This window comes from Catharus ustulatus, chromosome 3 (genome assembly GCF_009819885.2).
Source record: "Catharus ustulatus isolate bCatUst1 chromosome 3, bCatUst1.pri.v2, whole genome shotgun sequence".
NCBI lineage: Eukaryota > Metazoa > Chordata > Aves > Passeriformes > Turdidae > Catharus > Catharus ustulatus.
This window is the reverse complement of record NC_046223.1, coordinates 43,662,084-43,787,866: the sequence shown is the minus strand read 5'-3', so window position 1 is coordinate 43,787,866 and position 125,783 is coordinate 43,662,084. Positions and strand designations below refer to the sequence as shown.

The 125,783-nt window shown below is 40.2% G+C and overlaps 4 protein-coding genes across 5 annotated transcripts; 1 reads left to right on the top strand and 3 right to left on the bottom strand.

Moving 5' to 3' along the window:
- Window positions 1-7,718: 7,718 nt before the first annotated feature.
- C3H1orf198 (chromosome 3 C1orf198 homolog) lies at window positions 7,719-30,309 on the bottom strand. The gene is made up of 4 exons (XM_033055948.2): window positions 29,884-30,309; window positions 22,813-22,863; window positions 12,057-12,608; window positions 7,719-10,173 (listed from the first exon to the last, which is right to left on the bottom strand). Exons 1-4 carry the CDS (start codon window positions 30,229-30,231, stop codon window positions 10,117-10,119), a joined length of 1,008 nt encoding a protein of 335 aa, XP_032911839.1. The 5' UTR covers window positions 30,232-30,309; the 3' UTR covers window positions 7,719-10,116.
- Window positions 30,310-33,049: 2,740 nt separating this feature from the next.
- On the bottom strand, window positions 33,050-73,094 carry TTC13 (tetratricopeptide repeat domain 13). The gene is made up of 23 exons (XM_033054427.1): window positions 72,656-73,094; window positions 68,893-68,987; window positions 66,202-66,277; window positions 63,336-63,406; window positions 61,047-61,112; window positions 59,466-59,558; window positions 58,284-58,400; window positions 57,361-57,471; window positions 55,170-55,252; window positions 53,889-54,030; window positions 52,503-52,677; window positions 50,907-51,063; window positions 50,506-50,636; window positions 50,040-50,172; window positions 49,455-49,547; window positions 45,196-45,279; window positions 43,678-43,762; window positions 41,286-41,395; window positions 39,868-40,003; window positions 39,135-39,214; window positions 37,942-38,020; window positions 36,373-36,452; window positions 33,050-33,212 (listed from the first exon to the last, which is right to left on the bottom strand). Exons 1-23 carry the CDS (start codon window positions 73,092-73,094, stop codon window positions 33,089-33,091), a joined length of 2,760 nt encoding a protein of 919 aa, XP_032910318.1. The 3' UTR covers window positions 33,050-33,088.
- On the top strand, window positions 73,015-105,492 carry ARV1 (ARV1 homolog, fatty acid homeostasis modulator). 2 transcript variants are annotated; one of them, XM_033054118.2, is made up of 6 exons: window positions 73,015-73,191; window positions 82,257-82,376; window positions 84,039-84,192; window positions 85,361-85,585; window positions 86,817-87,026; window positions 104,516-105,492. In XM_033054118.2, exons 1-5 carry the CDS (start codon window positions 73,093-73,095, stop codon window positions 86,921-86,923), a joined length of 705 nt encoding a protein of 234 aa, XP_032910009.1. In that variant the 5' UTR covers window positions 73,015-73,092; the 3' UTR covers window positions 86,924-87,026; window positions 104,516-105,492. The 2 variants fall into 2 exon arrangements, with proteins under 2 accessions (XP_032910009.1, XP_032910007.1); XM_033054116.2 differs by lacking the exon at window positions 104,516-105,492 and adding an exon at window positions 88,426-88,881.
- FAM89A (family with sequence similarity 89 member A) lies at window positions 99,820-105,995 on the bottom strand. The gene is made up of 2 exons (XM_033054119.1): window positions 105,700-105,995; window positions 99,820-101,819 (listed from the first exon to the last, which is right to left on the bottom strand). Exons 1-2 carry the CDS (start codon window positions 105,952-105,954, stop codon window positions 101,661-101,663), a joined length of 414 nt encoding a protein of 137 aa, XP_032910010.1. The 5' UTR covers window positions 105,955-105,995; the 3' UTR covers window positions 99,820-101,660.
- Between the last annotated feature and the right edge of the window lie 19,788 nt (window positions 105,996-125,783).

The window sequence follows — 125,783 nt, the reverse complement described above, 5'->3', positions numbered from 1 at the left end:
GTCAAAATTATATTTAACACTCAGCACTTAGCCTTTCCCATCTGAAAGGCAGCTTTAGGCCAAGCAGCATTGACTTAAACAATTTATCAAGGTATGTGGCAACCCAAGAGGGCTTTCAGGGCTGTGGAGGCTAAAATTAGACGTGGCAGCTCCATCCTGGCACTGACAGCACACAATGCCTCCCCTGCTCCAGCTGGCCCTGCTGGCTGTCACACTGGGGTGCGATGCTGCACTGTGGGGTGACTTGCAGAGCCCAGCAGTGTCCCCCTGACCCAAGGGGAGCTGCTCTGCAGGTCGCTGTGAGAGCTGCAAAACTGGCCTTCGGTGGGACATCCTTAGTGCAGAAACCACGTTACTGCCCCTAAAGGGCAGGATGTTTAGCTGTGTTTGTAAAGCAGGTTAAAAATAAACAAAAAGCTATGGATCCATGAGTAGGAAGTGCATCCAGCTGCAGCTCCAAAGCTGGCCCCAAATGTGCACTCTGGCAGGCGTTGTGGAGGTGCTGCTTGTCTTTCTGTCAGCATGAGCACTGGTGAAATTCCAGGTCTGCCTTCCTCTGGAGGCACAATAAGCCCCTGTTTTCCAAGCAGGAAAACATTTCCATTTCAGGGCAGCAACTGCCTGCCAGAAACACAGCACTCAGAGATGTGAGGGCGAGTACCCTTGCTAAGAACTGAAGCCCCTGAAAGGGACACCAATTGCACACAGCTGGGATGTGCCAGGTCATGTCCCACTTTGTGTGAGTGTCCTGAATCATCCATCGACTATAGAAAGCTCTTTCTCAGGCACGTTTGGCAGCCTTTTCTGTTTGTAAGTGCATTTTGAATTTAAGTTTCTCCATAAACTACTGTTTCAGCAAAGACTTGCCTTTATTGCATACCAGTGGATGCCACCTCTGCAGGACACCTCAGTGTGGGAAATGATTTGGGGCTGCTGGTCAGCCACAATTTCATCCCACAGCAGCATTCCTGTGCAGGTCCCAGCATGGAGCCTATCACAGTGTGGGACATTTACTCCACCAGCAGCCTGTGTCTCAGCTAGCAACCAGAAAGGCATCTTTGCCACCATTTAAGTGACTTACAAAGGTCTATTTCTTGTCCTTCCCACCATGAGGTTGCTTCCAAGTGACTTCAGCTGATGCTTTTTGCAGCTTTTCAGAAGTTTAAAATTATGCTTTGAGCTGTGTGCTGTCATTCAGCCAGAGGTGATGCCAGGATCAGAGCCCACTGCTTTCACTGGAAGTCTCTGAACGGGGCTCTTGATGTACTTTACATCGTCAAGAGAATATCCAAAGGATTTCAGTGCAGGGAAGTTCTTTGGAATAACTTCAACACTGGAAAAAATGATGTCCTGTAATAACAAAATTGGCAGATTCATCCATTGGGCTACACCTCATACAGTGAGCTGAGGCAGGGGTGTCCTCTTTGGCTCTTCACAGAGGAGAACTGTGGGCTATGAGTAATTTGGAAAGGGGAGCACTGCCATCCATCACTGGTCTCACTGAGGCTGAGACAGGCCAAGAGGGCCATGAGCACTCTTCTTCACCACGGTTATTAGCAACTGCTACAGCCAGGAGGTATTCATATTCTATCTCTATTTTCATTTTCTATTTTATATGTAAAAAACTTTATTCACAGGCCCCCATGGCCTTCATCTCACCAGTCCTCAAAAGATGACAACAAATGTTACTGTCCTTGGGCTTGGATGTGCTTTACACACACACATCCCTGCAGGACAGCCTGTAAGGGCATCTCTAGGTGAAGCCACGGATCTGAAGTCACGGCAAGTTTGCAGGCAAAGGCTTCAGTGGAGGTGTCCCGCAGCAATGGCTCTGTCACTGCGGCTTGGCTGTCCATGGCTTCCATCCCAGGGCATCCCTTCGGCTCCAGAGCAGGAGGAGGCGCTTCGGGGTGGAGGCCCAGTGCTGTGCCAAAAGGGACAGCAAAGAGCTGGGCTGTGCCACAATCTGCTCTGGAAACAATGTGACAGATGGAGCTGACTCTGATCCTTGGAGTTTTGCTGAGAGCAGAACCGCTGGCAGATTTTCCATGTTTCAGTTGCTGTTACAAAGAGCAAGCATTTCTAAGCCCCAGTTTCTTGAGTTTAAAAATACATGTATGTCCTTCTTTGTGTCCTGTTGACACTCGCTGTCCTCCAGGACTGAATGCCCCTTCCCTACAACCACCACTGGTTTTGAGTCATGCTGTCTCCTGCAATGACTGGGCATGGAAAGAGAACATGAGCTGCACAAAAATGGATCAGCTGTTTGCAAGAGGTTGTGAACTGACCACATTTTGTAGGTAGCTGGTTGCAAGTGCTGAGGCTGTTAAAAGCTAAAGTTAAACTCATTTTAAACATGGCAAGAGTAACTTGAAACCTATGAATTTTTAAACAGCCGAGCTCTGGATCAATTAAAAATCTTTCAGTGCACCTCTCCAGTAACAACTTGTTTATGTGCCATGTGTTTTCCCTCTCTCTGTAACTGGATTATAATCCCTCTCTTTACAAAGCTACATGTGGTGCATGCACTTGTATGGCTTGCTTGTTCTTTTTGAGCCAGTCTGACAGCATTTGGTCCTCTCATCTCAGGAGGGTCACTGCCTCACCAAGGTGGATTTGGAGTCTCTCAGCCCTGAACAGCTGCAAGAGCAGAGAACAGACTGAGCCACGTCACCTGTGTGCCTGGAGGATGCTGGAGCTGTTGGTCCTTTAATTTAAACTGTGAAGAACCTCAACCCTATCTTGAGAAAATGGGAAGCTCCGAAATGTTGGATTTCCCCCTGTCATGGGGCAGGAACCTGTTTTGCTCCCCCACCGGTTGCAGTGCACGGCCTTTGTCTCTCCAGGGTGAGTGAGGATGTGGGAAGTGTGCTGGTCTGGAAGCTGAGACTACACACATGCTGGCAATCACCTCTCCCAGCCCTGATGGAGCCACTGGCAAATGCAACTTCCCTGGGGCCCGAGTGTTTCAGCTGGGTGTAGGTCAGGTTGGGCTGAGCAGAGTCTCCCTGTGACGGACCTACAGGGAGGCTGCTGCAGAAACACTGCCTGCAGTGTATCCTACAAAAACAGCTTTTTCATTAGAAGTTTCATGGTTTCTTCTCTAAGTATTTCTACTGCCTGGCCAAAATAAAAGTGCCTAAAATTAGCTTCCCCAGATAAAGACATTTTTGTCATATTTGGTGCATTCCTATCCGATCACTGAAAGCCAGCTGTTTGGGCTAGGTTACAGAGAGCAATCTGTTTGTAACTATACTGATCTGGCATTTCTAGCCCTGGAATTAATAGCTTTTTTATCTTTCTACATCCTAGGTTCATTTTTTCCGTGCTAAGAGAGTGCCAGAAGAAGCATTATAAACGCTATATAATTAAAACCAGAAGTGCCTCACAGTGAACTTAATTTTAAATGCTAATGGCATTTCTAGCAAAAGTAATACCCTGGGGGACTAATTGCAAATTAACTAAGAAGAACTCAATGATGTTGCTTCTATGGATTTTAACTGAATCTGTGCAGTTAAAAGGAGTCAGGAGTTAGATTTTTTCATGTCGGTTGAAATCCTCTGTAACTGAGGGGTCACTGACTGCTGGGTAAAAACCTGTGAGACCGGATTCAGAAACCCCCTCTGATCCTGTTTTTTATTATCATGTAACTTCCCTTATTGGAACATTACCATTACAACCCAGTTTTTCCATCTGCTCTTCTGGCTCTACACTGGTGAAAGTGACTTGGCTTCAGGGAATGGTATTGGGGTGAGAAAAGAGCTGGGTTCCAGTGTGAGGAAAGGGCAGGGGTGAGGCTGGTGACCTGGTACTTGGGCTGATGCCAGCAGAGGGACTGAGGGCTGGCACTGTATGTCTCAGGGCTCTGCACATCGCAGGGCTCTGCACCCTTTAGGACCAAAAAAAAAAAAAAAAAAAAAAAAAGTTGATAGAGACAAAAATAAGATATTTAAAGAATGCCCACAAAAATCCAGTGGTCTCTTAATGGCCGTGCTTTGCAAATACTTCTGCTCCTGATTTTCCAGCAATGCGTGAGAAGCTCATCCAGGGGTTTTTCAACTGAGTGTTTTAGGAGACTTTGCTGTAACTGGTGAAGCCTTCCTGTGGCCTCTCCACCGAGGTGCTTGCTGCAGTGGGAGTTTTGGCAGGAAGGTAGAAAACTGGAGAGTGAATAACAGCTCAAGGCAAAAAGTTTTTCTGTGCTGAGGGTTACGAGGACAGCACCAAAGGGCTGCAGGTGGGCTCTGGTGCCTGGCTTATGAGCTACTGGTGGCCAAATGTCTCGAGGGGAAAGTGTCCCATCCTGTGCCCACCTTGCCAGCTCCTGGCTCTTGCTCCATCCATCACCAACAACCCACCCTGGAGCCCTGGAGAGCCCTGGCAGCCCACAAGGGACAGCTGTCTGCCAGGAGTGACCTAGACCAGTGATGGGGTAGGGAAAGGTCTCCATCACGGGCTACAGGACTGAGGCACCTGGCTCCATGCTTTGGCATGTTCATGTCATGCTGGGAAGGAGGGAGAGAATGTCATTCCTGGCAGAGAGGTGCTGGACACATCAGTGACAAGGAAGTGCATGTGGCTGGAGGGGAGAAGTTGGTTCAAAGTCATAAGCAAGATTTGCTTGTTCCCAGCCAGGGCTGGTTTGGAACCAGCTGGTGAAAAGAACATCCAGCAGGGTACTTTGGTTTTTCCTAAGCTTGTCCCTAGTCACCAGCACTCTTGAAATGTTACTTGTGAAACCTCACTGATGAGAAGCTTCATCTGGGAACTTCTGTGGGATTTGCACAGTCAGATGATTTGATGCCAAAGTTAGCTGGTTTACTCAAAGCTTGGGTGAAGGCTAGTGATAGAGATATGGTACAACTTGCCCTAAGATTGGGGAATTCAGAATTATTTTAGATGGGATTTTTTTTCCCTTTCTCAACTCATTTTAGTGGTTTTTAGAGGAAAAGCAGTTAAGAGCTGAATGAAATTTAACATGCCAGGGGCGCCCCAGTGAAAGCAGGTCCCGGATGCCTCAGTCTATTATTAAAATGTCTTGCAACTTTACGTTTTCCTACTAATAAGGCACTGCATGGCTCTTAGTGACTGCTAGGCCATTCTCTTAGTGAGATGGGAGGCAGAGAGGATGAAACAGAGGACAAGCAAAAAGCAGTATCCCTGTGCTGGCAGGATAGGCTGAGAAGTTCTCATCTGTTGGTACTTTTGCAGTGGCTTTGGCCAGACTCAGTTTCTGGAGCCAGCTCAGGATGTCTCAGACTGCAGACTGTGGATGTGCTGAGGGCTCAGAGCAGTGGCACAGCCTGGGGCAGCAGCTCCCAGCACCTCAGTCCCTGCAGTAATCACTGCTTGCACCACTGCCAGCTTGGTGGGAGCTCCAAGGTGCCCTCCTACATGCTCTGAATCACTGGCAGCAGCTCATTTTCTCCTGGACGGAGAAGTTATGAAAAAAGCTTTAATTACTGGCCACAAACATTTGCAGTATTCTTGCCTTGGAGCAACTGAGCTGCAGCCAAACGGGTGGAACCCAAAGGGATCAGTACAACACTCAGGCCAGAGCAGAGTTTCTTAAACATAAGCTTATAGGCACACATCAGAAGTTTCTTTCTTGGCAGGGGTAAGGTCTGAAAAATATGTCAAGGAGAGCAGGATGTTCAGTTAGAACTTTAATTACAAACAGCTGTAATACAGCCCCAGCTTCCTACAAGTCAAAATAAATGTTGCCGTCAAGCTAAGTGGAGCCAGTGCTCCAGCTCACACATCTTGGAAATGTCAGGGTGGAGAGGACCCATGTAGTAAATTTTCTGCTCCCAGCTGAACTTTGTTTTTCCTTCCATCACCTTTTTCTTCTTCTCCCATCTCCATTGAGATTCCACTGTATCTTTGCATAGCAGCCAGCATTTCACAGCAACAAAAATATTTCTCCAGAGATTACCAGCACCTACTGCAAGAGATTTTCAAAGACTGCCTTCAGCTCTGGTTATTGGAGTTCAGAGAACAGCTCAAGAGATAAATGACCCATTGAACGTCAGAGTCACTGGCACTCAACACTTTTGGTAAGAACAGATGCTAGGGCTCAGGTCAGCCCAGAGGTGTTTGGTCTGTTTGGTCACTGAAATCAAACCATCCAAAAATCACAGAAGACTCTTTCCTTCCCTCATGCATTTTGCTTTCTTTTTCATTCCCTCGTTCACTTTGGAGACAAGCATTATAGGAAAACTACAGTAAGCTATTTTCAGGGCAGCCATATGTTCTCTGATTTGTTGACATCCCAGTCAAATCCTGACTTGCCAAGGGCATTTAGCCCTGTATCTAGATCCTGCATAAGGTCCAAGTTTCACAGCCATGTGCCCAGCCACCCTCTGGGTGAAAAACTTTTTCTAACATACAACTTAAACCTCCCCTGACACAACTTCAAGCCATTCCCTCAGGTCCTGTCACTGGTCACCACATTATGGTTTTGATCTCAGATAATATACAGCAACATACTCATTCAAGTGAGTGATGGGCAAACTTGGACAGCAAAGCCCAGGGGTCTGTCTGTAAATAATGCCTACAAAGCTGGGTTTGTATCCCAAGGACATGACTTGCAAGCTCTTTGGGGCATGCCGTTGCTGAGTGATCAGCAGGACTCTGCCTGGTGGCTGCTGCACTAGCACCCATAACCATGATCTCAAAGGCTGTCCCAACCTCAGCAAACACCACTGAAGTCACCACTCAATCAATCAATCAATCAATCAATCAATCACCATTCTTCAATCACAGCAACTTTTCTACTCTGCCCTCAGAAGTCTTCACTCATACCTCAGACCTGCTGGCTCCTTGTGCTGAAATGGTGCCCAGATGCTGTGGATTTGCCTTCAGTAGGGAGAACTTTTAACAGCTGAGAGGGAGCTTAGACAAGATTGAAGCAACTTATGTGTAGGCCAGATCCTAAATATAGTTGGAATACCACCCTTACTTGGCTCTGGAGTCTTTCCAAACCAAATTCTTCTTCAAATGCCTTTTTAGCTGTTGGAAATTCAGCTCAAGTATAAACCAAATTATTTTTCCAAATACATTTCTGGAAGAGGTAGATGTGAGCATGCACAAGAAAAAACTATCCTTGTAGCTGCACATTTGATTCTTACACTTTGGAAACTTGCTGAATAAAACAAAAGGCAAGGCAGTGAGACTACCCAGTGGCCTCTGGTAGCACCTTCCTTTTTGTGAGAGGCTTTTAAAGCCCACACATAACCCATTCTCTCCCCCATCCTGATCAGGTGAAGTGAAGGAGCAGCTGTCTGGTGTTTAATTGACAGCTGGGGCTAAACCACAACATGCAGTTTTCAAATTGCTTCTGCAATAATGACCCAGGTACTGCTTTGGATTACCTGGTGATACTGGTGGGACAGTGTGTGTGTGTTAGGTTTAAGCCTATTACTGTGAAGTACTAATAGATTTTAGTCTTTCCCAAATCTCATCCTGTCCCCAGTTGTCAGATGAAATGACAAAGCAAGGATACCTCCCCAAATAGATTTCCTTAAAGGCTTGAAAAAACAGCTAAAATGTGTTGATTTTTTTCCCCCCCAATCTGAAAAATTTGGTTTCTAAATTCTGGATCAAATCACTCTTGGCTGTCTCTCAGGCAGATTCAAGATGCCCCAAACAACTCCAATGGCACCAAGGAAAGCAGAGTATCAAGGACCACATACAAAGCAGCACAAAAACCTTGACAGTTCTATTTAAAGTGACTTTATTAAAACATTGTTAATATAAAATGTGACCAAATACAATTTCATTTTTGTAAGAATGTTTAATAAAAACATATTCAAGAAAGAAGGAGCATCAACTCTTGTCAAAGCACAGGAAAAATCTACCAGGATAATTAAAAAGTTCTGCAGCATGTTCTACCAGCTGGTCCCAATGTGTCTGAGGGTCGAGTTAGCCGATGGAAGAGACAGGCAGCCCAGGTTCTTCCCTAAGAAGCTTTAAGGTATTACCAGAGATTTAAAGTAATGCTCCTTGACAGTAGGAGACTTTGTTTTCAGATCTCCCCAAATCAGAATAAGATTAGAATGTGCATCTTCATTTTGGATTTACTACTGCAGCTGAATGTACAGAAAATTAGATTCACTGGTGACTGTAAATTCCAAGATTAACATTTGTTAGCTTAAAAAGGAAGGTGCAAGTCTATATTAATCATACACCTAAAGAATTTGTGTTGAAGTTGTTCTAGCTGTATTAATTCTGGATGCTTGTAGCAAATGCTACCAAAGGAAAAAACAGTGGTAAAGTCCAGGATGGTAACCACAAATATTTTCTGAACTGCTGAATGCAGTGATAATATCCACGAACTACAGGAGTTTGTGTATCTCAGGAAGAATGCAAAGAAGATTTCAGAAGCCTATAAATAAGGGTATGCTATGCAATGACTTCTACTCTGTGGCAATCTTACTATCTAGCTAAGGAACCTTTTAAGAAAACATGAGAAAAAGTGGAGATTTTTGTCTTGGTGTTAGTTTGTTTGGTTTTTTTGGTGGAGTGTGGGGGTAAGAAAAGAGGGGGAAATGCTTACCGCATTTTCCTTGTCCAACAAGTAAATTTTAATGCTCTATCAGCATACTCTGCTTGTTCAGAGCAAGCAGCACACCAATTAGAAGCAAGGATTCTTCCAGGACATTGCAAACTTTTCCTGTAACAAGCAGAAAAAATCCTGCCGCATCCAATTCTGCACATTTAACTGCCCCTGGCACTGAACCAAATGTCAAGTGCTAATCCATGAGAAGCCTAGCACAACTATGGCTTAGGAGATGGTGACCTTCTCACAGCCTTGGCTGGGACCCATTAGAGCCCTGTGTTTTGCCTTCTACCCCAAACAAATGCTATGGGACTATTGCTGAGGTAAAGGGAAAAGTCAAACCTTTGGCATTGGAGCAGACCAGTCACTGGCTGTGCGTAGGGGAATTAAGGCTTCAAGGTGAGGTAAACACAGTGAGAGTCAGTGTGTAAATCATGCTGCATTTCAGAGACAACAGATCCAAACAACAGCTACTCTTGTTCTCTACATTTTAAACACCAAAGATCATTCAAAAGCAGAACTGGAGGCAACACTGCCAAGGGCCACCTTGAGATGCCTCTCTGCACCTTAGGAATAAATGTAACCCAGATGTTGAACACTAAAGAGGATGAACCCACAAGGAGGAAAAAGCACCAAAGTTGATGAGTCCTTGAGACAATAAGCTGCTTAAAAAACAAAAAAAGCCTCACACTGCTGTGACCTCCCATAAACATAGTGGTTTACTGACACAAAGGTAATCTACACTCCAGAAATTCTCAGTGCTGCAGTTCCAGCACTAGTATTATGAAGAGTTATGCTCTAGTAAGGAGGCAGTGAAACTGTGTTCCCTGAAGGATTTCTCCAATACATTAGGTGTTGTCCCACTCCCTTCTGCCCAGCCCCAAGTATTCAATCCTAAGACCAGAAACACCACTTCCCCAGCTCATTTTTTTAACATTCCTGGAGTTATTTTAGCAGATTTGTAGGGTACAAACACAGTGCTTTTTTTGAGACATCATTTTGGCAATGCCTTTGCCTTCTTCAGAAGAAAAGTGTTTTCAGTAAGGGGTACAAAAGATACTTTCAAATGAAACTACATCTACAAATCAATTCAATTCTGGATGCTTGCTTTTCATACTGTTTTTTGCCAGCTATCTGAAGTATGGAATGATTTTCTTACTTGGAACCACTGCACGTGCAACACTATTTCTTACAAGCCATGCTAGCAAGGTTTCCACTGAAAAAAGCAATCTGGTCCTGCAGGTTCCATTTCTAGGATACAGAGACTCTCATCCGTGTTTCTTAAACATGTGTACAGTAACTTCTCCCATCCTCTCAATACAGTAGCTACTAAAAATTTTAACACATATTAAAAAAATATCCAAATGAAACCACACTTCTATCACTGTTTAAAAAAACAAAAATGCATACGGTATTACAAAAGTTTATACAAAGGCAACATTTAAGAGTTTGAAAGTTACTTCTAGAAAAAGACACAAATGCTAGTAAATTAACATACAAGGAGAAAGGTATTCCACTCCTTCCCCAAAATTGGTTTGATCTGTTTCGAAGTATCTTTACCAGTTGTCTAGAAAATCAAAGCCAGTCTTCAAGATAACATTGCTTGTACTAGTCTGCAAGGTAAAAAAAAAAAGTAAGATGTAGTTGTTAATTATGGTATTACAAACTCAATATTTGACTGCCTATCTAAAAAATAAAGTTTTAAATGTTTGCCTGACAATATATCAAGGTCTTCACCATACTCTAGAATATCTAAGTACCTACACCATAGAATGCTAGACATGACATGGAAAAATACTCACAATGCCCAAAAAGGCAATTTCAGATAAAATTACTTTTGTGGTCTGCAGGCAAAATGTTTTTTGGTTTTTCCCTCATGGAAAAAATTAATGAAGATTAATTTTTTAGACTACAGTGGGAATTGCAGAGAATGAAACAGACACAGAAGGCAAGCATCACTAATTCAACAGATTGTCTGTTGCAATTTGAGCCAGTTGTTTCCAGAAAACTACACAGATTAAACTTTGATGACAAGTTATTTACTAGGGCATCCAGAACACACTTACTGCTGCAGTGTTAGCCATGACATTTAAGGTGATTTTAGTGTTTAGGAAGAGTATTCAAGAGGCATAGTTGAGTCTCTGGGTTCTCTTCCTAGAGCATGGCTGCCCAAAACAGGGAAGATAATCCAGAAAAGAAGAAAGGAAGAAAATTCTTATCATACATGAAGTCCTTCGCTGTTCCCATTTTCACATGGGAGGGTTGTTTCTCCATGGAGAGAAAAAACAGGCTTTTCAAACTATTTCAGTTATCTTGAAAACATTCACAAAGGAATTGAAACTGTTAATTTGTAAGAAGACATGATAAAGTCTTTAACTAAAATTAAAGGGCTACCATGTTCACAAATTGTAGCTAGACAGCTCAGGAAGCATTATCCCTCAGTTTCAGAAAATGATAACCAGACACAGGGCTTCAAATACTGGAGTACCTTAAGTATTGTTCTCTCCTAAGTGCTGCCACTTACTTCTCTTGCAACCAGTTACCTCACCCTGCATCTTTCTGACTTTACATCATCTTGTTTGGAATTCAAACAATCACAGTTGGGAAAATAGAGAAGAAGCTGTGTGAAGTGCTGAAGGTGTACAGGAATGTGTCAGGCTATTGCCAGAGTGATGCCACAGATTTCAAACAGAACTGCAGAGCTCTGCTTGAAGTACCACTCCTCTTCTCTACTTCACAGACTTGAAGCTTTTGATCTCTTCCTTTTTTTTCCCTCACTGTATCATATCCTGTTGGTCCCTTTCTTTTCTCACAGATCAGCATCTGCTTTTTAAAATAGCTTCAATTGGCTATTGAGCTGCTTAAGGTTATTTTTTGTTGTGGGGTTGTTTGGGTTTTTTCATTTAAAAAAACATTGAGAAGGCTAATTCTGGAAGCTCATTCTATTTCTATTTTGGACTTTAAGAGAAAACACATTTGAAAGCAGCACAGCTGCCTGGGACAAAGCACTGGGAAGTGGCTGTCAGGCTACTGCTTGGAACACCACTATGCTGTGTGTGAAGCAGTAATACCAGTAAAGTATCCTAGACCCTAGTTCACCTACTTTTCAAATTTAAAAGCTTATTCTTTCCATTAAGTGTTTTGCTTTTTCAAATAAAACCCCCAAACCCCACAACCTCTTCCATGTGATACAGCAACTTGCTAGGTAGCTTGCTGTCAATTAGCTGCCTGGTGCCTTGTCAGCATTTCTGGTGTTAGATTTAAATTGTGCCTTTATCTTGTGTGTTAAAAAGCACTTAATTGAAGTCAACACGTTAAACAGACTGTTAAATAACAGGTTAAATAGATTTCTTCACATCTGAAAGACAAAAAAGCCATCAAGCCTGTGATGGCTTAGTGCTTTTTGGAGTCCTTAAACTTTCAGAGTGCCCCTGCCAGATTTTTATGTGCTCTGCAGTTTTTAAATAAAAGGACAGTGGGGTAGAGCAGTACTCACCTGTCCAGGCATTTGTGGGTCTGTAAGTATAGTACCATCAGTATCTTCCTTGTTTGTCCTAGAAGATGCCAGATCCTGTGGTGGATCCGGAAGAAAGAAGTCATCTAGAGAACTAGTAGGGAGTTGAGTAGGTCGAGGTTTCTCCCACTCCAGAGATACAGAAGGTAGGCTGGGAGCAACAGACTTCTCTGGCTTAGTTATGCTGGGCTTCTCAGCTTTGGCCACCTCCTTTGGAGCAGACTCTTGTCTGTAAAAAGAGGGAAGGGGCTTCTCTCCTTTCTCCATGGACTTGATCTGGCTGGGGGTCAGGGACTGGAACTCAGACTTGTCTCCTTCAAACTTGGAGCGTTCTGCATTTATCTTCCAGAAGGATGACTCCTCTTCCTTTCTGGGTGCTATCAACCCTTCAGAGCCAGGGGTCTTATTGGCCTGAGAAGACTTAGGGACCTGGACACCAGGCGCTGCTTTAACAGGCTGCCTCTGTTCATTCTGCAGCTGGGCACCACCTTGCTCTTGTATGGACAGAGATGCAACGCTGAACTCCATCTGACTCTGCTCAGGGACAGAAAAACAGCATTTCAAAGCCCTTCACACAGATACAGTTTTGAGTTTCTGACCCTGGTGCATACAGATAACACCTCAGCCCACCGTGAGACAGCTCTCAGACAACAGATACCACAGCAAAGCGAACTTAATTTCTCCATAAATGTCGATCTTTGTAGTTTCATAAAAATAATAATTTTTAAAAGTGTGAACTGCAAGCAAACATAAAAGTCCCAGACGTACTGCAGTGGAGACAGAGAAAGCAATTGTATTGGAGTTACTCAGTGCCGTCTGAGGCAGCATGTACAGTATGCACAGCACATCAGAACAGTGGCACTAAAACATTACGACAGCTGCAGATTCATTTTTAAAGTCAGAGATATTTTACATGAAAATTTTAAGCAAGAAAAGCTTCAGAGTGCAGCTCAAAAGGCAGTCTTCCACTACAGTCTTTGAAATAGCTGGCTACAGGTCCATCTACTTCCAAGACAAAGATGTAATGGGTATGCATAGGTAAGTAGTTTTATAATTCTAATGCCCCTCTGAAGAAAGAGAAATAACTCCAGCAGGACCAGTTCTTCAGAGCCCTGGTTTGTTTTCACTTGCAGTGCAGAGATAGCTGTACCCTTTTTTGAGAGGTAAAACTGGACCAAGGAAGCAAGTGACCACAGTTAAAGCATTAAAAAAATCCGAAAAGTCACAGAAAAGTGATTTCACGATTATAAGCCGCACTGAGTATAAACTGCACTTTCAGGTGCCAGCAATTTTTCATTCTTTGTCCATACATAAGCCGCACCTGACTATAAGCCACATGTTACAATACAGAGTGTGATAAAAGGTATCTGTTCTATCACCATCTGTTGAGGGTGGGGGCAGTGATCCTTATCTCAACGGCAGATATTCTGCTAATGGGCCATCCATTGAAACCAGGTAGGGCATTGTTCTTTATCTTTTCACAACCCATCCTTCCTCCAGCCAGTCATTTTCTGCTAATGGCCCATTGAGTCCCACTGTGGGACTGATAAAATTACTGCATCCCATTGGAAGTTGCTCCAGCCAGGGGGAAGAGCCCAACATTTCTTACCAAGATAAAAACAGAGGTTTTGAGACACTAAAGGAGTCCCTTTCTCCACTGGACTCCAGAGGAAAACCGGATTTCTCCACATCACCACTGAACCTCCGGAGGAAAACTGCACCTTGTACAGGAGCACTGCTTCAACTGAGCCACATCTGTCACTGCAGGAGGATGCAGCCACCATTGAATGGGACTGCTACCAGCACCCTGCCTGACGGGGTGTCAGGTTGTACTCTGACTTTGTCAGGGTTTGGGGTTTGTTTCTTTGTAGTATTGTATTTCTATTTTAATTTCCCTAGAAAAGAACTGTTATTCCTAATTCCCATATCTTTGCCTGAAAGCCCCTTGATTTCAAAATTATAATAATTTGGAGGGAGGGGGTTTATATTCTCCATTTCAAAGAGAAGCTCCTGCCTTTCTCAGCAGACACCTGTCCTCCAAACTAGGACGGCAACTTTTTGTTCTTTGTCCTTATATAAGCCGCACCTGATTATAAGCCGCACTTTGGGTTTGGATCAAAATTTAAGTCAAAATGGTGCGGCTTATAATCGTGAATTCCTTACCATCATTTCAGTAAAATGATTCTCAACTAGCTAGACACTCTTCAGGCTAATAAAAGTTAAGCCTTACTACCCTCTGATAAACATGCAAGCATATGTGCCAGGAAAGAACAATCTAATACACAGACTCATGTTTGTAAAAAGGAACAAATAATGCAAGGGAAAAAACAGCCTTTACTGTTGAAGCTATGCTGTTGTCATCATGAGCCTGATTGGGTTTGAAAAAGCCTCAGAGGACTTGTAGCTCTTGCTACAAATGGTTAAAAGATACTTTGGAAGTTCATTACAAATTTGTGATGACTTTTCACCATTCTATTTCATTGCCCAGCTTTTCCTGAATAAAACTGCAATAGGATCTATGGGTTTCAGTCTAAAACAAGTCCTAGTTGCATGTAATTTTCACTGAAGTGTTTGATCTTGAGTCCTACATTATTGTGCATGTTAAGTTCAAAGGGACTCTAGAACTAGCAGGACTCATACGCCTAGTAGTTAATATTCATAAACTTTTCATCAAAGAACAACTGTTAACCCAGCAACTGATTATTTATAAAACAATTTTTTTAAAACAGTCAGCAGCTGACTACACATAATTTGATCCATGGACTTAGATCTGACCTTTCTAAAGAATTAGATGCATCGTTTTTCCAAGGCTGTAGGCAAGAAAGCACCAAGCTTCATGTTTTTGTAAAGAATATACTGTGCTATCAAAAGATGCAGAGCGTAAACAAGCTGCAAGTAATTATAGCCCAGCTAGAATAAGGTGAGTGCAAGGATACACACAAATCTTACCAAACAACTCAACATCCCACCCTGCCTGCAAAGAACTATGAGAAAAAACTTTAGTGCTCTGATTTATGTTTTAAACAAGTCATGACGTAAAATTAAGAGCAGGACATTTATCCCTAGATAAATTTTGCATAAGCAAACCATAGATATAATGGTGTTGAGGATTATTTACAGTGACTGCCATTCCCCATATTAAAATACAGGGATTTATTTCCTTAAGCTCATTTGGCAGTAGTACTGAATAGTGATTTACCACCCTGAAGTTAAGATGCTTTAAGACTTTAGAACTGATAAAATCCCAGCTTAAAAAACCCCACAACACAATATAAAATAGACCTGCAATTCTCCAGTAGCCAAGAGAAAAACAAAGACTGATTCTAAAAATCAAAGACAGGATAAAAAAAAAAAGTCCATCTTGGAAGACTTAAGTCATGTAGGAATTAGAACTTTTTGTCCTGCAGCAGTCTGCTGTCTTCTGAATAGCCTGTCCTGGGGCTCACACTGGGGATGACAGTAGCTAAAGGCCACCACAGCAGCAGTCACTTTCAGTAGAATGATTCCTTCACCCCCTAGCCCAAAGGAGAGGGAATATCAGCGTCCAGGGTGCAGAGTAGCCATCACAGCCCCCAGGACAGTGTTGGAAATAAAATCCAGGAAAAACACCAATGGAAGGGAAGTATGGGCCTGGTACAACAAAATTTAGAAAAAGTAAACCAACAAGATGGCTCTGCAATTCAACAGCTGCCAGCCAGACAAGAAAAGTCAGGCCTTCTGAAAAGTTCTTAGGCTGAGGAGCTAAAGCCACTGGCTGTGGTGATATTTGATGTTCTTTTTAATGGGACAAAATACCAACTCAGAGAGGTGGTTTGGAAGTGGCACATCGCTCCTAGCGTAGAGAAGAGTGTGGCACTGCAGCAGCACTTCAGGCAGCTGTACGTTTCCAACCTGCTCCTGGATGCATATTCTGGAGAGGATGTCCTCTCTGCCCTTCTGTGCAGAGACCACAGGGTGCACGCATTTCAGAAGACAGGACCACCTGACATTTGAGATTGCATATCTGTCTCACAGTACGCTTTGGAGATCAAACAGTTCATAGCCTGACACGGAATAATCCAAAAGGAAATACTTCTTCAGGAGTTTTCTTTCTCCCACAAGGAAGGCAAAGAAGACAAGACTACCCCGACAGGTTCTGAAAGAACCATGTCTCAGCATGATGTAAATCCAGCCCCGAGAGGTCACACAGATAATTCTGCTTCTAGCATTTAATTCCAGAAGCCAAGAACTTCTGTGGACCAGTCACAAGATATTCTGTTTTCCCTGAAATATATAATGCTTCTGTTTGACTTCTGAGGTTATTTAACACATCTAAACCCCTAAGAAATGTAGCTGACGAAAGAAAATGATTAATAGGCAATATCTTTTCAGTCAAAAAATTGGCAACAAAACACCCTCCCCCGCAAGGAAAAAACAAACCAAACAACAGAGCAGCAGCCTAAGTAGGAAGATAATTTCACAGAGATGGAAAAGGCTCATGTGTGAAACACCCTATGCTGACATCTAAGTAATGAGTAGTACTGTACATTCTAATGAGTCACTAGACTCTACAAAATGTGATTTTAATTAGAGTTCTGCTCTCAATTTCTTACATCAGATTGCAAATTGGCAATTGGTTGCGTCAGCAGGAGAAGGAAGGAAACGATATTTAAAAGACAGCAACCTCCCCCCCCAAAAAATGTCCTTTTCTTTTAGGTTTGCCAGCCGTGAGAATATCTTGGTGCACATCTCTCCTGGCCCCAACCAAACTTAGGGTAGCAGCTCACCTGTAAAGGTTTGCCTTGCCCAGGCTGGGGCAGAGTTGCTGTGAGCTGCACCTGCCCATGCCCCACTCAGAAGCAGAACTGCACTTGTGGCACTCCAGCAGCTGCCAGTCTGGGGAAGGCAAACTGAACAGTGGGGTGTGATTTCATGGTCTAAAGTGAATTGTCTTTCAGGCACAGGCTGGAATTCTAGGGAGAGGGTTTCAGTTCTCCACTTTCATTGATTTTGTATTACTTTACATGAGCTGCACTTTCTGTACATATAATTCCCCATCTGAGGAATAAAATAAAAATATTTTCTTTTTCCTACCATCTGTCCAAATGGTATTTCTGGGAATTGTTCAGCCCAGAAAGTCTCAAGAGTTTACAGACAGACTAGTACAGTCCCAACTGTAATTTCTAGAAATTACTGGAATTCAAATAAAAGCTATTAACAGCAGTAGTATTTTCAAGATATTGCATGAGCAAGTCTTTCTCAACACATTAAGAAAGAGCGGGGAGAGAGTGCATGCGAAAGCATGCAAAAAGAAGTATTTTGAGGTAAAGCAAACCTAGAAGACTGTGTTCTTTTCGGTCTTATCCCTCTGGTCCCAAACCACTGCAAGAGTTTAAATAAAGGATGTCCTGTCTTGATAAACTTTCTGTATTAGAAATATAAATAATATTATAAATTGCAGGTTTTAGGAGGTCGCATGTCCATCTTTCCTTAAAAAGACCATATGAAGGTATTTAGGAATTTTGTTTACTGGATTAAAAAATTTAGACCAAACTTCAGTCTCAAGGCAGCAATAATCCACTAAATTGTAAGAGTGGCTGTATATACTCATGGGAAACAATGTACGCAGAAAGAGAGGCACCAGACACTGAGAATGTCATGATTTAATAATACTGTACAAAATCAGGTCTTGGTTCATAAGTACATATTAAAAACAAGACAACCACAAAGAACCCAGGAACTTTTAAAGCATCTTATTCACTCATCAGGAATGTGTAGTATTTTACTAAGCAGTCACGCAAATACAGCCAAAACAAATTGTTTTGCTTGGCAGGCTGAAAAATCCAAATTGTTGAGACAAAGACTACAGAAACACTGTCAAAAGCAACTTGTTTTAAGCACAGCCTGATAAACGTAGAGGTAAGAAAGCCAATTTTAAAAGATTTAGAAGATGACTGCTTTGCTGAATGGACAAAACTAAAATAAATATAGGGCCCAAAGTAGCTGCAATTTTTGCTTTGTTTCCTGTGTACACCATGGGTGTTTTCAGGATCTTTTCAGAGTCAGAAAGAAATCCTTAGTCAGCAGAGGCAAATTGCAAGGGCAAAAAATAGAGCAAAGCACTCAAAACCAATCTAAGTAATTTTAGTCCATACAGAAAGATAATGCCAAAGTTACATAGCATGGACCTTTGGAGGAAATTCCATTCTATACTCTGCTGATATGAACTCAACCCAGTCTGCCACTGTTACTGCCTAGCTTGAGCAAGCTTGTACTGACAGTACAAAACCAGCAAAGATGGATGCAGGTATAACTGAATCCTTACGCTTAACCATACAGAATAAAATAAACCTTGAACACAGCTTCTATTACCACGAGTTTGGTGAGGTTTTTTTGCTTGAAACTAATAGTCAACAGAAGTTTTACAGCACTGTGTTTGAAACACAATTCGTCTAAATCAAAGAGAGAAGGCTAATCTCAAAAGCTCAGGGATCACTCTCAATCCAAGGAAGCACCACCATTTATGCCAGCTTGATAAAAATAATCACACTAAATTATAGCTTGTAACAAACAATTACAATATCATGCTGCTAAGGAAGGAAGGAAAAAAATTCTCTTCTGCCACTGTTCTCCTATTTAAAACAAAACACCCACTAGGGCTTGTACAAAGAAGGATACTGAAGACTGCCTCAATTTTAGATAAAGGAAACAGTTGGTAAAGCACGTTCATTACAAGTGGAACATAGCTGTTTTCTTCCTAAATCATTGCTGGGAATAGATCACTTCTGTAGCAATATAATTAGGGAATTCAGACATGGAGGCAGTAACCAGATTATTGAAGGGATTGAAGCTTGTCACTTCCTCATTTTACTTTTTTTTTGTTTGTTTGTTTGTTTTAAACACACCTCAGAGGCTTCTCTTCCAACAAATACCTGAGGGCCTGTTTAAAATAGAAGAGAGTCAGCAACTATTCTACCTGTATCAAGAAAAATAAATCTTTAGATATGCATGTGTCAATTTAAAGCATTTGGAATAAAACCTATTTTCATTAATAGCATGAATTAGAAGTAAATTGCAATTTATTCCCATGCTGCTCAGTGCATTCCATGTGTTAACTGAGGTGGCAAACTGAAATATTTTCTGCCCATTACTAAATTAATTAACCTCCCCCTCCCAAATCTAAAACCACAAAACCCATAAAGTTCTGAGTTCAGGAAGAGTGGCACAGAACTTTTACTTCCAAGTTCAGGCATGATTCTTGTTTTCCATTTATATCTTGAGGTCCGTGCTGAATTTCACTGAATTTCTACTTCAAACAAACCAAGAAACCTCAAAGACTAAACTCAGCCAAAATGTCATCTTTCATCTCACGTAAACCTGAAGCCATAAATAGAATGCCCTGAATTCATAAACCTGGCTAGAGCTCCAGTTAAAAATGTAACCTGCATTTCAAGACATGTTATGTCCATGAGGGCTCCACCCATGAACCAAATCACTCCCTCCAATTCAATCTTTAGTTTTAAAATCAGCTCATTTGCAGTGCCAAGAGCACTCACTTGCTTCCCAAGTTTTCCTTCTGAGAAATGTTATCATTATCTACTAAAAATATTATTTTAACTGTTGTCTAAAAGCTAACTTGGCAATTTACATTGTATTTCTACTTTGTTTGCCTTGGTTGAGGATTTAAAAATAAAAAGGTGAGACAAGAAATACTCACCCAAAAATAGTGGAGATATTCATGCAAGTGTTTGCTGTGATATAAATGACTGCAGCCATATCTCACATTTGTGTTTAAAATGAGAACACAGAAAGTTTACTTGTGACACAAGTGAAGTCATCAAGCTCTTCAACAATGTCCTGCACAAAATGACAGCAATCCAGAACACTTCTCTGGGTAAGTTTGACTGCCATGGAAGTAGGGAATCCATGGCACTAGCTACGGTGAGAAAATACTGCATACCTTATCAACTAGAATCCCTGCTGGCATCACTGTCACAGCTGAGAGCCTTCAGCCTGGGAGAATACATGCCCTATCCTCTTCTCTACACCTCTCACTACCCTCTCAGTGTCCCTCATGTTAGTTACAGAAAATAGTAATTTTGCTGCTTAATTAAAAAAACAAACAAACAGAAAAACAACAACAGAAAACCCCCAAGCCTATTGGTTTTACTGATTAACATCCCTACTTTCTCCTGTTCTGCAAAAGCCATTCCCTGGGTAAGCCAGAGAACACTCATGCACATTCAGGCAATCACATGCTAAAAACCCAAACCAAAGCTCTGCATTAAAGGGAGATTGGGGAGTACTGTGGAAAGAACAATCCATCCTGGATAGAGCTCAGGGAATGGAAAGAGCCTGACAAGCCCTTAATAACAGTGGGAACAGATATGGCCCAGAGGACATGGAACAATGCACTACACCACACCAGCCTTCTTGAACAGCTCATTCAGGTTTCCTCACGTGGGACCACTTCAGCAAGGCTACTTTTTCCTCAGCTGGTAACTCATCAAAAACTGGCTTCCAGTGATATCTCATGAAAGTACTGGTTAGGGAAGATCAAAGAGTAAGCACAAAGCAAGATCTCAACTTTCGAAAAGGAAGACTCAGCAGTGGAAGGATTTGGTTGAAAGATTGATACAATTTGAGGCATTGGGGAAAAACCAAAAGGAAGAAGCCACAGGAAGTGACCAGCCCATACCCTGTAAATCCAGACAAAATGGATTCTCTAGACTTTTGCTAAAGGAAAAAGATCATGCAACTTTTCAGTCTACAGCTGTGGCACAGCTTTTATTTCTGGTCAGCAAAGAGGGAAAGGGGAAAGAGGGAAAACACAGTTTGATCAGTAACGATAATTACTTCCAAAAAACATTCTCTCCTCCTCACTTCTCTTCAGTGACCACATGAGCATTCCTATATCATTCTGTGTTCCTCAATTCATTACAGCAAAAGATGAAACTAGTGCATTTATCCACTTGGTCCCTCATTTTGAGACACCAGGAGGACAGTAGAAGTACCCTTCATCAGCAAGCAGTAAACCACAGGCTGGGTTTAAAAACACTTCAATAGGCATACAAGCATTAAAAAGAAAAGAGAACTATCAATTGAAGAGAAAATCCATTCAAGCAGCAGATGTATCTCACCATGGATCACTAGTCAGTGCATTTTATGAAGCAGTATCTCTAGTAAGCTCAAGTACTCAGAACTTACAAAATCTTACCAAGATAGAGCTTAAAAATATGATTATGGCTGTCACATTCCCAAACCTGAGGTTTTATGTTTGGACCAACAAGTGAGAGAGAGACAACACTGTTGTCTCCAACATATTATTTATTTCACCTTACTGTCAATGAGGTCAACACTTTTCTGGCATTTTTTTCTTTCTTGGCAGCTTCACCCAAGTATATCCACTTTAAAAATCTCCCCAATGTTATACTAAAAGCCAGTGGCTGCTTCTTCTAAGGGTCCTGAAAGACATGAGGGCTTGCATGAGCAACCAGGCTTCCACTGCAGGAAATCCTCCACTGGTTCCTGAACCATCACAGCTTTTAAGGGAGTTTTAAGGCAAGTGAAGACTGGCATTGGTTTCTCTTAAACTGCAGCACTGCAGGCTGCCAGGACCCAGGAGTCACATCAAGTTATAGGTTAATCAGCTTCTGCAAAGCACAGATGGGGTGCAGCTACAGGCAGTGACCTTGAGCAGGGAGGGCTGAGTCTCAGGTCAACTGGATTAATTTAGTATTCACTGGCATTTCCAAATAATTACTCTGCATTAGGCTAAGATTATATTCATAAGGTCATACATGATTATCTACATAGGTCAAGGGCAAAGAAAAAAAAAGAAAGAAACAGGGAACAGGGCAGTAGCAGCTTTCTCTGGCAGATAAGGGCACAAAACACAAAGCCTGAAATGTGTGATTATGTTGACATGCCTGCCATAGCCAGTTGAGAAAGACAATGAGCCGTGGTTTTGCTCCCAGAATTTCTCCAACAAGAAGAACTAAACTTGATTTCCCACCACACATACAGCACAACTGTGTTTCCTCACTCACACTGCAGGTTCAGAAAGAGGGAGAACTCTGGTTCTGTGTTAGCCATATGAGAAACCCATCACAAATACTGCTTTAACAAAATACCAGAGATAAAGTGAGGTGTAAAAGAAACCCCAAACCAACCCACCACAGAAAAATATGTTATTTTTTTTTAAGGAGCCTTTTAGAGAGGAAACAATATAATGCTTCTAGCATAGCCCTAGATTAACAAGCTTTTGTCCTAAGACAACATTCCAGTTCATAATAAAAAGATGAAGTATTAGAAAGACTTTCAGAAAGAATCCAATGAAGTTACAAGATACCTGCATATTTCTCACACCATTTTCTAGCTACTTTACTCGTGACTTCAAAAGTGAAATGCAGCTTTGTTTAAACAGTATCAAAGACAAGGGTCTTACTAAACATGGAAAGTTGATTAAAAAGTTTGCAACAAAAAAAATCAAATAATTTGTAATGAACTGGTTTTATATCTTCGCTCAAAACCAGAACTTTAGCTCATGAAGTAGGTTTTGTGTTTCTCCTGATGTAAATCAAAGCATATCAGTCCTGTTTGACTTGCAGCATGGTCACTTTTACAGCTTGCATAGAATAAAGGTGACATTCATCTATCGAGTGTTAAAATGAAGACAATAAATGGAGAAGAAACAGTATAAAATGACAAACCAACATTAAAAAAACAAAAAAACAACCAAACAAAGCTGTTTATTTACCTTCGTTTCCCAGGAGAATGGAGCTGAGTGTTCATCTTGCCAAGTTATGTCCTGAAAAAAAATTCAAGAATGACTGAAAATCAGAAGAGCAGCTACATCTTCTCAGAAGCATCATACAGATGACATTATGTTACACTGCTGGAACTATAACAATCACTGCTACAGAACTGCCTAAAAAGTGAAAACATTACTTAAAGATGACACTGGTTACATTTTAAGACTGACTGAAAGCAAGTCCTCTGAGGGGAAGATTGTCAATGCTATTCCAATTTAATCTACAAAATATATGAAGGTTTAACCTGGTCTAAATCTCCTGAAATGGTTTCTCCACAAATAACTTGAAAATATATTATATTTCCAGTTTTCTACTAGGCATTTCTTTGGTAGTCAGTCCCATTTCCTCCCTTTGGCAGACCAAAGAGCACATGCACAACCAGGCAGTTGTGGGGCAGTGAAACAGCTGTGTGGCCATTGGGCCAAGCCACAGCTGGATCCAGCCCCAACAGGACACATCATCGTGCCACGTCAGCGACAGCCAGTCTGAAATAAATATTCACTGGTGGTGAAGGAGCCACATGGCACCCACAGCACAAAATCTGAAATCTGTTCTTCTAAGAAGCTGCATTTCTGAAAATAATCCCAAACTGAGAAATTTGAACAATCTCTTCATACATGCCCTCCAGAAATACATGTGGCCCACACTGAAAAAAGAAAGGGTGGGAAATAATTGGAAAAATGATTGTTGTTCATATTTGTTGAAGAATTATGACATGATTGCATTTCTCTTCCTAGTCATGGCCAGGACTTGTTGGTACATTGGATAGTCCCACAGGTAGAGGTAGAGAGCTGTACCCTACATACTGAGCAGGTCACTGCTTGTGGACACCACAGCACACCAGGGAAGGAACAGGAGTAGGAACACTGCATGGAAAGGGAAAGGCCAGGAGTAACCATGCAGATTTTCACACTCCTGCTGTTCAGAGAATGACAGAACTCAACCATGTTTTAACACAACATAGGAATCCCACATTTCACTGTGGCTGCTTTTTTTCCACTTATTTCTGGTCTCTGCCTTTCTAGGAATATATTTCTCAGACATCTGAAACATTCTCCTGATCTGCCCTCTCTTATTTCACCGTAGGCAGATTTTTATGGCCAAGAGCTATGAGATCATGATTAGAAGGGTCTAAAATCATCTTCTAAACAAAAAAAACCATGTCATACTCCAACTATTACACATCTGTGAAATACAGGGTTTCTAGCAGCAAGGTATTTGTGGTATACATGAGGGTGATCCCATCCTCTTAAAAAAGAACTGGCCTGGTGGAGTTCATCTAAGAGGAAAGGCCTGGGCTCTTCTTAATCACACATTGTGGCCAAAAGAAAATTTGGTACAAGAAATTTTTGCCAAGAACAGAAATGTAATACAGGTTCCCTCAATCCAGGAAATAGATTCTCAGATGGTTTAACATTTAAGGAAAAAAGGGAGCAAAAGTCTGCTTTTTTGTATCTATCAGTATTTGCACTGTGTGCTGCTGTCTGTAGAAGGGAAGAGAGATGAGAGAACCTAACCATTGGATTGAGTCTCACACACAAGGCAGGACTATGACACTTCTGTCTGCATGGGGTCTGGATAAATCAGGGCACTCCACAATCTGGAGCTTTAAGGTGCTGTGACTGCTCCAGATGTGCAGGCATAGCTGCCAGTGGGTTTTATCTAAACCGTTTAAAGGAAGCTCTGTCTTCTTGCCATTTACAGGACAAGCAAACCAGCTGAGGAGCAGTTTGAAACTTGGCAATAAGCCAAGCTCATCCTCATCCTGGATCCAAGACATCCAGTTCTTTATTTTGCTGTATTTGAGGCAAGAGAAGGCAGCACCAGGAGGGACACCTCTTTACCCAATCTTATACCCTCAACTCAGCAGTGACACCGCTGCTGTGAGTGAGCCCTGACAACAAAATACCGACCACAGAGGGATAAAAAAGCAGCATGGGGAAGGCAGAGTGAAGGTATGAGGCTGTCATGCAGCAGGATACATCATCCCCTGCAGGACAGAGCAAGTCAGCCTCCCACTTTACAGAAGCTGATGTCTTCTCAACCATCATTGCCCTTGTTGGCGCCACAACTTGTAACCTCAATCCCCAGCAAGCAAAAAGTTCCTGGAAAGAATACATTTTGGTAACAGTTGTCAAAAGTTCTGGTCAGAGATAGAATCTAAGAGTTTCATAGATTATATAAGGTAGAAATAGTAGACACTTGTTAGGTAGCAGTTTCCTTAAAGAAAAGGATCTTTTTTTTTTTTTTTTTTTTTTTACTTAACAGGATGGCTCCTTGTATCTCGGGTGGCACAGCCCAGCACACCCCAGTCAGTAACTCTGAGGAGCTCTGTCCACATTCAAAACATCTTCTGTGGGATAGAGCAAAGAATAAAATAGGATAAGACATGGTTGGAGGACACAAACCTTCAAGCAATGGATGTCTGTGGTTATTTGAAGTGTGCTTGGGGCTAGGATGAAGGATACAGTTGACAAGTTCTGCCTGATTTCAGGGAAGGAAAAGAAGTTTGTGGCCTCCATCTCATGTGTCCTTACACAGAGAACACGAAGAGGACCAAGCGAAAAGATAGGACACTGTTGAACTGTGTTTGCTATCTAAACTGCCTGATTCATGTTTATCACCAACAAAATATGAGAAGCAACTTTGGTCTTTTTGAATAAACAAGTTCTTATATGCTTGAAGAAACTCGGAGCAAAAGAATCAACTATTTCAATAATAACAAAAGTGAATTATGACTGGAAATTCTAGATAAAAAGTCTTCAAGGCTAGTTATCATCAACACAGATTAGAAAAAATCCATATCTGATCAGTTTTTGTTTTCAGCACACACAATGCCTTCTTGAAGAAAGAAGGCGAATAAATAAACTTTTGTTCACCAGGGTTAAAAAAAGAACCTATTTGTAAGAAATGGGGCCTCATACAACATCTTTCAAAGCTGAAAAGACAAGTGAGAAAGAGAGGCAAAAATCTGGTCATACACTTGAATTCAACAACCAGCTGCAAAATACATAAAAAAGAATCACAAATTACATTTGCTATATGTAGGCAACTTGCTGCAAAACAACATCTGAATTTAAAATGGAAGACATTGGTAGAAGTATGCCTGTGTATGACACGAGCATTGTTCAGCACAGCTGACAGTAGCTGGGCAAGACACAAACCCACCAATAAATGCTCCTCAGAATTGTTATTAAAACAGGACTTGCAGGTTATTGAGGTTTTACCGCACTCAAAAGCTGCCTTCATTTTTGGGTATTTAGAAAGTACAAATCTCTAACAAGCCCAACTTAAAAGTTTTTGCTATATTGACTATTTGTTGCTTTAATGCAATTTTAAGTAGGAAGGTGAAAGGGTTGATCATTTGCTTGGTGCCAAAGCTCTTGATGCTAAGCAAAACAAATAGCATCTCTGCCTGAAGGCAGGTAAGTCAAGCTTCCCTCTTAAAACACAATGAATGAAGCTAACCAAACTTTCTTACCGTCTTTCCTCCACAAAAAAATGTTTACCACTTCCTAAAGCATATGGCATTTTTTCCAATGAAAAGTGTAGTTATTTCACATACAACTCTTTTACTGCTCACATATTGAATATCCATTCAAAGGAAAAAAAAAAGAACTAAAAAGCAGAGGAAAAATCAGACCTTGACTCCATGTGTATGTCACATGCTTATGGACAAAAAGGGATGGTATTAAGAGAACAGTGAGAACTTGCTGGAAACTGAGCATCTAAACTATCTTTCACTGAACCAGAGAGGACCCAGTGGCATCAACTGACACAAAATCAGCTGCATTATCAAATGCTGGCCACCACAGTGGGCAAAGCGTGGTAGCCTCTCACATACTGCAGGTTTTCCACCTATTCCCCTTATGCTTATGGCATATTCCAAAACTAATCCATCTATATTACATTCATGCTCAATCTCAGCTTGTATTTCCAGATTTCTCTCTGCTCAGTTAACCTTTATTTCTACCGCTATGGCACTAGAATGAAGAAATAAATGGGGAAATGCCAGCAATTGAAGGTTGCTGGGAGGAGGAAGCTCTGTTGCAGCATCCAAAAGCCCTTGGTCAGGAGGTCCAGGCTGTCTAGACACAGAAAATTATGGTGAAGCAACAAACAGTGTCTTCTGCTGGGCTCATGTGTGATGATAGTGAGTCAATCTTCAGCCAACAGGACAAAACTTATTTTATTGGGGTGTGAAATGTCCCTGTTAGCCTAATTCTCTTTTGAAACTGTGTTCACAGTGCGTGCAGGGCTTCTGCTACCAGCTCCATGACTGGTGATGCCGCAATGAGGATAAGAGGGAAGAGAAGGAGCAGTGACTCTAGGCATTTGCTAAGATTCACACATGGTGCTGCAGTGTTCTAGCATTATAAAATGACTGGATCATGGCTACAGGATGCCACAGTCCTGTTACTGCACGTCTATTTTCTGTAACAGCCTTCCCACACACCCAACATACTCAAAGGTGTTTTGAAAACGTAAGAGATGTTTATAGTTTGAGAACTTACAGTCCTGGGCTATGCGTTCAGGAGATAAATTTGGTGTTAGAAGAGATATACAGGAAATGGTGGAGGCGAAAAAGAGGGAAGCATCTGTCCAGAGATACAAGGCCACTACAAATATCCTCTGGACTGCTTTATCATAATGGTCATATGCATGAAAATGGGACTGAAACAGTGAGAGGTCTGCACCAGCAAATCAGTATCTTCAGTATTCAACCTTGGTTTGCTTTCTACCAAGTCCTCCAAAGAACATGAGGTGAAAGAGATCAAATTTCCATGCTTAAGCAAGCCCAGGGAGATCACGACAGATTTCAACATCAGTTAACAGGGAAGATGAGCTGTGGCAGGAAACATGAAACTTTTGGAGCAGGTATATCAGACCAAAACACTCTCACTGAAAGCGCTGCAACATCCACAAGTGATTCTGAGGCATGTTGGCTACTCTCTGCTTCCTTGCCTTAGGACACCACACACCAATAGCCAGGGAGAGCAGCCAGGACCAGTCGGATGGTCCTGGGTGAGGGCTGGGTGCCACAGAGGCAGCAGGGGCACAGCTCCCTGAGCAGTCTGACCAGGACACAGAGATAACAGAGCTCCACGGGCCAAGCGCTCACAAGCCCGGGAAGTTGAACCAAACTGGCAAGAGACTGGCAGCAGTGGCTCTGCTGCAGCAAGACAAGGAGGAACAATTTATCAGCCAGGGCAAATGTCCAACAGTCAGGTTGGATGCCAGCAAGGGAGCCAGGGGAGAGGAAGCTATCAGATGAAGAGCCAGGAAAGGCTCCAAGGCTCAAGAGTACAGTTGAAAGAACTAAAATGGAAATGGTGAATGCCAAAATGAGTGGAATCTCTTTTCTTCAGAGAAACAATTTATATTAACTTGGTGTAGAAGTCAAAGAGGAAGTCAGTTGAGGGATGCTTCCAAAATTAAACACTTTGTATCAAGTATTTGGAAGAACCATGCCTTCTTTGGTTAATGGCTACAAAAACGCTAACATTATGAATGTTGTAACTGTACTGGGGAGAAGAGGGGAAAGAAAACAATTTGCCCAGCTTCAGACGGACTCTCTAGATGCTTTAGGAAATCATTATTTCCATACAGCGCAGCACAGCAGCCTACAACATGTTTGCTTTCCTTCCAGATCCACATAATTCAAAGCAGAAAGCACAGCAGAGCTCTCCAAGGCTAGGAAAACTGAACATACTTATTTTCCGTACTCTTTAAATTATTTCACAACTAACTCGAGATTTAAGTTTCTTTTCAAAGGTTGTTTGCACAACCAAATTTGCTGTCTTGAGTCCTTCTACACCTCTTTTTGGCCATTACTATCAAATATTTATCCAGAATTTTGTGTATCACGAACTAGACAAAACTGAGCTACATCCTATGCTCTCTAGCTTCAGATACGATGTGTGTGCAGCAGAGCATCACACCTTCCTGACAGGGGAAACACAGGCAGCCGTGTCCTGGCACAAAGCCGGTCGGGAATCATGATGCCCAGTGTCAGCGTGCCCCACGCATTTCTTAGAAATGCAAGTGATATTGGAGAGGAGCCTCAAAGTAGCACTGCTCTCTTTGAATTGGATTGATGAGTACAAATGCAGGAGCAGATTATTTTGTTTTTCTGGTAGAAACCACATAACTTAATTAACAATAGGTCACTTAAAGTTGTTGTATGGACACGGTGAAAGAAACCAGCTCTGTAATCATATGAGAATAAAAGAATAGAATAAAAATGTAAAAGAACAGAAAACAAAGAGAATCAATCCACTGAATAAGAGACACGGTGTCTGAAGAGTACTGACAGGTCTCTTCAAGCATTGTTGGACCTTCCTCTTCAAGGGCTCACACTCGCTAACACGATGCAGTGCTCCAGACCAGGTACTTTTTTACTGTGGACTTTCAGAAGGGCTGCCACGCTTCACCATTGGATAGATGGCTCAAAATCCATACTTTTTGCCATCTATCTTTCCACACCCTTGTTTTTCCTGGCATGTGACATGGAACAGGCTGCTTTTTTTTAAGGTGTCAAACATGCCAAGAGCCGGAATGTTTTCAGTGGTGTATTTTTAACCGTCTCTAAAACTAGAAACGAAAAGGAAGAGATTTAATTCAGTGTAAACATTCCCTACAGCCCATTTTCAGCAAGGGACTGTGCCCAGCGCCAGCCACGGTCGTGCCCCGCCGTCGAGGGAACCGAGACCGCCCTCTTCTCCAAGTCTCCTTTCCGCAAAATCCACTTCGGCGCCTTCCCTGCTTTTACGGGGTGACCCGGTGCCTCTCGCGCGGTGACCATCCCGCCCTGCCGCACAGCCGGGAGAGGCACCGAGCTCATCACCGGGGCAACTCGCCCGCTGCCGCGGAACGCTCGCCGCCCCGGGCAGCCCCGCCGGCGGCACCGCAGCCCGGGGGAGGTCGCGGCCGCCCCGCCCCGCCCGGACGGTGGTGCCGGGGATGGAGAGCGCCCCTTCCCCTTCGGCTGCCCCTTCCCCCGCCGCTCCCGGTACCTCGTCTCCGAAGCGCACCACCTTCTGCCCGGTGTTGAGGCGCAGGCTGGGGTAGGAGGCGGGCGGCGCGGGCGGGCGGGTGGTGCCGCGGTGCGCGGCGTAGCGGGCCTGGACGTGCGGCTCCACCAGGCACTTGTCGATGATCTCGTCCTGCTGGCGGGGCGGCAGCCGCTCCCACTCGGGCCCGTAGCGCTCGCGGATCCGCTCCTTCTCCGCCATGATCTTGCGCGCCATGGGGCTCAGCGAGGAGAAGTAGCTGAACCGCTTGCGCTCCCGCTCGTCCAGCGGCCGGTTCCCGTTCATCACCGCCGTGCGGGAGGCGGCGATCGCCGCCGCCATGGAGGCCATGGCCACCCCGCCGCCGCCAGCCCCGCACTCGCACGGCGGGATTGGGGATGGGACCGGGAAGAGAACCGCCTCCTCCGCTCCGCTCCCCTCCCGCAGACGCCGCCTCCCTCGCTCCCTATAAAGCCGGGCCGCGCTGCCCGCCCCCCGCACGCCCAGCCCGCGGCTGCCCTGCCCGCCTCCCCCGCTCCTGGCCCTTCTGCCGCCGCCCCGGGCCGGCCAGAGCCGGGGAAGCGGGCACGCCGCCCCCCGGGCTTGCTTCGGTCTCGGTACCGCCGATAGCGTGCGGCTGAGCGGGCTCAAGCGCTCCTGCCCGTAGCGCTCCCACAGCTCTTCCCCTTCCTTCCCCAGCAGGTAAGCTGAAGTATTCCCACGCTGCCGGAGCCAGGAACACCAGGAAAGGACCTGCCTAGCTGGCAGAGGAGCACCGAGCCCAAAACCTGCCTTTCCTCACTGCTAAATAAGTCGTACGTGTTTCTTAACACGATAGAAGGTCCAGCAGCTGCTGGCAGAAGAGACAGGGTGCCTGGCACAGACGCTTTTGCCCAACTCCGGGAGTTAGGGAGATGGTCCAAGGCCTCTGTATCAATAGATAATAAAGATGCAGGCTAAGTGTAATAAGTCTATGCAATAGGCAGTAGTTACATTGGCAAAACAGATTCCTAAAGGCTGAAATAATTAGGTTTCTGGTCTCTTCCTTTGCTGTACAAAGGCTCGTTTCCTGTTACAAGTCCTTATTTTGGCAATGGATTCACAGAGGTCCCGCACACAACTCCCAAAAGATGACCAGTCTCCTGGGGGGGGAAATAGTTCCTTTCCACAAAAAAGAACCCAAAAAAACTCAAAACCAAACCAAACCAAACACCACAAAGCCCACAAAACAACTAAACCAAACAAAAACCCAAACCAACCAACCAAACCAAACCTACCAATAAAATCAAGTTTACCTAAGATAGGCAAGTATGTCAGAAGATTTATGTGACACTAAATCTACTCTGACTTTTGGCCTAGGTAGTTGCAGAGGAATTTTTAATATCTTCAAAATATATTGCAAAGTAGCACAAATATTGAGGTTCAGATTAATGATTTTTCATTGGTCAGCCTATTTTTTTCTTCATTCTGCTTTCCTTAGTATCATTCGTAATAGATAAATCACTGGGAATGCAATACAATAATGTTCCCATTTAAGAGTTCAAATGGTAGTGCTAGACTAGCTAAGATGACACAGAAGAGGATGGAAAATGATAATTAGATTTCTCCACATACTTGGTTCTTAGGAGGTAATTACAGTTCCCCAAGTCATCACATACCAGCCCAGTTATATAACCCTGTTTTGTTTGTTAAACTTGTTTGAGAGCACTTGACTTGAGCTCACTTACTTTCTTAGTCATCTGCATCACGCCCAGAGAAAGAAGCCTTAGAAACACGTTTGCAGGCACACACACACACTCATAAGAGGTGTGTAACATAGGTTACACCAAACCCGCCCATGAATCTCTTATCTGCCACCAGGGGGTAGGGATGAATTCAGTCACAGGAGTAAGAAACGAGGACAAGGAAACCCAGACAATTTTACATGGTTTGTTTGCCCTGGCAGTTTTTTTTCTTTCCCACCACCCCCTTCTCCACTTCCTCTAGTCTAATCCCAAAACCAAAACCAAAACACCTCCTTTTTTATAGTTCCCAAGAACTTGACTGTCTGGTCAAGTGCCAATATAATTTGCCTTTCTCAATGAATAATACAAGGCATAACAAAACCTAGAGGCTCAAAAGATCACATTAGAACACAATCAAGGTGTAAAGTTAGGCCTATTTTCCAGGCTGCTATTTTTCCAGGAAAATAACAATTTGTTTCGTCCTTAAGGAAATGCAACAGAGGTTTCTTAACTCCTAGACTTTTAAACAGAAGAAACAAATAGTGCTTATTTCTAGTGGGATAGAAGAAGGCATTAAAGAATAGAATTATGGGAATACCTGTGTCACAAATGGCCAGGATCCCAATTCTTTCAATGAAAACTCACAAGCCTCCTTTATCCTTACTTGTAAAGAAATACCTACTTTTGCCCTTTACAGGAATTCTGATCAAGAAAGTTTAGAATTCATGTTCATTAGTACTAAACAGACAGGTGGTCAAATTTGCCTTTATTATGGTTTGGTTAAGGAATCCTGCCTTTCCAGAATGCTGCCAAGTCTGTCCAACCAAAACAACTCAAGGAACACTAGCTACTGCTCCCAATATACTTCAATCCTGTCAATCCATTAATAACTTTTGCCAACCATCGCCATCAATGGGTACTTGGAAAGTGCAACTTGTGTTTCCGACATTTACTCACCAAGAACCCAACTCCAAATAAGTAATTGGTTTGGTTTTGTTTCCAAAAGATGTTTCCCTGAACCCCATTCTTTTAAGCTGACATCTGTTCCTCCACTGGACTGCACTATATAAAATGCCTGTGTATTCTCCAGTTACTCACACATGGTAGAGCTCTAAGTTTTCTGTGCAGAAGTCAGAGGCTTTGAAAAAAAAATGTAAAGTAGTATAGCATTATTTCCAATGAAGATTACTTTCCCTTTTTTAAAATTTTCACCTGCAGTGTGTTCAGTTCCTAACTGTGATCAAGTTTCTTACTGCTCTTCAATTTGGCCCCTGAATAACTATTTCTGCTAATATGAAAAAGCAGTTGTTCTACTTCTTTTATCCTTTTTAGTATTATTGGTCACAGAAAGATTTCTTCTACTGGTGATAAATAGCCAAGTAAGTTTGTTCTATTAAAAAAACACAAATCAAACGATTTTGACCATAATTTGCTGTTCAAAATAATTTATGAAGCGGTACCTCTTGGCCTTTTATTTGTATAAATTATACAACAACTATAGTTTTTTTTAGACAATGAGATGAGTCTGTATTTAGTACTTCAATCATCGTTCTCAGGGTTGGAAAAGTTTCTGATACTGATGGTAGGCTCTTGTAAGAAGGTGAAATACTGAAAGAGAAAAAAAAAAGTTATTTTTTGATGCGTTTTATGATTTACTTGCAAGTTAACACATTAACTTAAGCTTCTCATCCTCTCCTCCAACAAATTTGCAACCTCTGTCAAGAATCAACCCCATGCAACAGGCTTGGGCCAGAGTGGCTGAAAGCCACTGGGCAGAGAAGGACCTGTGGGTGCTGGTTGACTGCAGCTGAACATGAGCCAGCAGTGTGGCTAAGAAGGCCAATGGCATCCTGGCCTCTGTCAGCAGTAGTGTGCCAGCAGGACCAGGGCAGTGATTGTCCCCCTGTACTTGGCACTGGTGAGGCCACACTTCAAGTCCTGTGTCCAGTTTTACACAACTCACTGCAAAAAGGACACTGAGCTGCTGGAGTGAGTCCAGAGAAAGGCAAAGCAGTTGGTGGAGTATCTGGAGCACAAGTCTTAGGAGAAGCAGCTGAGGGAACTGCCGTTGTTTAGCCTGGAGAAAAGGAGGCTCAGGGGTGACTTATTGCTCTCTACAACCACCTGAAAGAAGGGAATAGCCGGCTGGGGATTGGTCTCTTCTCTTAGGTTAACAAGACCAGAGGAAATTGGCTCAAGTTGTGCCAAGGAAGGTTTAGATTAGATATTAGGAAATATTTCTTTATGGGAAGGGTGAAGACACTGGAATAAGCTGCCCAGGGAAAATGGTACAATCACCATCCCTGGAAATCATCCAAAGTGTGTGGATGCAGCACCTGGGGACATGGTTAAGTGGTGAACACAGTCTGTTGGATTAGCAGCTGGACTCATTGATCTTAATGTTTTTTGCCAGCCTTAAGGATTCAATGATTCTCAGAATCTGTTGTTCACAAACAGCTCTTGCTTTTCATGACTGCTCCATTACCATACAGAATGAAAACCATGTCTGCATAGAAGAGCTTCCAAAAACACCAGAAGTTAAAGAAAAAATTTATTGCTTTAAGTCTTCCAGCCTTATTTACCATATCCATTATTATTTGGCTACCACAGACAAATTAGCCGCTCAGGTTAATTACCTTCATATTATTACACCAAGTCCTTTGGGCTGCAGTTCTTCAGATTTTTATTTCCCCCTCAGCAAAGTCAACTTTAGCATTTTCTTCACTTTGGCTTACCTATTATACATCTCTAATTTGACCCAGCAATTCTCTAAGTTCTACTATACTACAAAATGGTATTTATTAAAAATAAATTGTTTGGCAAGGTTATTTTTAATGACTTCCCTGATCTGGCTTGACATGGATTCACATAAGTTTTAACAGTACAGCTGAGGGAGTCAGAAACACATGGGTAGCACTGAGATGTCTTAAGATGACTTTACTCCCAAGAAGGCAGTTTCTCTTTGGTAAAGATATATTAAAAACCAAACCCACAAAACCAAAACCAGCATGAACAGAGGATTAATAAAGAAAAGTATATAACTGAGAGAATTACAGAAAAAAATGGTGGGAACCCTAAATATTTTATATTTCCATGACAAGCATATCTAAATATTTGTGCAGACTACTTTTAATGAAATCCACAACTTGCTACACCTGTAGTTTATAAATGTCACTCCTTAATGAATACTGAATCCGACTCATTTACATGCAGATTTTTAGCCTAAGTTTAACAAAGATGTCCTTGAATCTTATCAGCCTTCTTCATTTAGGAAGGGATTTTATAGTCTAATGAAATTCACCAGGCTCAGAACCCCTGATAACAAAGTTAAACAACACCAAACAGTATGAGATGTTTGGCAGTAAGAGCAGCTGCAGAGTTCCACAGTCTCTAGAAGTTGGACCAGACTTCAGGAGATATGGAATCTAAGATCCTGTTCAAAGCAAGGTCAACTGAGAAGTCAAATCAGGGTGTCTGGGCTTTATCCTGCCAAGTCTTGAAAATCTCCAGGGGGGGAAACTGCACAGCCTCTTTGGGCAGCCTGCTGATGAAAATATTATGCCAAGTCTAAACATTGTTTCAACTCCTGCACATGGCTTTTTGTCTTCCCATCAAACACTCACAGGTCTTGCAGAGCTGCTCTTAGATCAAAGCCTTATTTTCTCCAGGCTGAACAAGCCCAGCTCTCTCCTGTTAAGGCAAGTGCTCCAGACCATTGGCCATTTTGGTGGCTCTCTACCAAATTTGTTCTGGTTTATGACAGTCTTTACTGCAGCTGAATGCAGTATTTTAAGTGTGGTCCAAAGTGCTGATTGTTTTCTGTGACTTTTTCCTTCATAATCAACTGAAATGCTTTCCTAGAGGACTCACTTCATGACTTTCCCAGGGATCAAAAAGAGGCTGACCAGTCTACAGTTTCTCTGGGTTTCCTTTTGGCCTTCCTGAAGAGGAACTCAAGATTTCCTTTCCTGCAGTAACTGAGAATGTCCCCTAATGTGCACAATGTTTCCAAGATTATAGATGGCTCTGAAATGACCTTGGCCAATTCTCTCAGAACCCTTTAAGCATCTTGACCCTGACTTGAATCATACTAGAACTGCTCTTGTGTCTGGCCTGATTTTCAGATTTTGCACAGGGAATAACAACTAGGGGACCAATCAAATGCACCAGATTCATAATATTAATTCCTTGTCAATGTATGCAGTATTAAATTCTAAATTCGTATTAAAATAAAAATTTTGAAGCATTGCATGGAAGTCATGCACCTATACTAAGTAATGTAATTCTCCATATTCAAAATGTTCACCTACTTTGAAAACACTTATTCTCAGATCAAAATACAACTAAAGGATAAGCAAATTACTTTGGATATATAGCTTGAAGAGACCCGTAGGCATTAAAAAAAAAGAGGGTCAAAATTTCCCCTTGCTTTGTTCACTCATTGCCAGATCTACTAATGATAAGCCATAATATAAAAAGACAAATTTGACCCACTGGATAAAATGAAGAAGACATTAACCCAAATAATTTCCTCAGAGGATAATACTCACATAGCTGAATGTCTAGACTACTCGTTAGACTAGAAATACGCTACTGTGTGTGTAAATGCAAATCTTGTCTCATCAATTCCTAAACAGTGTTAAAAAATGCACTGAATCCTTTACTAAACTCTTAATTTCTAAGTAACATTTCTTAGTATAGGTTTGAATTTCACATATAGTCTTTCATATTTTATTTCCCCATTCCCCATCTGAACAAAAGGATTTACCTTTTCAGATTCATCCAGCTCCTTGCTATTTTGCTAAAAGCTTCAGACCCTGGTGCTGTCATGGCTTCAAAATCAACCAGCTAAAAATGCAAGAAAACAAAAGAGATATTGAAAATTACAGAATTTTTAAGTTCTCTAACTTCAGGAAGGGGTTTGAGGGCCTTGCTACCTATGTTCTTGTTAAGGAAGGAGTAAGCTCACAAACCAGACTGTGCCCTATTTTGTCCCTCACCATCTGTCTGAAGTCAGCATTCAAGCCAGGCACTAAAATTCTCTGTGAAGTTTGCACACCCCAATACAACCAGTAATGGAAGCTACACTGGCCATGGCTACTGAATGACCTGCCAGGCAACCACAGGACTCTTGGATACTGTGCACCTTTGACTTCAGAGCAGCCTGAAAATGCATGTTGTCGTAAGTCTGAGACCAGCTTAGCCCTTCTAACAACTCCAGCAATAAACAAACTCCCCATGTTGTGAAAGTTTTTCTGAAAAACAGATTTATTTGTATTCAGGCACTGTGTTTAAAGAAAAACCCTCAAATGTAAAGATGTCTCCAATGTTAGTCAGTGTAAGTCAGAAATTCTGCTTAGTAGTAATACTGATACTCTGCTTGCCTGCATAAACTCAGTCAGCAAAATACTACTCTACCAAGTCCTAAGAAAATACTTAAGAAACCTCATGAAGTGTTTTACCTTAGCTTGAACTCTCACGGAATGGGAAAGATACCAGCTTAATGGTGTACTGAAAAGAAGCTTTCTTGCTGCTAAGCAAATGCTGTATGCTCTTAAAAGCTACTAGAGTTCATTGTACTCAAAGGAGTACATTGTTTTCAGGGCTTTCTAGAACAAAAGAGAAAATCACCCTTTCTTCAGTTATCCATGCAGGGTATTTTCTTCAACAACTTGGATTCTTGCTGGAATCTAACAGATTATTTTGACAATGCATTAAAGAGACAGAGGTGTTCTCAATCCTTTCATGCTGAAAAGGCAATACAGCTAACAAGTCAATTCTTGAAGAAAATTAAATCCTTTATTGAGCAAGGTAGTATAATACCCAAATTGAGTCACTTAAAAACTAGGACTTTATTTAACTTCAGCAGAATACAGAGGGAAGGAGAAATCAAGAGAAGTTGCAAATCCGTTTCTACTTACCGAGCCCTAAAAGCTCAACAATACACTGAGAATGCAGACAGAAAATTTCTTTTATAGGCTGGAAGAGTCACTAATTCTCCCCCAGTTTCTCAGAGCCCTTCTCAAAGCCAGCTGAAAAGAGCAGCTCAGCACACTAGAAGTGCTTCAGTAATAGATATGTAATTCCTCTGGGACCAAACTGCTACAATTTGACTGATCCAAAATATTGCACATACCATATCCAAACTCACTGCTGTCAGAATATCAATGGAATTTTCAACAGTCTCTCAGGCTGCAAGACATCATAGCATGCAGCTGACCCATCTCCAGAAAATAAGCATGCAGCTTCTGTTCATTCTTAACAGCTCTTTTCCCTTTACAAGTATTACTTCTACCATCAAGACTGAGCTAATGTACTTTGCTATTTTGATACTTGCCTTTCCTTTAGGGATTTTTCCTGATACTTCTTTTCCACTTGCCATTAGTGCTCCCATGATCACTGAATAAGCTATCACACTAAAAGAATAAAATTAAAAGTAACAAATGGAGTAGAAGTCTTTCCATAATGCTATTTTAGGTGACAAAAGAAATGGAACATAGTATTGTTTCATAGAAAACTAGTAAAGATTACGGCACTATTTATTTTAGAAGCAAAAAAACAAGCACAAAATACTTAAAAAGTGAAATCACTAACTATCCAACATCACTAGAATGAAGTTATGAACCTGTGGAGTTGTACTACTGTTTCTACATTAGTCAGAATGACACTTTGACTTCAGAGTTCTTAAGATTCCACAGGGCTGAAAATGAAGCAGACTCCTGTTCCCAATAAGATAAACTGTACCCCAGAAGAGCTTATGAACTCTACTGCAATAGAACTAGAGGCACTTTAAAGCTGTTCAATTATTCAATTTTTAACTTAATTTTTTTTAAACTGTGACTCTCAGAATTTCTCTTAATGAGATAAATGCAAAATCTGATCATAAAATCCCAAAATCTCAAAGTTTTTTTCATACTGAATTGTATCTAGGAGTAAGATGAAAGATACTAAATGCTTAAATGCTTTGTGAAACAGAGATTCAGAATAGTCTTAGATGTAAGCAGGTGTGCATTAAACTAGAATTTCACTTGAAGAGTTTTGTGACATGGAACTTTATCCTGCAGTTTCATTTGGTGACCCTAAGAGTTGCAACAATTTACTAAAATAGTATTTTAGTGTATTTCATTAAAATAAGTTATGCCAAAGTATATTTCATCTTAAATACACGTTTCAGAAAAACTTCCTAAATGAAATTACAGAGGTGTAACACAATACAGATCAGAAAACCAAGCGGTACAATTTAAAAATGACACTTCTCAATGTGTGAGCTGATTCTATAAATACAGACTACTCATCATTTTAAATATACATGCAGCTATGAATAGTTATCATTAGCAATTACAAACTAGCTTTTAAAACAGTACCAAGTCAGTTCCCATTATCACAGCAGCACAAAAGGAGAGGCTGTGCAGGGTACACAGCTGTAATAAAACCAGCATTAATATTAAAAAATACGTTAAGATACTGCAGGACATGCACATTGTACAGGAGGCTTTCAAGGTAATAGACATGATGAACACCAACACTAACCTAGATCCTCTTGAAAGTGGCATTAAATTATAGAAGTAATAAACTAATGACAGGATCAAGTTGCAAACAGCATCTACTTCCTAAGAGAAAGAAAAAAGCATGAATTAAGGCCAGGTAATACCTTATAAAGGTACACATTGCAAAGTCTTACGTTACCACAATTATTTTTAAGAACCAGTTCAAATATGAAAATGTTAAGATGTGAAGATGAAGTCTGATTAACAGATGGTTAAACAAACTACTTTGTTGTATCTTTAACATTTGGGTGAAACACAGTTCATCTACACACCTATAAAAGGATGAAAAAGAAAAAGTGCAAGCTCAAATGTAGTCAGATTGTCCTAGCACCTCAAATCAATATCAACACAATTCTAGTGCTTCTCATGAATTTGTGTTACTCATCTTATATGTAACCACCATGAGTCAAACCCTAAATAGTACTGTAGGGGTGATGACAAAGCTGAACACGAACACATGAGAAAAGTCAGAAAACAACAGAGCACTCTGAGATATTGAGATCTTGCCTGGACACTCTTTAGCACCGCAGGCAAAGCACAGCAAATTTTAAAGTAACAGAATTATAGCAACTTCTTACGGTATTTCTCATAATTTGGTTTAAGTAACTTTACTAAAGAACTCTGTCAAGAAGTACTAGAACAAGGACTATTAAACAGAAAGTATAAAAACATAAAAGGCTTTTTCAAGGAATTAATAACTCCTTGAACAGCCTTACCCCCAGCTCTGCAGACAGAATTAGAATTTTTCCTTTAGCTGTTAGATCCTTATATAGTGCATCTATTTCTGCATGATACAGCTGTGTTCTCTCTTCTGTCGTCTGAGTTTCTACTGAAAATAGTATGTTCCCCACTCTGTTAAGCAGATGAAGAAGAAAAGGAGGTAAGACATTTTTTGAACAGAACTTGATGCATATCTAGGATAAATTACAAATCTACTACAGTTACACATCAACTTTTCCCTATCATCTTCTTTAAGCAGGAGATTATGTGTATTACTTCCCATTTAATTAAAAAACCCCAAAAATCACTGAATAAAAAATGCTACATCACATTATAAGTTTGAAAGAATATAACAAGACTGCCACCTAATCACAGATGATGTATTTCCACTGAAGAATACCTGACAAGCATTAGTGTTTCACTTAAATTGTGGGTAAGAAATATGAAATTTTAAAATATCTTCACAGACTTAGGATTTTTGTAGGGAATGTAGAGGGTAGTTTTCTTCATTTCTAAACTACCAAAATGGGATTGTTTTGGTATAAAACAGTTACAAACTACGGATCGAAACAGACTGAATGATACTAAACAAAGTTTGTCCAGAACAAAGTTAGGTTATTTACTGACACAAAAATATTTTCCTCAAAATAGTGAGGCCATATATTTAATGCCTTTTTACCATATAAAAGCCTGTGATTTAGGATGTAAAATTAAAAAAAAAAAAGCTACAATAACATTTTAGCAGGGATGTTTGGATTCCATGCCACTATTGGAAGCACAAAAATTCTGGGAATAATCCCAATGCATAAAATTTTAATTTAAAAAAAAATTTTATTTAATAGTATGACAGCAGTTCTGAGCTTCAGACTTGCTCATTTTTCAGAAAGGTAAGGAATCAGAATCCATAAAGTGAGACATTTACTATCTCATCCACAGAGTGACCCAAAGCCTCCTGAATGTATTCTCATACCTTCAGGTACTATTTAAATTTTCACTTGCAGATAAAAGGTATGCAAACATCTCAAACTAACAAACAAAAAAAAGCTAAAATCTCAAATAGAAGAGAGTGTCTTCTATTCTTAGATCACAAAAATTTCCATTCAGGACTTCTCAGTCAACACAAAAGACAAGATCTCACAAGAAGAAATGTATTTTGGTACGTATAAAGACTGAGGTATTTGATATTTTTCCCCTTTAGGCATTTTATAGTCCAAGCTGAAAAACAAGGTCTCCTTTCATTTTTCTGCTATATGTTACAGAATCAACTCAGTTCCATCAGTGTTATCCATGTTCCCTTTTTGTCATAAACACAACAGGAATCAAGTCCTCAAATGAATAAACTTTAGTTATTTAGTTATTGCTAGTAGTTCATCACTGCTTAATGTATCCTAAGCCCTGAAAACAGCAAACATACTTATCTCCCGTTATTGTAATTGTGAATCCATCATATTCTTTGCCTTGATCCTTCAGGCTGGGGACTTTTGTGTTCACAGTGAACCCATCTCTGGTTTTACTGTTAAACTGCTTTCAAAAGAAAAAAAAAGTAACATTAGAGGTAGCAGAGACTGCCTACCTATTGCTTTGAAGCACATAAAATACACAGAGTAGAAATGAACGTGGACAAACTTAGGGAATAGAACAAAGTTACTGTCAGTGACATTATTTCATTCATCCTTTTCTTCCCTCTGAATGGAAACCATAAATACTGAATGAGGCACAGTGGCATTCAACTTTATAACTAAACAGTGAATAAAATGTGCTGTTTGTGAAAAGCAACTGTACAAAGCAATTCAAGTTGTACAGATTCCTCCCTAAGTTGCATGTTGATGGTAACCTTTTGGTGCAACGATGTAAATGGAAAAACAGGAATTTGAGATCCCATTTTATGTTTACAGTAAGAAGTGGCTGCATTAGTCCAAGTGTAAATTCCAGAATACAACTCAAAGCAAGTTTCTTAACTGTGATCCAGTTTCAATTGATGTTTATCCTCATCAGAAGGAAAATTTCTAGGTTTAAAAATTTTACAAAGCTACATTATCTAAGAATAACACTGTAGCCAGAGAGTTGCATAAACCAGGCAGAACTGCATTTAAGTAAAGCCAAAAGCCCAGCTTTCCACATAGCTACCCAAATAACCAAATTACATCACTATTAGAATATTATTTTATTTTTAGAATGCCTATTTTATATAGGCACTAATAAAGACTAGTATGCACTAGTGTTTACTCACTCATTTATTTTTATTAACCCAAAACCTGTGATCCAGGGTGTTTTGTTTCGAGAGAATCTGCAGTTATTTTAAAGGAACAAAAAGCCTCTAATGAGACAGCATTCCACTTAGTTTGAAATGGGATACAGGAAACTCAAACCAGACCAAAATGTACAGGTATGAAAACTGGGAAGAATATTTGCTGCCAGCTGAGTAATTTACTTTGAAATAGTCATGTACAGTCCACTATGTTTATGTATTTTCATCATTTTCTTGGAGTAATCTGTATTTTTAAAATCCCCTGGTAGCATTTTTTCTAGCCTACAGCTCAAAAGTAACCACATTAGATGCCCTACAGGGTCCTACTTGCACATTTATGTGTCACTAGGGAACACTTAGCTGTTCATCCACCCCAACATCTACAACCTCTTCAGCAAAAGCTTTTGTTAAGATTCGGTTTGTATCCACTTGGCTTCATCTTTCAAAGGCAAGAACAAAACAGCAACATAAAAGGACCTCTGAAATTCGGGTGTCTTCAAAGAACATATATTCACAACACATTTTAAAACCCATAGAAAAATGTAGTGCTCAAGCCATGTAGCTCCTGAAAAGACAACTGTAGTGCACAAATGAGCACTACTACCAAGAACACATCCAAACCCAGTCTGCCAGGAGCAGCAGCAAGGCAGCTTCAGAGATCTCAGCTCTGCCAGCTGCTTTGCTTAGATACAAAATTCCATTGTGGACACACAAGATAAGACAGTAAAGAATTAGTCTCTATTTAGCATAGCTCTTTCTTCCCAAATTTTATTCTGCTCTCAATAAAATCCTGTACAATCCTTTAAAAAGACATACTTTGTAACTTTGTTTCCCCAACCCCAAATACCCATACTCTGTTCACCCTATATTAATTTGGAGGAATGGGGGTACAAAGGGAACACCTTTTAGTTAAACCCAGATCAGGCCTTACTACTCAAGAGTAAAAACCATTTTGCAAATTTTATATCCAAAGCCTTTCTACAAAGACAACTAGCAGCAGGAAGAAAATCGGCAAGTTTCCCACTCCTTTTTTGCCAAGTCTTTCTAAGCTCAAAAATGTTATCCAGGATTTAATTTTAGCTATTAGTCACAAAGGGCAACTATTCATCCACTTCCCCATGCCAGACCTACAACATACTAAGTTGCACCAATGAACCTAAAAGTCAGTAGAGATTCCATATTCCTAATCTTTCAGGCACATCAATCAATTTTCCTCCTTCCTATTGTACAGGCACAGAGTGAGCCCACCATGGCAGATGTGACCACAAACCCTCTTGGTTGAGAAGGTTGTATTCAAAGAATTACATTTAACATTTTGGTGTCCCATAATTTTTTTAACAGTTCACAGTTAGGCCAAGGATTTAAAATATACATCACCCATTTGCACATATCAAAGGGATGGTCCAACACCATACCTGCAGATTTGGAGTAACCTGTGCTAGTATTTCCAATCACTCATTTTAAGTTTATATACAATGGTTTTATTCTGAGGAGCTGAATATCTCCCAGAACACATTTTATAATTCTTTCCATATATTAAAGTTTTTCTGTAATTTACCTTCATTATGGGAAGAAGATCTTCTACTTTATGTACCTTTTCCAAAGCTTCTCGAACCTCTAGCAGTCCTTTTGGATTATTAGCACTGGAAAAAAATTAAATATTAAATACAACAGTTGAACACATGTAGCATTTCTGGAAACTCACATATCTTTAAGCTAATCAGCCACAGTGAAGTAAGCTATTGAAAGTTAATTATTTATTTTCTGAAAATTAGCTCCTTTATACTTCTCCACATACTCTCCTATACTTCAAAAAGCATTTTTCTCCAATATCAGCTCAGCTTATTTTTTTTCTGCTTCAAACCTCAATTTCAGTATTCAGATTTATCTTACTCTAATCAGCTACTCTAGCTTACTCTTGCTATTGGCCATTCTAAAGCATCAAACAGTGTTTGCATGAGTGTTTGTGGGCAGAGGTTACTAGGTAAGATGGAAGTAGAAGAGAGTTAAAATTAAAGATATTCTTCACAAAATACATGCATCTGTGTAGCCTCAACAGCAAGTAAGTACTTCAGATGCAAGCACAGCTGGAAGAAACCTGTTAAATTACTGCTCTAATATTTATTAATTACATTATACCAGATTTTAAGAACAGAATTGTTTCAGAAATCATGCCACAAACTGGTCTGGTTTAAGGTCAAATGCTACTGGGCTTACTCTGAACAAACCTGCTAGCAGCAGAGGACATACTGTCAGTTATTACAGAACTTACATGTTTTCAGCAACTATCATAAATTTCTAAAACATGAACTGTTATAAGGATTTTCCACGCTTTCATTTTTTTAATATTTAAGTAGCATAATGAGATTGTAAAACAGAACTCGGTATTTAATAAAAGTTACCAAGCCAAAGGAAAATTAGAGGGGTTAAAGCAAAAAGCGTTTTTTAGTTTATGTTATCAGAATATTGAGCCACAGTATTCAGTACTGTGCCAACATCAATTTTCATATTACTTTTAGTCACATTATTTCATTCAAGAGTCTACAACTCTCTTCAGTTCCAGGACAGCATCTACTAACCCATCTATGTAACAGATAGTAAAGACGATCTGCTCTTTTAAAACACCTGTTTCAATGAAAATTACCTTCCATATTCTTTTTTCTCTTTTTTCCTCATTGCTTAATAAATTTTTCTCATTAGTCAGAGTAACTGTACTTGCTTCTACCAGGAGGAAACCCAACAGCTTTAATAAATCATATGCTTAGACAGAATAGAGATCCAATCATGACAGAACCATGGTTACAAATTCAAAACAGTTTTTAGTTTCTTGGTACACTGTAATTCACAGAGGGTATTTTTCCTATTACTTTAAGTTTATTCGTTTCTTTGTGGCAAGGAATACAATTTTCCATTTCCAATAGGAATTAAAACTATTATATATACTAAAGACACCAGAAATCATTAAACTAAGAAAAAAAATCTTTCAGACTTTGTGAAATGAAGATGATGTAAAATTCAGATCACTATTACCAGTGAACAAAGCAACAAAGCAGGGGGGAAAAAAAACTTAATTTACCCATGATAAACCAGGATCCTGTCTTTGATAAAATGAAGAATTTTCTCAAAGTATTCCAGGTAACGCATGTTAATGACCTGTCCCCTACAAGGAAAAGAAATTGTTTTTTGAAGTCTTGTTGTTCAACTCAACATTCCAGGACACAAATATTACTCATTAATATTTGATACAATTTTATTCACAGTTGCTCTGTAAATTATAGGACTGAACTGTGCAGGGTTTATCTATGTGATGAATTGCCAATCTCCTGTTTTAAATATTGATTACAGAGTGAACTTGTTCAAACTTATGTATCATTAGAACTGTTGTTCTCTGATAAACTACATTCCATGCATATTTCCCCATTTTTAGTGTGCCTGATTCCAGCAAATCTCATCTATATAATAATTATCAATTTCTACAAGATATAATCATCCCTAGATGCATAGATATAACACAACTGGAAAAGAATTCTGAATTTGCACATCTAGAGAGCCAACACTCTCCAGTTTACACATTTGGCAATATACATGTTGATCTGCCCTGACCACAGAGCACACATATCTGGTCCACATATATTTTCCTTTATTCACCTATGTCCCTCTATATTGAAGTAATTTTGCTTTTAATCCCAACAGTTACAAGTAGTAACTGAAAAACAAAATCATTAAAAAGGTGTTGCTTTTTCCCTTGCACTACTAAGTACAAAAACCTCAATATTAAAATGTGGTAGAAACCTGTTAGGATTATAACCACTCTGAGAGGAAAAATTACATACCATTACTGCATTTGTAGGAGTCCTTCCTCTTCTCCCAGTCTACAAAACAAGATTTTATAAAGCAAGCGTTATCGCTCTCTGAGGAAGCAAAACCACTGTCAATCACAGGAAGCTGTGTACACCTAGCTTTTTCTTTCCACTTTAAGGGATTTTTGGCAGCTCAAGTCCCTGCCTAATGTCTCACTTGACAGTCTCTCACCTTAGGAGGCCTAATCTCAGAAAACCAGCAGAATCAGTCCTCAAAAACTGAACAGAACTAAAACACATACACATATCTGCACGTAGGAAAGGGAGGCAGGGACAGCAGAAGGATGAAGACAAATCTAATACACATAATTTGCCCTTGTTGTACGTCCCATCATTTTCCATCTGTATTAAAAAAATATCTGTACAACAGGCAGTAGCGTGTCAGTATAATGAAGCAGATTTTCCTTGAGTGTCATCTTGGAAAACACATCCAAAGCAGACCTCTCATTCCATAAGGCCATCTAGAAACTGTAGTACCAAGAAAGACTTTTGGTGGGTCATCAAAAGTGACTCATTCCCACTCTTTCTTCCTGTTTAGTAAACACTACCACCAAGAATTCAAAAGTTGCAGTGTTCCAAGGTGTCTGTTTTTTGGTAAGAACATTAAACATATCATTAATGTTTAGCTGATCACAAATCCTTACTTTGTCTATGAAAACAACTAAAGCTTTCAAAAACATTTTCTCTACTTTAAATCAAACTTAACAGCTTTGATCATTTAAGCCAGAAAGGAGATAAGCCAAATTCACCCTTGTCTATAGACCAACAAAGAGACAGCTGACACACTTGCAGCTTGAAAACATTAAGATCTGAAAGCCTATCAAAAATTTTCATGTGCAAGATGCTTCTTATATATCTTTTAAAAAAGGTCCCCAAATTGACACAAAACGAAAAAGGTTTTTGCTTTCTGACACAATCCAATCATTTTGCCATTCTGGAAAGGACAAAAAAAACAAAATTCAGCAGACACTGAATGCTAATGCCTCCATGACAAGACTCATTTGACAGGAATCACTGAACAATACTGGACTTCCAATGGAAAGAATTAGAGTAAGAAAAAGGTTGTGCTAACAGACAAGTAATCCACGTATTTCTGCCTACAGAAATTCCTGGTGTACAATTCAGATGAACTAAAATCAAGAAACAGCTTGAGTTCAGCATGACTAGATTTTTTACAAATGCTAGGAGAACATCCAACTCCTGTTGCTACACTTCTTGTTTGACTGAATAGCTTTTATCTTAACATACCTAATAACCTTGTAAACTGCAATTTGTCAGCCTAAATTTATGTTACACCTGGCTGTCAGGTAGCCATGCTATTATAGAAAGAATTCAGTCTTACTCATATGGGTATGAGAATAGCTTTCAAACCATAACTTAACTATAAAACGAAGTGTTTCTTCCTGAAGGACAGTCAAAAGACCATAAAGCCATCTCAGTTATCAAGAAAAGGGTATCGGCTCTGTGCCCTGTTAGTCTCTTCAACCAGCAGCCATTTTACAAGCTGTGTAATGTAAAAAGGAAATTATACAAATCTGCATAATTCTTTAAGAAAGAATTCTTATAGTGAACTAGAACATGCTTCAAAACGAAAATAATTTTTAAAAAACAACCATTACCACTTAATAAGTCCATTTATTTTATCACTTACACCATGTGAAATAATCAGGATGAAACCAAAAGCAGAAATAAATGACAACAGAAAGCTGATCAAAGAAAGTGGCTATTACTTTAGGTTGGAGAATGACCAAACCAGAACAGGCGTCCAGAGCCAAAAAGAATGCAATCACCATCCAGTACTAAAGCATGAGCTACTCCTAAGGCAGTGGTACTTAGGCTGCTTCAAAATTGTTTCTTAAAAAAAGGTGCCAAACCAGTATTTGTCAGAGAACCACTACTTAGCTATCAAATAAGCATAACCAAAATGCTGATGAGATCCCCAAAAGCCAGGGCTGAGCCAAACCAAAATGGTTAGAATAAGGATCACTATGGGCCTACAATTCTGAATGTTCCTGAAGCTTAGTTCAGAGTTCTACAAAATGACCAAAAAGGCTGTAACAATACATTGTCAGTTTTGTCAGCATTCTCTGATGAAAGGAAAACAAGTAAAGTACTTCGGCCACAACAAAACAAGAGTTCCTGACAGAGATTCTGTACAAGGACATATTTCTGCAGATTAAATGTTCAATATTAGTTTCAGGATGTTAAATAAGTGTTGTTACACGAACGCCTTTCTGCCAAAAGAGATCACCTAGAAATTAAGGCTTTTACTCTCCTGTTTAGAAATAAAACCATGAAGAAACAGGTGAAGTATGGGATGCATCTCTGTCTCCAAGTACAGATGGCTGTGGTTGCTGCTGCATTGTGGGAGAGAAAAGCAGCAGCAGCAAAGATGGAAACAGTCTGGAGCCCAAATCTAACACTTGGCTTGAATGAAGAGAGAAACCTGAGCACTGAGCACAAGACTGCTCAAAAATCAGCACATCTTGCAAAGCAAATGATATGCACTGGAGTTTAAATGCTGCATTAGCCACTCCATAAAGGAGAGGCTGCTAAGGTCCATTCCACAGACTGGAATGGTGAGGACAAATCCTCATTAGCCTCTGCACATGAACATCAGAACATCACTATTTTTCACTGCCTGAAATAATTCTTGAGAAGGGTTTGCTTCCCTTATTCTCCTTTTTCAGTAAAGCTTCTCAAAGAATAAAGATATAGACATACATAAAAGCAGAATGACAGATCAAAGATTCAGTATTTCTCATGGAGGGGTGGAATAAGATGAAACCTGGCTACCTATTTACTTACATAAACACACTCTGCTCCTGTGATTGACAGTGATGTTGCCACATCGAGTCTATCACACTTGTACCACTTCAAGGGAGGTAGCTCTGTCATGACTACAGAGTTTTGCAGCATGGGAGAAGATGGAACGTACAACAGTGGTTGAATCTTTTAAATTATACCTTTATTTGCAAGTGCAACTGTTACCTTTCACAGGTTACTTATTTTGTCATTTTTGCTTTACTCTGACCTGCCTTGAAAACAACTATGAGACTGTGTTTTTCCTCTTCACTGTGAAGTGGTATTAAAGCTAATAGAACAGCACTGTTTCAATACTGATGCCACTGCCTTCAAGAGGCAGCATTTGCAAAAATTACAACTACGATGAACTTAACTTTTACATTTAAGGTTACTTGGGAAACAAAAGCAGCATGTGAAAATATACAGATCCTTGTTAGATACTGTTATAACTCATTTGTACAATTGAAATTCAGGAAAAAGAGGAAATGTCATAAGGGAAAATTGTGCAAAAATCCCAAATGTTCCATTAGAAAATGTAAAATAAATATAAAAGTAAAACAATAGGCACATATACATTCAGTGCTGTAAAATGCTGTTTCACAAAGAGCTGGTAATTTCTGGTACAGCCCCTCAGTATGTATGGGAATGCTGTTTGGTAAAACTCTCATACCTGATTAAGTTAATGTGATTATTGAAACCTCTGCTAAGGCTCCGAGCAGGCATTTGGTCCAACCAAAGCACAGGCTGGTCAGGATCAGCTATCCTACAAAGACAAAGGACATCAACATTGGCACACATTTCAATCCATATAATATTTCTAATAGAGCTTTACTCACAGAGAGAACAATTTTAGGCAAAAACTAGAATTCAGAGATTACAGAAAAGAACTTTTCCTGAACATAGTGTTTTTTCATATAAAAACCATACAACACAAACATTTGATGTTTCTGGAGTTGAAACTGTTGGTTTTTATTTGCCTTAGCTGCAGTGGATCCTATGGTGTCTCATAGTTCTGCTTCAACTGGAAAATGCTATTCCAATTTTTTTCCTGCCTTTATAGAAGAAGAAAAATGAAGTATTTTCAGATGTGCCCTCCTTGTACCCACACCATCCTTTTCTTTTATCACAACCTTTCTAGTTACAAAATGGCAGCAAGTGCTCATTTTCTTGTCCATGACTGCAGCCCTTTGGTTAGCTGGAGCACTCATCATTATGACAACCAATCCAAGTTTGCTCTCAGTCCTCTGACCATTACCTTCGCCACTTCACAGCAATATCAAACATATCTCTCCACTGCATCAGTCTGGTTTTCCCATTCATCCGAACTTTGGAGTTTGCCCAAGTCCGCTGCACAGCTTGCATTACTTCTAGAGTGGCCAGTCCCATTGCTGAGGTGAGGCAGAACAGAGGTACCAACAACAGAAACAGAAGACCAATCAGAGCCAAATACTCAGTTTTGAAGACAGGAAAACTGAAGCAGGAAAGCAATGTATTTACAGGAAAAGAATGGACAACATCAAAAAGTCTGGGAGATCCTGATTTCCAGTGCCCAGCTAGGTCAAGAAAATGCTGAATAATGATTATTTTAAACTTTCTATCTGATTTGAAAGAAGCAGAACATAAAATTAATTTGCAGATAGAAAAGATACAGCATTCAATTATCACCACACTGACTTGCCCTGCCACCCCCACCTCAAATTTACAGAGCATTTTCAGTATACCTCTATGTATCCTCTTATTTGGAAGAAATCCCGGTGTCTCATACTGCATCATGGAACCCAGATGATCAGCTACACATATGAGTTCTTGCACATCAGGCTTATAGCTTTCAAAATTCTGAAATAACACATCTCTTACAGAGGAGAAAAACATGCATCAGACATAGCTTGGCTATAAAAGACCTGAAAGCATTTGGCAAACAAATCTGTATTTTACAAATCAATACCATTTGTGTGAGAAACACCTAAACACAGGATAAAGAACCCTCATTCCTCCTCCCAGCCCACTGAACATACACAGGGTGTTGCAGTTACACCCAATATCTCAAATTAATTCAGTCTTACTGAATTCAATGTCAGACCCTCCCATTTAAAATAGGCTTTTAAAAAATAAAAATTCTCACTTTATATGTGGCTGTAACCCTGGCTGTTCTTCATAATTTTCTATAAGGAAAGGAAGATTTTTGGCCCAGTGATCCTTGAAATTTCCAGGAAGATCTATATCAGTATTATATTCTGTAAGAGGGGTATCCAAATGTGCATGCAGATATCTAGAATACTCTGGAGGAAAGAAATAAAATTAAATACTGTTTGCATAATCAGTTTACAGTAAATTCACGTATACAAGCCGCACTGACTATAAGCCGCATCTCTGGGTGTTGGCAAATATTTTGGTTTTTGTCCATAGATAAGCCGCACACGAATATAAGCCGCTCTGTCGTTCGCAGCGAGGACCCGCGTGCAATTAGTAACAGAACCGCGGCAGGGCGGGGTTTACTGGCTGAGCTAAGGCTGTGCAGGCTCGGCCCGCTAGGGGCCGCTGACGGGGCCAGGTGGTCCAGCACGGTGCTGCAGCTCGGGGCCGGCCGCCGCTGCCCCTGGGCTCGGTCACCCCGGGTCGGCGCTGCCCCGCGGTGGCAGGCAGGGACGGAGCTTCCCCTGCTCCTACGGCAGCGGCAGCGGGCGGGGACGGAGCTTTCCCGCGCCCGTGGCGCCGGCGGCGGGCAGGGACGGAGTTTCCCCGCTCCTGCCGCGGCGGCGGCGGGCGGGGACAAAGCACCCCGTCGGCTCCCCGAGCCGCGGCAATGGCTGCGCGGGGCTCCCGTCGGCTCCCCGGGCCACAGCAATGGCGGCGCGCGCTTCTTCCCCCCTCCCTGGGCCGCAGCAATGGCGGCGCCGGCTTCCCCCCCCCTCCCCGGGCCGCAGCAATGGCGGCGCCAGCTTCCCCTCCCCCCTCCCCGGGCCGCAGCAATGGCGGCGCCGGCTTCCCCCCCCTCCCCGGGCCGCGGTAGGGGCGGCCCGGGTCCCCCCTCTCCTCCCCGAGCTGCAGCAATGGCGGCGCCGGGCCCCCCCCCCGTCTCTCCCCTGGGCTGTGGCAGAGGAGGAAAGAGAGCTCTCCCGCCTCTCTCCCCGCCCCCCGTGCTGCCTACAGGGAGCCAGGCTCCACCCGCGGTGCAACAAAGTAGCGATTTGTAACAATCGCAAAATGCCGACTTTGCAGCTGCTCGGCTCAGCACTCTGGCAGGCACTTCTGAGGTTGTATTAGCCGCTCCTGATTATTAGCCGCATTTCCGGTTTAGGAGCAAAATCTTAGTCAAATTGGTGCGGCTTGTATTCGTGAAATTACTGTACTTATGTCCTTACACAAAAACAGTAACCAGGTTATATGTTTGTCAGTTAAACAACATGACTTTAGTAAGTCATTATTTTTGGATAATGTAATTTTGCTATTAGCCAATTTCCAAGATAGAAATAAGTCTTCTTCAACTAAGTACCACAACAGTGTATGTTTATACAGAAATGTATGTTCTATTTCTGACCTAGCTTTTAGCTGTATGAACATTAAGAAACAGTGTACCTTTTTCTTATAATACATATCCATCTCATGAGAATGTACACTGGTTTCTCTGAAACGACCATAACTACAAGCAAGCTTGCACTTTTAAGGTCCTTGAAGCATTTAAGAAAATTTAAAAAAAACCAAGCCAATTCCAACTTACCTCGGAGGTATTTCACTTTCAGGTATTCTGGACTGGCCTTCTGTCCTGGTAGAGGATCATTTAACATAACTTTGGTCTGAGCTTTTATGCCTTCATAAAACTGTCCCATTGCAACATGGCTGAGACCCTTCATGTACTGGCACACTTCATTGTATGGTTCTAGTTGTAGACATCTCTAGGACATTAAAAGAATAAACCACCCATAAATCAAGAGACAGAAAAAGCATAGTCAATTAATCCAACCTGTCTGGTCAGAAGACATGTGAAAAGATTTATTGATTATTAAGATCCACTTCCATCATAATTTTCTTTCAAATGCTGCTGAGCACTTAAACTGCTAGCAAATGTCAGAAAAAATATTTTCAGCTTTATCAAAGGGGAAAAAAACCTGAAAATCCAAACCTTGGCAATGCAAACATACTTTGCACACTTTAACAATATTAGCTCAATGTTAGCTGGGAGAAATTAGGCAAAATACACTCCTGACAATATAACAAACATTTTGGGTTAGTTATACAGATACATATATTTTCTGTCATCTCTTCACTACTTCATGCATTAATACACTTCTATGTTAGTCAGCTATTTACTGTATGTTAAACACACAGCAAATTCCTATTTATGATTCAGAAATGAATGCTCCAATTCTTCCAGCAATTAGATGTCTTTAGAAGAGCATTTCCATCTCACAAGTTAAAGTAGTTTTTCAATTACACCAGTATCTACAAATTGGGTTATAGAAGGTGAATATGTTATAATGCACATAAAGTGTTCTCTTTGGAATAAGGAGAGACTCATTTGGAAAGGGATCTTATTTCATCCTTTGTTGTAAGAACACGGGCATACAAATAACATCTGTCTTTTTTGCTCTGTCTACAAAATAAGGTAATTATTTAATGCCAGCAGAGATAGGCAAGATCTGGGCAACATGAACATTTTTGCAAGCATAGTGAATCACAACATATGCTGAATTTTTCAGAAGAAAATGCTCTAGAAAAATTAGATAAACATTGTAACTTATTTTCATCTGAAAATTACAGACTAGGACATTTTAACTTTCATCTGATATGAAAAACTTTAGGTTTCAAGTCAAAGTATCAGCAAGAACACAGTTACCAGTTTAAAAAGAAAAATAAAATATTTCAGCCAGATTTACAAACACATAAAACAATTAAAGAAACCATCTTAGTTTTAGCAAAAATACATTTTTAATTACAAACTGTTAAGTTTTATCTTTTAAGACAGACTTCAGAAAAAAATACTCCCAGTTCAAATGCACACACACTCAGAATGAAAACCTTGGAAATCTCTCTGATTTATTCCATCTGTGTAATACAAGACCTTGTTAAAACATTTACATTTTGTGTTTACTTATGGCCTGCTTACCTTAAAATTCTTTAGTGCTTCATCTAAGCTACCATGATGATAAAGCATCATTCCTTTGAGCTGTAATGTCTGAACATGATTTTGATTCAGCAGTAAAGCCTTCTGGAAGCTCTCTGTAGCAGCATCAAAGTTGCCAAGCTCTCTAGGTGATTCCAGAATGTGGAAAGTGAAAGGAACAGTGACAAAAAAATTACTTGTTAAAGGTGATTTTAAGGTGTCCAAAGGGGATATCATTGAAGCGAAGCACAGTACTAGTGGAAAATGTCTATAACAAAAGCAGTAATTTTGCAACTGTTCTTCTGTGGTAATAACAGAACAGCTGCACAGAGTTTTGTTACTCCCAAAAGTATGTACTGTGAAATACAACACCACAAGACCACAAATTTTAACAATCCTTAGCAGACATTAAAACTACAAAAACACATACCTATGGTATTTCTTCAGAAACTAAAGTGAATAAAACTTCCATACAAAGCATTCTTGAAAAAATTATCTTTGAGAGGTCTTTTTAACTTTTAACTACAAACATGCTTTTAAAAATCTACCAACTACTTAAGTGCTGAGTAAGAAGAAAGCATATGGTGTTTGAAAACTGAAACTAATGAAAAATTTATTGACTGGAATTACTCCATGTGCAGGACAGTTGCACACGTAAGCAGACAGTAAAAACAGTCACAGAAAAACTGTCCTGAGAAAATTAAAATAGAAATAGTATACAATTAAATTTATTGTAGTTTTTTTAATTCAGTACACTGATTTCATTAAGATTATTAGACAAAATTAATTCAAACAAGAGAAACTCTAGAAAAACAAACAAGATTTACTAGGTTTAAATACTAAAGAATTTTTGGCAAATGTATTTAAAACTAGTAAATCAGAATAGTCATAAACCACAGCTCTTTAGTTTCAAATAAATGCATGAACACCAAAGCCACTACATTTGAAGCAGGATTTAATCAGCTACAGCTCATGCTGTATTAAACCTTTTCATAATTTAAAAATAATTTACCTAAAACACATCTTAATGAAAGCTGCCATTTAATTAACCTTTGAGTCTGGGAGACTCAAAGAGATACCAGAGACTAAATCAAAAATACAAAGCAAACATAGAAATTATTTATTTGGAACATATTTTGACATAACCATACCAGTTGCTGTAGCTACCAAGTATCACACATGGTTCTGCACAATTTTGTAACAAATGTGTAAAACTTTGAGTGCATTTTAAAGAACACAATCAGATGAACAAATGACTTTAAAACTACTTCTGAATAGGAGTACCTGTAGGCTTGTCCCAGACTTTTATATGCATCTATGAAATCTGCTTTCTGCTTCAAAGCTTCTTTGAAGGATTCAATGGCTTCCTACAGAAAGGGACCAACAGAAAAATTTGTAACTTATTACATTCATTAAATTTCAGCATCCTCAGTAGCTCCTAGCTATGGAATTTACAGTTACATATCAAAAGCTCTGGAAGGAACAAACAAGGCATGAATTTATTACAAAATCTATAGAGTAAAAATTACTATATAATAAATGAAATACTGAAACCTTCTTTATAGAACTGACAAATTTAGTTGTAATTCTTTTGGCTAATGTGCAGTGGGAATTAACATCATTTAGTATTTTAATAGAGTTCAAAGATTAAATCCCTTCAGAGTTTGCTTTCAAACCTCAGTCTGGGTCCCTAAGGCAAAGCAGTCTCTCCTTACAGTCTTCCTTCTTCATTCATAATAAATCTTCTAAGTTTTGAAGGCCAAAAGACTCCTTCAAATCTAAACTCTGCCTTTAATTGTCTTATTGCATTCTTTATTATTTCCTCAGTTGGAAACATTCTCTTGAGGGATTACAGAGTAAGTGATCACCTTCACACAACAGCATGTACTGTTGCTATTACTGCTGTGAGGAGTACAGTGTAACAAAAATTAAAAAAGCTAACAAAATAAGCATGTGGTTAAAGACATATTCCTCTTTAAAGAATCTGATCAAGAACTAAGCTTTTCCAACTAGAAAGGCTACACAAACTGGAATATTCAATACTGAGACTCAGAATTAAGGATGGAATAATCAACTACTTTATATTACTAAGGAATGCTTGACAAGTATCTTGAAGTCTTCAGTGTGATAAATTAGATGCTGTAAGGAAAGAATTACTGGTATCTATAGTTGACTTAGAAATTCTTATTTAGAAAAACTGTCAAATATATTCTGAGCACTACAACGTGCACAAAAATACCTATTGTATAAAAATGTAGGACAATCACCTACAACTATGGATAGGCTCATATCCCATAGGTAAGTTCTAAAACAAAGATTGTTATTCCCAAAAGCAGTGATTCAAATAAATCTCTTTTCATTCAAAAAAGAACACAGCAACCCTCAACCCAAATCTTCAGTTTTCAGCAAGCCTTATAAAACCTAAGGGATAGCATGTATAGCTTGGGTCTCTGCTGTCTACAACAAAAATCAGAATTCCAGACAATTACTTGCAAGTATTTCTTCTTGCTGCAAAAAGATACAGACAATAAAAGTTCAATGACAGTCTGATGTTCTCCCAGCACACAGTGAAACTGTGGAAAAAAATACCTGCTTAGGTACTAAAAAAGTGAGGAAGTGGACTGCAGAAAAAAGAGAGAAAAAAATAGTGATTGCCTATGAAAGACAGTGAGTTGAAACTCAGGAGTCCTGGGTTGTCTCCAGATTCTGCATACAACCCTTAATGAACCCCAAGCTGTTATCAGAGGTTAAAAAAATAGACAGCTTCCACTGTTGGAATTCAGGAATCACACCATTGCATCTTCACTTTTCAAACTGAGGGTTTCAGGCAACTTGTCTAATTACTCTTCCCTCTGATAAATGGCAACAGTACCTCTAATTACTTTACAAACAAAAAACAGGCAATATTACCACACCTAAAACAGAAAGAAGTTTTGAGTCAAAAAATGGTGAAAACTTAAAGGCATGGGAAGAACTTAGTTCCCTGCTGATTTCAGAAACTGAGAGAGCAATTATGTTCCCTCAAGTTAGATGTCAGCCTTCCAGAAACAACATAAAACTGAAATAAACACATAAATGCAAGGCTCTACCAGCACTTCCCTTGATTACTCCCTAGTTCTTTTGAGGAAGAGTTTAAAATTACTTTCCTCTTCATTCTTCTCCCCAAAACCTAGGAAATCTCCATTTAATTTTGAAATTTTTGAACAAATACTAGCAGAGTTGTTAAATAAAAATATCTTTCAAAGCACTCCTTAAATATGCCTGTTATCACTGCTTTACTGAGATTCAACAAGACCTGCAGTATTTACATATCATATCATGGAATTTTTTATTTTGTTTGCATTCTTTAATCTTAAAAATCTTCCTGATGCAAGAGAAAATACATATATCAACACCAATGATATTTCTATTATTTTATGGAAATAACTTCAAATAAATGGTATTGTATGTGAACTATTGTTTAATATAGCGTTACCTTCAAAAGTCCTCTGTGAAAGAAGGTTAAGCCTTTATACAGCATAGCTATAGGCTGATTTTTGTTCAGGTCCAGTGAGCGCTGAAAATCTTCATGAGCTGTTGCATAATCCTATGATAAAGAAGATTTCAGATGACACAGAAAACACTATACAAATAAAGAGGTATATGTACCTCTCATAAAAGTAAAACACAGAATTTTGTTTAATACATGATGTTAGTCTCAGGGCTAAGCAGCAGTGATTGTCAGCTACCCTTCAGAACATCAAAGAATGCACAATACACTTCCAACTTTTACAGGAAGTGCTATATAAAACATAGTAAAGTAAATTTTAAAATAGCTGGAAGCAAATAGTGAAATCAGAAGAACCGAGCAGGGAATCAGCTATCTAGAATTCACACAATCTTTGAAGATAAAGCTACTTATTCCACATTAAAGCTTCAAGAACAACATACACAGATGACATAGCAAAATAGGATGTTAACATTTTTGCAGAGTTTTTTTGTTTTTTGTGAGGAGTGCTTTTTCTTAAGTATATAGAGGACTTACTGCCTTGGTCATAACTATTTTCCATTTTAGACTGGTGTTTATCAATACTAATTAAATACAGCTGCAGGTTATAAATCAAGACAAAGCCTTTATTCACATCTTACTCCTCAAACAAAAAATCTGAGGTGTGCATACAAGGTACTTGTCCTCTGATTCTCTGCATTAAATAGATTTGTAAATGAAATACTTAGAGAATACCTCTGAACTGTCAGAAAGCCAGCTACAGGAAAAATCAGGGCTTTTGTTATTATATTGGTTTGGGTTTTTTAACTAAACAGGAAAGAAGTTCCCAAACAAACTAGCACAGAAGTCAACAAAATAATGAATAATATCCCTATAACCAAAGCCAAAGAGAATCACCAAAATCCACTGACCTCAGATATGAAGTAAAGGGTACCTCTGTGCCTGTAGAGCCTTGCTGATGGTTGTAGCTGAATAGCTTTGGTGAGATCTGATAATGCTTCACTGATTCGTCCTAGTGGGGACAATATCTAAGAGTATAAAACCAAAACACAGTTTAGAGCAGAAGGACTGAAAAGATTTGTCTTAAACAATGAATGAAGAATGAAGATTATTCTTTTCCATATTCAGCTGTAACAGAGTAATTGTAGTTTCTAGAATAGGTTGGAAAGTTCCACTATAAATTTCAGTAATTATGGGTTTTAAACCCCTATGAGAGAGTAAATCTGAAAGAATTTTTCTCAAAACTATCAGTGTTCATGAACATCACCACATTCGCAGAAACTCTGTATTCCAAATTAAAAACAAGTTGGTCAAAGCAAACTACTTAATTTCAAGCTATTTCAACATATTCAAATGAAAATGTAATTAGAGCATTCTCCTAAGCCTTATTTGGTTAAAACATTCCACGAATGGAAAATGGACCATTTCCAATTATTTGAAAGCCTTTCACATTTTCAGATCAAGGTTCACAAATGTACTAAGAGATCACTAAAAACATTAAAACTGAATATTATGGCAGTTCATTATACAGTATGCTGACTTTGATATTTATACTTTTGGTTTGTCTACAAAGTTGCTTCTTGACACCCGTTCTCTGTAATTTAGTTAGCAAAACAAAACTTGATTTTCAAAATAAAAATTACATGTGTGTTGGCATCATTTTCCAATTACATGCACAAATATAAACCCAAAACATTTCATTTTTTAAAAATTCAGTATTTTAACAACTAGCATTCATAGTAGATTTACTAAGGTGACAGAAGGTGTAAACAGTAAAGTTTAAGTGATATTTTGATTCATTTTATAAAAAAATACCCTAGACACAAATGATCTTGCTATATAGTATATCAAAACCAGCACTTAAACATAATATATGCCACTCCATTGGCTAGGGTAACTCTATATAGTCTATGTCTTATTTTAAAACTAAATAGTCCACAAATTACACTGAGAGGAAATGTGTATATTTTAAAAGAAAGGAAGAATGTTCCCAAAACACCAAGCTTTTGCCATTAAATCAGTTAAGATATAATTGGAAACACTGTATAATTGCAACTTCTCCAAAAGTCTGAAAAGACACAAAAAATGCTCACTTCTGCTCGCTGTTCAAACACTTCAGGATGATCTGGTTCTAGACTAATCACCCTACTGAGCTCAAACAGAGCAAGTTCAGCATTTTTCATATCCTGAAAAGGAGAAAAATAGACAAGGTGAACCACTGTGCATACTTAGACTAATATACTTTCAAGATGAATTATAACTAGACTGTCTAAGTGTCTGAAAGTGTAACAGTTTATATTAAAAGTCCTTTTAAAAGCACCTTTGCTAAAAACATCAAGATGCATTATTCTGCAAATAGTTGGAAATAAACACCTGTCTGCTGCAAACAAGGAAACTAAACTTTGTTTGCACATATCATCTTGTGTTGTACCTCTAATAATTTATTAATATAACTCTGTGAGTAAATATTCCATTTTTAGCTCCGGAGGTACCTTGCTTGGCAGCAAAGCTGGTTCAAGCTCCCACATAAACTTCAACACACAGGCACACTTACACCTACCAGTGTTGTCATCAGCACTGTCTGCAATTTAAGCCAAGTAGTACTGATAAATGGGGTGATGCCAACAGCATCCTGCCTATCTAAAATTTTAAATTGTCCTCAATGAATAAATTACTTAATTAATAGGATGGAAGTAGTTACTCATTTAGGAAAAAAATGAAAGTCATTATATAGCAAGTTCTGTATTAGATTTCATTGATCTTTTTCTTCCATCTCAAAGCAATTAATATAATTTTTGTGTCTTGAAGGTGTCACTCAAAAACTTTTATGAAGTGAAGCTGTATCAAAACCTAGCTAAACTGAGAAAACAAATTCATGCTGAAGTTAAAAACAAGCAAATATGAGGCACTTCAAGCTCTTATCAGCACCCCTAGATAATTAAATATTCTGTACAAAGAAAGTTTTCAAGGAGTTCTTCAATTATTCATTCTTCTAGAAATGTAGCAACCATTCAATTATGATTCAACCGGGCACAAAGTCCTACAAGAACCATAGTCTACTTATAAATTTCTTCCTGCTCAAGAAATTATTTGAGCAGTAAGTATTACACGAAGTATTTCACTTTGAATTTTTTTTAAATTAAAGTGGTATACTTATTAAGAGGCATGAGCAATCAAGTCAGTGTGAAATCTACTGTATTGGAAGAGCTGACAATGTTCCCAAGCTGCAATAAAAGACTTTTTCATTTCCAAATACAGCTTAGATGTGGAGATGAATTCAGTGGGACTTCATAAATCTGTCTCTCAGAGGCAGGACACTGCCTGTTATCTTATTAGGCAACTCTTTCTAGAAGCTGTGGCTCACAGCTTTATTATCTACCACTCATAACAGTGCTTTTTCTTCTCCTTTGCCACATTTATGTCGTGCCACTTTACTTCCACAGTCTCACATACCCAAACATACCCATGGCTTGAGCAGTACGATCTGCTAGATCCCCCCAGGTCACACAGCGCACTGACCAAGGGACAGACTCCTCATGGAAGTAGGACAGCACAAAGACTTTGGGTTGTACTGAACACATTCTAAGCAGTCGAGTCATTCCTGTTAAAGGCTTGCTTATAGTTCAGATTCAAATAATTCAGATGGGTATTAATTTTAAAAATTATCTACTCACATGTAGTCCTTTTTTTCCGTATGCTATCCCTCGTCCATAAATTGCACTAACCAGCTCTGGTTCTTCCTGTTAGACAAATAAAATATTAATTTGTGGTGTGGATTTTTTGATCTCTTCAATATATATTTAATTTTATCTGATCTAAAGTAGTAAGCAATGAACAATCACAGCTGCCAGGCAAATTTATTGTATTACCATCCATACTTTCATATGCTCACAACTTCCAATTCAATTTAATGGAATTGTTCTGGAGTATTTGTCTGGTAAAAAGTCAAACGGAGTGCAGTTACAGTGCCAGTGACCACCTACCAGAAGCTATTACACAGTGTACATTAGAATAGATTAAAATACACAGTATTCATTAGAATACTCTGTTACCCAATCTTCATTAGTTGTAACATTACTGGTAATTATGTAACTCTTTCTTGTGTAAATCTGTCTCCTGTCACTGAACTGATAAGAAACACACAATTTGGCCACTCAAAGCTTATTTAATATGCAACTTAAATTTGAGATTAAAAATTTGGAAGCAAGATATTGTGACATCCTCATGAAATTTATATTCAGACAGCAACTAAAACCAGAAGTATTCTACCAAAAATAGTTCTGCAGAATTTAAACCAACTCCTTGAGCTAGATTTAATTTTGTGACTTTCCTACTTGGGCACTTAGGGAGGTTGCACCCTACGTAGTAAATCTACTTCTTGTTTGATGTAATTTACTCCAACCACAGTTTCCCATACAAATTTCAATGACTGTTTTGTCAACACTACAATGCCTATGCAGTTTCCCTGAAAACCAGGAATCAGGCAATCGTCACACCTGCAAGGAACACAGCTGTACTACAAAAGTTTGTAGCACAGGCCTGGTCTTATTTAATTGGGACATCTGCCAAGAAACAAACTGTTTCCCAAGAAACAAACTCTGCCCTGGACAAAACATGTGGCATATCAATGCTGGCAGCTTGCCAGACTTGAGCTGATTCCAAGTTTACACTTGGCAACACCAACAGTAGGTAACTTCCTACTTTCAATACCATGGCTAAGCAAGGTGATTTTATTCAGTTAAATGTTTTAATGCTCACTTATATGTATTTAAAATTGCCTTGTGGAAAACAGAGTGAAGAATCATCTATACAGCCTTTCAGGCATACCATAAGCATGATATTAAAGCATACTTTAAACTGAGATGTGGGCATTGCAGAAGTACTCTATTACATAAACACTTCTCCCAGTATCTTTCTACAGTTGGTGTATCTTGCTTATCTTCACTTGTATTAAGTTTCCTTCTGAATAAAGACAGGAAACAATACGTAAATCCAGTGGTTTTGGAAGCAGGATTTCTCGTTAGGGTAAAAAAAATCTTCACATTAAAACAAATTAAAGACAGATATCACTAAACACTGATATGAACCAAATAAAAATAAAAGCACACAAAATCCCAAAAGTTCTTGTCCTCAGATAAATTCCCTCGAATAATTCCATTAAATTGCCACACTTGGACTCAACTTAAGAACAAGCCATATGACACTTAGGAAAAAATACATGCTATTATTTGCAGTATTGCTTTCAGTTTGCATTCATGTACTTCATCAGTTTAAATGAAAAAGTATGTCCATGCTTCTGGGTATTTCAGGTTTTTAGCCATAAAAATGCAGTATTTTGAAATCATCTTTAGTTATAAATTGTTGGGGCTGGTTTTGTTTTAAATATGACTACCTCCTACTTAACGGTAGAAGATTCTGAATTCTTTATTTTGGTCAGGAAAAACACCCTCAATATAAGTATTAGTCATGTTTAATTTTTATATTAAAGTCATCAAATTCTAACCACTAAAAAAGGATAAAGCCAGCATACAAAATAATTTATCATTGTGAAAGCAATGTGTTACTTGCCACTAGCAATAAATTATCTCTGTCACAGCTTTTTTTCTCATGTTACTGGCAACATGCTGTCACCCAAAAAAGTCTACTTTAAAATATCTCAGCCTACACAATAAGCAGACTATCTAAGGAACTTCAGCTCTGCAGAGGTCAGGTTTCACGTGCTTTTTTTGGTCAAAGTGCCATAAAAACTTTATGCCTACAGATGGGAAAAATACTCACCAAATAACCAAGATACTGATCACCCAGTTCTAAGAGTATGCTTACGTTTGGATGGAAAAGAAAATGAACAAACAGTAGAATAATTACTCTCATTTAAAAATCCTTAATTTTTGTTTTATAAAAAGCTGTACGTGGTAACAGATATTTTCATTAAGATATTTTTGGGGTTGAAGCAGAAAACTCACCTGCAGCATTGTTGAAAAATGTCGTATAGCTTCATCATACAAGCCGTTGCCAATCAACACGTAAGCAATTGCTAACAAAACATTAAAAATGTAAATAAACCAGGAAGAAATTCTGACTTTTTAAAATATTAAATACTACCAAATTGTAAAGTGTTTAAATTCCTACATTGCAGTGAAGATTAAAATAGTCAGAGGATTCCTAAATGGTCACTGAAATGACACGACTTCCCTCAGCCATAGCATCCATTAATTCTTAATTCATGCTGTGCTCTTCAGAGCGGTTTTGGGGATTTGTGATTTGCTTGTGGGGTTTTTCTCTCCTTTTTTTCAAGTTGTTCAGGAAAGGGTCCATGTTTACTTCTAAAATACTTAGGATCAGAAAAGGTACTATGATTCCAACACAATAGCCCTGGATGCTTTCTCAATTAAAAGTGCCACCTAGCTACCACTAACTTTTTTTGACAATTTGATTAGGGAACATCTACTTGTTTGTACACATATTGCTAAACTTTATTAGTTCACAATAAGGTTTTCCTTCCTTTGAATTACCTAGAAATATTACAACTAAACTGATTTCATTATTTATAAAATTGAAACTGAAAAACAACTGAGTCTTTATCTATGTTATAATTAAGAAAAGCTTTCAAGTTCTTGCTCATCCCCCATTTTTAAGTAGAGGCCAAATATTTGAAAAAGAAACAGACCATCAGAAATATATTCCTGTAATCTCCATAAGATATAAAAATACAGTCAAATCACAAGACTGGAAAGCTGTAGTTGTGCTTGCATGACTGAAGTTCAGTTCTGACAGCTGAATACCCCAAGATTGTTTCATTTTGCACATTTTAATTTCTCATAATTCTTAACTCTGAACTAAGGTCTGTCTACACTGCCAAGAAAACCCAGTATCTTGAAGACCACAGCTATAAAAGTTAGAGAGAGCTTTTCCCCAGGCAGTTTGCTCAAACAGTTGGCAGCAGAACTACAAGCAGGATTTCACCTTTCCCTTACAATGAATTTAGCAGTCATCCAAACAGATCGGAAGAGGCACCTCTTAGCTTAATTATTTATTCAAACAGGAGAAGAGACAAATAAGTCAGTTAAAGCAAAGGCTTTTTTAAGGACACAGACACTTATCTTTCAGGCAGGCAGAGCCACACTGTTTTGGCAGTGTTGCTAAGCACAGTTCATTTAAAAAAGGAAAACAGTTAAATGAAAGAGAAATGAGAATCCAGAGCTTGTTTCATACTCAGAGCACTTCTGTTATGAAGAAGGAAATATTTGTGTGCAATATAAGCTTTCTCCTCGATACATGAAAAGCTTCATTTGGCACAAATACATAATATTGCCAAAAAAGGGAAAAAATGGGCAGGGTGAAAGACAGGATGAAGAGCTCTTGAATTTTCTTCATTTCATTCTTTTTCAAGACTATAGAGTTACTAGTGTCATCTTTAGGGTTCCAATCCCAGAACACAGCAAAGCTGGCATGTAAAATAAAGTCAACTGAACCATTCCACTGTTAAGAAAAAATGTGGAGGATGCAAGATAATCAAGACTTATATTGTCACTCAGTTGTCTTGCTGATAAGGACTGTATTTAGTTTATACAAGACACTGGGCAAAATGCCAAACTGAACTGTGAACTGTCTGTAAAACTATGGCAAGTAGCTGACAGCTAGTAGCTGATATAGTATCAGTTTATTTTAAAACAGTATCTTTTTGATTTTTTAATCTTTAATATGACAAAAAATACAAGCACTTCATTATGAAAAAATCTAATGGCTAACAATGGCCCATTAGCTAAAGTATTTCAGTCCTAACATTCCTGCAGAACGCCTCATATATTCTGTGCTACTTTTCCTCAGAACAGTTAAAAGCAGCATGCATAAACATGAAGGACCAAACCAGACTCCTCACACCACAACACCATTGGACTAAAGTGAGTAGATAGGTGCCAGCCTACATACCAAACACAAGGGTAGAAACCTTCCAGCATAGTCTTCCAAGTCTACAGAACAGATACTAGAAGTATCAGATATTTTCATCTGAATAGAAGTTTGCTATTCTTCACAGGATTCTGTGAACATAGCTAGATAGTCTATGAATATGAAAAAAGATTAAGCTGCCAAATTTTCCTAAATAAATCCATGAAGATAGAAACGATGTAAAAAAATCCCCTTCTTTATTGTTTTAAGTTCATTAGAGGGGAATAAAATCTCCCTTTGCTCGTATATAAAAAATGCTCTGCTGCCTTCCTTGACACACATCATCAACAATCTCTTTGCTGCCTCATAATATGGCTGCATTTGAAGAAGCAGTGCAACTCCATTTTTGAGAAAAGTATTTCCTGTTCATTTATTTGAAAGATCCCCATTTTTTTGTGCTGAGTGTGCTTTGAGAAAACTCCAAGTAGCAGCCTAGGACATAACTCAGAAAGTCTTCCTGCTGCATATAAATTTTGATCGGAGGAGTGTGGATATGGGAAACAGACCCAAGATTTATGCTTCAGAGAAAGCATATTGCGTTGGTAAAATTTTCTGGATGTTTGAACAGTTTTAGTCATCAGTAGTCACAGAAAAATGGAAACAGGAAGTAGCTGAGCTTGTTAAAAAGGACTTAATCAGAATTATTTTTTAATATCTGCTTAAGCACACATGGTGAAGAATTCTAATGAAGAAAGCAGGAAAGATTTTTAACAAGAGAGATAAGTATTTGCTTAATATGATCAGAGAAAACTTGCTGTATTTCCAGACTTATTAAAATCAAATTGAAGTTAATTCATCACTTCAATCATCAATTTTCAAAACATTTAGTGCTAATAATCAGCATAGCACTGACCTGCACAAACCTTATATAAAACAACTTACCCAATTCTTCATTTGTGTTGTCATTATCAGTAGCAAATGGAAATCGTTTTTGCTCTGCAAGCAACTTTGCTTGACTCTGTAAAACATCACATTTTTAAGTGCTCAGCAAACAACACAGAATTTAACAGAAAATCCATGTCTTAAATCCTTAAGAGAATGCCTTAAAACACAAAGTTAAAACTAAGGTGATTTCACTAAGGAACTGAAATCAAGTTCATTCCTAATTTTCCACAGAGAGAAAAGCTTCTCTTCAGTCAGATGCTGCTTTTTTCTCCACTAACATTAGAGTAACATTGTCAGCATGTTTCTGTATTGTATTTATTTAAGGTGAAGTTTTTAGGCCTTTTTAAGGCACCTTACTTCATATGAAGGTTTATACTGTTTACCCTACAATTATTCTTTGTCTTCTGCAAAGGAAGACTACTGCAGAAGAGTAAAACACTGAAAATAAACACTGAAAAGAATATCACCCCATCAGTATAAAAAAGTTTAACTCCATAATGCCTTCCTAAAGAGCTTGTCCTTTCTAAAATGACATTCTATCAGTTCCACATTTTGTTCAAATTGTATCCTTATCTAGGATGTCTGTTCCCTAAATAACGCACCTATAGAAACCAATACTGTCAAAGACAAGCCCCTCGGAAATGTAGAAATACTCAGCTCTTTTTATTTCCACAAATACTTTTCATAGCCAAGTGTAAGCCTAGCAGAGTAGTTTATGTTAAATGAATATTTTGTATTTTTCTAAATTAATAGGTCTTTCAAAGTGTTTTAGGAAACAAGGGGCAAAAATAACATCTCTCTCCATTCAGTTCTTTCAATTCAACTAAACACTTCATTTCCACTAGTGTCCTCCTTTAAGGTTGTTTTGCCTGTTCCATCAAAAGTAGTCACATTACTTGTGTCTATGACACAGACATTTCATTTATCTACAAAGTGCAAAAGTTAAATGGCCAATTCCCATTGCAGTTTTTGCCCTGATGGTCTAATGATGAGGAGAACATTTCGTCTGCTCTAAGAACTTGAGTATTTTGGAAAGCACAAATGATTAACAAATGGATTTTACAAACTTTTGTTTCTGCAATTAAAGGTGATGTATGAGCTCTACATTACAGCATAACACTGAAAATTGTTATTCCACCTATATCTGCACCTCTAATGGAGTGTGGCAGTTATTTCCCTTATAGAGAAAAGCCATTAAAAACACAGCACAAAATGAGGCGGGTTCAACAGATATAACAATAAGAAAACTAAATCTACATTGCAATCCATATGCATCTATAAACACATTATTTTTCTACCACCAATGACCTTCGTGTAGTAGTCAGAAAATGACCTTTAACACTTAACTCTGAAAAACACTATTCTTCTATAATTATCTTAATATTAGGAAAAGCACCACAACATTTTTACTGAAGGAAAACCTCTTCCTTGGTGCATTTACAAAAACAGATCTACACACCTTTGTCTGCAGACAAAGATAAGATACAGCAAGATTTCACACTGGTATGAGAAAATGAGCCACAAGCAGAAGAATCTCGCAATACATTAAAATAATTTCTTATGGTTTACTGAGCTGCATGTGACAGCAAGAGAAGAACCACTACCTCATCTGTTTTGTCATTACAGAGTAACAGAACCGTTGGGGTGGCAGAGAAAGTGGTTTCACACTTCCTCAACGAATTCTGAATTCAGGTACAGGTTAAACATCCTGCAAGTCTACACACAAAAAAATTCCACTCTCTTCAAGAAACAGCAGAATTTTTTCATCATAGCACCATTCCCAACAAGTTTAATTCTTGCTCTCTTTAAAACAACCATTTTGGGTTTTTTTAACAGGTAAATTTCTTCCCAACAAGTATACATTTCACTGTGGTAGAAAGAATTGCTGGTACTGTTGGACTAGACTAGAAAGATCTTCTGATCAATATATTATGAAGTCTACACAGAATATTCAAGTTTAATAACTGGCTTAGTGGATTTGCACTATAGTAGTTTTAATTCCAAGTGCCACCTTTGGAGAAGTTGATTCCGCTTATAATATTGCTTATACACTCCCTCATGGTCAAAAATTTCTAACAATTTGCCAAAGGTACCTTGTAAATTCACATGGAAATCATTTGAAGATTTTCAACACTGGATTGAAGATTACTTTACTGGATTGAAGATATAACATCAAACCCATATTCTCAAAAGGTTAAGAGTAGTAGGTTAAGTGTTGTAAGAAAATCCAATTCCCAAAATAATCCTCTTGAGGTGCCTCTACCAAAAAACCTCTTCTTTTGTTAGAATATTCTTCACATGCCAGGTCAGTATCACATTTAGTGAAATATGGCCTGAAGCCTGTAACTCTCATCTTTGCACAATGGTACTTCTGTAGAGAATAGAAGTCATTACTAATACTTTTACACGTTTTGTGATAAACCTCAGGAAGTTAATCTGCGTAGAAACTAATGCATCTCCCCTTTTTCAGGCATAGCCCCTCACAGTAATTACTACAAAGTAAGACTTCTATGAGCAACTTGAGTTTATTCATACTGAAGCCTTTTGGGCAGCTATGCCTACTGATTAATAGATTCTATTTGCATTCATTTCCCTGAACTTCATTCTAACTGGTTATGCAGTTGAAGTGTTCTGTGAGTTCAACAATGTATTAAAATTATCTTGTACATTATATTCTTGATAACATACCAGAATTTTTTCTGTATTCAGGGAAAGCATAGATTCACAAGACGATGATCCTCCTATGTCACAATCTGACTCATGGAAGTGCAAAAATGATGAATCTGGGAGAAAAGAGAGAAAATACCTTGAGGAACTCAGAGTTACATATATGTTATATTATCACATTTCTTCACGTTTGGCTGAACAGTTTCCCCACTGGGCATCCCACAGGGCAGAAATTTCAAGAAGCACTTTCTCCCAATGCACTACACCTGAACAGTAAGGGAAGCAATAGCTGACATGACAGCTTTTATATAGTTAGTCTTATCCCTACTTATGCTTTTAGTTAAAAATAGATTAATAAAAAGAGGTGCTAAAAACATGGGGCAGAGGTAAAAAAGAAGGAAGCTGGAAGCAAATAACAAGAGCTTGGGGTAGGTACATCCCCTTTCAGCATTATGATTCTATTCTCTCACCCAAAAGATAACAGATAAAATTATCATTCCAATCCTAGAGAGGAAAATAAATGGAATAGACCACAAAGAGGTAAGGAAAAAGCCACAGGAAACAGAGGCATAAAGACTGTAAAAAGCAGCCAGAAGAATGAACTGTAATTGACTGAACATATACAAAGGTAAGCTACTAAAAATGTCATTACAAAAAGTGTAATTTCTTTAAAAAGTCAAACACAGCTTTTGGCATAGCAAAGAAAAAGTTTAAGATATCAAACAAATGAAGAAGCAACATTAATAATAAACAACAGCTCCTCAGATTGATAGACTACAAAAGCTACTTCTTCCCCATCATTATGCTTTTAATTGCTATTCCAATAGAATTGTTGACTTTTGAAGCTTTGGATCCTACAGCTTCTATCATCTTTAAATATTTCAAGAGTAAACAAGAAAATCCAAATACACAGTACTGTCTCCTTGAATCCATGGCACAAATACCAAATTCTATCATCTCCCTTGATGTATGTAAATCTAAGCTTGATGATAAATTTGAAAGGCTGGGGGGCAGGGTGTGCTCTTATATTTTGACTTAAGGATTGCAGTTAGTTAATTCCCTATCTCTCACAGGCACAGAGCTAAAAGAAAAAAAAAAAAAAAAGAAACAGTCTTCCAGTAAAGAGAAGTCAAAGCAGTATCTAAAATATTTTCTGTAAATAGGAACTTGGATCTACGTTGAGCCATAAATGATAACCAGTGAGAGATTTTATAACAAAAGCAAGGGTGGTAAAAAGCACAAGGTTCAAAGTTTAAAGTCAGTCCTGTGAGAAGAGTGGCAAACCACTCAGATTCCAAAAAGAGTGCTGCCAGCACAAGGTTTCATCACTGCCCTTTGTTCTTCACATTGGCCAAACACTCCTGTGCTATGCCAGTGTTATTAACACATCACTTTTCCTGTTGGTGCTTGCGCTTCAGTAACTTAAGAGTTTTGGCTGCAGACTCACTGAGAAACTTTCGCTTCAAACATCAAAACAAAGATGTGCAGGCATGGCCTACCTCTGGAAAAATTTTCTTCACAACAGCAAGAATTTAGTGAAGGAATTTTTTGTAAGGTGGTAGGGAATAAGACAGCCAAGCCACAAGCTTGATACAAGCTACAGCAGGAAAAGGTCCCCTCAAATCTTGCAGTTCTTGGGGCAACATGCTGCTTTACTCATAGAGAAAAATGTATCTTTGTCTGCAAGTCAGACACAATGAAACTGAAACACATTAACAGCTTCATGAAAAACTAGAAAAAACAGAGAAAGTACTTTGGACCTCGTAATAGGCTACAGGGAAAACTATTTGAGACCAAAAAAATCTCAGTTTCTGTGCAAGTTGTACTGAAACAAAGATCAAGAGCGGAAGGAAATTTTTCAATTGGCAATTCATTTAGTCCTAACACTTCAACAGCAAGGAGTGAATTGGTACACAGTTATTTGAAGGTAAGTACGTTGTTCTATAACTAAGGGCTATCTTGTGATCAGTGCATGCAAAATACTTGAGAAACCTGATGATTCAAGCAGAATACTTTGTCCCAATCCCAGTTACACCGGCTTCTTTAAAACAACATCCACTGTTAAATCAAAATCTAATCTTCCAAATCCACCTCTGAAGGAGTATCTTTAGTCAATCATTCATGTCAGGTCTAGTAACAGATGTAATCAAGTGCTTTGCCATTTATTAACTTGTAAGGTATACAGATTTTTATCTCAACACTGGGTGAAAGTCTTCTTGTTTTATGCTTAAGCTTGAATAATTCGTAGCAACGGTTACATGAGATAACTTTCATGATCTGATTTCATGTTTACATACTGTGGCGCTCAGCCACTGTAGCCACACACACAAAGGTGATAAAAATCAAAGAACTTTATAACTTGAAGACAAAAGGACACAGAAGAGGGAGGAGAGAAAGCAAAAACACAGGTGCAGGAAACTCGTAACAAGTTATTTCCCCAAAGTCTATTATTCAAGTGGATTATACTAGTTTTATATTAGTTGTTAGGGACCACTAGAATTGTTGATATGAGCACAGGCTTTATGGAATACAGTGCAGAAAAAAATCACAAAATTATGCTGACAGCTAAGATGTCATGACACATCACTGGTTATTCTCTTACACATAATTTAGTATCGCATTCCAAGCAACTGATAAACCTTTTTTTTCATCTGTATTAAGTGCACATTGTGATTCAGATTGGCATTTTTGTGTGGTCCATTCACACCATGCTCAAGATCAACAATCGCAACACATTAAGCCACATGATCCAGATAACAGAAGACATTCAAGCACACAAAAATGGTTCTAACTATGCCTGTACTACAAGACACCAATTAACCCGAAAAATAGCAGATCTGCTACCCAAACTTGACACTCATAAAGAGAAGCATTCCAGTTCACCAGTAAAATACATATATAACTGTAGCTGAAATCAATCAAGTCACATCTCACTCACTGAAGCACGGAACTGATATGACTGGAAGAGACCTATGGAGATAATCCAGTCCAACCCTCCTGCAGGGTCACCTTGAGCAGGCGACACAGGAACACATACAGGTGGGTTTTGAATGTCTCCAGACAGGGAAAATTCACAAGCTCCCTGGGCAGCCTATTCTAAGTGCTCTGCTACCCTCATACAAAGTAGTTCCTTCTTAAGTTGAAGTGGAACTTGTTGCATTTTAGTTTGTGGCCATTGCTCCTCATTCTGTCTCTGGGCATCACTAAAAAGTTTGGCACCATCCTCTTCACACCTGCCTTTGAGATATTTATATATATACCTTAATGAGATTCCCTCTCAGACTTCTTTTCTCTTGACTGAACATGCCCAGCTCCCACAGTCTCTCTTCGAGAGAGATGTTCCAGACCCCTGGATCCTCTCCAGCAGCTCCTTCTCTCGCACTGAGAAACTCAGCAATACGAGCACGAGGTGCTGGCATACCCCCATACTACTGAGCGCAGGAATTAAAAAGTAGGCAGAGTCCAGCTGCTGGGCCCGGGAGGCGAGTGGGGCAGCAGGGATCCTCCCGTGCGGTACCTAAGGTTTGTCCATGCCAGGGTGAGAGGTGTTCCCCGGCTCGCTGCCTCTGCGGCCCCGCGCCACACAACGGCACGGCGGGCTCGGCGCCGCAGCTCACCCGCCACCTTCCTCGCTATGAGCCAGCCGAGCGGCAGCGGCGTGCTCAGCCGAGGGGCCGCCGGCACCCCGCACCGCCCCGGGCCGCCCTCCCCTCCCCACCGCCGCTCCCTCGGCCCCGCCGCCCCGGGACCGCGGGCGGTCACCGCGGTGACGCCCCCGACTCACCGCACTCGGCCGAGTACTGTTCCGCCCACTCCCCCGCCGGGCCGTGGCGCTGCCGATGCCGCTCCTGCTGGAGCAGGGAGAGCGCCGGGTAGCGCTCGGTGAGGGCGAGCGCGGCCCGGGCCAGCACGGCCAGTACGGCCAGCGGCACCCAAAGACCCCGCGCCAACCCGCCGGCAGGTGCCATCTTCACAGGGCGCACGCGCGCCGCCTCGGCGGGGAACACGGGGTGCCCCCACCGCCCGTACCGCGGGGCCGCCGCCGCACAGCCGCCTGGGATATGGAGTTCTCCACCGGCGCACTCGGGCAGGTAGCACCAGCAGAAAAACCACAGCTCCCGGGATGCACCGCGGGGCGGTGTCGCTCGGCTGCGCTCCCGAACGCGGAAACGAGGAGGCGGTGTGGAAGCGCTGACAGGGCTGGGCGTGCTCTGCCGCGCCATGGCGGCACTCGGCGCCTACCGCTGCATCGAGTGCAATGGGGAGGCGACGGAGCTGTACCGGGACTACCAGCGTGGGGTGCTCCGTATCTCCATCTGCGTGAGTCGGGTCGGCGGGCAGTGGGTGGGCGAGCCCAGGAATGCAGGTGGGGAGCTCTGACGTCAGCAGGCGGCAGCGGCGGCGCGCGGCACGTGGTGGTGGGCCCGGCGGCACGCGGGTGCCTGAGCCCCCTTGAGGCGCCCCCTGCTGCCGGGCTCGGGCCATGCCCGCGCGTGTGGCCGCTTTCCCTGAATCCAGGCGTCTTACGAGGAAAGCCTGAGAGAGCTCGCCTGTTCAACCTCGAGGAGAGATGACTGAGAGTGGGACTCATCAGTGTTATAAATATCTAAAGGGCCGGTGTCATGAGGATTGAGCCAGGCTCTTCTCCGTGGTCCCAAGCAATGAGACAAGAGGCAGCGGACAAAAACTGATGCACGAGAAGTTCCACCTGGATATGAGGAAGAACTTCTTCACTCGGTCACTGTACGGGTGACCGAGCACTGGAGCAGGTTGTCCTGAGAGCTGTGGAGTCTCCCTCACTGGAGATACTCCAGAACCATCTGGACACAGTCCTGTGCCAGGTGCTCTGGGATGACCCTGCTTGAGCAGGGAGCTTCAACCAGATGAGCCCCTGTGGTCCTTGCCAGCCTGACCCGTTCTGTGATTCTGTAGGTTTTCTGACTGCTCTGCTTCCCAGTGTAATTCCTTCCCATTCCTTGAGTGCACCTGTGTGGTAGAGCTGTCCTGGCTGGCCTGTGTGCTTCTGTACAGGGCACTGCAGTGCGTCTGCTGCTGTGTGTGCTCGGCCTGGCTCTGGCTGAAGGGCAGATCTGAGCGCGGCTCCATGGTCGAACACAGCTCCCATGCCACTGGACCTAAATGCCAGGTCTGAGCGATGGTTATGTAAAGGGATGTGGGGTCCTGGTCGATGGCAAGTTGAACACAAGTCAGCAGTACCCTGACAGCCAGGAGGGCCAGCCCTGTCCTGGGGGACATCAGGCACAGCATCACAGCCAGGCAAGGGAGGGGATTGTCCTGCTCTGCTCTGCACTCACCTTGAGTGCCAGGGGCAGTTTTGGGCAAAACAGCGTAAGAATGATGTAAAGCTATTGGAGAGCATCTAAAGGAAGATTACAAAGCTGATGAAGGATGTGGAGGGGAATCCGTATGAGGAGCAGCTGAGGTCACTTGACGTATCCAGCCTGGAGAAGAGGAGGCAAGGGGAGACCTCATCGAAGTCTACAGCTTCCTCTTGCTTATTAATCTGGTGATGATAAGCAGATCTAAGGCAACCTGGGAGGCAGTAGATGGCACTCATTCCCCTCGGCATTTAACCATTTGTGGACCAAAGCTCTGTTGGAGCTGTGGTACACCACATAGAATCAAAAACTTAAGTCCCATTCACTGTATTCATCACAAATACTAAACTCATATAAAGAGAGTAAAGAACTGAGTAAAAGAAAGTGCAAAGAATCATACATTACTTGCAGTTTGGATTTATGTTCACCTTTCTCCGTGCAGCCCTAGATCTGTACATTTTTCACTGAGTTGTACTAGTCTGTTTCCTCTAGCTATGTTCTGAGTCATCATGGTTCAGTTTCAGTTCTAGTTGCTCTTATGGGGTGCATGTCATAACATCTCAAAACTTTGCTTCCATTTCTGGCCACCCAGGCAGTGCTGAGAGCAGGAGATACATTAACTCATGGTATATAAAGTGGAGATGAGAGCGCTGAAAGATTGCCAAGATAAAAAGATTCTTTCAGTTGAACTGATGTGACTTTGGGTTTATCTGCGTATGGCAGGAAACCCCTACTGTTGTCTCCAGCTACCAAAGCCTCGTGGTTTCTAATAGAGCAATGCTTGGTTTACCTCTTCTTTTTAATCTGCAAGGATAGTTTTATCAATGTACCAACTCTCTGCAGGCATTCTATTCCATGCAGGCAAGGCTGTGCTCATACCAGAGACCTGGAAAAGTGTTCATCATCATGCTGCTGACAACAAAAAAATAGTCAAGTACTCAATGTCATTTGATACCCTTCACAGACTTTCATGAGTAGTGATATGAGTGTGTCAATGTTATGAATCTTGATGATCAAACCTGACAATAATGTTAGCTTAGAAGTCTTCACTTAAAAATATATGAAGATCCCACTTCATTTCTATCAATTGTGTATAAAACTTAGAGGGTAGGTCTCTAAAAACTTAAGAAAAGCTGAAGGTATTTAAGAAAAATTGAACGTCTGAGGTGAGACTCAGGCTGAGAAAATTTTTCATCTGTCTTCATGGAGTGAGAGCATTGAGTATTCAGAGTGAGGCCAATGGGCATCATCTAGATAATTTTTTTTGTTAAAAAGAACTTGTGTTTCATTCCCATTTTCAAGTAGCACCTGGAAATACTGACACCTTAAGGAAAAAAACAGACAACAACCGAACATTTGTTCTAAATGGTAAGTAAAATAGAAGGCCCTGGAAAACTGGGAACAAGCAGAACATTGTCAAGATTATCACTGTCTCATACTGACCTACAGACTTTCCCCAATACTATTTTAAAGTTATCCTTGATACATTAATACATCTGCGTCTAAAAGGTCTCCACCATTCTCAGGATAACCCTGTCATTCAACAGGTTTTGGAAAATTATCTCAAGGTTGAAGAAGCTAAGTTGTCCCCACAGCAACTTCTATCTAACCCTACATTTATTTTAGGATGTGTTTAACCTAACCTGGGTGTGATTTTGAGGTGGAAGATTTAAATTTGAATGCCTAAGCAAAATACCATGATTTTGTATTCTATTATTAATTTGTTGAAGAGAAGAATGAATTTTTTCCAGAGGCAAATATGAAAAACTCCCATTAAGGAACATGTGTTTCCAGCCCACAATATTAAGAGTACAATTTTGGAAATTCAGCCTAATGTTGCTTTAGTTTAGTTCCCGCAGCTTTTGTTACTGCTCTTAATATAATTAAAAGTTTCTTTGAACTCCATATTGTAATTTTAATGTGGGCAAGCATTAAAGACCTCACAAGTGTTATTATCCACCCTGGGAATAAATTTGCAATGGATACTGAAGGAACTGAAGAAACTTTCTTCTATAAAATGTAGAAGTCCAGACAGTACACTTGGATTGGAAAGGTCATGTCTTTTCTTAATAACTCAGCAAGGTAGCTAACTGCCACAAATTCCTGAAGTTCTGTAACTTCTTTTAAAATCTGTTTTGTTTAACTAAGACCATTTTCAGCTGAAGCCTAGCCCAGGCCTCTGGCATTGCACATTCCTTCTTGCTGGAGATTCACATTTGGTGGAGTAGCCATTTTCTCATCCTGCACATACTTTGCTGTGGAAGTAGCATTCCAAGAGACAGATGGACCTCTTCAACATGCTTTTTCTTTGTTGTGATAACTGAGGAGCAACAGGGGAGGGTGAAATGTGTGGACATGTCAGGATTGCCTCTGATGGAGATGATGTTTGGCACTCACTTAGCATCTCATGGGTCTGGGTTTAGTCCTAACCTGTGAATGTCCTGATGTGATCCCTGTTCTGAGCGAGAAGCGATGGTGAAAGCCTTGGTGGCTCCTTCTAGAGAAGGTTTTTGGTAATCATTTTGACACTCTTGAAATTTAATTTATCTGTAAATGATACAGCAAATCTTCACTGTGTGCATTAGAAACCAACTATTAAGAGAAGTCAGAAAAAAAATACTGTTCAAATAACACTGCTGCTGCAGCAATAATGCTGAGCCTGGGAGTGGGAACACATTTGGGTAACCTGAAATAAATTCTGCAAAGTGCAATAAATACAGAAAGAAATTAGCAAACTTCACTTATTCAGAAACAGAAGGAAAACCATGCAAACATTTTTTTTAAATTTGGTTTTCAATTTCATATATGTTGTTATGTTTAAGAATAAAATGTTAAAAATTTTCCAGACCATAACAAAGGAAAATAATTTAGTCATTGCAATATATAGAGTGCAGTCAGGATCCCCCTTGTGTTTTGTAATAAGAAAGGCAAATTGCCTGAGCAGTGCACACTTCATTTAGCTTTTCTGCAATTAAAAAATAATTTAAAAGCTCTTTTATTGCAGCAAGGCACAGAGACCAAGTGCTTTGAATGCAAAGCATTTATGTGGTAGGGTAAGGAATCTGTCAAGAGTACAAAGATCACCCTGGCAAATAACATGTGCTAATTTTACGTAACTCTATTTACAGACCAACTGACTACTGGAAAATGTATTATACAGGAAAAAAATTATAAAACAATATTTTTAATTAGTTTTCTGAAATGGAATGCATCTGGACTGTTTTGTTTTTCAGTCTACTGTGACACTTGGCTACATCCCTAATAAAGAATCCATTCCTGAAAGCAACACAGTTAATGTGTTTTATTATTTAAGGGTGCAATTGGGACAAAGGGCACCATCACAAGAGTCTTTAATTTGCCTATGAGCCTATGCAAATGTACCCACGTTCATATGGAAGCTATGTAAATGTTACAAATTTGCTGTATATGTAGTCCAGCAAAAAATTGTGGCTTAATTTTGCCAAACTCCAAACCCTGGAGAAAGGAACACTACAACGAGACTGTTCTGTTAACACATTTCTAATGCCCAGAGATTTGCAAATGTATTCCTGATGTGGTCTTCATGGTAATTTTAGATCAGGATGTTCTTCAGTGTGTATTTTTACTTTTTCTCGTGTCCTGTGGCTTCCTCGTCAAGAATTCTTTTACTTTCTACGAACCTCATCCCAAAATATTTTTATTTTAAAATAAGTAATGTTTTAATGTTAGAGAGATGACTCCAAAAAGTAATGCTCAGATTATTTAGAAACTTTATCTTCAGAGACAGAAGGTGTGTTCTCAAATATTTGCATACTGTATTGTATTGGGCACACATTTTTGAACACTGTTTGCAAGTTGAGTATCTTTGATGAACAAAGTAAGAATTATGTCTTTTGAGTAGTGTTTTATAAAAGGCTGATAAACATGCAGTTTGAATTAACATATCAGTACTTTTTTTTGGTTTAATACAACTGAGACATTAAAATGTTTTGGATTGCTTAGATCAAAAAGAATCTAATATATGACACTATGAAGAAGATGGTTGTGCTAGCTTTTGAAGGTTTCTTTTTTCTTTAATTTGCCTTTGCTAATTTGTTTTAAATTTTTTAAAGATATTTAAGCAAACTTTAAGTTGTGAAAATGGAAGATTTTTTTTAAACAACAGACAAGCATAGTAAAATCTTCCTAAATATTTCATTAATCAAATAGTTCCTAAAGTAATATCCATTTAAATTTGCTAGAATATTGATATACTTTTAACATCTGGTTTTAGGGAAGTACAGTATCTGTGGGACTCATATCAGTATCAAACACTCGTAGGGTTCCTTAAATTTACCAGATCAGAAAAATGTGTGTAAATAAAATTTATGGTGTGAAGCTTGACTTTTTTCTTCTGCAGCTTAATCTGAAAGTACTTTTTAATCAAAGTAATGTCTATTTTTTCAAGAAAAAATACCATTACTTGTTTCTGATACATATTTAAGGCAGAAAAATTACTAAAAGTGTAGAGAAATCCAGTTTCCTCTTTTCACTGCTTTTGTGATAACTGAGGCATTTCTTTGTCAAAGTCCAAAGAAGATGAGAAAGCTCAGGTATGTTAAAGACGTGCCTTCTTTACTCATGCTGCTCAGGCCACTGACTACAGCTGTGCAGAACAGCACTGGTGAATGAGATGTGAGCACCAGTTCATGCTGAACTGCCTGACTAAAATCCTAAAAGTAAGTGTGCAAGCAAGTCTCCATAGCTGAGTGCTCATACTAACAAACCTTCTCTCAAAGTGTTAGTAGTTATCAGTGTCCACAAAGTTACATCCCTTACTATCTACTGAAACATATGTGTACTTAAACTGCATCAATCCTTGCTTGCACTGGTTTTGCTGAAGTCAGGCTTTACTTACAGGTTTCCTTCTCAGGCATTTAAGGTTGGTGTCAGATTTCATTGTATAGCCGGACAAAATAATGAAATGGCCAGGTTTGGAAAAGTTCTTCCTTGAGTACATATTAGTTCTGTAGTATACTAATGGTATAGCAACCATTATCCAATTAGTCTGTAGCAGTGCACACACAAGTCTTTTGCAGCAAAGGTGGTTTGTAGGTCTCACAAATCCCTGGATGAACTCATGCTGGCTGGATCACTGGCTGGGTTAGCACAGAGGACTTTTCCTTCTTGTAACAGAGACTCAGATAGAAATAAAGGATCTTAGGAATATAAAATATATTAAGAATAGAGCTATCATCCAGCTCTAGAAGACAGAAATACTAAATCTAACATAATTTACACAGCTGCAGAGAAGGTTAGGTATTCGGCCAGAAGGTGTGGGGCAGAAGACACCACTATCTGTGTATTCATTTGTGGCAGTTTCCATCTATATCTGCAGTAAATTTCTGTATTGTTGGTTTTGCCTAGATGCTTGGTCTGATAAATTTTCATTGTCTAAAATTCATGTCAGCTGTCAATGAAAATTTTTCAATACCTCTTAACTACAAATTTTTTGGTCACTGTTTGATTGGGATCCTCTGATTGAAAAATACCATTCTTTACTCAGAAAGATTTTTTGGTCCTGGTCAAAAATGTTCTGTTGCAGGAGAATTTGAGAGCATAATAAAACTGGGTGTATATAGGATACTTTTCATCTAACCTTTATGAAACCCATTGTGTTGAATAATCTTACTCTGTATGGACTGGTCCAGTGCTTGTATGAATAAAACTATTTTAAAAAATTTCACTTTTGTGCAATTGTCTGATGCTACATCAACCCAGAGATCTGACATATGCAAATTACCACCTATAAGAATACCTGTTCTTGATTTCCCAGTAGAAAGAAATGAAGCAAGACACTGCCTCCAATTACAGTAGCAATTTCTTTTTCACTCTATTAAATCTTATAACTGTGGTCTTAATTATGTCCTTTTTCCATCTCATTCGCTTTGTTTTTAGACTTATCAAATTCTCAGTTAATTGAGGGAGTTTTTTAATTGATTACCTCTAGCTTTTACACTGTCATACACAGTGTTGTCTTATTGAAATGATTGGAGTTTTTCCTTAAGCTGGACAAAGAAACACTGATTAGAGGTTGCAGCATTCCCTAGACTCTCTATTCATCCATTTGTTCCAATGTTTTTCTTGACATTGATCTTGGACTTCTGAGGCAATTTGCTGGTGAAGGTCTGCATTCTCAGATTCTACAAGAATAATTCTGAAAATAACAAGGCAGTGTTAACTTTGGACACTGTCCTAGTTTGGGCTGGTTTAATGTTATGCCTAGTAGCTGGTAGAGTGCTGTGTTTTGGATTCAGAACCAGAATAAGGTTGAGAACACACAGATATTTTAGTTATTTCTGTTAGTGCTTGCCCTGAGTTCAGTTTCCCATGCTCTGCCAGCGAGCAGGTGCACAAGGAGCTGGGAGGAAGCACAGCCAGGACAGCTGACCCAAACTGGCCAGAGGGATATTCCATGGCCCATAGAGTTCGTGCCCAGTAAATGAACTGGGGGGAGTTGGCCAGGAGGGGCCGATCACTGCTCAGGGATGGAATGGGCATTGGTCAGTGAGTGGTGAGAAATTGTTTTGTGTAGCTCTTGTTTCTCTTGGGCATTATCTCTCTCTTATTATCTTCAATTTCATTACTATTGTTATTATTATATTTTGCATTATATCAATTATCAAACTATTCGTCACATCACACATGGGTTTTGCCTTCTTCTGAGTCTTCTCGTCCTATTGCAGGGTGAGTGAGCAGCAGTGTGGTACTTAGTTGGTCTTTGTATGGCAGAAAAATGAATCTCTATAAAATTGAAAAACCTTTATGTTCTGTCCTGGGAGTTTGTCTGTAGGTGTGTGTTGTCTGATGCTGCATTTTTTACTGTTCCCAGAATTTCAGAAAGGGGTGTGCCAACATTTATTTTCTGGAAGTGCGCTACCATGCACTCATTACAATGGAAATAGAGAGAAATGCTGTGGCTGTTGTGTTCTCAGCATGGCAGCTAACATGAAGGCCTGGGGGACCAAGATTAGCTGAGGATGGCTTGGAGGAAATAAGTAGCCAGGCTGGAGGATTAGCAGCAGGAGAAAGCTGGCCTGCAGGAGAGCATCCTTCTGCAAGTGCACTTGTTTGAGCTGAAGTGGTGGCTGCTGCTCCTCTGCTGCTCCTCAGCTCTCTTCAGAACCTTCAGGTCTGCTAGATGAGCCTTTTCTGAGATTATTTAACACTCCTGCTCACAGTATAACAGCCTTTTATTAGCCCTAACTCAAATCAAGGAGTGATCAGCAGGTAGATAAGTTAATAAAGCTGGAGGGGATTGATAACAAGCAGTTCCCAGTGGTCTGGGTGAAACAATCTCTCTAGCAGACACAGCAGGAACCAGCAGATGGGTTGGAGAAGTGATGGTCTAGTGTCCTGCCAGTGTTTAGTGGCAACTGACTCTTTGGCTGTAGATCTGTGTGAAAACTACATTATCAGTATTCTGAATGTATTGGTGTTTGCTCAGTGATGGAAAACTGGTTGAAACATCCAGACAATTTAACAGTAGGAAGAACAATGCAACTGCAAAAAACATTTACTGTCTCCTTGAAAGGAAGAAAAAGGTAGGAGGATAAAGCATATCTGAAAATAAGGAAGTGATAGAAGAAATTAATTTTCTTTCTAAAAAATACCCAAAATAACACAAATAAAATACCCAGTAGATGAGTCATGATCATTTAACCTTTAGTATGATGCAGGTGCGTTTCTTGAGTCCTGAGAAAGTAGTTTGTTTTTTTGCACACAAAATGATAACTAAGTCCATTCCTGCATAGTTCATTATCAATCTTCATCTGAAACCTGTAAAAATTAATAATAAATCTTTCTGTTTTATAAGGGAAGTCAGTGTGTGCTGCTGTACCAAGGGAGGAGAAGCAATTTTTCTGGATGGATTAAAATTGTATTGAAAATGAAGATGACATTAGGGAAAGACTAATAATACTAATTGAATTGGTAGTTTGTGTTTATCCAGTTATACTATGATCAGAGGAAAATTTTATAAATTCTTCCCTTTTTTCCCCCTAATTTTTCTTATTTTGTGATTTTCAGAAATCCTGCCAGAAACCTGTGGATAAATACATAGAGTACGATCCTGTTATCATCTTGATTAATGCCGTTTTATGCAAAGCACAAGCATACAGGCACATTCTTTTCAATACAAAGATAAATGTAAGTTGCTGTGTCTCTACCTTGTGACTTTTTTTGTTTAAAATATATGTAGGCTTGCTAAGTTGATTGTAATAATTGTAAAACTTTAAAGACTGTTCATCTCCCGCACTTCCACAGATTTCAGCAAGCTGAACCATGAATAGAACACATGGAATCTCAAACTCCCTGTTTCTCAGACAGCTTCTGTCTACACAGAAGTGATGCTGCACTACCAGCAAATACAAAGTTATCTTACATGTTAAAGAGAAGGAACTGCAAAGAGCTGTTCATGCAGTTTTCTACACCCTCTAATCTGCCTATCACGTTAATTGATGCTAAAAGCATGATGTGCTAAATTCCACTGTAAAAGATCTAATTGCAAATTAATTTCCAAATTAAATTTCTTCTGGAAACAATTCTGTTTGAAATGAGCAATAGGAGTATAACATGCCAAGTTATCAGTACTGTGGCAGTTAAACCTACTGTACTAATTTCTCACAAGTTTTTCCCTGTGTAATTAGCCATGCCCTCAAAGCCAGAGCCAAGAGAGGGTGGCTTTCACTTGAAGTGTTGTTGATGCAGAATTACATAGTTGGGCTGGCCAGGCTGGAGTTTAGAGGTGTAGCTTTCTAGTATTGCATATTTTTACTGTAAGGAGTGATTTCCCAGGAGAGGGAAGCTAATCTAGAGCAAAATCTCTAAGCCTAGGTATGTGCTGTGTTCATGTTGGTACCTCTTAGCCATTCCAGTTCAAGCAGTGTAGATAAATACACTTGCCTCATCTTTCAAGCATAAATCTGTCTAAATATTTTTAATTAATTTGGTGCTTCTGGAGATTGGTAATGATGTTTTCTGTGAGGCTTCTGGAAGGACTGTCTGTGAAAAGTTCATCTATTCAAATAGATTGAATTGGATTTTAAAGTGGCAAAGCCTGTGCATGTATGTACAGTTGGCATAACTTGCCCTCCAATGGAAAAAGTAGAATCCATGCACAGAAATTGTTATGGCTTGTTTAAATCTGTATAAAAGCAGGAGTCACCTCATATATGCACTGGCTTGTAGACTGTATGATGTGGAAACATGCTAACTCTTGGGCCTCACAACATAATTTTTGATGTCACTTCAGAAGATATTTAAAATAGTTTTGTTTGGTTATATTGCTCCCTTTATTTTTGGTGCCTTGCCCTTATATGAACTAAGAAATATTTTGGTATAACTAAACTACCAGTTTCTTCTAATGGAGATTGTCCCAGGGAAAAAGAGAAACAAGGGTACTTAGTCCAGTTTGCTGAATGGAGTAATTGCCCTTCAACTGAAATTTTAGATAATATAATTCTACTAGTGATGGCACAATTTTGATTTTTCATTCCTAGCTGAACAACCTTCCCAATTTAAAATAATATGGATCAGGCCTTAACCACAGTTATATACCTTCTTCTGTACAGAACTCTTCATGCAGTTTTGGACATGTTGTAATTTGACTATCACATTAACAGATGTTAAAAGGATGGTGTGCTAATTAGTGGCTCAACAGAAGTAATTTTGCTTATATTCTAAAGAAAAATAATACAACTACAGAGTTTGTGTAGAGGTGTTGAAATGTACTTTAAATACTGATTTTATACTAATGCTTCATTTATGCTGATTTACTACTACTCCTTTTATTATTCTTTCATTTATCAGATTCATGGGAAGCTCTGTGTATTTTGTTTGCTCTGTGAAGCTTATATCAGGTGGTTGCAACTACAGGATTCAAGCCAAAATACAGATCCTGATGACTTAATCAGATATGCCAAAGAATGGGATTTTTATAGAATGTTTGGCATAGCTTCTTTAGGTAAGATTGGTGGTATGTATTATATACTCTTTAAGCACTGAAGAACTTCAAGCCCATACTGCAAAAATTGATACAGAATGGATGTGATGTCCAACCCAGTATGGTTACACAATTACACAGATCTCTCTAATCTGTCTGCATTTAATGCAAATGCCTATTTTGATCCTAATTACAGGTCAGACTGATACGGTCAGCATTAGATATGAAGAGACTGAAAAATGGCAATATTCAGAAATCTTTGCCTGATATCTATTGGCATAGTTTGAAGATCAGTGTAGAGCCCTGTCTTGTTCCATGTTTCCTGTTGACTTCAAGGTTCATTATTCATTAAGGTGATACAGCCTTACTAAAGTCAACAGTTGGGAAAAGCTGTGTCTGTTTGGGGTTGTTTTTCAAATACACTAAAATACAGACCAGTGTCATCAACAATAAAGAGTAAATACTTCTGTACTCAAAGATTACACTTGAAGGCAGGGGAGCAGTTTTGTTCTATGGTGGTCAAAACATTTTTTCTCATACTTTTTTAGATGATAGTGTTTAAATCAAACTTGCACACTAATATTTGCATTTTTCTTACACATTTATTGTCTAATGTTGTTTGAAGTAGGTTTTTGTAAAGTCAGCAAAAATATTGAACTGATTTTTCAATAGTGACTCATCTATTACAGTTATTGAGGGAGTTTCTTTGACATCTGCATTAATGGCAGCACATCACAGGAGTGGTTTCAAAAAAAGTCTCATAGCTCAATGGTATTTTCACCTTGATGTGTCTTACGCAGGATGAAAAGGGTTTTTCCTTTTGCAAAGAAGACAAGGATTCATTTTGTTTTACAGCCTAACAGACAGTTGAGAAAACTGCTCTCTTGTTGCTAAAAAGTGAAGAGGTTCTTATGTTTAACTTCCTGTGCTCTCTGGAGTCAGAAATCACAAATATGATAATCCTACAGGTAGAATCCAGTGATAGAATTATCCTGAATGTCATGATACTGAATTGGTTTAAGGAATATTTGGCTGTTGAGATGGGGATAGAGAACATCTGTATTTGCCTGTGGCTTTTGAAGTGAACTCAGTTGCATTTGGGACATGTCATTTTAATGAAATTCCTCCAGAACTGGACTTGATTTTTGGCATTTTTTCTCTCTTTCCAACGCCTCTTATTTCCTTTTAGAACAAACTTCTTTTTTCATTGGCATTTTTATTACCTTGTGGTGGATGACACCTGAGATGCTGAAAAGAAAGTCTGACTTCATTTTACTTCTCAAAGCACTGCTGTTGTCCACCTATGGAAAGCTTCTGCTAATTCCAGCTGTTATTTGGGAGCACGACTACACACCTTTGTGCCTTGCATTTATAAAAGTGTTTGTCTTGATATCAAACTCTCAGGCAATTAGAGGTACATTTTTGCTTTTTTCATAACTGCATTATTTGTACAGAATATGTGTGAGACTGCTGATGTTACAGAAGTCATTATTATTGTTGTCTTTTTAATCTATATCAAATATGTGACTGAAGTATCTCTAGCTTAAAACTGTGTTCTTTAAGCTTTAATAAAAAGTGATTGAAACCAAAAAAAAAATTAACAAGAAAGAAAAAAAGTACCTTTTATGTCACCATCATCTCTTTGTTCATATGGTATTATATCCACTGGATCCATCTGTTACAATTTGAGGCAACTCATGGATCATTGAAATATACAGTAATTTCACGAATACAAGCCGCAGCAATTTGACAAAAATTTTGGTGGAAACCCGGAAGTGCGGCTAATAGTCGGGGGCGGCTAATATGTGAATAATTTTCTGACATTTACAACCCCAGACGTGCCAGCCAGGGCGCCGAGCCAAGCACCTGCCAGTAAAAGCCGGCACTCCGTGATTGTTACAGTGTTACTGTGTTGCCCTGGCTCCCTGCAGGCAGCACGGGGGGCGGGGAGAGAGGCGGGAGAGCTCTCTTTCCTCCTCTGCCGCGGCCCGGGGAGGACGTGGGGGGGGCACCGCCATTGCCGCGGCCCGGGGAGGAGGCGGGGTGCTTTGTCCGCGCCCGCCGCCGGCGCCACGGGCGCGGGAAAGCTCCGTCCCCGCCCGCCGCCGCTGCCGTAGGAGCGGGGGAAGCTCCGTCCCTGCCTGCCACTGCGGGGCAGCGCCGACCCGGGGTGACCGAGCCCAGGGGCAGCGGCGGCCGGCCCCGAGCTGCAGCACCGGGCTGGAGCACCTGGCCCCGTCAGCGGCCCCTAGCGGGCCGAGCCTGCACAGCCTTAGCTCAGCCAGTAAACCCCGCCCTCCCGCGGTTCTGTTACTAATTGCACGCGGGTCCTCGCTGCGAACGACAAAGCGGCTTATATTCGTGTGCGGCTTATCTACGGACAAAAACCGAAATATTTGCCAACACCCAGAGATGCGGCTTATACTCAGTGCGGCTTGTATTCGTGAATTTACTGTAAAATAGAATTCTTTTGAGATTCTGAAAAAGTAATATTAAAATTCATTAAAATTTCATATTAATTTTACTGATTTCTTTGGAATGGAGACTTTTTACAATTTTGTGTGATTTCTTATACACACAAATTAATATGAATTCTCACATGATTTCTATAGTACATGATAAATTTGTTCTGTTTTCTTTTGCAGTTACATTGAACTTGAACCGAATACTCCCTTGGTTTGCCATCTTCTTTGGATTAATTTTGGAAAATGGTGTGGTCTGCTTGTTCCAGAAAATGGGATGGGATGTTTGAAATGTCAGCCCAGTGAAGAAATACCAACAACATGATGATAATTTTCTAAGAATGATCTCTGCCAGCAGGCTCCAAAAACACTGTTTTCATAGGGATAAAGAAGGTAATCGATAACAAGAAAATGTTAGAAGTTTGGCTATTTACTGTGCTGAGCCATGAAACTTCAGCCTTGGTTGTTTATTTTCCCATTAAAAATATGAATGTCTCACTAGCCTAACAGTTTTATAAATCTGGCTGGATAGCTGTGGCTGTAAGAAAAAAGGTACACTAAAAAAACCCAGCCCTGCTACCAATCAGTGCATTTTGGCAGAGAGAGGAGGATGAATTGTTCCCTTAAGAGGAAGGGAGTCAGTGGAAAAATGTAAAAGCCAAAATTTATATTTCCGCAAAATCAGATTTTCAAAGAGAAAAGTGAACATTTGCAAATAGTTTATTAGAGAAAAGGCAAGTATCCCAGAGTGAAACTACAATGGGAAAACCAAGCTGCATTCTCTGGAATGTTTGTGTAACAATCCAAATTAATAAAATATCTAGTTCTAGAGTAATCTCTAGGAATGATAGGTTTAAACTGCCTTGAAATTTTGTGTGATCTCATTAATGCTGCTTTGTTCTGAAAGCTGAAGAGAGGTTGAAAGGACTGATCCCCAACATGCAGGGTTGTTGGACTGATCCCCAACTGCTTCTTCTGCATTTGAGTCCTATCTCCCACACCCAATCCTCGTCTGGCTGTACATTTAGTGGAAGCAAAAACTGAAACATTCAGCAATAGAGTAGTACTTTAAAAATAAACAAGCAAACAAAAATGCTTAGGCCTAAATTAATGAAGAAACATTTATAGAAGTTCTGCACCTTCTTCCACAGCAGGCAAAAGGAGAGCTAAGTGGCTCACAAAGGAACTGACAGAATCAGTTTCCACGAGACCGTAATAAGGACACAAACCCATTTTTGTGCAGACCAATTTCCATTCATTCCATCTAATATTTAACTCTCCTGCTTGAGTTCTGGAAAGTTGTACTATCCATTGGGATTACTTCCATTCTTTGTTTTCCTCTGATGCTCCCTCATGTCTTGAGTTTTCCGGAATGAATCAAAAACCATTTTGCAACATCATGTTGCAAATTAACATTCAAGTTAATCCCCAACAGGTTTAGAGTAAGTCTAGCTTATGATCACAGAAGATATTGAATGTGTTTGTCTGATGGAACTGCCCATCCTATGAAAATTACTTGATCAGAAAAGCAAATGGTTGCTGGTTATTTTATTAAATCAAAGGCTGACAGCACTTTTGTCATTTGTGTTACACTTTGCAACTTCCTGAGCATGTCAGAGAAAGCAAAAAAACTCAAACTGCAACGTTTTAAAATATGTGAGACTCTTGATTTGATTGGTAATGAATTAACTACCCGAACTTGAGTCTGTTTTGTCCATGACAGTAACTGGTGACTAAACTCTCCCCATCCTTAATCTCAACCTATGAGCCTTTCCTTTTATTTTCTCCCCAGTGCCTAGCTGGGCAGTGACAGAACAGCTGTGGTGAGCATCTGACATCCAGACTGGGTCAATCCACTACAACTCTGGATGTCTCTTGAGAAAAATGTGCCTGATTTCTAATGCCAATTTTTATTTTCTAACAATGTAACAACAGTGCTTTGGTTTATTCTTCTTAGCTTACAGGTTTTTTTTATTATTATTATTCATCATGTGTGTCATCTATATGTTTCATGGTTATATCCTCCAAAAGGGGATTTTTGTTTGGCTTTTTCCAGATATTTGGTCTGGCACTGGTTTCAGTCTAGAGGTTGACTGGAGCCCATTTAAGTGTAACTAATGCATGTTATTATATGTAAACATGATGTCAGCAGCAAAATTGTAAATACAATGTATATAAATTTTATTTGAGGACAGTCTTCTTAAATTAAACTTTATTTTGAATTTTTAAAAACTGATTTCAGATATTTTCTGAGTTTTTTTTCAGAACACCTAGAGTGGTGTTCAGAACACACACGAACACATTCTGAAAGAAGCAGTGTTTACCTACTGTGTCACATACACAGATAATGTATCAGTTAGTTATGCATTCTGTAATGCTGCCAGGAGCCACCACTGCCCTTACACAACTTTGAAGCAAGAGAAGACAATTAAAAGCTACAGAGCTGTGGAACAAAAGCAGGTGTGGTACAGGATCTCAGTCTTCAGAGGCATCATTAGTAATGTAGGGCATTCTGCATTGTTTGGTGTTAAAGTTATTCATTTACCAAAACTAACATGACAAATACACTAATATTTCATAATCTAGGGGGAGCTTAAGGACACCCACTGGGGAGGGGGGGCCAGATGAGTGCATTTTTTTTGCTTTTGGAAGCATATGGTGCTTCAGAGGGAACCAAGACTATTTTAAGGTTCTGTCTGTTTAAAACCATCACATCTCTCTTGCTTTTACTCTTTTTGTCTTTTGAACTCATCTTTTTTCCATAAACTTTTTGTAATGAAAAATTTACCTGTGCTGGAAGATGGATGGCAAATAGTCTTTTCTATGTGTCATCATTTGTTTCATTAACTTATAGGAGAGGACTTATTTGAGTTAAAAATAGAGCAGCCTGGAGGTGAACCTATAGAAACTCTTTGAGTTTTGCTTGGAATGAAAAGGGATATTGTGACCTACGGAGCAAATTCAGAACTCCATTGCATGAAATGCACAAAAGAACCAGGGGTGTTATTGAGACTTGGATTGAGCAATGACTCAGTGATTGCACAGTGGGAGCTGGGAACTTCTGTAGGTTCATACGCCATGTAGCAAGTATTTAGAAATTAGTGTATGCAAAACTGGAGAACTACAGTGACAGCTCAGGAGGGTTAAAAGAGAAAGTAGGAGTCTGGCAGACTTCTACAAAATTAAGGTAGCAATAAAACTAAGGAGATACCATCTCAAAAAAAAATACCTAAGAAAATATGCAGTATAGATGTTTATGAGTATATCATTAAGCAAATATAAAAACATCCCATTCTACTCCCAAGTTTACAAATTATGAACATGAAAGAAGAGTAGTATTTATTGCAGACACTTTTGTAATAGTCCAAGTGACGACATAGCAAAAGATGTCTTCCAAGCAGTAAAGTCTATGAGTTTCCCTAGAAAAAATACCAGTAACTTCATTACAATGGTTTGCACTAGAGCCTTAAAAATACACTTTTTAAAGGCAGAATTACCAATATTACAGCGATAGAATTAGTCACTGAATAGGAAGAGCTGTGCAACAGCAGAGCTTCTCCCTTCATTCTGCATTAGTGTGTGCTGCATTGGGCTTTGCTGGTGCAAGGGCTACTACCCTTGTGACCTCCTGCACATACAGACAAGGGAGCCCTTTCTTCCACACAAGTCCTGTCTCAGAGGCATATAAGCTGCCATTTGTTACCCCAGCCCTCACCAAACTGAAAGTAAAGCTGGACATCTGTACTGGAAAACCATTAGCTGATTTCTCATAAAACAAGCAGGCCCTTGTTTCTCTGGGGCTCGCCTGCTTCTGCATTCCTTGAGCCCTCTCCAGCCGGGTGGTGTTAAGCACTGCAGTGCCATCTGGAGTTGATAAGGAAACCTCTGTTGATAAGGAAACCTCTGTGGAGTTCAAAACTGGAAGGAAGACACAGATATTCTTACATATGTGTTCTTTGATTCATTTTTGCTTTTAAAAATCACAAATCCAAGCTTTTAAATACGAACATCTGTCTTCAGTTTGGAGAAATGTGAGAAAGAAATTAGTGATGACAAACAGGTCACAAAATACTTGTTTTGGTGACTTGGTATCAAGGTCAATTCAAGATACAACCACAAAAGCTATAAAATACAAATTGGTGCAGGACTACATCTCTTAAAGATCTAAATAATCCCACAAGCTGGGATTATTCCGACTCTTCTTGAGCTCTGCAAAAATTAATGTGGCAAGAGAGAGAACTAATGCATTCCTCCACTGCTAAAAATCAATAGGATTTTTGTTTATTAATTAATTTGAAACTCAGGTTTCTGCAGTTAATATTTGCAGGAGTCTGTGTATAACAAGATTCCCATTTTCTCTCCTGCCTCTTAGCTGTTCTTAGTCTTTCCAGTAATTACTGTATTACTGAGGTGGCAAGAAAGAAGATATGAACATAAGGAGCTTCATAAAATCTTTTTCCTAAACATGATCTTCTGCCCTAAATTTGTAAAGCTTTTTTGGAGCTCTGTGTAGACAAATGACAGGTCTGCAAAGCAGCTAGGGAATACTGCTAATGATGTTTTAATTGCTATTCATTAGAATAATAGGTATTGTTTGGGTTTGTTTGGGTTTTTTCCCCTGGGTAAAAATGTGGTTTAAATTCCTTTACATAGAAGCATAAGAGTGTGAACTTAAGAGTTTTTACATGTGCTGGCTGCTGCTGAAATAAATCCAGATGATCCCCTCGATTTCTTACAATCTCCAACTGTAATTCTGAGGACGTTTTTTAGGCAAAAGAACTGTTTCGCTGCATGGAAGTGCGTGCCATGCCTCTCTGAGCACAGGACTGGGGACCTGAATTAAGACCTGAATCCTAATCCTGGCTGTAAGACCTGCTGTGACCTTGAGCAAGTCATATATGTGGCTCCATAAAATGATTGTATCTCCACCATTCCAGGATTTGGGGGAGGATTAATTTGTTCGTGTCTGCTTAGAAAGATGAAAAGCATTAAGTCCTTTCAGCTGCAGGTTGTTAGGAGTCAGTCAGCACTGTGAATGTCAGATATGAAACAGACATGCCAGGAGCCAGATAATGTGCATATTAAAGGTGACATGTTTAAAGTCTTTGTTATACTAAGGGGAGCTTTAATTCTGCCCCTCACTGGCATGCAGTTCTGGAACATACACATCTAAAGTCTTTTAGGGGTATATACTGCAAATCATTAATCCCTTATTATGATTTTGAAGTTATTGCATCTGTTGTGTGCCAAAATAAATCTGAAATGAGTAAAAAACTTGGAGCAAAGGGAACTGGCACATTAGCTGATCTTACTTTCAGCTATCTAAAAGAAAAAATAAGATATTTATTTGACAATTTGAGACTTTGAGGTAGAAAGCACTGGTACATTTTGCAGAACAACATTTCTTAAAAAATACTACAAACCACTGGTATCTTCAGTAAACAAATTCAATAACATCTCACAGATTTAAACAGAACAAAACCTCAACAACATAGAAGCACTTCTACTCACCTTGCACTCCTTCCTCAGAACTGCTTATTCACTCTGTAAACATCTGTGGGTGTTACCTTTATAGTGATTCCCTGCCAGGCAAGCTGCAGCCCATCTGATGCTGTCATACATGCATCACTCCTTAACTTTGATCCTTTCTTTGGTCTCTCACTTCACTTCCAGAATGAAGCTTTGGTTCTAACCATCAAAGCCACATATGTATCATGTCTTGGCTACAGTAGAGATAGTCTCTCTTTCTCTCAGTAGGGCTACAGTGTTCTTTTGATCACTGAAAATCAAAAGCTAATAGAAGTGTAGTCATAACTAGGAAGAAAACATTTCCCATTGAGAACATCCACTGGATAATAACATGCCACATACCAGCACCAAAAAATATGTCTTGGATTTTGCAGGATAGGGACCAAAAGTGAATGTATCACATTGAACATACACCTTATAAATTTGTCCAAAGCAGGAATCTGTTTCCCTCTAAGGTCATTTATCCTGCTTAGTAGTGTGAAAATGGCAGATGGATTGCACAGCAAGGAAAGCACAACCCATCTCTTACTCATTTTATCATGGAAGAGGGCAAAATGAAAATAAAAAACTGATGATTCATGAAGAATTTTTTCAGGAATGGGGGACAGTATTTAAACCCTTTTATTTAGAGAAGCAAATTAACTTTTCTGTGGACAAACACAATGGCAGGTATTCAGTTCTATACACAACCACATGACAAGACTTAGTTTGTACTAAAACTCTCATCTTTTCAAATGTATTTTGCACTTCTGTAAGTGGATTTTTTCCTAAAATAGTTTTCTGCTCAATTGAATTGTGCAATTTATGTAAATGATGTGTGTGTGTGTAGATGGAAGGAGAGTGAAGATCAATTCTGTTCCTGCAGCCTATGCATTTTCTGCCTTATCTATGTATGAAATGGTGCAGCTTCTGTCTGTTTAAAGTCCTGCACTGAAGGAAAAGGCCACCAGCAAGAAAGGCACCTTCCTCCCACAGTGTTTGGAGTATTGTGCAACAGAACAGATTGTATCAGTTTTTTAAAAAGTCCCTGATAAAACAGTATCAGAAGCATGCAGAGATCACGTCTCCCTTCTCTCATTGTTACTCAGATACTTTTATGTAACAAAATGCCAGCACGGTGATTCTAATCTAATTCAGCTGCACAAGCACTTTGACTGAAAGTTCAGAGGGGTGCTTTTAATCCTCTCCAACACGACCTAATAGAGGATGGCAAAACAGGAAGCCCTCGTGCGCAGATCCTTCCTCACCATAATGGCAGGGTGGAAGGTGCCATCTGTCATTTCATGCCATTATATTGGAAAGTGCTGTCTCATCTGAACTCCTTGCAGCAGCTGCTCCTGAAGGCTCAGCTCTTTGTCCCGAGCGGGCAGCTGTCTCTGCCTCCCCCTTGGGAACAGTTTTGTTTCCACAGAATCAGACAGGGCTAGAAGTGATCTCAGAGGTCATCTGGTCCTTCCGCCAGCCGCTGGGATGGCCAGGCACTCCTGACAGATGTTCTCCCTGGCAGGCAGATTCTGGCTCTCAGAGACCAAACCTAAGCTAGATTAGGAGACCTATCAGCTCCTACTGCCTGTTTGATGCCCAGCTGTTTTTTGACTATGAACATTTGTTCAAGCAATATAATTTTGTAAAAATACAAGATTTTACTTGAGGAATCCATTGTGAAGAGAGTGGCTTGGTCTTTTAGAAAGTTTCTGTCCTTCAGTTTTATTAGGTTGCAGGCTTCCTATTCCACTACCCCCTGCTTAGCCTTCTAAACCAGTCACAGAAAAATCCATCAAATTCCTTGGCTGCAGGACCACAAAGCATTAAAGATTTAATTTTAAATGAACAAGGCAGCCTGCACCTTTTTGGATCTACTACAGACTTTTTGTGAGGACATAGGCACTGGTAAACACACCATTAAGCTGAAACAAGAATACAATCAGTGCCTACAAATGGAAGTAATTCAGAGAATGAGAGAACGGGCATGGTGCATTGAGGTCTCTGTTCCTGGAGAATAAATGCATGGTACAAACTCCCTTCTAATTTGCAAAAGAAATTGTAGTGTAAATTTTCATTAGTGGGCACACTTTTTAGCAGATGCTTATACAAATAAATGTCTGTGGTAATAACGAGATATGCTTGGCTTCTCTAACACTGATTGATTGATTCTGCCTGTACACACCTGCATTTGAAAGCACAGAAGAGACTATTATTCTCTATGAGAAGAAGGAACATTGAAAGCCTCAAACAGTCCTGCATTTGCAACAGAAACATAAAGGACTTTTTGAATGACTGGCTAGTGATAAGTGAAAAAAAGTCCTATTGTGTAACCACACAAAGCACTGGAGACAAGACAAACCTATTTACATATGAGAACTCAGACCTCAAGCAAATCCTATAAGAAAGAACATGAGACAGGATAAAAGATATGCAAAAATCAGAATTCCTTCTTCCCCACAGAGATTACTGCAAATTGTTACTTTTCTCAATTATCCTTAGGGGTCAGTCCCTTACAATCAATGTAAGCAACTGTGCAGTGACGGTCTCCAAAAATACACTAGACCTCTGTTCATAAATGTCTTTCCTCTTCTAAAAAAATGCATTAAAATTATACATTCAATAGGTGCTATATATTCAATTTTCTCTACAGGTTATAGCTATGATGCAAGGTATTTAAGGAAATGCTTCTCCAATTTGAGCATCATGACTAAGTATCAGTCAGAAAGAGCAAGGCTATTTTAAAGATACAAGTCAAGATTGTGTATAATTTGTCCAATATTCACAGAAAAAAAAGGAATAGCAAGACCCTTGGAAAGAATATAGACATGCTGTGTTCATACAGGACAATAACCAAATGGTAACAGAGCTTTGATATTCTAATGCTAGGAGAAATTAATTTTCTCTCTGATTTGATATACTACTTTTTTAGCTGATTCTGATAAAATGTCCTTCCCCTGTACCAAATTATTTTAATATTTCAGTCTTTTACCTTTAGTGCAACATAGTGTGTAAGAAGTAATTTTATTCCACAATACAAACAGCTTTTGATGTTGTTTAGGAGTAATGGAACAGATTAAAATGTGGTCCTGTTTAAGCTCGTACTTTACCTGTTCAAAACTTCTCTTGTTAGCTCACCTTTGCATGCAATATTTAAATTTTCCAATATCCATGAGGCCTTTCAGTACAAATAATTAGTGGTTTGTTAAAATCAAGATTCAGGTAATCAAAGATACTGTAAAGGGTTGAGAGGGAAAAAAAAAAAAGCCATTAAAATGTACTGTCCCTGTCATCCAGGTGCTTTCATAACTGAAGTAACAACCTTGTTACTCCGCCTTCTTGTAAATGATTTAAAAGGTTCTGCTGTTTGACAAGTCAGAAGAGTTTAAGCAAGAGCTGGTAGGGCTCAGACAGGCAACTTTATTGTTTATGACAGCGCCTGGTATCCTGAGCCAAAAGAAACTCACAAACTCTTGCTCATGTGTCTAGCCAGATAATCACAGGGACGTTTCTGACCTGTGGAAGAAATGCTTGTGATTTTTGAAAGTGAGTATTTAGCACTGCAAGGAGGATTGAACTGCTAACATGAATTTAAGGCAGTGGTTTGACATAGAACTGAACTCGCTAACCATTCCAAATAGGCTGCTTCAGCCACTGAATTCTAACAATCCATTATTTGCATGGGATTTCTCATCTCATATTAAACTGAGGAATTCTGAAAGATTACATCCTCTTGAAGACATTATCTTAATAAAGTCTTAGCACAAATGCATTTAGAATCTGTGGCAGTAGTTCAGAGAAGAGCCAAAATAGTCACAAGTCTCTGTATCTCAGTAGCAGATGGCTTTGTCTTTTTAACTTGCATACCAACCTTATCTGAAAAATGTAAATTCTACTGCTAAAAGCACATTCCTCTGAAATCAGATGTGGTCTTCATTACTTAGGGCTGGTTGTTTCCACATTCATTTAATTAAGTTTTGTGAATAGAACAGATGAAAGAGACTGGGGCCAAAAAACTAAGGGAGACTTTTGCAGTGAATACTCATCCTCTCCAAAGTTCCTCTGTTATTTAAAACCAAATAGTCAAACTCACTGCTGAGTGAGTAATCTCAGTGAGAAACCCCTTGCTAGTCCTCTTCATTCCTTACAAGATGCAATTGCCCCACAAGCTGCAGGTGCCAGTCCAGCACACATCCAGCCTCACCAAGGCTTTAATCCCTAGAGTACATCTGGGTTCTGTGGGACCACCTTGGCTCTTCCAGACCACCTCAGCTCAAGAGAACATGCCCCTCCCTGTGCACAGATCCCCCAGGCTCTTTCAGCCATGGCAGAACCTAGCCCTCACGGCAGATCCTGGGTGTTTGTAAAGCTGCCTGCAGAGCTGGAGTGGCCAGGATCACAGAATAAGCAGTTAAGAGGCTTTACCACATAGGGAGCTTGGAAACTCACAGAAAATGTTAAAATCAATAGAAGATGACTTTACAAATAAGGGAAATCTTTTAACTACTTTGTTAGGAAAACAATCAAGTTATTTCCTTAGGCCATGCAGTGTTGTCCAGAGTTAAATGTAGTAACTTTAAATAAACCAAATATAATGGATGGAAAAATGTACTTCTGTGGAGTTGTTTTCTAAGAAAATGCATGCAGTATATGAAAAGAAATATGAACTTCCAACTGCTGTGGTAATGTATCCTGTACAGGCAGGCATCACAAAAACAGAGTAAATTCTTTCAAAGTGGCTGAAGGTCACAGAGCTGTACATTGTAGAGAAAAGACCTGTTGTTAGGGTTCTCTTTGGAATGTACCTGATTAATCCTTCCATTTCACATTCCTCCCCAGCAGCCAGCTGAACAGCAGAGTGGGGGAATTAGCTTCCTTTGCCCTCAGAGCAACCTAATTCCTCCAGGAAAATGGACAGTTTTAGCTAGGCAGCTAAATAGAGTCAAAGAAAACATGTACTTTCCAGCAAATGACTTACATTAAAAATACATGACAAGCAGTGTAACCCCATCTCCAAAACAGGTCAAAAAGGACATGAAAAACCTCCCAAGGTGTCAGCAGCAGAACTAATTAAACATGGGATTTTAAAGAACTCGTGTCCCAGGACCTCAGCATCTCCTTCCAAACTGTGCCAAGCTCCCGCCTCCAGGAACTGTAACATTGCTCCCCACTGCTCTTCCCTTCCATCATCCCACTGAGTCCTGAAGGCAGCACCTGGGAGTTTCCCAGGGCCCCTTGATATATCTGCAGTTTTCATCCTCACTCTCTAAAAGATGTGCTGAGACTCTCCTCCTTCCCACGTGCCCCACTGGCACCCAGCACCACGGTGCCTGGGCTACTGCAGCGCTGCCAGCAGCTGTGTGACCACCCAGCTTTTGCCTTCCGCCAGCCGGGTGGCCAAACGGAAGCCAAAAGGAGAGTTACACCCATGGTCCTGTCCAAGGAAGGAGCAGTTAAGTCTCTCTACTCCTCCAGCTTCAAATTCTTACAAGATTTCTAAGAACAGAGCAACTTCTGTCCTATTAGATCTAGTTTATAGCAAGGAGACTGACAGAAAATATCAGGACAGATTTACTGCATACACTTTGCTTCCTTAGGATGAAGGCTAAATGTGACACAAGACCTTAGGCTTGTAAATAAGCACTAAGTGGATCAGCTATAAACACTATGGGGCCTTTACATTTAAATTTTTGCAAATTGTCCTAATTACAAGAGATTGTAAACATAATTTTAAAAAATAAACTTATTTTTAGAAGCCACAGAAATTATTTGGTTACCTGTGATTCAGAACTAAATTAATTACAAGTACTATAATAATTTATGCCTAATTCTTCTCTTAGTCTTCCAATTTCACAACTACACCAAATATTGTACCTAAAGTCTCTCTTTAGCAAGCAACTATGCATAAACTGAGTGCAATTTTGCCCCACCTTTATTGGAAAACTCTTCCTTTGAAACAACATTCATGTTCTTTGCAAGTTATTCCAATGATTGCCTACTGCATTTCAGTGCATTAAAGTAGTACCTTTTAGTAATAAATTTGTAGTGTGTATTTGAATATCTCCTGTTTCTTAGCATGCAGCTGTTCCACAGTCTTGGAAATAACAAACAGCAATTCTGATTTTAGGAGAAGATCCCTGCTTTGAAGTCAATCTGCACTAAAGTCAATAGCACTGATAGTGACTTCACCAGGAGCTGAAGCTGAACATAAATGCCCATCTGTTATATTAGCCATGGTATCAGCCACCCATTACTTTTTGGCACCAAATTTCTCCAAAGTAGAGCACTCCTTCCAGACGCTTCTCTTTTTGTAGAGTAAGGAAATTTCCAGGGAACTAAACTGTAATGTAATTATGACAGTATGACTCTGCAGTTGTCATAGCAATGGAATGAGGGTGATAAGCTGTTGAAATAAAAATAAAACTTCAAAAATGGAGAACTAACAAACGGAGAACTAACAATTATTTCTAACTGCTTTACCACACTTATAGGCCCTTAGGAGAAAGGCCAATGAAGTTACCTAGGGTAGATTGCCTTCTGAACTGCTGTACTCAGAGTATTCCACCTCCGGACAGCAGGAGCCTGACTGTTCTTGCTTCCTTGTAAACCTGTCTTTTCCTGGGCCTGCTCATTACTGCATGTGCTATGTGGGCCTGGAAAAGTTCCACAGTGTTCACTGGGTAGAGAAATTTCCAAGAGTTTCTGTCATTATATCTTTAAAAGGTACCCTTAAAAACTTGGGAGTTCAGATGAACTGGGGTTATGGAGTCAAAATGGGAAAGCTGTGTTGGGATGTGGTTTGGACCACGTATAGGAAGTTTTTGTAGTAACATGACTCCATCCCATCGTGCACACATCAAACTCAGACTTGTTGCCTGTAGGAACTACCCAGTGTTTAAGCTACACTTTTACCAAGCACCTCCCTTTCACGGCAATTTCCCTGCTTTGTGCTGTTATAATGTGGTAAAGAGATACAGCTCACAACTGCGACACCAGGCATAGAAATCAGCCTCTGGAATAACTGCTTATTGACTTAATAACAAATTTCTTCTTTTTAAAACCTTCATCTGGCTAGCCAGCCCTTATGGTATTTCAGTTTTCCTTAGGAATACAGACTATAACTTCTCTCCCTTGCAAGATGGTGTTATTAAAAGGGACAGGGTGCAGAAAAATTAGCAAGTCCTTATAATCCTGTTTTTCAGTCCAAATTTTGTGGAATGATGCTTTAGGACTTTTATTCCTCCCTTGGTACAGGGAATACCAGCTAAATCCTTCATGTTGCCCAAATCATGAGCATTATTAGAAATTTAATAAATCATTTTGCTTTTTAATTTATGTAAGAGAAAGTACTGTGAATTTTGCTCAAGTCCATTCTCACCACTGAGAACAGCACTGTTGAGGAATGGCACTGTTTAAAGATCAGAATCACTAGTTGTAGTTGTAGAAACAGGATTTTCTTCTGAATTCAAAACCACGTAACATCCAGTTAAGACAGAGAGGCAGGAAATTCCATTCCAAATAGAGATAGGTGGAACCTTTTCCAATGTAATTTAAAAATTGCTTTCTTCAGTCCAGGGTGATGACTAGCCCTAGTTTTCTTACAGGATGGTTGGGAAGGGAGGTAGGATTTGTGTTCACTGAAACGGTAAATTAAAATACACACAACATTAAAAAGTTATGCTAAACATCATGCTTTTTATTTTTGGGGAAAGAGCAAGAAAATAGCAGTACTTCAACAGACTAGAAAAAGCCTCATGTAAATACTAAAAGCACAGCAAATTATACTAAAAGCTTATACATTCTTAAGTCAAAGCATGAAGTTGCATGTAAATATGTGTGTGTATATATATTCATACATGTATACACACATAGGCACACAACTTTTAAGTACACATGTAACTATCTGAATTATCTGTGTTTTCCTTATCATTCAGTTTAGTTATGGGTGAGTGAAGCAATTAGACCAGAATTAACATTTTAAAAAAATCCAACCACTGCCACAAACTAGATTAAGAACTTACACACATACACAATTACAGCACAGTCTTTACTCTTGCAGCCTTTGAATTCCACTAAAATAAGCCAGTTTTAGAGGAAATGCACCCTGGAAGTCTCTTGGCTTTTATCACTGAAACATCCTAGCCTTTGTTAAAAACTAACAGAGGAGCTACCCCAGAATGTGATCTCCAATTCTTCCTGCAAACTGCATGCATGCCAGACATGAACCATGCAAAAACCCTTTGAGGTTTAAGCCCTTAAATTATTATCTTGTGTCAAGATTCAGGCACTGTGCTTTATAGCAATCTTCATAATTAAATTTAAGAAACAAAATTTGCATTGGGAGTTGATTTTACTTAAATAGAGAAGGGTGAAAACTCAGATAGTTGGCAACTCTCAGCTGATTAAGCATTTCACACTATGAATTAATAAAAACTTAACCAAGTGCTGTAGTAAGTTCTGCAAACAAAAATAAGTTATATTTCAAAGAACAAGTTAGTATAAAAAGTTTTAACATATGCAAAGTATGTGCTCAAAATATTTATTTCGCATTTTTAAAAAGAGCTGTCATCTACCTTACAGCAACAAAGTTCACCCAGTATAAAATATTGCAATTTGTCCCATTATGTCATATGAGAGGTTTCCTTATTCTTCATATGATCAAGAACACTTGCACAAGAGTTCATGTTATTCCAAGCCACACAGTGGCAGACAGACAATGTTTGAAAATGTGCTTTTACTATGCAGTGCAGTAAAAGCTAAGCAAACCATTTCAGAGCAGCGTTTAGCAGGTCAAAGAACTACGTTGATGCAAGAAATCCAGAGAAGAGTATAAAAGTTAATGCCAAGAGGCAGTACCAAGAAAGTGAATTAGATCAACAGAAAAAAAAAAACCCTGCTGATAGCATTCACTATCACATGTACAGCTTGTAAGCTAGGAATAAATTAGCTTAAGGAGAAAAAAAAATTTAACTGTGTAAACAATTCACCCAGTACAGAACTGGATGCAGCCGGTAAGAGCAGAACTAGCTTAGTAGTGCTGAGGATGTGCGTGCATCCAGATGCCTGTTCAAAATGCATTTACCAATGCCACTGACCCCCCAAAAATCACCTAGAGCTATGTACACCACAGCAGAGGCTTCCCTCCCCCCTTACAAAGTTATTACAACTCAGGAAGTCGCTGCTGTCTTCTACAATTAAAATTCCAGTTATAAGCTACCAATGTGTGTAAGATGAAAACACCCACCTTCCAAATTAAATTGAAAACTCTTGTCAAGCATGTCTGAGGACTCTTCAAAAGTTAAAGTACAGCACTTCGCTCAAGTGGTATTTGCATGAGTAACTTGTACTGACAGCCTGTTAAAATAAGAGAATTTAACACAACTCAGGGTAGCTGGGTGTTCCTCCTCAGAAAGGGGGATCCATACAAATTCCAGTCGTTCTTGTTGAGGTGTGTTACAGGGAGAGAAGGACAAAAGAACCTCAGTTCAATCAGCCTCGAGGGGAATATTCCTGCTTCTAGAAGTATTCCTCTTCTTCATCAAAAAATCCGTTTTCCAGGGCATACGAGCAGTCTGCGTTAGAGTCAGCTTGGCAGGCACCTTTGTATTCTTGAATGGATTCGTACAGGGAGTAGAGCTGACACAGCAATGACATATCCAGCTGCCGAAGGCCAACCTGAAGGGGGAACAATTCAAACAATCACTATTACAATTGTCTTCCTATGGCAGTATAATGCTATATATCTTTTGTTGCTAAGCAGGAGGTTCAAGCTTCTTTCCACCTTGAACAGTTATGAAATATGGAAGTAAAATTCATTTTCTAAGGTGACAGATATCCCACAGGACACACTGGAAGAAAAGAATGGGGAACAATGTGATGCAATAGCACAGAACAAATGCAAAATGTATTACAGCGGTGTGCTTAACTTCCAATAATCACTGCTATCAGAACCACAGCAGATAAATTCATCACGTCTATATTCCTCATTATGCAAGGGAGATATTTTTCCAGAAACACTGTGTGTCTTTCACACATCTTTCTCTCACACCATTTCAATCACTCAGTTTTTGTTTGAAACAGCCTGGAGTAAAACTTCTAAATGGGACTCTGACTGGTTTTCCCACTTCACAACTAAGTATTTCTACTCTAATTTTCTTTTCTACATTGAGGTACATAGGCTTCTGACAGAGCCAGGTATGTCTAGCACTATACAGCACACTACCTTCAGGCAGCAAAACTAAAGCAGAAGTGACACAAGGACAAATGTCATATCTTGCAAATCTTCAGAGTATTTTCATGTGCCACTCAAGCATAGGCTTGATTATAATTAAGCACCCAATATTTTGGTCCTTAAGCTTCTCAAATATTAGTTCCAGAGCGAATTAAAAATTTGAAGAACCACTAAAAAAAAAAAAAAAGACTGCATCTTTATGTCAGGTACAAAATCGGTATGTTGCACTGTAAAGTGAAATAAACTTACTCATTTCACTCAATTTAGTCTTCCTCTCCAGCAACAAAATGGAGAGTTCCCTTGACATTGTCACCTATCCAAGTCAGATCAAATTAAAACGAGGTTTTGTCTTGCAGCAAATTTAAACCACTATGCAATTAGAGATTTTAGAGAAATAGCCACTTCAGCCTTATTTTTCAAAGAAGTATTATGCCTACAGACTGTCCTAGTGAGCCTCAGTTTCAACAAATAAAAAGTTTTTGCCACAACTCATGAGAATAGGAAGTAAATAAATAAATACATACATACATAAAGCTAGCAGCCTTTACTGGAACCTGAACACCAGGCTACATTTTACTCAGAATGAGAACTCCTACCTCTCCTTATACTTCTGAATTCTCATGACAACACACTCAGCACACAAGGAAACCACAAGAAGCTAGCTGACATGAAGACCTTACTTTGACATTGCTGAACTATCCTAAAAGCAGCTGTTTCTGAAAGTGAGGAGAAAAAAAAAACTTCATATACCACAATGCCACTGAGAAAAACGGGATATGGCAGCTTTCAAGAACGACACAAATTACCTGGAAACATCATGAAGCCAAAACATGAATTTCTGCACAGGTTAAATGTGAAGACTTTAGGACAAGACACAGAATACTATGCTAACTGCCAGGATGTTACAGATAAGTCTTTTCACCACCTCAGATCTACGCTACTTTTCTCACCCATTTTCCTTTATAACCTAAACAAACTATTCACCTCAAGTAAGAAAGGATGTTGTGAAGTTGGACTTCACACTATGACATACAAACATGAGATCCACCTGGCAGACCTGCATGAGAGCTAAATGGGACAAGAGTGCAGTCCAGAACCGTTCAAAAAGCAATCAGGAGTAAGTTGAACCACAAAAGTCAACCTGGAGACAGGCAACCGTTGTCTCCCACACAAAGTGGGAGCATTTTCACCAGCTACTCTCCTGTTTCAGCTCCATAAAGGACTTCAGCACTTTCTGTGAAGTTCAATCCTGCTGACTGCCAAGCACAAACTTTATGGGGAAAATTGCTCAGCAGAATTAACGTAACAGGTCTTTAAACCAAATGGTTACATTTAATATCTTATTTTTCTGTTGCTGCCACTAATATCAAACAAGAAATCTACTGAGAAAAACGCAGCCTCTTCAAAACTTTCATGTATGATCCCTGAGGTAAGAAAAGCCTGAAGAAATGTCCAACCCTGATAGCATTAGCACAGTTTTTAATGCCAGCCAAGATGTGTTCAACTCTTGATAAGACAACCTATAGCGTACAATTCCATGTGATAACTCTGTTCCTCACAATCACAGCTCTGAAATTACTTCTCCTTTCCTCCCTTCCTCTCCAAAGCATCCAAGAGTATCACTTTCTCAGCTTTAAAAACTTACATACACAGTAGCTTGCTTGATCAAGCATGGAAGTATGTTCTGTGCGTTTCTTCCTCACCCACTATGGAAAATTAAAGCAAACCCATTACTCAATAAAAGTATCTTTGACGGCTGCCAAGAAAGAGTGTGCAATATCAGTAAAAAAGTGCTTTTATCTTCTTGATGAAAAGCAGCCTATTAGTACACAAGAGTCTCTATAATTTGTATGGACCACAAGAAAGTATATCTGGAACCAAGGAGCCTGTTGCTTGAAAGTCTTTGATGTGTTTAGAAGTATCTTTTTCTTCAGAAGTATTTTATCAAATTATCATCAAGGATAACAGAGTATTAAAGGAAAGTTTAAAGGGGAAGTCTGCTTATCAAATTACTTTGAGAAGTATCTCATTTGATTTCTTATTAGGAAAAAAACAGATTAGACTTGCCTAATGAGTTATCTTTGCTTTTTTGGAAAGGCTTAAGACGACTAACACCATATGTCCTTGTTTCCTTTTACAGCATTGCAGAAGAAAGCTCCAGCAGTTGACAGACACCCATCCTGAGATTTAATGCAAACCGGCAATTCTAATACACAGTTTTAAGAATTATCTCTAACTGTTGAAACACTGGTGGCAGACTAAGATTTCAGCACACTACACTGTCCTTCTAAATCCACAGAAGGACCTTTCAAAAGAGCTTCTTGTCCTCAAGCACCTTTTTAGCCTGAGAAAAACAGTCTTGAACTGGGCAGATTTTCAGCAATATCATATTTTACATGCTTCACTGAGTTATTAAGAGTTGGAAGACACCTCTGGAGATCATCCAGTCCAACCCTCCTGCCAAAGCAGGGTCACCTCGAGCAGGTGACACATGAGTGCATCCGGGTGGGTCTTGAAAGTCTCCAGACAAGACTCCACAAGCTCCCTGGATAGCCTGTTCCAGTGCTGCTACGCTGAATCTAAAGTGGAACTCCTTGCGTTTCATGGCCATTGCTCTTCATGCTGTTGCTGGGCACCACCGGAAAGAGTCTGGCACCACCCTCTTGAGACTCACCTTACAGATATTTCTATCTATTAATGAGATTCCCTCTCAGTCTTCCTTTCTCTAGACTAAACAGGCCCATCTCCTGTAGTCTCTCTCATAAGAAAGATGCTCCAGACCCCAAATTATCTTTGTGGCCCTCCGCTGGACTCTCTCCAGCAGCTCTTTGTCTTTCTTGTACTGATTCTACAGAATCCCCAGCGCGCAAGGCTTAGGCTATTATTAGTCATTACAGCTGCAGCTTGCACCAGCCAAGCACCAACACCCAATTCGTGTTTAATCAAAAGGTGCGCCAGGTCGTCCGGAAGAATTTCACTATAATAACGCCGCGCTACAGAATCCAAACAGAATCCTGGAGAAAACTACGGCGAATCGCTGCCACTCAGGCTGCACGGAGCAGTGCCGACCCCGGGGGTATTTTTAAGGCCAGCCTTTCAGCGTGGGTGCCGGGTCCCGGTGGGTGCCGCAGGGCGCGGTGAGCGGCTCCCCATCGCACCGGGAGCGGCCCCGGCCCTCCCCCGCCGCCGGCACCGACGGCCGGCCCGGGTAACGGGGGCTGCACCCGGGCCCGGGGCGCCGCTCTGGCCCGGGGAGGTGGCGGTGCTCCCGCCGCCGCTCGCCACGTCCGCCGCCCCCGCCGAGGTCCGGCCCGCCCCGCTCACCATCTCCTTGCGGAGCAGGGCCAGCGCCGCGTCCAGGTTGGGAGGCTTGGGCGGGCGCGGCGAGCCCCGGCCGCCGCCGCTCAGCTCGTCCTGGATGCGGGACTTCTGCGCGTAGAGCCGCTCCAGGTCCCGCCAGCGCCCGCCCTGGCCGCCGCCGCCGCCCGAGGACGAGGAGTTGAGCAGCCCGCTCAGGCTCTTGGGCAGCGGCGGCAGCCCCGCGCCGCCGCCGGGCCCCAGCAGCCCCGGCCCGCTCATGCTGCAGCCGCGGCCACCGACGGAAGGAGCCGCCTCGGCCCCGCCGCGGGAGGCGCCGCCCGGAGCCCGCCCCGCCTCCGGGCCGGGCGGGGGCGGGGAGCCGCGCGGGGCCGGCGGAGGGAGAGGAGGACAGGGAAGGGGGGCAGCGGGCAGGGGGTGGCCGAGGGCCGCTCCACAGGTGCCTCGGGTCAGGGTCAGGGCCGGGGCCGCGCTCGGCGGCCGCACCTCGGCCGCTTTGTCTGCTCCGAGCCGAGGCCGTGCGGGCGCGGCCTCAGGCGGTGCCCCTCAGGCGGTGCCCGCAGGAGCAGCCCCGCGGCAGCGCTCGGTGCCCGGCAGCGGGAGGCTGAAGGGCCCTGCGGCAGCGGGGCTGAGCCTCCAGGCTCGGCCCAGGGCTGGGGGAGGGATGGAGCGCAGTGAAAGCAGGCATGAAAGCAGATTAACTGCTGCAGGCGGAGGATGACCAGCTCTTCTGTGGCCATGGTGTTACAGCAGTCGCCTGATAACGCGACACTGCTCTCCCTTTCCAGCAAGGTGTTTCTTTCTACCCCGATTTGGGCTGGGATAGATGTCTTCTCAGCAGCCTGTGCAGTACCGTGTCTTTTATTCAGAATGAGAATAATATTGATAATATACTGATGCTTTGATTTTTACTAAGTCGTGCTTATCCTAAGGGTTCTTTTTTGTCTCTGTGTCTGTCTCATCCTCTGTCAGGGAAAAGGTACACAAAAGAAACTGGGAGGGAGCATAGCGGTGACCCAAACTGGCCAAAGGGATATTCACCTTTTTTATTTGTACTTTGTTTTCAATTATTAAACTGTTCTTACCTCAACCTACGTGTTTTACTTTTGATTCTCCTTCCCATTCCGGAGGGTGGGGGAGGTGGTTGAGCGAGCACTTGTGGTACTTAATTTCCACCTGGGCTTAATCCACGACACTTTCACACCCACACAGCCAAGTTTTGTACCAGAAGTGTTTTATCTCCAAGCATTGCAACTACACAAACCTAGGTCTATCTGCTTTGTGAGTCAAATTTCTCAATCTGGGAGTTAGCTTACTGTCTGTCTTCCAGCATTATTCACAGAGAGGATTATTGCTCTGCTTTGCAGAAATACTCAGATGCTTTCTGAGAAGACTGTGGAGAGGGAACCATGCTCCAGGCACGGGAATTCCCAACACTGCCGGTGCGGCCACAGCTCTGGTGCCACAGCAGTACAACCTCAATGTGCCAACTCTGATTTTGTGCCTTTTATGTTTTCCCCCCTTTCTCTTTGACATGTTTGCATCTCTGGAGTCTCTTAAATAAAAAAATGAGGGCAGTTTTGGATTATTCAAAATCCAAACGAAAGCAGGGTATAAAATTGGAGTTCTGGGAATATGCTGCCATTGCAAAGCCAGATTGTTTAGAGGTGCATTCCTATTCCCATGACCCTGCTTTGTTTGTGGAGTTTTCTCTTCAAGAAATACCCAGATATGGTGATTTTGACTTAAGCCTCTACATACTTTCAGTTTTGTTCCCAGACTCGCATGGCGTTTTTTCATGGTTTAAATGTCATCAGGCTCTGTGACAATTGTTTTCAAACTACTTACAGTTGAGGAAGCTTTTGCAAATCTTTGTTAATGTTTACATGCCACTTTAGGGATTGATTTTTTCAGACAACCTGTTGTGCTTTTTAATGCTTTTTGCCCTGGAATGAAGAAGATTTTTTTTCCTCTGTTAGGAATGATGCTACTGCTGCCTAAGTTGATTGTGAAAAATAAAATTGTGCTCATAGATTTATGAAACTAAAGGCATTCTAAACAATCTTTATTGTAGATGAACAGTGTCAACCAAGGGTGCCTGACTGCAAAAACTTTGTTACACTGTATTATCTTTCTGCTTATTAGCAAATGCATTTACTTGTTCTCCATTCAACACCCCCCCGGCTTTTCCTCCAAGTTGACAGCTATTTGAAAAAGCCTGTATTATTTTATCCAGACCACCTTACCTTAATTTTTTTCAGTTTACCTGATTTCATTAAATTCTGAGTGCATTTTCTCCACACTTGTGTCCTTTAGGCACCTTGTTGCCATGTTTACCATTGCAGAAATCTTTATGCTGTCTTACTGCTCAGCTTTGTAATCTGAAAAAGGAAAAAAAAACCACTTTTTGGGTTTTCAGTGACTCTCCTCTCAGCTGGCAATTTTATCTAGCCTTCATTCACACTAAATTCCTAATTATCCTTTAAAATCTAGATCTACTGCTTTATTTATTCTGACTTAGTTATAACAGGGTGATAATGGAAGCTGGAGTCTTTTGCAGATATGTCTTTTGGTGATGAAGCAAGCTTTTGTTAGCTGCATAGACCTCTCAGTCTTTGCTGGTTCCCAGAATTGAACTAGAGAAACATGTTACTTGTCAAAACCGATCTTTGCTAAGGACGTTACCTCAAAAAACCCCACATTAAAAATACATGTTGCTATGTCATAAAAAATTAGGAAGTTCCAGAAGAGCGGTGTCCCATAACATCTCCTTATGGAAATGCATTACAGCATGGATTTAATTTACATTTTAATATGTGATGGTTTTCCTTTCCTAATTCACTAGGAGGATACACAATGCCTGTGTATCATTTGTGCCTCATTTACTAACAACCCTCTCTCCAAAAGTGGTGATCTATATGCATTATAGAGTACCTTGAACTAATACATTAAGACTACTCCCTACAGCCTTTTCTCTGATGCTTTCCCCTCTAATAACTGAGTTATCCACAGATGTTAATGGAATTCCTCATTATGACAGCCCTGTGTTAGGAGGTAGTATTGTTATCCACATTGGAACAAGGACACAAGGACACAGGGAGCTGAAGGTAGATAGTGGTAAAAAACATCACTAATTTTAAATACCTGTTTTGTGATTCCTAGGAATGATTTTCCTCTCAACAGAATTGACAAAGGGACACGTGCCTCTGTTTCAAGCTACCCTGCACAGAGCAGCACCTTTGCTTAAAGTTACCTTCACTAGAAGTTTAAAGTAATACTCCACAGTTTGCAGCAATGTGGGACATGTCACGTTTGTCAGCTGTGCATCAGGGATATCTTAAAACTTGCTAAACAAGAGGCACCAGAGCTCATGTGTCAGTATCTTTTTTGTGTTGGGAAGATGTCTCTCATTGGGTTAACTTGCAGTCAGAATTATTTGTCACAGGGCAGTCAGGCTCCAGATATCACAATCTGGGCATAAACAAGACAAATGAATAATTAGTTACACATGCTTTACTCTTCCATTTGCCCCTGTAGTTAGAGTGCCTGCACACACTCTGTTTCTCGTGAGGCCTATGGCTTTTATCACTGATGTGGAGGAACAGAAATCAGACTGTTCTGTGGTGCTTCGGGAATTATGCAAATCAGCCACTCAGCAGAAGAGAATTTAGGATTTGCTGGAACCTTATATATGATGCCATATAAGGGTATATCCAAACAAAAATTAGATTTTTAGCTAAAGATCATTCAATTCTTAGGCATTGATTTTCATCCTTTTAAAATAAAAATTGTCAGGTGTTAATGTTGACACTTATTTTCCCAGGTATATTTTTATATCTCTGCCTAAAAAGTGAAATCTCAAGTATATTCTAACACATTGTCACAGGGGCTTCCACCTAGGCCCCAAGCAAAGTGGTATCCTCAGATCTAGAGCAGAGATCCTCCTATTTAAGCTACCTGAGTAAACAGGAGCAATAGAGGACTCTTACCTTTTTTATAGGTCTATTTCCTCATAGATACCAAAGAAAGACAGTTCAGCCTTTGCAGGGTTCAAAACAAAGTGCTAAAAACCACAAATATGGGGATTTGGGGATCCAGGCTCCAGTTTAAAGTTCTTGATGAGATGTATTCTCGTGGCTGTAAACCCTGGTACACACCACTTGCTCCCTCAGTCTGTTGCTGTTGCCCTTGTTGGTTTTTCATCAGATCCTGTCCTTGTCCTGGCACAGACCCTGTTCCAAAGCAATGTCCTCTAGCTATGGTCTCCAATGCCATTGCTCCTATCCCTGCCTTTTCTTGCTTCAGCTGCCACACATGGATGCTCAATCTGTGTCTCTGGAGAGGGATCCTGGACCGAGTAATCCCTGGCCCTTTCTACCCTCACAGTCTGTGCACCAGATCTTCACCTGCTTTGCTTCTCTGGGTCCATTGGCAATTTATGGGGCTCATCAAAACCTCACTGAAGACTTTCACCATGCTCATGTGGGCAACTCTTATCTTACAGCTTGGGCCAGCCTTGGAGCCCTCCAGGGTCCCAGTTCTTATCTAAAGACAACCAGTCTTTGTATATCCTCTGCTTAGCCATTCCTAACAAACAGAGCTCATTTAGGGTTCGCCTATGCTAGTTTTTGAGCAGGATCCACTCATGCTAAGCTGTAAGCAAGTTACAGTTAAAATTATGTTTACACAATTAATTTCTAATATTCTGTACTTCAGCACTCTTGCTGCTGCCTTTCTCACCTTCTCTGCCATATCTGATGCTACCCTTTAGCCTGCTACAGTGAGGTCAGACTGCTAATTCTTCCTTTTTCATGGAGAAACAAAAAAAAAAATTTACAACAGGAGAGAGAATGTAGAATGTGCTTAGGGCATGGGGATAGGTGTGACAGAAAGTTGGTTAAGACTGGGCAAAGCAAGGGCAATAGATTCTGCAGGAATCAGAGGTTACAGAGTGATCTGTAGAGATCTAATAGTGTGTGTTAGTAACTGTTTCATCACTGACAGCAGCTCCCAGCTGGCAATAATGCACATGTAGGGTTTTGTTTTTCTTGTGAAGTTTGGTTCTTTGTTGTTGGTTTGGTTTGGTTTTATTAAGTTGCAGCAACTCAAAGCAGAGCTCTCTTTCCTCTCTCCTTTTCACAAAGAGGATGGTAAAGATTTTTGAACTAATTTATGTCCACCAGTTACAACAATGAGAAGCAGTTTGAAATCTGAAAAGCATGTGCGTGTGGCAAATAGGCAGTTACATTTCTGCAATGATGAGTGGTCTAATTCTCTCTCACTGTGTTTTTTCACACTGCAGTCAGTCCCAAGTGCAGCTGTTTTTTGTTGTGAAGGGGAAAAAAGACTCAAAGTGTGCACTTTCATATCAAAAATTCTGGTTCAGGATTATAGGAAAGATCATGCTAAGGAGAAATAAGGACTGGATCGGAAAGTCATGTTGATGGGAGCTCCAGTTGAGGTGTCCAGCTGTTTGTTTTCCTGATGGTGCCAAAATATGGTTTGTTCATATCTCTGTTTAACCTTAGATCAAACTATAAATCTTCTCCACAGTACATCACTCAGTACACTCCAACACTGGTTTTAAAATCTCCTTATTCTGTGCTCTGACTTTATTAAATTACATTTAGTGGTATCAGTCCTTTTTTTGCCCTGCCTCTCCAGCCTCATAGATTCTTCCCCATTATGTAAACTCTAGGGAAAAAAAAAGAGTTGTAATTTATACCACACCAAATTTATAATCCTGTAATGTATCCTTGTTTTCAGGATTTCTGTTGTAATTAAGAAAGCAAGCCATTTTAGTATTTCATATCAGCTGGTAAAAGTAAATTCCCCAAAATGAAATATAAAACAATTGTAGGCCATAGGAATTTATAATTTCAGTATTATTTGAAAAGTAATAGCCCAAGAAAGAATCCAGCAGAGTTTGTATAATAAACTAGCCTCATGCTCAAAACCCTTAGTGGCTCTGAACATCTTCCCCGCATCTCCCTTTGCTGTGTCAAAAAAAAAGGACTTCAAAGTGCTTTGGGATATTTTTCTCCTCTTTCCCATGAGTTCAGTATAGTTCTGATAAACATTTGCCCCTTCCAAAAGATGGTTTGAGAGGGCATTTATTACCAGTCTCTGTGGTTAGTTCAGTTTGTTAGCTTCACAACAACTCACTTCTTACTCTCAACAGTCCAACTTGACTTACAGTAACAGCTTTCCAGAATCTGATTACTGAAAGCAGATCACCAAGGGATCAGAGCTACAGGCTTTAAGGGTATTTGTCTTATTATCTCAGTGACACTGAGCAGACCCTTTCCTTTAGTGAGATCTGCATTGGGGTCAGATCTGGAGGATGCTGTCTAAACTGGGCTGAGTTCATTTGAGGTAAAAATGATGGGAGTTCTAAATCTGCAGGCAAAACAGCACAGCGGGAAGCAAGCTGCTGAGCAGGAATGGCTGCGGGTGCACAGAAGCGGGAAGGACTTGTGCTTGCAGAGTGAAATATATTGCAGATTGTCTAGCAATTTGTATGTGCCTCAAAGCCTTTTTGAGCGACCATTTCTTGGTAATTAAAAAAAAAAGAATTCTTTATTTCTCTGTGAAATCGTCATTTGGAACAAACATGGAAGTTTCTATGTACTCTTATGTCAGCTGATGTTAGCAAAGAGATCATATTTCTTGCTTCTTTCTTCTGTGTTCTCCCTTAGCAAATGTGTATATGAGATTGTTTTTCCAGGCTGAACATAGAAATGTGTTAGATAACATATTTTCACAAGATAGATGTAGATTATACTGCTCAGGAGATAAACATTCCTTTTCAGCTGTAAATGGCTATAATTCTGGCTGGGGGGTGGGCATAATTTTATATTCAGATGTACCTGTGTTCTTTTAAAATGACCTTTCCCCTCCTGCAATGCAAGTAGACAGACTTGTGCCTGAACAGAGTTGCTGAATAATTAAGCTCAAAACTGGGCTGTAAAAATGCCCAGCTTTTCCCCTTCAGTTCAGCTGTGTCAGATGCCATTGTCCCATAGTGCCTGCCTGGAGCTCTGCCTGCTGGTGCAAAAAGGCTCCTCTGCAGCCCCTGAGAAGGGAGAGTGATGAGCAAATTGCAGCAGGGCCTCTTCCTTGCAGCAGCTGGGGTTGCAGAGGATGCATGAGGCTGTGGTGATGCCTGAGAGCACAGCAACCAGCCAGACTGAGGCCAGACCAGTGCTTGAGGGGAGCATCCTCGAGTGGACCTGGATCTCCTTGTCTTGTGCTGAAAAAGAGCCACCTCTGAGGTGGGACAGGGGAAAATCATTTAACAGTGCATTACATTATTTCTAAGCAGTTTAGAGGAGAAAGGTACTCTATGTAATTGAAAGTTCATTTAGGTAGAGAGAATGTAATTACCTGGCACAGTCAGAGGAGCAAAGCTACTATGAGTCTCTGATGAAAGCTGTCATCAGTTGTTTAATGGCCAGCAAGTGACTAGAATTTTCGTTTCATATTTCATGCAAGAACAGCACATTCAGCAGCCCCAGTGACCCCTAAATTCAGTGCAGGGACACTAAGCAATTACTGACTCAGAGGCAGATGTTCTACTAGCTGAACTATGATCATTGCTTCTTTAGTATGTAGCACCCAAACAGAACCTTATTTCGCATGGGCAACCTACTTTTGTAATGGTACAGACAAAGGAATATCTTTGAAATACTGTCAGTATTTAAAAATTAAATACATTCTATGCAGCAAACACAGTGCTGAAAATAACTTCTTGATGTAAGTACATGATACCAGATTTTTACCTGGTGTGAACCTGGCAGAAAAATTGTATCAAAGCAGCTTACTTTTCAAATACTGTAAAAACAGTCCACCCCTCTTTTTTCCCCTCCTTCTCTATTAGAAAATCCCCTCTCAGGCAGTGCAAACTGTGCGGTTGTTTCTCTGTCTCCTGCCCAAGAACTGAATGTGCCCACCAGGAGGGAGGGTGATCCTTATCAGCGTGTGCTGAGCTCATGTGGCTCTCAACACAGTCCTGCTTTTCAATTTATTGCAGGCAGACATGATTGTCCCAGGCTGACACGTGGACTGAGAGAAACCCATCCAGCTCACCAGGGGATCCAAAGGTTCAGTTCATCTTCCCTCCTTGAAGTCCCTCCAGCTTTTCAGAGTTGTTCTTCATTAGCAGAGATGTTGAGGAATAACTGCAATGGCAACAGCTGTCATTGCCAGGTGGGAATTGTGCTGGAGTGCAACAATTCTGCACACACCTTAGGCATCTGCTGCAATATTGGAGACAACTCACATGTGACAGAATCAAACCATGTAATAATCCAGTCAATTCTTTGTCATTTTACAACTTGGTGCCATCTGGAGCATGGCACAGACAGAGCCTAACCCAGAAAGCAATCAACAGCAAATGTTGAGGTTGCAAAAGGAAATAAAAACTTAAAGTAAAACAAAAGAGTAAAACCCCTGCAGGGGGAAATGCGACAGCAAATATCCGCAAAGAGGGGAAGCTGCTAAGTCCAAACATCAGGGCTGGAAATGAGATCAGATCAAACTGATCCCTAATCAGTTACTGACAGGAACAAACAGGTATACAAATGAGTTGGAGGGAAAAGCAAGGATTTATGGAGTATTTTTGGCAGGTCTGGAAAAATAAGTCATTCCGTTTGGCAAATGTAATCTAAATGCTTCTTCACTTTTCTCTGTTGAGTTGTCCAGGGAAGATGCAAACCTATGGAGACTGCCTGAATAGGAACCATCAAAAATAGCATTGCTATCAAGTTTATTTATTTTTTTTCACTTGCTGTGAAAATAAAAGTAAGTTTTAAGGCACATCAATCATTTTATTTCCACTCACATCTCTAAAGAACACTAAGGAGGTAGAAGTGGTGGAGATCTTTTGAAGATCTTGAGTTTGGACAGATAAAAACAACTTCTTCCTTCTTAGTCTCCTTTCTCTCTTAGCGTCTTTTTGAAACTGTGATAGGATAAACAAAATGTAATTTATACAAGGCCACAAACCACAATACTTTGAGAAAAAAGATGTGGAGTGCAAGGTATGAATGCTTTGAGTTCAATTTACTGTTTTTATATCACTTTCAGGGTTCAATTGCTCTTTAATTAATTATGCATTTTCAGAACATTTGGAATACCAGTGACCTGGAATAACTTAGATATCTCACAATTATTGTTAATTTTCAACTGTAAGAAAAAAATATCAAGAACCATCTCTTTTATTTTTCAATGATTATGAAAACTTTTTGAATAAAATGCACATAATTTTGTCCGTGCTTCAAAAATAGGTTACTTGCATCCTGTGGCACTGTTTTGATGAAGATATTTATATTTACCAACTTTATTCTTGTCAAGTCACACTTTTCTCTGCTATTGCTTTGAGGTAGAGAGAGAAAGAGGTAAAATGATAATTTGATATCACTTTGGTGAACTATCATAGATCAGAAGATAAACAGTAACTCATAAATACCATGATTTTTTAATGATTTCAGAACTGAAATATCTTGCTGTCTCTGCTCTAGCCTCGATTCTGAAAATGAATTGACCTCTGGCATTCCTAGAATACACCCCATGAGGCTTGATCCAAATCTCATGGAATTCAGCGTCAGTCTGTCCACTGGCTTCAGCTGTGGAGAGAATGGGGCTAGAGCCTGTGTCTGAAACAACAGGAGGCCTGTGGTGTTGAATGTTGGATGTTTGAGAGAAAAACTGACAAACAATCTTGCTGTCAAGCTTTTCCTTAGGGGACCTCAGTCTTCAGAGCAATGCTGACTTACCAAATAGACCTGGGAGGTGCATTACAGTCACGTAAACAAAGATGAAGAAAAATGGTGTTATTTGTAACACTAGCCTGTGTAAAGGACACAATCAGTTTTACGAGAGAAAATGCAGGGAACTTGAAGAAGATTTTCATTAAGCAGTATTAATAGCAGAGTTTTATCACATTTCACAAACAGACACTAAATGTGTGGGGTTTTTTTTAAGCTGAGGGCAAGAACTTAGTGTGTGATTTACAAATGCTGCTTTTGATACTGGCAGTGATATGAGCCAATCCAAAGAACTGCAGGTGACCATGTCCTGGGTTACTGATGTATGAGAACAGTGTTTCACTGCCAAATGCCCAAGTTGTGCAGCTAAGGTGTTTTTACTCTCGTCCTCACTGGTTTTCACACTGTTGCTCCATCTTGCTGACATTTGAGTGTGGTTCAGCCTTTCTCAATTTTAACCTTCATCTTCTCAGGAGTTCGTTTTGGGTTGGTTTTGGCTTTCTGGTTTGTTTTGTGGGGGTTTTTGTTTGTTCCTTCTAATAGCCGTGTAGCAATACCTTTACCATCACAGACTGAAAGTCCTGGTTTTATGTAATCACTCCTTTTCCTCAAAACATCTCCTAGAAGTGTTAAGTGCACTGCCACACTCATTTGAACCTCAGCATAGCAGTTAGGTTGCATAATGCACTTCTCTAAATCAACTTGAGCAGATGGGAAGGAAAATAACTTCAGCTAGCATAGACCAACTCCCCTTGGGCACTTTTCAGATGGCAGTGGAAGTGCAGCCTGGCAATGCCCTACTGTCTTTATTTTGTCCTCTTGAATGACAGAGGCAGCCTAGCCTGAACAAAGAGTTATCCCCCCGGCTCTTCCTCTCTTCCCAATTTACATTGGGACCACTGTACAACTACACTCTTTTAAATATTGCTTGTATGGTAATTTTTCTCAGCCATCTCACATTGCTTTTCTACTGGTGTTTAGGCAAAAAAGAGAGAAGATAAATAAAAAATTCAATAAGTGAGATATAAACAAGAACAATATAGTTTAAAAGGTGATTTAAAATAGTGGCATCAATAAGTCTTTTTTATGCTTATCAGGTAGGAAGTTCACAGTTGTAAGAAGAAATTAAACCTTGTCAGTTTATTAAAACTCGATGATCATCATTGGTTAATTTATCAAAAACAGAAGGAACGGAATACTATCAAGCAAGGCTAAATGCATCACTTAATTGAACCTCACTGTAATCACTGAAGTAATGAATTTGTGTTTAGCTGGCATCGTCTGTTCTCTGGTGTAGAAGCAAATGGTTATATAAAAACAGTGCAAAAATCAAGTTAGAACTGACTGTTTTAATGAACCATTAGAGAAAACAGGCTTCATGTTAAGACAGTTGTAAGAGAAACCATGGTTTTGAGCAAAAGGATCTGGAAAATCTTTCAATGTGAAATTAATTGCACACATAAATGTCAGTGGTGGTGTTGCAGGTTTTTAAGTACAAGGTCAGCTATTCAGTGAAGGAGGGACACATCCATGATCTGACCAGAGGTGCTGCTTATACATGGTGCCTCATGAGCAAGCAACAGGAAGAGCTCCAATCTTTAATTTAGTACCCTTGCCCCAGAGTAAGCCACGGCTGTACCTCAGAACCTGCCCAAAGAGCCACCAGATCAGACTTTTCTCCTGCCCTTGCTCTGGTAAGCCAACAGAAGTGCCTGTCCTCTTTTTCTTGTACTCCATCCAAGGATTCAGTTCACTTCCAGCCTTCTTTCCTCATATAATTTATTGATGTCAGTGGTTGGAAAATTGCTAACTACTTTAAGCTTTTACAATTTTCAGAAAGACTACAGCCCTGTGTGCAAGAATATTCCCTTATGTACGTCCTCTGCTACTTAAATAGTGCTAGACCTAGTTTAGGATGACAGCAAAATGGGCCAAAGAACTGAAAAAGCTACAGAGAGTTTAGGTTGTCAAATTCTTTCTAGTGTGGGGGCAAACACTGTTAGAAGAACCTGGAGCAGCAAGGTGCTGAGACAGATTTAAAGCCTTTCTAAGCCAACTTGGTCCTGATTTTCCATATATGCAACAGTTGGGTTAACTTGGAATTCACTGGCTTCAATTCTTCCCAGTCCCCTTCTTTTTCCTTGAAGTTTCCTAAATCTTATGCCACCCTGCTCTGTATCACCCTTGCATCTTAACCCAGCACTGCCTATTTCCTTCACATTTTGCAAACTCCTTTAAAAGAGTCATTCTGCAACATTTTGCTGTGCTCCCTTGTCTTGCAAAGGTTGAATGTATTTTTTCCTACTTTTTTTAAGCTTCAGTGTAATGTGAGGCACCAGGGGAGCCCTTCCAGCTTTTATTTTCTCTACAGGAGTCTGTGTTTGGTTTACTGTCTTTGCAGGAGACCACGTGAGCAGCAGAGTTCACAATTGACGTGAGAGGCTCAATTGTGCTCCCACTCTCAGCACAGGTAGAGCCAATGCATTTTTCATCACTGTGGCAGGGGTTTCCATGGGTCTTGTGGTTGTTGTAGGGTTCCTTATGGGAAATTCAATGAGGACAGTCACAGGAGATGTTGGAAGATGATAAACACAAGGGATCGTTTTGGTTGCGGGAAAGAGAGATAATGGACATTGAAAAAGAAGCAGTGAAATAAGAAAAAAATAAAGAGAGAAGAAAAGCCTCTTTTGAGGTTAGGTTCTCAGCAGGGAAGGAGGAGCTCAATTTAAAGGTCATTGGGGCTTTTGCTGGAGCAAAAATAATGAGGCAGAATAGGCAAATTTGAAGTGTATTTTTGGGGGAACACTGCCTCAGTGTTATGGTGAGGCATGCAACCAGTGAGACAATAAAGAAAGAAATAAAAGAAAAATGCGGCAAAAGGAAACAAATGTTTCCTGGAAACAGTGGTGAGAAAAATAGCACCCTTAAAACGGTAAAATTGTGAGCATGGTGAAAAGGAGGAGCTAAACAAAGTGGGAAAAGAGAAAAACAAGAACATCTATGCTGAAATGAATGTAGGGGAGTGAGGACTCTGCCTCCTCTGTTTTTTCTCAAGCTTCCATTAAAGTATTTAGTGAATAGCTCTTATTTTTCCATTCACATGTTTCTTTGTACCTTTCCACATAACTTTTCTATGGTTATGGATATATATTACAGAGTCACAGAGTATGCCACAAGGAACCCACAAGGATGATTGAGTCCAACTCCCAGCTCTGCACAGGACATCCCCAAGACTCACACCATGTGCCTGAGAGCATTGTCCAAACAAATCTTGAACTCTGTCAGGCTGGTACTGTGACAACTTCCCTGGATAGCCTGTTCCAGTGCCCAACCACTCTCTGGGTGAAAACCTTTTCCTCATATCCAACTTTAACCTCTCCTGACACAGCTTCAGGCCATTCCCTTGGATCCTGTCACTGGTCACCAGAGAGATCAGTGTCTTCCCCTCTCAAGGAAGTTGTAACTGTAATGAGGTCTCCCTTCGGTCTCCTCTCCTCCAGGCTGAACAGACCAAGTGTCCTCAGCAGCTCCTCACACAGCTGCTCCTCAATGCCCTTCACCATCTTCATTGCCCTCCTTTGGACACTCTCTAATAGCTTAATATCTTTTCTATATTGTGGTGTGACTTACAGATGGGGTTATCCCATTTTATATCACTCTGAGAGTTTCCAGAGGAGTTACAGCCCCAGCAGAACACAGCTGCATCTCACACATCTCACAGTTTGCAGTGTGAGCTGATGGGCAGTAGCTGATGGACATAGCCATCACTCTGATTCTCAGCTGTTGGGAGAAGTTTCTCGTTTTCTTCAGCATTTGATTTTTCACTGCTGCAGAGTCAAATCTTTCATTAAGAGCTTTTGGGGATTTACAGACCATGGCCTAGGTCTAACGTGCCACAGCTGCGCAACATCTCAGTGAAGACCTCCACTGTGCCATGTCCTGGACAGGCAAGGACTTTCAGTGGCTTTCAGGGAAAGGTTACAATTTCATCTCTTTCCCCAAGTGTTTGTCTGCTGGAATATGGAAGGATTAGATAGATGGGTACTGTGTTTATTTGGGGAAATACGGTCTCTTCTGCCTCTGGACTGAGAGGGAATACATTTGGTGATGAGTTATTTACACGCTCTCTGGAGAGAGTCTTGTACACAGGGTACTGTGTCTGTCTGTAAGAGCAATAAACAGATACATGCTACAGAGCCAAGATATGTAGCAAGAACTCCACTCTTCATTGATAAGGAAAATGCAAGGGAACTTTTACTCAGGACTTCACAGTAGCTGCTCACAAAATATTACACAAAGTGAGAAAAAAACATCTCCTGAAGAAACAGATGAAGATGCATTCCTTAGGGATTACTGTGTAATGAGACTTCAGGAACAGTGGTCAGCACGAGTAGCCAGTGTCCCAAGAGCAATAACACTTCTTTTGCCCCAGGCACAGCCATCACAAACAGGTCGTTCTACCCCTCTAAAATAGCGGAGGGGGAGGGAGACAGTTAAAGGAAAACTGACATTTGGAAATTAGTCAGCCACCCAGTCTCACTCCTGCTTGCCTGCCTGTTTGGCAGCAGAGATGGCTGGGGAAAATGTTTCTGTGATCACAGACGGCTTGGAAGCAAACTGGCAGATCTACAACTGGAGCATGTATCAGCATTACCTTCGATCAAAATTTTTCACTAAAGAATTCAGTGTAGCTGCACAAAAAATAAAGTCTTGGGTTATCATTTTGTCCTTCTTGGTCTTGTCTTGCTTTTTCCTCTGGATGAACCTCACACACCCCCCACTGAAGGGGCGTAGTTTCAACAAGCTACTTACTAAAGACTCACCCATCCACACCCCTCCCAGGACTAGTACCTGCCTCCACCCCCTTCAGTCCCATTCCATAGTTCTCCAGGGCATCCAACTAGCTGTTCAGCATAAATTAATTCCAATCCCAAAATCTGATTTATGTCCTTCTGTAGCCAAAGCATGAAATTGAGGCTTGCCTTTCTTCAAGTTGTTGCCAACCTCGATGTTAAACACTGCCTTTGCAGAAATTCTCACCCCAGTTAATGACCTTTCCCTTCTTCCTTCCTGTCTCACTGTTGTCTCTCTGCCATGCCACATGTGGCTCAGGCTCTTATCAGCAGTTCAGCCTCCTTCCCTGCAGAGATTGCAAGGCCTTAGGATGGAGAAATCTGCTGCTGAGATGAGGGAGAGCTGAGGAACAGTGAACCCTTTACAAATGTGAGCTGGAGAGGGCTCTTCTCAGCTTTCTACTCACTCTCAGATATGCTTGTCAATCTCACAGCTCTTGAGAGAAGGTGGCAGAAGAGCTCTTTTTGTCTCATTTCTCTTTTTTGTCTCAGGCAGGTAGGGGTTGACAGTTTTGTTGACAGACAGTCAGGTAGGGGTGCCTAGGTAAAGATTAAGAAACAAGTATCTGAAGACACTGGAATAAAGTTGAACAAAGCCAGAGAGCAATTGTAAAACAGAGACTTTAGATGGCTTTGCTCTGTGGTAACTTGAATCATGTTGAAGAACAGTTTTTGCTATTGTTGCAATGGAATTGTTGGGTTTTGACAAATATGTCTTTCAAGTTCTTGTTTCTTCTTCCTCTTACAGACCTCTTTTTCAATAACTCAGATAAATTCTCTTTGCATTTCTGTACTGGAATAATTAAACTCTGAGATTATTCCCTTAAAGAGTGGGACATCAATCACGTCTGCCAGCAAAACTTTCCTCTGCTGTAGCAGCAGGAGTATTGGATCAGCAGTGCTCTGTGAGCAGACGAGAGGCAGCATTGGTAGGGAGACACACAACACGTGTTATTACACCAAATGACAGAGCTGAAGAAAGGCTTTTGTGTGAAAGGTTGCCCATTTTCTTCAGTAGTGTGTGCAGGATTTCTTCCTGCTAGCCTTGTGTGCTTACATTACCTGTGCTTTGATCAGGGCCTGCAGTTCACTTCAAACACTTCCCCAGGACATTTGCTTGTTTTAATCACCACTGGCTGTTTCTTTTGCTATCAAAGGAGCTACTTTTGCTAGCTTTTGATATGGGGAGTGCACCATTCTGTAATCAAAGTGATGTTTAGCTCGTCCCTGAGCATCTGGAGAGGAACCTGGAACAGCGGTTACTGGCTAAATGTAAAATGCATATTTGTTAGCAGCTGTGCAGACTGGGGGTGAGTGTATATGTAGTATGTAGTATGTATATGTACTGTGTAGTACGTAGTGTGTAGTGTGTAGTGTGTAGTATGTAGTACATAATAAAAATACATATATACTATATGTATGTAGTTTTTTGTGCAGTGTTTCTATTGCTGGAAGGTGAAGGCAGCTGCTTTTTTTTATATTTAGAGATTCAAGGCATACTATCTTTCCTTTTTACACAGAGATGTAAAATAAAAAAAAATAATGCAGAAAAATATTTAACTTCTTATTTTATAATATCATTCAACTAGTATCTTAGAACATCACAAACCCACAGTTTAAGGCTTGCAGAGATCTTGTGATTGTCATTGTAATTATTATTAGTGGACTGACAAATGGCTTAGTAAAAATATTTGAAATTTTAAATTTTAAAGGGGAAGAGACAGGCAGAAGGTGCGTGCCTTTCTCATCTCACTGGGGTCACCTCAGAAGCCTTTTCCAGAATTCCTGCAGACCTCATTCACCCCTAATTCCCTTACACCCTCTCTGGGTCATGATGGAAATACAGAAAAGCAGGCTGTAATTACTCAGAGCTGATCAGCAGGTATGTCTTGTGTATGTACACCCACACAAGAAATCGACATGTATAGAAAAAAATTCTCCTAGTTTGAGACCTCTGTTATCTCAAATAATGATTTCACTGATGGTGTCACTACCCACAGGTAAGTAATACTGTGTATCACCCAATTTTAAGCTTAGAATGTCCAGCCTTTGCCTGAGCAGGGGATGTTTGTCACAGGCACTTGCACCGCAGATTAGAATATTGGTAATTATGGCTTCCACTGAAGAAATGGTTGAGCACACTGCCCTGCACAGCAATCCACAAAGCGATCCATCGGCTATTAGTGAGTTACTGAGAAGATGAGGAAGCCCAGGGGAATGTTCCTCAGCATGCAAGAGGCAATAGAGAGGACCAGTGCCCACAATGCTGGACCATGTCCATGTGCAGGGGGAAGGCTGCTCCTGGCTGTGTGCCTGGGACAGGCACCGTGGAGACCCTGCAGTGTCTCTGAACCCCTGGGCAAGACAGTGGCAGGGGAGATGAAGGGCTCTCCAGACGAGGGTATGTGGCCTATTTTGGTGTATTTATAGTGTAGCCTTCCTTTGTTCTGCTCTGTGTCCTTGAGGGATGAGAGTCAATTATGACTGAATGTCAGAGCTGACATTCATTGTACGAACGGAGAAGGCTGTCAGCAAGGCCAGAAACAGCCTGGCACCCAGAAGCAGGTAGGGCAGTGAGTGATGTTGGGGACCTGCAGTGCAGCCTGGCCTTTTGCCAAAGGAGTGATGCCCCCTCCCCTTCTCCTCTGCAGTACCTCTCCAGCCCGTCTCTGCGGGCGCTGCTGTCACTTCAGTCCCTGGAGGCAGCATTTCCCACCTGAAGCCAGCTTGACACACATTAAGGTGTAATAACCTTGCCAGCTGCCTGGAGCGGCTCAGGCACAGCAGGGCAGTGGGCAGCAGGTCCCTGAAGCCAAAGACACCTGTCCCATGGAGGGATGAGCCATTGTCTCCATGTGGGATTAATTCCAATCCTCCATTTCTTTCTTGGGGACCAGCACTGTGCACAGATCGTGAATAGAGACTCCGTTTTACCAAAGCAGAAAAAGATAAACCCAACACAGCAGCATTTGAGCTGGAGATATTCCAAGTATCAGGAACAAATAGAAATCACGGCACTCTCCTTGTACAAAACATTTGTGGTGCTGTTAAATGAGCCGCTGCAAAGGCTGTAATGTTCCGCTGATTCTTTGTTACTCAGCAACTACTGTGGTGGCTGAGCACTGAATAGGCTAAGCTGAATTTTCCTAGCAGAAAAACAATGAAAGAAAATTGCAATCTCAAGTTTTAGAAGGAGACTGATGAGACTGGTGACACAGCAGGAAGGAAACGAGGAGCAAATGGAAGTTTGGCAGTCTGGAAAGGTTAGGTCTCAAGCAGAGCTCCTGGGAAGAGGTCAGAGGTTCACCATCCTATTAGGAGATCAAGGAAAGGAAAGTTGTGAAGCCAAATGGAATAATTTAAAGGAAGCTAGTGAGAGGGAGACGTGGGGACAGCACAACATGCCACTAGGGCAGAGATCTGCCTGGTTTGGGACAAAGGAATTTGGTAGGACTATTATAATCCTAATTTTTGCATTAACTGAGCAATTACAGAAGACACCAACACATACTTTGAAGATACCTAATTTCAGCTTAAAGTTAAAACTGGTTGAATCTTAGGGGCACTATCTCTAGTTAAAAGGAAAAGCAAATTAAAAATAAATGTTTGGTCAAATCCCTGCGGCTCTGCCTGTGCAGGCAGGACAGCTGATCTCCACTGCTGCCATCAGGTAAGGGAGTACTCATGCACAGCCCAGAGCGCTGCTCCCTGTGAGCACTGATCCTGCTTGGAGCTGCCTCTCTAGAAATCCATGTGTGCTCATCCGTGGGAATACAGCCTCGCTCTAACTAAGGGAATTATTTTAGTTCCTCCACCTGCTTTTACATATTTTTCATCTTCCTCAAATTCTCCTCAGCATTTTTCCCCATCTGTTTTTTTGTGCTTCTATTTTGCACCTCCCCCTGTTCTCTTTATTGGCTGCTGTCAAAGATAAGGTGGACCAGGTTCATTGTTAGGCTGATGCGATATGGCCCTTTTTAATGTTCTTCCTTGGATAACAGCTTGCTAAAATTAAATCATTTAATAAAAGGACAAATTAAATCATCAGCTGGGGTTCTTTTTTCCACAGGTAACATAAAAGGATGTCTGTTGCATTTCGTTGGAATTAAGGATATAATCATATGCACATTGCTGAAACTATTATGTTTCATAAAGTGGACTTATTATTTTCTGCATATTCTTCTTTGTGTGTGGAATCATTTTTTTCTCTATTAAATTGCATATCCATGGAGGATTTGGGGGCACTCAGCCAGTCAATCCAATTTGGAGCTGGATGGTGGCGGTACAGGACTAAGTCCCTTATCTGTTCCCTTCAGCTGTTTTACTCCTCTGCTATTGATGGAAACATAAAATTAAAAGTGGAATCAACTCATAGGAAGCAAGAGCCCAGCAAGAGACTTAGGAGGGAAAAGTTGAGGAGGGAAATTCTGATTAATCTCTGTACAGCTGGGATAATGTGCTGACAGATTTGGTTTTGAATACACATGCAGTAAATCGGGTATTTCTCAAATATTGCCATTTTATTTATCTTAGTGGGCATCAAAGCAAGTACAAGAAGAAAATTGAAATCAGATTGGTAACGGTTTGGGGGTTTTTTGAGGAGTGTGATTTATGGAATTCTGGTTTCCCATGTGATGCATACTGGGAAATTATGAAGCATGAGGAATGAACAGAGGCCTGAAAGTTGATTAACCATTTCTACAGGACAATAGCAGAGGCATGTTGAGGAACTAACCAGTGTTTATGCTTGATTCTGCACGTGCTTCATGTCATATGCAGGCTACGATGAAAAAGAATCATTTGAAATCAGTGGTTGCAATGGTGCAATGTTTGATGCAAATAAGAATTAGAATATGATGGACCAGACTGCCAAGTGTGTCTGCGGGATTCAGAGATTTCTTTGTACATTTTGATTCTGGACCAGAGAGGGCCTTGCATTTCTTGTACATTAGTATTTCTCAGTAGGCTAAATGGTGACAGCTTCCTACATCCCCCCATGACCCAGATTGCTGGAGCTGCACAGGGGTTGAGTGATGCTGCTTTCTTTATCTTTATACAAACCTCTCTGCTGTGCTGCTGTTTTGGGCTGGCATTTGGCAATGCACACTGACAAATAAAATCTCTTATGTAAGAGGTTCTCCCCAGGGAGGATCCTCTGCTTCTTGTATCACAGTGACGTGACAAAGAAAACCTCACAGTCAGCATCATACCCCATCAGCAGGCTGGTCCTTCTGCAGTGAGGACAGGAAAAAGACAATCCTTTGTGCTCGAGGGACACATAGGCACATCTTCCTTCTCTTGAATAAGGGTTTCTTGCCATAGCCACTACAGAGGACTGATGGGATAAACCCTACCCCTTTGTAGGATTCATGTCCTTCAGGTTACTTCCCTCTTGTCCATGGGGCTGACAAAGGTACACCTAGGGCTGGATTCATGTGAGGTAGGGAACAAGCAGAGTTTTGGAAGGAGG

Coding starts and splice junctions, on each gene's coding strand:
- C3H1orf198 (XM_033055948.2), bottom strand. CDS start 30,231: ATGGCCTCCATGGCGGCGGCGATCGCCGCCTCCCGCACGGCGGTGATG. Junction 22,864..29,883: donor TGGTGCGCTTCGGAGACGAG/GTACCGGGAGCG, acceptor ATTTTTTTTCAG/GACATAACTTGGCAAGATGA. Junction 10,174..12,056: donor ACCCACAAATGCCTGGACAG/GTGAGTACTGCT, acceptor TTTACCTTGCAG/ACTAGTACAAGCAATGTTAT.
- ARV1 (XM_033054118.2), top strand. CDS start 73,093: ATGGCGGCACTCGGCGCCTACCGCTGCATCGAGTGCAATGGGGAGGCG. Junction 82,377..84,038: donor TTTTCAATACAAAGATAAAT/GTAAGTTGCTGT, acceptor TTCATTTATCAG/ATTCATGGGAAGCTCTGTGT. Junction 84,193..85,360: donor GTTTGGCATAGCTTCTTTAG/GTAAGATTGGTG, acceptor ATTTCCTTTTAG/AACAAACTTCTTTTTTCATT.
- TTC13 (XM_033054427.1), bottom strand. CDS start 73,094: ATGGCGCGGCAGAGCACGCCCAGCCCTGTCAGCGCTTCCACACCGCCT. Junction 61,113..63,335: donor ATTTTTCAACAATGCTGCAG/GTGAGTTTTCTG, acceptor TTTGTCTAACAG/GAAGAACCAGAGCTGGTTAG. Junction 51,064..52,502: donor GAAAGTGAAATACCTCCGAG/GTAAGTTGGAAT, acceptor TCTTTCCTCCAG/AGTATTCTAGATATCTGCAT.
- FAM89A (XM_033054119.1), bottom strand. CDS start 105,954: ATGAGCGGGCCGGGGCTGCTGGGGCCCGGCGGCGGCGCGGGGCTGCCG. Junction 101,820..105,699: donor CCCTGCTCCGCAAGGAGATG/GTGAGCGGGGCG, acceptor TTCCCCCTTCAG/GTTGGCCTTCGGCAGCTGGA.